At 43.2% G+C, this 144179-nt stretch overlaps 1 protein-coding gene across 1 annotated transcript; it reads left to right on the top strand.

Annotated features, from left to right (window-relative positions):
* Positions 1-50343: 50343 nt before the first annotated feature.
* Positions 50344-143824, top strand: CCDC92B (coiled-coil domain containing 92B). The gene is made up of 4 exons (XM_075854232.1): positions 50344-50692; positions 62851-62995; positions 102699-102746; positions 138324-143824. The coding sequence occupies exons 2-4, from the start codon at positions 62866-62868 to the stop codon at positions 139058-139060; spliced, it is 915 nt and encodes a 304-aa protein (XP_075710347.1). The 5' UTR covers positions 50344-50692; positions 62851-62865; the 3' UTR covers positions 139061-143824.
* The last annotated feature ends 355 nt before the right edge of the window (positions 143825-144179 follow it).

The raw sequence follows: 144179 nt of genomic DNA, 5'->3' as shown, positions 1-144179 counted from the left end.
CCCGCAAGGTCCCCCTGCTCAAGAAGGCACATGTACAGGCCCGTCTGAAGTTTGCAAATGAACATCTGGATGATTCTGAGAGTGATTGGGAGAAGGTGCTGTGGTCAGATGAGACTAAAATTGAGCTCTTTGGCATTAACTCAACTCGCCGTGTTTGGAGGAAGAGAAATGCTGCCTATGACCCAAAGAACACCGTCCCCACTGTCAAGCATGGAGGTGGAAACATTATGTTTTAGGGGTGTTTCTCTGCTAAGGGCACAGGACTACTTCACCGCATCAATGGGAGAATGGATGGAGCTATGTACCGTCAAATCCTGAGTGACAACCTCCTTCACTCCACCAGGACATTAAAAATGACTCGTGGCTGGGTCTTCCAGCACGACAATGACCCAAAACATACAGCCAAGGCAACAAAGGAGTGGCTCAAAAAGAAGCACATTAAGGTCATGGAGTGGCCTAGCCAGTCTCCAGACCTTAATCCCATCGAAAACTTATGGTGGGAGCTGAAGATCCGAGTTGCGAAGCGACAGCCTCGAAATCTTAATGATTTACAGATGATCTGCAAAGAGGAGTGGGCCAAAATTCCATCTAACATGTGTGCAAACCTCATCATCAACTACAAAAAACATCTGACTGCTGTGCTTGCCAACAAGGGTTTTGCCACCAAGTATTAAGTCTTGTTTGCCAAAGGGTTCAAATACTTATTTCTCTGTGCACAATGCAAATAAATATATATAATTTTGACTATGTGATTTTCTGTTTTTTTAAAAAATATAATCTATCTCTCACTGGTAAAATTAACCTAGCCTAAAAATTCTAGACTGTTCATGTCTTTGACAGTGGGCAAACTTACAAAATCAGCAAGGGATCAAATACTTATTTCCTTCACTGTATATTAGTCTCCAAAGGGGACTTGAACAAGTGTCACCGTGCGACCGTGTTACCGCGACCAGTCGCAAAAAATCCAGCACATTTAGATTTCTAGTGACTGTCGGGTCAAAATTGCGGCAAGCTGCGAGTCTCAACGCAGCTACATTCTCTTTAATAACGTTTGCTGCCCCCAGGGGCACACAGCACACTTCGTCATGTATCCGTAGCCTTAAACTGTTAATTAATAGTGCAGTCATTTAACAGAAAAGGACATACCGTAACCATAAAGTTATAGTAAGAATAAAAAATAAATCCAATTATATTTTGATGTTTAGATTTGGCATGCTGACACATTTAAACAGCCACTACCATAGGTGAATTTTCACATGATATGCACATGATAAAGCCCCTATACATATGGTCTGTATGACAGCAAATTGAGTCCCTACTGGCACTCTGCGTTACAATATAGTGCCTCCATACGGCAACAAATTGTGGAGGTATTATCTTCTAGAAAAAATTATTCTAAGAAAAGATCTCCGTAATATGGAAGTCGATAGACATTTTCTTCTTTTGTATTTTTTACGAATCTGAGAGCAAAACCTCCGTATGTCCCCGTATGAGATCAGAGACATACATAGGCTTAGTATTATCTCATAGTTTTTTATGAGTGTCATATCAAGGCTCTGTGTATCTCAGGACTGAGCTGTGATGTGGCAGTGTCCATGATGCCTAAGGCATCAGTACGGGACGGGACAGTAGTTCCACGGAGAGGCAGAGACTCCCAGCGTCGTACATAACTATGATGCTAGGAGCCCGGCTCCCTGCAGAGTGTTCGGTCCGGGACTTGCGGCCGAAATACGTTCCGTCCTTTACGGACCGAACATGCTCGTGTGAATCAAGCCTTGAGGTCATAAACTAACATTTACTAAGACATTTTCCCCGTAGCTACAAAACTGCAGAAAGGGTTACTATAATACACCAAAAGACACCAAAGCATAAAATAATATACAGGTTACATAATAATGGAATTTTTAGGAGCCAGATAACCACAGCATCAGGGTATGTTCCCACGGCTTATTTACGGACGTAATTCGGGCGTTTTTGCCCCGAATTACGTCCGAAATAGCGGCTCCAAAGCGTCGGCAAACATCTGCCCATTCATTTGAATGGGTCTTACGATGTTCTGTGCAGACGGTCATTTTTTTTATGCCCCACTGTCAAAAGGTGGGGCATAAAAAAGACGCCCACGTCAAAGAAGTGCCTGTCAATTCTTCAGACGTAAATGGAGCCGTTTTCCATTGACTCCATGGAAAAACAGCTCCATTTATGTCCGTAATTGACGCAGCGAAAAAGCGCCTCAACATGCCATTACGCCTGAAATTACGGAGCGGTTTTCTCCTGAAAACAGCCCCGTAATTTCAGCCGTAACGGACGCTGCCGTGTGAACATACCCTTAACCCTCCAGTGGATAATCTAGTGGTCTGGAGGGCCAGTCTGGCCCTTTAACTATGCCATATCTACATATAATCATTATTTTAGGAGAGAAAAAAAAATAATCGAGGAAAAATTGGAGTTGTGCCTACAAACATGGATTGTTTTGACAGATATATCTACTTCCAAGTCTTTTTCTAAAGTTATTCATTTGTACTATATATAGATAAATGTTATTTTTCAATATAATGAGTCACATTTCATCATCTGCCAGATGTGTCATTAAAGTGAAAATTCCACAAAATAAGCGAATAATATAATTATTTGTTTACTGGACAGTAGTTACATTCATGCATTTATTTCAGCTTCCTTATATTAACAGCGTCTCCCACAAAGCCTGCAGCATCTTCCTCCTTCAACACAACCCCAGAACCATCCACCCACTCACTCCAGATGGCAAGTCCAGGAAAAGTTTGGAGAAGATGCTGCAGAGAGATATGAGAGAGATGACTCCTATTTCATCTTGATATCATTATTATTATTAGTTTGTCTCTGCAGTTTCATATGTATGTAAAACAGATGAGGTCTGTGAGACGCAGCGATTGACTTATATTCATACAGTGACCTCTACTGTCCAATTTATCCATAGATTAGGCAGAATTATATCCCTGTGATTTATCTCTGGCCCGTGCTTATATAGTCGGATTATTTTATTGAATACATGCAATTAGATCTGTGAACACTGGGAGACTGACCCTTCAGAAATTGGAATTTATTTCAGTCTTTTGTAATGCAAATAACTGAATGCATCATACGTATAATAGAATATTAGAATATCACATGTATTTATTTATGTTGTGTACATTTGATTCATATGTTCTGTATATATTCTTCGTCTTGTTTATAAATATATGTAACTGACTTTTATATAAATGAGGACATATTGGGGACATGCTTGTACACTTTTCATAGCAGATTATTTTTATAAATTGATCCTTAGCTTTTAAGCATACCTAAATGTTCAGGTAATTTTTCAGAATAAGCTGGTCATGAGGAAAACACAATTTTTTGCCATTATATGACTTGTATCCTTCTTTTTTTTTTTGCAGTTTTCCCCTTTGCAGGATCTATCTCTAATTCTCAGTTGTCTCTGAGCTAGTGGGCGGAGCCTAACTGCTATCATGTCTTCTATACACTGTACACATAGAGATAAGAGAACAGGATTCTCCTTTTCTATCTATCACCTATATAGAAGCTGCAGCAGCATGGAGGAGATTATACCGCAGTAATGAGCAGTGTAGCTGAGAATCAAGCACTGGGATGAAATCATACCAGCAGCATGTTTCCTTCTCACTTGACTCCTGCTTCCTTCTCCTGCTCCCCCTCCCCTCTCTATAGACTTGTATGCAGCGTGTCTGTTGCTGATTCACTTTCTCTATGCTCCCTCCTTCTACTCCCCCTCTCTCTCCGTAGACTTCTATATGCAGCGTGTCTGTGTGTGTCCTTTCTCTGCTCCCTCCTCCTGCTTCTCCTCCCCTCTCTATAGACTTGTATAGACAGGCAGTGAGGTGACACAACCCCACTTTCTACAGCTCGTCTCCTCCGCTCTGTAACTAGGGATGGACTTTGCTTTACAACAGGGGGTGGACAGCAGATTACAGGAAGGGAGACACCTAGTGGCAGTATCTTCACACAGAATTTGCATGAATAGAACAACAAAATTTTAATAGTAAGTAAAGTACAAAGTTGATCTCTATCAAGTATATTATTAGATTAGCATAAATTGTCAATTTAAGGTTCATGCACATAGCTGTATCACAGCTCCACACAGGCTCCAGTAATATAGTACCTATAGAAGTCTATGAGTCTCTGAAGCTTTTATAGGCACTGTAGAAGTCTATGAGTTTCTGTATTACGAAGCCATTGGGACTCGGTTTGCCACTGAATGGACTTTGTGCACGGCTGTGTCATATGCATGATTATATGTGATCAAAGTATTAGCATGTTCCTCATCCAACAGTACAAATTGGCATAATATAGGGCTGCATAGAAAGCTTTACAGAAAATTTGTCAATGAATTATTATCAGTTATAACTAGGAAAATCAGGAGAAGGTCTCAGGCCTCATTCACATGGCAGGGTTTCCCGGCCGGGTGCCGGCCGTTCATAAATCGGCCGGCACCCGGCTGCATTAGGAATGATAGACCCCTAATGGGGCTATTCACACGACCGATTTTTTGACGGCCGGGAAATCCGGCCGTCAAAAAATAGGACATGCTCTATCCTCGCCCGGGCACCCGGCCGCCCGGCTCCCATAGAAGTCTATGGGGCCGGGTATTACACGGCCATCACCGGAATGTGTTCCGAGTGATGGCCGGGTTTCCCGGCGCTTGCGCTCTATCTCCTCCTCCTCACAGCGCAGAGTGCATGTGAGGAGGAGGAGTTGATGCCATTCTGACGAATGGCATCGCTGTACACTGTGTTGCAGGGCCGGGGTGTACAGCAGGTGGAGGGAGCGCTGCGCTGGCTCCCTTCCCCTGCTTGTTAAAAGCACCCTGGCTCGGCGACACCTTCGATGGCGCCGCTAGTAGCAGCAGCTGCTGCTGCTGAGGCTGCTACTACTGTAGCGACGCCACTATAGCAGAGCGGGGAGGTATCTCCCCGCTCTGCTATGTGCTAGCCGCACTTTAGCTCCTTGAAGGAGCGGAATCCCCGTGTTTTCGGGGATTCCGCTCCTGGACAGAGCGCTTGATGTCTCTGTCCATATCTGGGCAGTGACATCAGGGGAAACTCCTGAAGCGGAATCCCCGAACACATGGGGATTCCCCTTCAGGAGCTGCCGCTGATGTCACTGTCCGGATCTGCCCGGCCCGGCACGGATGCATAACTTTATGCAAACCGGCCGGGCAAAATGGCCGATTTTACCGGCCGACACACGGGCTCGGGAACGACCCGGTCGTGTGAATCCCGCCTCATACTGCAGAAGATGTGTCTATGCACAACTAAATTTGATAATATTGTTTAATATGGTAATATCTATAGAAACATCTTGTAGGATGTAGCCATCGTATATAACATAAATTGTACCTCCAGTTCTATTAAATTTTTAAGGAATTCTATTATGAGCAATTTACTAATATACTATTAAAGTGGTTATGTGGGGACCAAAAAGTATTAGCAGTGTACTCACTAATATACATTCTGGTCCCCCGTCATGCTGATTATGAGATTTTCATAGATTTTTATAGCGCTGACAGGGTAACGGAAGTCTAGTTGCACAGACATCTTTGATGACGATACGACTCTTCGTCATGTGGCCGACCTAGCTGTATTCTATGTAGTCGCTGTACTACTGCTACTGCTTGTACATAGAGTACAGTGGGGGCCGGTCACATGACGAAGAGTTGTATTGTCCTCAAAGAAGTTTGTGCAACTAGACTTCCCGTCCCTCAGCAGCGCTATAAAAATCAATGAAAATCTCAGAATCAGTGCGACAGGGGACGGAAATGTATATTACGCTATTGATTCCGTCGGAAAAACGGAAACCAGCCGGAATGGTGACGAACGGAAAGCATTAGCGATGTTTCCGTCACCATTGAGATCAATGGTGACTGAAACGGAAGCTGTGCTGTCAGTTTCACTTTCTATTGCGGGGTTCACCCGACGGAACCCTCAGACGGAACCCCGGAACGGAAATGAACGGTGATGTGAACAGGCCCTAATTCCAGTTTATTAAATTAATGCTGGAAAGTGTTCATTATTTAAAGAAAATATCCCATACAGTGATGAGTTTTATTAGTATTTTTCTCTTTTAACACCTTGCAGAGACATGACATTTCCAAGCTGTACATGGCTAACTAGGGGTGTGCTCATTGCCTCAAGAGCGTTCGTGATGAGTCATTTGTCCACCTCAGAAGCCAGCTCTGAAATGACTGCAGCTGCAGAACACTTTGGAAAGCAGACATTTTAATCACTGTAATGCTTTGTGAAGTCGTGCATTAGAAATGAACAATGTTTTGCTGCTCTTGGATGAATGGGAAAATAGGTTTTCCTGACCTACCTATAATTACAGAAGACAATTACCGCTTCATATCTGAGCCAGTAAGACTCATGTGCTCTTTGCAGGCTCGACACTTGCCAGTTTGGTATCGAGTCAACAGAACATAAATGATGCAAACTGAATACTGATGAGGAGTAAGGTCCTGTTCACACTGAGTTTTATGGCGCTGACTTTTTCGCGGAAACCACGTCGGAATCAGCGCCAAAAAACGGCTGAAATTTCCCCCATTGATTTCAATAGGAGGCAGACGCGTTTTGTTTTTCCTGGGCGGGATTTAGCCGTTCGCAGGGTTGGCTCTCCTAACATGTCTGTTATAGTAAAAATTTGTATTTCACATGATTGATGCAGCACTGCTTCATATAACTCTGTGTTGTGCCGTTGCTCTGTTAGGGGGGATTTACACGAGTGTGTGCAAAAAACGCGGCGTTTTGCGTGCGCAAAAGGTACTTCACAGCTCCGTGTGTCATCACATCATTATGACACTCCGTTTGGATGTTTGTAAACAGAAAAGCACGTGGTGCTTTTCTATTTGCAAACATACTTTTGACTGCTGTTGCGCAAATCACGCGCATCCCACGGAAGTGCTTCCGGGTGGTGCGCGTGATTTTCACTCACCCATTGACTTCAATGGGTATGTGATGCGCGAACAACGCAGAAATATAGGACATGTCGTGAGTTTTACGCAACGGACTCACGTTGCGCAAAAATCACGGACTGCCTGCATGGCCCCATAGACTAACATAGGTCCGTACGACACGCGTGAAAATCACGCGCGTTGCACGGACGTATATCACGTTCGTGTAAATCCGCCCTTATAGTGTGGGTCCCTACACTGTCAGCACTGATTGGGCATAGAAAAAATGGCAGTAAATCTTAAAAGACATATTGCAAAATTGGGTACCCTCTATAGTCTGTACCTTGGCTTTAAGTTATATGTATAAAACAGGAGATGTGGGTTTCCCCTTTACAGAATTGAGAAAATCGGCCACATCATAGCTCATGGGCTCCTTTACACATTCTCCTTGCTCACAGGTTTCTTGCAGGATGGGCTGTGGGCGGAGCTTCCTCCTCTGCTCTTGCTCTTCAGCTCTTCTTTCCTCTGTGTGTGTAACGAGGAGCAGAGGCAGAGCCCAGTGGCGCCCCCTACATGCTGGGAGGGTGCAGTTGCACAGGTCGCACACCCCTAAGGCCGGCCCTGGGTACCATGTGATTCTCAGACTTTGGCTATATTCAGACGAGCGTGTACGATTTTCGCACAAAAAAACGCAGCGTTTTTCCTAAATTTCATGTCTGTGTGCATGCGTTTTTCACGTCCGTGCAAGCAATTTTTTTTTCTCTGCTTTTCTATGTAACTGATGCGTGAAACACGGACAGCACACGGATGTTGTCCGTGGTTTTCACACACCCATTCAATGGACGACTAAAAGCGCAAAAATGCTCCAATATAGGACATGAAGTGAGTTTCACGCAACGGACACAACGGAAAACTCACGCATATCTGAATAGCCCGATTGAAATTAATGGGTCCATGTGATGTCAGTTATTTCAACGCACAGCCGACGGACGAGTATTACGCTCGTCTGAATGAGCCCTAAATGATAAGTTCATAGCTGCTATAACACAGCTATTTTCTGGACTGAGCTACCAGAAGAAAGACAATGATAGAGAAGTTCTCTATAAACTTACGTTTTTCTAAAATGTTTTTGTTTTTTTTCAAGGCCCAAACAGTGCAAGTACATAAAAAATAAATTATAGATGTTTCTATAGAAGTAGGTTCATCCTTGTAAGTATTCACACAAACAAGATTAAAACCTATTCTACAGCTTACTCCTACCACCGTAAGGCTATGTTCACATGGAGTATTTTGCCGAGTTTTTTGACACGGAAACCGCGTCGCAAAACTCGGCAAAAACGGCCCGAGAACGCCTCCCATTGATTTCAATGGGAGGCGTCGGCGTCTTTTTCCCGCGAGCAGTAAAACTGCCTCGCGGGAAAAAGAAGCGACATGCCCTATCTTCGGGCACTTCCGCCTCTGACCTCCCATTGACTTCAATGGGAGGCAGAAAAAGCGTATTTCGCGCTGTTTTATGCCCGCGGCGCTCAATGGCCGCGGGCGAAAAACGCCGCGAAAATCGCGTGCAGGGAGAGGAAAATCTGCCTCAAAGTTCCAAACGGAATTTTGAGGCAGATATTCCTCCCCCAAAATACTCCGTGTGAATATAGCCTAATTCTGCAAAACTCTTAGTTTAAAAACGACATTACAAACTGAGTATTTCCTGTGTGGTATCCAGTGTAGTCATGCTGCAGCCTCTCTCATTCAGTCACGCAGCGCTATGAACAGAACTAGAAAAACCAGTGAGGGTCTCAGGATATTTTATGTGTAATACACTGTAAATAAGAACGGAGGATTACATGTGAGTCTGTAAGTGTTCTCCGCAGAATAACGATGGAACTGGAGTTATGGTTCAAGTTGACAATATAGTGATGCATGTTACTGAGGAGAATGAAGTAATCCTCCCGTGTTTGCTCCAGTATGCATGGAAGATGAGAGTCAGAAGCCATTTCTCATGTGTAACGGAGAAGGAAAGCAATGTGGCCTGCACCATGACCTGTATAATAAGAACCGAGATCTCGCCCACCTCCTCATTGCTCTCTCTGCAATAGGTCAGGCTTATCTTGACTCCAATCTCAACCACTTCTTCTCAGTGTTCTGCCATTGATGCTCATTATATTGAACAGACATTGCCAAGCAGGAGCTATCAGCAAATGCAGGAAGAGGTTAAGAATCAAAGAATATGATGTCACTGCTGCTAAAATATTAGTAGAGACGAAAATGTACAGCAAATATGACAAGTGGAAGGATGGAGGTACAGAGGGAAGGAAACATGCTTGTTTTGTGAACAAATGATTTTAGAATAATATAATGTATTTTCTGGACTATTTTCTTTAAATAACTTACACTGTGATCCTCTAAGAGCTTTATCTGTGTTTACTTACAGGGGTGGTCTAGGCAACCCCTATCCATATGCCCTGTTAGGACATATGAATGTAATAGAGGGGGGTCCGATGCTTGGGACCACCCATTTATAAACCTTATATACCTGCACTGCAAACTGAGGCTTTCCCTCTGGAGGACTCATCTCCTTGTTACATACACGGATGGCCCATTGATTTAAATAGGCACCTTGTAATGTTTAAGGAGGGCAATGTTTAAAGGCAGCCGAAGATATCTCTGATCCCACCTGTTTAACCCCTTAGATGCCACGGTCAATAGCGACAGCGGCATCTAAGAGGTTTCAAAGGTAGGGGCTCCCTCTGTCACCTCATCTGCACCCCCATGTGACTCGATCGTGGGCTGGGGATGGTTTCCATGGCAGCTGGGGGCCTAACAAAGGCCCCCAGGTCTGCCTTCAGTGTATTCCTAATAAAATGCCTATTAGTTTTACACTGACAGACATAATACAATGCAATAGAGAAGTATTGCAGTGTAATATAAAAACAATCAAACGATCACATAATGAAGTCCCATAGTGGGACTGAATAAAAAGTAAAAAAAATGTAAATAAAATTACTAATAAAGAAATGAAGAATCCCTAGGCTTAATGCACATGATCGTGCAGTATTTACGGGTAGTAAATACTGCACGGACGGGCCACGGAGTGTAAACCGCATTTGGGGACCATGCTCACAGTAATAAGAATAGGAGCAAGGTCTGTAGATGCAAAAAATAGGACATACAGGACGTAAATATACGGGAAGGTGTCCGTGGCTGATAGAAATGAATGTGTCAGTATTTTATCCACAATTATGAAACTGTAATTGCGGATAAAAACTACAGTCGTTTGCCTAAAAGAAAATGAAAACCCACTTTTCCCCCTTGTAATATGTTTTATTATGCACAAAAAAATAGAAAAAGCTCCACAAAATTGGTATCGCCGCATCTGTAATAACCGCCAACTATAAAACTATTAAGTTATTTAACACGCACGGTGAATGCCATACAAAATCAAATAAAAAAACAGCACCAGAATTTCTGTTTTTTACTTATCCTGCCTCCCCAAAAATGCCGTATGTAATCTAAAATGAAACAAAAAAAAAATACAAGTCATCCCACCAAAAATAAGCCCTCATACAGCTACAAGGGAAGAAAAATAAAAGTCATGGCTCTTAGAATATGGCGACAAAAAAAATATTAATTTCAAGTTTTTTTGAGAGATTAAATTTTTTTTTCATTACCCCCCAAAAAAGTTAATAAAAGTTAATCATTAAATTAAATTTATCACAGAATAGTGCTATTAAAAAAATACAACTTATACCTTAAAAAACAAACCCTCACATGGCAATGTCTATGGCAAAATAAAAAAGCATTGTCTTTGAAATGCGAGAACAAAAAAATGAAAAAACGCTCCGTCATTAAGGCCCCAAATAGGCTGGTCACTGAAAGGTTGTAAGCCAAATAAGATAATAACAGTATCCCAAATACACTAAATATTGATGTGGTTTCTAAATAGATATGATTGTATATAACCTTTATTTCCTATAAATTATCCAAACTTGTGTGCCCCCTCCTTCTTAGGCTTAAAGGGCAACTAAACGTTCAACAAACGTCTGACAAATCATAGTGACGTCAGAAGTTTTGATCGCTGGGGGTCTGAGCACTGGGACCCCCACCGATCGCTAAAACAAAGTGGCAGAAGCGCTCTTGTAAGCGCTGAGCTGCTTGCTTTCTGTTCAGCTTTTCTAAAAGTGTTAAAAGTTTCTTGTTTACACTATGAATGCATACATAACTACTCACGTTCTCTACATTATACTCATCCGTTACTTATAGACCTATATGTGCACATTCAGTACCGTAGACTTGTGAGGCATATTTAGTTAGGCCCCTTTAACATAGGTCAATGTACCTACATGTATAGGCCCATTTTACCGGCAGAGGCCAAAACAGTGTTCTCTTTTCCTTCGTCGGGCAGTATACATCGGGTATCCTGTATTTTTTTCTTGGATAGAATAGCGTAGTAGACTATGCTAATAAATCCAGAGGCATCCATTAAAAAAACATATACATAAAAAATATATACTTTTTTTAACCTGGTAACCAATGAGTGATGGATGCCATTGTATGGCATATGTTATAGTCATCCGTTAAACAAATATGTCATGAGCTTTTCAGTAGCACTTCATTGTCCTCACCCCTGAGGTTGTGGCGAAACATCTCGTGGTGGCTCTCTGTATTTTAAAACATTGTGGTAATCTGATATTGATATACTAAAAGCGGACTGCAGGGCAGGTTCAGATGATGCACAATGGAGATAATGGAATAATACACAATGGATATATTGACTGCAATGGTTTGCAAAAACAGACCAAATTAGGACATACAATGAGTTTCACACAACGGACACACGCTGCGTGAAAAACAATGGACGTGTGAATAGCCCCATTGAATTGCATAGGTTCATGTTTCTTTTATCGGACAGCACACAGACGTATAATATGCCCGTCTGAATAAGACCTTATGGACATATACCGCCAGTTACATGAGTCTATTATTTGCTTTTGTCTGGCAGCTAGTTATACACACTAAAACGCAGTGGTGGCGGTTTACCAGTGAGGGTGATCACATAATATTAGAGTCCATAAATAATATATATGGAGACACCAATGGTACACATATTATAGTGATAGCCACAGAATTGTACCAGCCACATTGCTATATAACAACAGGGGGTTGTCCAAACAAGAAAAGCTCTTTGAATAGGGAATGAAGAATGGTGATTAGTGTCTTACTTATTGTCATGCCCATGGCCGCGGGCCGGCATGTTCACTCACCTCCTGACGGCCGCAGCCATGGGTCTGCGAGCGCTGGCCCCAGTCTCCTCCTCAGGAGACACCATGGACCCCGCTAGTCGATCCAAGACCAAGATGGCGTCACAAGAGATGCGGGCGGATATGCTGGACCTCCGGTCTCGACAGGACCAACTCCTCCAGGCCTTGAACATTATTGTACGTCGGCTGGAGTTGCAAGCTGCCGTTCCTCCTACTACACCTCCAGGAGGTGTTGATCCTCAGACTACACCTCCTGGCAGTGTTGATCCCCGTTTTTCTTTGCCACTTCCTGACCGCTATGATGGAGACGCAGTTACCTGTCATGGATTTTTGAACCAGTGCCTGATCCACTTCAGCCTGTATGCAAGGGCATTTTCGTCTGATGGCGCAAGGGTCGCTTTAATCATCTCTCTCCTCACTGGCAAGGCTCTTGCATAGGCGAATCTTATCTGGGAGAAACAAGGACCAGAGACCCGTGACTTTCAGGGCTTCCTCTGGACTTTTCACATGGTGTTTGAGGAGCCTGTCATCTGCAGCGGCTTCCTTGCTAAACATACGCCAAGGAGACACCTCCGTGGGCGAGTACGCCATCCACTTCCGCACCCTGGCGGGAGAACTGTTGCAGAACAATGAGGCCCTGGTGGCTACATTCTGGCAGGGATTGTCCCATAAGATTAAGGATAAACTTGCCGCTCGAGATCTACCGTCTACCTTGGATGACCTCATCATTCTGTCCACCCAGATTGATATGAGGATTTGAGAACGGCTCCAAGAAGCTCGTCGGGAGGGAGGCCTTCCTAGTCCGGCCCCACCCATGCAGAAACCTCTGCTGTCCTCAGGTGCCGATCCTCCTAAGGAGCCTGTGAGGATGGACCAGTGTAAGCTATCCATGCAGGAGAAACAACTTAGACGCACTTCGGGACTCTGTCTATATTGCGGCCTCGGAGGCCATCTTGTGCGTCTGTGTCCCCAAAAGCCCCAAAGCCTAGGGTTGCTAGGAGAGACAACCTTGGGTAAAAGGACTTCCGTCTAAATTGTCCATACCCGTGACCATAGTGTCCGGCGAGAAAACGCATCGGGTCTCTGCATATCTGGACTCTGGATCAGCTGCTAATTTCATTTGTAGAGACCTTGTGGATCTTTTTCAATTACCCACTACCCCTCTGGAGAGGCCATTGACAGTTGCATCGGTAAATGGACTACCTCTGCCAGACCCACTTATAGCTGTGACCAAGCCGCTGAGACTCCAAGTGGGAGCTCTCCACTCCGAGCTGTTATCGTTCTTTGTCTTGTCCAAGGCCGTTAACCCCATGCTGATGGGCCTACCTTGGCACCGATTACATGCGCCAGTCCTGGACTGGAACTTTGGAGAGGTTCTCCAGTGGGGTCCCGAGTGTCACATCCGTTGCCTGGGACAGATTAGTACGACTCAGCCTCCTCTGCCTCAGTCATTGGCAGGATAGCCTGGTCATTATGCTGCATTTTCGGACGACTTCAGCAAGAGGGAGGCGGAGACCCTGCCCCCACACCGGGTGTATGACTGTCCCATCGAGCTTATTCCTGGTGCATCCCTTCCCCGTGGTAGGGTATATCCTCTCTCCTTGCCAGAGACTCTGTCCATTTCCTCCTATGTTAAAGAGAACTTGGAGCGGGGCTTCATACGGAAATCTTCCTCTCCGGCAGGAGCCGGGTTCTTCTTCATCAAGAAAAAGGATGGTTCTCTGTGTCCCTGTATCGACTACCGGGGTCTCCACCAGATCACGGTAAAAAAAAAGTATCCATTGCTATTGATCTCAGAACTATTTGATCGTATACGTGGTGCCGAGATTTTTTCCAAACTAGACCTGCGTGGGGCTTACAACCTAATCCGGATTCGCCGGGGTGACGAATGGAAGACTGCATTTAACACCCGTGATTGACATTATGAATATCTAGTAATGCCCTTCGGCCTGTGTAATGCTCCCGCGGTCTTCCAGGAGTTCGTTAATGACATGTTCCGTGACCTCCTCTATGTTTGTGTAGTAGTCTATCTTGATCACATCTTGATTTTTTTCTCCAGATCCTATGACTCATCAGAGACATGTCCGTCAAGTTTTTCTGCGGTTAAGGGAGAATCGTCTGTACGCTAAGTTGGAGAAGTGTTTGTTTGAGAGAGATGCTGTACCCTTCCTGGACTACATCGTCTCAAATCGAGGTCTCAAGATGGATCCTGAAAAGGTAAAGTCTGTCCTGGAATGGCCACGCCCTCAAGGCTTGGGGGCCATACAGCACTTTCTGGGATTCGCCAATTTTTACAGACAGTTTATCCCAAACTTCTCCTCACTGACATCTCCTATCTCTAACCTCACCAAGAAGGGCATGAACGCCAAGGTGTGGACTCCTGAGGCAGAGTCCGCATTCAATAGCCTGAAGAGTGCCTTCACGTCAGCCTCTATCCTCCATCATCCAGATTTTCCCTACAGTTCTCGTTGGAGGAGGCCTCTGTCGGTGCTGGTGAACTACTGTTCCAGACAGGTTCCAAGGGCAAGTCAATGGTATGTGGATATTTCTCTAAGCTCTTCTCTTCCGCAGAACGCAACTACTCGATTGGGGATTGGGAGTTACTGGCCAGCAAATTGGCTCTGGAAGAGTGGAGACATTTACTAGAGGGCGCAGCTCATCCCATCCTAATTTTTACGGACCACAAGAATCTCACCTATCTCCAGACGGCCCAAGAGCTGAATCCTCGTCAGGCTAGGTGGTCGCTGTTCTTTACCAGGTTCCAGTTTGAGCTCCATTATCGCCCGGCTGACAAAAATGTGAGGGCCGATGCCTTGTCCAGGTCTTTCAAGACAGAAGACACCATGGAGATTCCACAGAACATTATTGATCCGTCTTGTATTGTCTCCGTCAACCCCATGCAAGTTGGGGATATTCCTCCAGGGAGGACTTTTGTGCGCCTGGCTGACAGAGGGAGAATCCTCTGCTGGGGACATTCCTCTAAACTGGCAGGTCACGCGGGTACCCGTAAGACCCGAGATCTGATTGCCAGTAATTTCTGGTGGCCCACGCTGCCCAAAGACATTATGGACTTTGTTTCTTCCTGTTCAGTGTGTGCAGCTAACAAGGTCGCTAACTCCAGACCTGCTGGCCTGCTCCAGGCATTGCCTGTGCCCGATGCTCCCTATATCTATGGACTTTATCACTGATCTGCCTCTCTCTGCTGGATGCAGTGCTGTCTGGGTGGTGGTGGATCGATTTTCGAAGATGGCACACTTCGTTCCTCTGACCAGTCTTCCTTCTGCTCCTCAACTGGCCAAGCTTTTCATCCAACACATCTTCCGCCTGCATGGCTTGCCACAGCATAGTGTGTCTAATCGGGGGGTTCAGTTTACCTCGAAGTTCTGGAGAGCCCTCTGCAGACTCCTAGGTATAAAGTTGGAATTTTCCTCAGCCCACCATCCTCAGTCCAATAGTCAGGTCGAGAGGATCAATCAGATCTTGGAGTACTACCTACGCCACTTCATCTCCAAGCAGCAGGATGACTGGGTGTAGTTGCTCCCGTGGGCTGAATTCTCATACAATAATCACACCAGCGAGTCCACAAGGAATACACCGTTCTTTATTGTCTATTGCCAACACCCACGAGTTCCTCTCCAGGTGCCCGATACGTCCGAGGTACCAGCTGCTGTGTAGCGTCCATGGCCGCGGGCCGTCGGGTTCACTCACCTCCCGACGCCAGCGGCCATGGATCCGTGAGCGCTGGTCCCCGTCTCCCTCCTAGTAGACGCCAGCGCTCACTTCCGCTCCGTTTGGCTGTGTCCCGTAGGGTGCGCGCTCACGCTCGCACCTGGCCTCAAAGGGCCAGCGCGTGCAAATAGGAAGTCGTCATCATCATCAACTGCCACGATTTCCTGGTCTATAAGAAGGCCCCAGGCCTTCTAATCCTTGCCTGAGCATTGTTAGTTTTCCCAGTCTGTCTTGCAAATGGTCCCTTAGTGTTTCCCGTTCCAGTTGTTACCAGTGCCTTGTTCCCCGTTCCTGTTTCCCGTGCTGTGCCTTAGTATCAAGTCGTGCCACGTCCTGTGTCATCTGCCATGTCCGTAGGAATCCGCCAAGTCCTGTGTCATCTGCCATGTCCGGAGGAATCCGCCACGTCATGTGTCATCTGCCACGTCCGGAGGAATCCGCCGCGTTCTGTGTCACCTGCCTCGTCCGGAGGAGTCCGCCACGTCCTGTGTCTTCCGCCACGTCCGGAGGAGTCCGCCAAGTATGCCGTAACTTGCGGCTCCTGTGTCATCCGCCACGTTTGGCGCCATCTGCTGCACCCATCTCCATCTGTGCCAGAGCTGAAGCCACCATCTGGACTATTCAGGTACCCTCGTGCGGGACATTGTATTTCTGGGGTATCCTGTTGTTTGGCCAGCTGCCTCCCCGCTACGGCGGTATGGCCTAGTGGGTCCACTAACCCGCATCGTGACATGCTGTCACTGCTTTTAGGGACTTTCTGCATATCTGGCAGCAGACTCGATCCTCCATCCTGCTGGCAGCCAAACGCATGAAACAGAAGGCGGACACAAGGAGAAGAGAACCCCCTCAGTTTCTCCCTGGCACGAAGGTCTGGCTGTCCTCCAGGAATATTCGACAGAGGGTGCCATCATACAAATTTGCTCCCAGATTCCTCGGACCCTTCGAGATCCTACAGTAGATCAACTCTGTTGCCTACAAGCTTCGGCTGCCTCCTACCCTCAAGATCCCCAACTCCTTCCATGTCTCCCTCCTAAAACCGGTAGTTCTGAACCGCTTTACCAAGACTCCTAGCCCTGCGGTTGCCTCCAGCGGTCCTTCAAAAACCTTCGAGGTCAAGGAGATCTTGGACACCAAGAAAGTAAGAGAAAAGACCTTTTACTTGGTGGATTGGAGGGGGTTGGGTCTTGAAGAGAGGTCCTGGGAGCCAGAGGAGAAGCTCAAAGCTCCTACTCTTCTGAAGAAGTTTCTCCCTCGCTCTGGTTCCAAGAAGAGCCCAGTAAGAGGGGGAATACGGTCATGTCCATGGCCGCGGGTCGTCAGGCTCACTCACCTCCTGACGGCCGCAGCCATGGGTCTGCGAGCGCTGGCCCTAGTCTCCTCCTCAGGAGACGCCAGCGCTCACTTCCGCTCACCTCGGCCGGGTCCCATAGGGTGCGCGCATGTTCGTGACTGCTCTTAAAGGGGCAGCGCGCGCACCGGTATTTAATGTATAATTAGCCCATGCATATCCTGGACTATAAGAAGGGCCCAGCCCCTTCCTCCCATGCCTGAGCGTTGTTGTCGTACCCTAAGTTTGTCTATGCAAATGGTCTCCTAGTGTCTTCCAGTTCCCAGTGTTTCCTGTATCCTGTATCCCGTGCTGTCCTGGTCAAGTGCTGTGCTGAGCTGTAGTCGTGCTGTGCTGTATACCACGCCTGTCCTGCTACACCACGCCTGACTTCTGCCTGCTGCCTAGTCCCAGCCGAGCCTGCCTTGCTACTTTCCGAGCTGCCACAGGTACCCTATACGACTATAGACTGTTACCTGCACCCTGCTGGCCAGCTGCCATACCGCCAAGGCGGTACGGCCCTGTGGGTCCACGAACCCAACGTGACACTTATTTTAGTTGTTCATTATTTTAATATAATTTGTAATAACTATATCCCGTATGTAAAAAATAAAGTAACTCAGCATGTTCATAGATCGGAAAACAGATGCAATTAGAAAACATATGAGGATGGTGTCCTGTTAATTTCAGCTGCGTACACAATATTTATTTTGTATTATAATATGTATTGAAAAAAAGAGCCGCCCTATACTTGTTACATTTGCAGGATAAGAGGTGTGCAGTGTTAGATAATGAATAAAGGATGATTGCTATAGCAACTTTGGGTCATTTTAGTCGACTGTCCATATGCAGCGGCAGATTTCATTCCGTGGTTAATATTTACTAACATTTCCTGGAACAAGCCTTTCTCTGTCTCCATATTTCCAGCATCATTGCTGGTAAATGAAATATCAGCAGGTGGCAGCATATGTCAGTTATATTTCCATGTACTGCACTCGGGAGAGGTTATCTGTGTGTATTCTATGACAAAGCAACGTGTAAAAAACGGTATCATATTCCTTATTTCTGGGTACAGTATATAAAATGTTGGTTGGTGGAAATCTATAAATGTAAATACTGTAGATGTACACCGGGCCGGACTGGGACTGAAATTCAGCCCTGGCATTTGAAAGCATGCAGGCCCACCTGCTGTGTGGTGAACAGGAAATATGTTTTTGCACTTGTGGTTTATGGCTGATCGGGGTGCATATCACATGGGTTCACAGGCACCACTCATATAATAATAATAAACATAAATAAATAAAGACACAAGAGATCATTTGGAATAAATAAGGCCGCTGTATTTATTAAGGGTTACCAAACAAACGGCAAATGGCAAATAATTAAACTCATAAACCAAATGGCCTAGTCAGACTGACACCTCTTCAGCCGAAGCTCAGTTATTTATAGAAGAAACCTTCCCGGCAAAAACTGCTGCAGGCCAATCAAGGTGATTCACAGCTTGCCTCACGCAGATTCCAGAAGAATCCAGCGTTTTTCCTGGTAATAACCTAGGCCAATAAACTCAGAGACAAGGTAAGTACCAAGAAACCCCCATAAAGGGGGAGGAGGGGTAGAGAGGAAAACACAGGAGCTTATCACTTAAATAACACGGGTGCCGTGATCCCATGTAGCCCCTAAGCTTAAGGCCCCGTTGCCTTACATTTGCAGATAACAAACTGCTATAAACTGCGGTGTCTAATCTGTAGACAAATTAGGAGAGACACCATGTGGAATTTGAATTTCCCTCCACAAAAGCTTGTGATTGCTCTTAAACGAAGGCAGGGCCATGTTTGTGTATTGATGTAATAGCTAGGTAAAGGCCTGTGCTGGGCCTCGTACCTTGCCCCCACCGATCAGACTACCCCCCGCCTATGCTATTGGAGAGATAAAGATTTTTTTTTTTAAACAAAACAAAATAATACCTCAGTGCTGCACTTTTCCTCGTCGGATCTCCTCAGCATGACACGACTCATGCAACGTAATGACGCCGCGTCAGGATGTTGTATGCGATGCAGCACTGATGACGTTGAAGTGCTGCGTCACAAATATGGCTCTGACGCTGCTCAGCATCAGACCTTGTATGAGCCAGAGGGGAGAAGAGGAGCGGTGAGATGAGTATGTGTTTTTTTTATTTTATGGCCAATGGGTGAATGGATGATACATGGCTGTGTCATAGCAGCAGGATAGAAGTGGAGCTCAAAGTAAAATCTGAAGAAAGACATAGACCATCTCAACTGATAAGGATTCAGTCTATGGCCAGTTTGCAGGTGATTGGTAGATATAATTACCAGATAATGAGCTCCTTCCAGTAGATATTACCACTCCTCTAATGCCATTTTAATATCAATCAACTCCTCATCATCAATGGAGTCATTTTATTCAGCAAGACTGAAGGTGTTTAAGAAGAAACCGCAAGGCCAGAATTATCCCAAAGAGTTATTTTGTGAGAGCACTGCACCAATTCCCATGAATGAGGCATCGACTTACAGAATGAACTGACAACTGGAATCAGGACAATGAAGAACTGGAGCAGAAGCAAACTCCTTTTTTAACAGATAAGAGATAGGAGCCACATACAGTAGGTGGTGAAGTGATCGATCAACTGGCAATAACAATAAGCAAAATACTAAAAATAATGAATAACCTTTAGCCCCCGAGGCAGGGGGCAGGACGGGACTGAAGAAAGTTTCTGGGGATCACTTTCCAATTTTTCTGCAGACACAATATATCCCAGGAATGGCAGCTGTGGTACCAGAAACAGGCACTTTTCAAGTTCTCCAGACACTTCAGAAGCACATGAGCACGATGTAACTGGACATCTGGGAAGAAAATTTAGAATGTCGTCTAGCTACATGACAACACAGGTGTTGAGGAAGTCCTGGAAAATGTCATTTACACATTTCTGGAAGACAGCTTAGCATTGGACAGTCCAAATGACATGACCAAATACTCGTAGTGGCCATCCCGCATATTAAATGCTGTCTTCCACTTATCGCCTTGGAAAATGTGCATCAAGTTGTAGACTTCCCTCAGATCTAGTTTCACAAGGATCCTAGCCCCCTGGAAACAATTAAATAGTTCTGAAAAGGACAACAGATATTTATTCTTGATGGTAATTTGGTTAAGTCCATGGTAATCAATACAAGGACTGACGGACCTGTTCTTCTTTTTGGACAAATCCCACACCATCATGGGGAGGATGACTTTCCGATAAGGGTATGTGCACACACACTAATTGCGTCCGTAATTGACGGACGTATTTCGGCCGCAAGTACCGGACCGAACACAGTGCAGGGAGCCGGGCTCCTAACATCATACTTATGTACGATGCTAGGAGTCCCTGCCTCGCTGCAGGACAACTGTCCCGTACTGAAAACATGATTACAGTACGGGACAGTTGTCCTGCAGCGAGGCAGGGACTCCTAGCATTGTACATAAGTATGATGCTAGGAGCCCGGCTCCCTGCACTGTGTTCGGTCCGGTACTTGCGGCCGAAATACGTCCGTCAATTACGGACGTAATTAGTGTGTGTGCACATACCCTAAATCCTCTTTCAAGGTTTCCCTTGATGTGCTGGGGCATGGCCTCTGTCTGGTTGACATTCTTCTGCCTAATGTTTTCCGTACACATCAGCATAGTGTGAAGCAAGAAAGTTGAGCAGAGAGTAGACATTTCTGGAAGCATGCAGGACCCCAACGCAGGATATCTGCAGACAACCAGTCATTAGCAGGTGAATGTAGACATAACCACAGCAGACCCATGTTCTAAGGAGGCTTGATAAACCTTTTAATGACATAAAAGGAAGTTTCTTCCTCATGAAGTGCACCCACACTCAGAGTCAAACAAATAGTGAAAAGCTAAAATGTCACCAGGTAACACTTTGCCATCCACGGAAGAAATGTAGAATAAATTAGGCAGAATCTGCAGCGGAATGCAGTAAAGTTTGATTCCAGCCTGGTAAATGAAATTTCCAGCAGACCTGAAATCAAGAAAGGCGTCAATCATGAAGTTGGTGTTTTGGGTGCACAGCTGAATAGAGAAAGTAATTCTCGGCATTGGCGAGGTAGGACTCTCGCCTAGGGGAACCTCCCCTACCAAGTCTAGGCAGAGACGTTTCCTTGCTTATTGGGACAATTGCAGACAAAATGTTCTTTACCAGCACAGAATAAAAAGAGATTATTCTGGTGGTGGATATTTCTCAAACTCAGAATGATACAGGCTTTAACTTGCATAGATTCTTCAGAGGATGAAGGTGCAGCAGACTGTAGGGCTTTTGAAATGTAGGGTCATTCGAGGAACGTTCCAATCAGGGGCGTAACTGGGAAAGACTGGGCCTCATAGCAAACTTTTGACTGGGGCCCCCCCTCCCCTGGGTGTCACACAACCCCCCCCCTTGTAGATAGTGCCTTTTTTAACAGCCCCCCTGTAGATAACGCCATACAGCCCCCCTGTAGGTAACGCCATACAGCCCCCCCCTGTAGGTAACGCCATACAGCCCCCCCTGTAGGTAACGCTATACAGCCCCCCTGTAGGTAACGCTATACAGCCCCCCCTGTAGGTAACGCCCTGCAGCCCCAACCCCCCAAAAAAATCCGACCTATAGTGTGTCCTACAAAAGACATGTATCCCCTATCCACAGGATAGGGGATACATGTGTGATCGCTAGCAGCGATAAGGAGAACGGGGTACCGAAAGTCCCCCGAAGTTCTCCATGACTAACCTCTGACTTCTGGAGTCTGCGCAGCTCAATAAAAATGAAAGGAGCGATGGTCACGCATGCGCACAAGCGCGACCGGCGCTCCATTCATTTCTACGGAGCTGCCGACACAGACACCGGAAGTCCGAGGTTTGTGATGGAGAACTTCAGGGGACTTTCGGTCCCCCGTTCTCCCTATCAATGTCAGCGATCACACATGTATCCCCTATCCCATGTGTTTTGTTTAATGGCAGAGCGGGGAGATACCTCCCTGCTCTGCCGTAGTGTTAAGTGGCGTCGCGCTCTAGCAGCCATAGCGGCTGCTAGCGGAGCCTCCGGCCGTGGCTGCTACAGCGGTAGTTACGCCACTGGTTCCAATTCTCAGAGCCTTTCTTGAAAGCGAATATCAATTCTGGTGGCTAATGACATCAAATTGTACATGGTAGATGGTAAATTTCGACCCGCAAGTTTGCCCAGACAGGCATTACCAAAAGGCTGCTATGGGGGTCTTATTATTGAAGGCCCACTCAGATGCCAGAGTCCAAAACTGTATTGTGTAATGGTCAACAGATAAAGTCCCTTGTTTAAAGTGAATCTGTCAGCTGAATATGCTTTTCTATGTAAGGGCAGCATGTCACAGCTACTGGACTATACTCCTATTATCCAAACCCGCAGAAAAATGTCCCATCAGTCGTAGATGTGTATTAGATGTAGTGCAATTAAAAATGTTGTTTCTTCACGAGTATATAACAATGGTGTTCTTTCCGACGATTTTCGGATATCTAACGGGACTCGTCAGGGCTGCCCATTATCTCCCATAATTTTTATCCTCTCGATGGAACCGTTGGCTCAGCATCTCAGATACAACGCTGGAATTCTAGGCATCCCTTTCGCAGACAAAAAACATATCATATCCCTCTATGCCGATGACATTATCCTATCCTTATCACATCCTGAGGCCTCCATTGCCTCAGTCATGGACACAATCAACGCCTTCGGGAAGTTATCGTACTATAAATTAAATACCCAGAAAACTCAGGTTTTACCATTCTACATAGACCAGTCTACATTACACTTTCTTAAAACAAAATACCCGTTCGATTGGAAATTGAAGGGAATTCAATACCTTGGAATTACGTTAACCCCCTTTTTCAAAGACTTATATAAGGCCAATTATGCTCCTCTACTACAGATCATACAAACTGATACAAACAATCTCCTTAAATTTGAAGTGTCGTGGCTGGGAAGGATAGCGGCTTTTAAAATGATGCTTCTTCCTAAATTATTATACTTATTTAGAGCCCTTCCCATTAAAGTACCTAAGAAATTCTTCTCTGCGGCCCAATCCACCCTTTCTAAATTTATATGGCAAGGGCATAAACCGAGAATAGCGTTCAAGATCCTAGCGCAAGATAGAAAAGTGGGGGGACTGGGAGTCCCGGATATTCACAATTATTACATAGCCACTCAAGTGGCCCAGATCTCTAGCTGGTGGAATAATGATAGAGGGAAACAGTGGCTACAAATAGAAGCATCATACTTAGCTCCAATAAATCTAAAAACGGCTTTGTTTTTGGGGTTCTGGGGTGCTTCCCCCCCTTGCGACTTGTCACCAATGACAAAAACCTCCCTGGAGTGCTGGTCGTTCAGTCAGAGCAATACACACACCCGGGTCACACTGCCTAAAAAATATATCCCCTTGGATCTCCTTATGCTTTTAATCCCTGATCTGGACATTTCTCACTGGGTAGACAAAGGTATACTTAACATCTCTCAAATGTTTGAGGAAGATCAGTTTGTCACTTTCGAACATCTAGTCTCCAGATACGATCTCCCTAACTCTGATTTCTATAAGTATCTACAAATTAGGCACTGCGCCTCAAAAAACAATAATTTCACGGCCTCATGCAACTTTACTTTATTTGGGATCTTCTCGAACCACCAAAGAGGGCTCAAAGGTATATACAACACATTGAACTTCAACTGTAGCTTTTCCAAATCTCGTCCTTTGAAAGTCTGGGAAAAAGTGATCGGCCTCACATTCACTGAGTCCATGTGGATGGCCTCCTTTAAACTTATTCATATAGCGCTACCTTGTGTTCAGCATCTGGAGACTGCGGTTAAGACATCCCTGAGATGGTACTTCACACCAGATAGGCTCCACAAAATGTTTCCCGGCGCTTCTCCTGTATGCTGGAGAGGTTGTGGACACATTGGAACGCTATTTCATGTACTCTGGGAATGCCCTCAATTGACTACATATTGGAGTCAAACGTTCCGTCTCATACATACTGTTACTCATTGTCGAATTCCTCAAGCTCCTCAAATAGCATTACTCTTTCTCGATCTAGATAAATTTCCTATGAAGATTAGATGCTTGGTTTGCAAAATATTGGCAATGGCGAAACTGGCTATAACCCGACACTGGAAAGAGACCTCTCCTCCCCTCATAGAGGAACTAAAAGGCCTGATAAACACCACATACACGTATGAGAAAACCATCGCATTGGGAAATGGGAACCACCAAAAATTTTACTCCATATGGAATCCGTGGACCCAGAGCGCCTCATTCACCCCATAACTTTTTATTTATAGACACGTGAAAAACTGGTAATAGAACCTGCTCCCTCTCCCCAAGGATGATAAAATTTGGTTAAATAAGGGAAGAAAATCTATGCACGATGTTTGTTTCTTTTTCTTTCATACTTTCTGATGTTTATGTTACACTTATATGTATACCTTGATTGAGTTCGGGATATCGCGATGAACACGGCTGTTTACTTTGTCCTCTCCATATCCCAGAACGAATTCTCATTCAATTATGCACTACCTATTGTAAATATTACTGTATGAATACTATTGTATGAATATGTGTGGATACTGTTTTCCACAAGGTAATGCGAATATACTGTCTTGTTTTTATGCTTGAATAACAATAAAAAACTATTGAAACGAAAAATGTTGTTTCTTTTATGGGTCTTTGGGCTCTTCCTGGAGTGTAGTGGGAGAGGTGTGCTATGTGCTCGGAGCCATTTACATGCCCTCCTTGCTGCTTTTCCTCCTCTGCATCTGCATCCTCTTCCTCTCCCTTTCTCCCCGTCTTCTAATTACTATTTACACTAACGCCTTAAGGCAAGGAAATGGGAACTATAGACTGATAGAAAGTGATGAAGAGGCCACTTTTCTTAATATGATGTATTACACATTGATGTACATGTGGATGGACAATAGTTGTATGCAGTCTTTCCGTCCGAAGTTCAACTGTTTATGGGTCCACTGCCATCAGTGTGTCCTCCCTTTCCTCTCAAATCTCTATGGCAGTCAACCACAGTAATAGAATTCACCCTTCCCGTTGTTAGTTCAGGATGATGAATGGAGGATGCTATCAAACACCCCCCCCATGGGTGATCACCCAGAGATATGACCATATCGTGTATGTCTGTCATGGAGCATAAATTACTCTGTGCCGAAGACATGTATATCCAACATGCAGCGGGAAGTGGTTAACAGCACTTGAAGGACATCTCCAGTTTGTTCATTTAAAAAAATCTGTGTATAAAAGGAATATAATTTATTTCTATGGTGTTTTATACAATGCCTGTTAAAGTGATTGCAATTTTGACAGCTTTGTTAAATCTATGAGAAGAAATTTCCAAAATGGTGAAGTTGTCTTTTAACTGCAACATGAAAAACTGTATGATACAAACTATACTCCCATGATATTTAATTGTCTCTATCTAACATATCTAGCATATTTTATTGTTTCCAAGAGTTTTTTAAATCTAATCATCAATTTCAGAATTATTATTATTGTTATTTGTTACAGTTGTTACTTTGGTATATACATTAGATGGTCCCAAGTGATTTCATAAAACGTCAGCTGAGATGTGCTCTAGATCCCAGGAGAACAGAGCTTTAACCATACAGTACGTAGTTACATTTCCATAACGCCCATCGTATACGATGGCAGGTCTTCAACCTTCTGCTATGCCTATTAGCTTACCTTCTGTGTTCCTATTATCTCATACACTAAAATGGTACACAAGTACAATAAACAACATCATAATTATCAAAGGATATTAAACGTTAGGCAAATAGAAATACAATTAAAATTCCACCTTTGTCATTCTTCATGGTAAAGTTTGACAAAAAATATTAATTTCATGGTATACCTACGTCAGTCTGCTTGACCAATGGCTCATGTGTGTCTCCATAACTCAATATAACCATAATACCGATCACATGGGTTCATGAACTTAAATGTGATTGATATTAGAGACAGAAAACTAAATGCCCTTTTACACCAGCCAATTATTGGGCAAACGAGCGTTCATAGAATGCTTCTTCCTGATAATTACCCTGTGTAAACAGGGCAACAATCAGCCGATAAATGAGAAAATGCTCGTTCATCAGCTGATTGCATCGTTTTAAATGTCCAAAATATTATTTATGTCAGCAGCACATCCCCCTGTGTAAACAGGGAAATGTGTTGCCAACATGATAAAAATATATGGGAACGAGCGATCGAAGTAAGGCTGGGTTCACACGACCTATTTTCAGACGTAAACGAGGCGTATTATGCCTCGTTTTACGTCTGAAAATAAGGCTCCAATACGTCGGCATACATCTGCCCATTCATTTGAATGGGTTTGCCGACGTACTGTGCAGACAACCTGTCATTTACGCGTCGTCGTTTGACAGCTGTCAAACGACGACGCGTAAATGGACTGCCTCGGCAAAGAAGTGCAGGGCACTTCTTTGCCACGTAATTTGAGCTGTTCTTCATTGAACTCAATGAAGCACAGCTCAAGATTTACGAGCGTCTCAGACGCCTCGCAAAATGCGAGGAGGAGCATTTACGAGTGAAACGAGGCAGCTGTTTTCTCTTGAAAACAGTCTGTCTTTTCACACGTAAATGACAGCTAGCGTGTGCACATACCCTTACGAGCGCTCGGCTTCATGCTAGCTCCTTGTGAAAGGAGCAAGCGAGCGCTAATCAATGAGCTGTCTCGTTGATCGGCGCTCATTTACGCGGTCCACGTCGGACCATGTAATATCACCTTTAATGTCCATTTAATTTTAAAATCAAAGGTTCCAAAGATTTTTCATAGACTTCAATGCCTTTTTAAGAATTCCAATGACTCCCCCGTGAAACTTTTTACTTGCCTGGGGGGCATACTTAGGAAGCAATGTTCAGTAACAAATATACTGCTTTTTCTTATTTTCAAGATGTGGCCATTTTATTAGAGATCATTCCTGCTTAAACTTCAGCACCGTTTTATCAAAGGTCACTCACACTAATCTAGTTTAGTTTCCTTCCACAAATATATTAATACTAATCTGGATTTTGAACATTTTAATTATCATATGTGGATTTTAACATGCCATCCTATAGAAAAGTATTTTACATAAGCATATAATGCAATAGGAGATCATAAAAAGTGGTAGAAAACAGTTTAAAAGATTAGAGTTGAAGGATTGAAAGAATCTTATTTAGATTATGCAAATTTTGTTAGCTAGATAATAAGGAGACGGAATTAAAGTCTGTCATTTTCAGTGTATATCAATCACTTTGAAGATGGTAACAATATGTCTACATTGACAGAAGGCATTAAACTCTTTAATGCAGTTAACACAAGCAAAAGCAACAATTCACTACAGAAATAATTTACTAAAATGGCAAATTGGGCTGGGATATAGTGGATGACCGTCACTGTGAATGAATGTTGAGTAATGTATCTAGGTCAATGTAATAATTAAAGGATTAAAGAATCTTCAGTCTATGAAAAGCAAATTCTAATATCATTCATAGTCATACATAGTTTACATACATACACTATATGTACAAAAGTATTGGGATACCTACACGTTATACCTACAAGATACCTTTTATGACATCCCATTATAAATCCATAGGGGATAATATGGAGTTGCCAACCCCCTCCCCTTCCAGCTAAAACAGTTTCCAGTTCTCTGGTAAGTCTTTCTACAAGATAATTTGGAGTGCCTGTGGGAACTTTTGCCCATTTATCCATAAGAGCATTTGTGAGGTCAGACACTGATGTTGGATGAGAGGGCCTGGCTCCCAATCTCCATTCTAGTTCATCCCAAAGGTAATGAACACAATAGAACGGTGTGTCACGACTGACCACTTTTTGCAAGGCGCTCCGTTATATAAACAATTTTCTAAATTGTTCATTCCAAAGGTGTTCGATGGGGTTTGAGGTCAGGGCTCTGTGGGGGCCAGTCTAGTTCTTCCACCCCAAACTCACCCACCATGACTTTATGGGACTTGCTTTGTGCAATGGGGCAAAGTCATGCTGAAACAGAAAAGGGCCTTCCCCAACTGTTCCCACAAAGTTGGGAGCATAAAATTGTCCAAAATGTCTTGGCATGCTGAAGCATTAAGATTTCCCTTCACTGGAACTAAGGGGCCTAGGCCAACCCCTAAAGAACAACCCCATAGCATTATCCCTCCTCCACCAAACTTTACAGTTGGCACAATGCAGTCAGGCAGGTAACGTTCTCGTGGCATTCGCAAAACCCAGAGTCATCCATCAGACTGCCAGATAGAGAAGTGTGATTCATCACTCCACAGAACACGAGTCCGCACCACTCCATCCGACGCTTGGCATTGTGCTTGGTGATGTGAGGCTTGCATACAGCTGCTATGCCATGAAAACCCATGTCATGAAGTCCCCGATGGCAATTATGCACTAGGCGCCTTATCACTTAGCGACCCCGCCTTGTAACGATACATGGTCTACCACTTCGTAGCTGAATTGCTCTGGTACCTGAACGCTTCCACTTCCAAAGGGAAATAAATGGGACAGTGCTGCAATACCTTGCACAGCTGCAACAAATGTAATGGCGTGTGCAAGTACAATAAAAAATTAAATCCATATAAACAATGAAAAGGCTGCGGCCGCGGCCCCTTCAAACAGCTGATCGGGGAGCCAAGAGTCGGACCCCCACCAATCTAATATTGAAGGCCACTAATTTTAAAATTACGGATAACCTCTTTAAGGTGTTTCTCAATACACCATTGGGGGGGGGGGGGCTTGGGAGTTTACTGCATAATGTATTTTTATTGAGTTCAACATACACACAGTATGCATTAAGCTCCTAAGCGTCCCCTAATGGTGTCAGATATTATAAGGGCATTGCTGGGCTGCTGGTATTCTCTGCATATTTTCAGTCAAGTGAGTGTGATCTTCAAAGCTGAGCCATTTCAGACAAAGTGATTGTTAGGGTATGTGCACACGATAACTGCAATTACGTCTGAAAATACGGAGCTGTTTTCAAGGGAAAACAGCCCCTGATTTTCAGATGTTTTTTGAGCAACTCGCGTTTTTCGCAGCGTTTTTCGCAGCGTTTTTCGCAGCGTTTTTCGCAGCGTTTTTCGCAGCGTTTTTCGCAGCGTTTTTTACGTTCGTTTTTGGAGCTGTTTTCATTGGAGTCTATGAGAAAACGGCTCCAAAAACGTCCAAAGAAGTGTCCTGCACTTCTTTGATGAGGCAGTCATTTTACGCGTCGTCGTTTGACAGTTGTCAAACGACGACGCGTAAATGACAGGTTGTCTGCACAGTACGTCGGCAAACCCATTCAAATGAATGGGCAGATGTTTGCCGACGTATTGGAGCCGTATTTTCAGACGTAAAACGAGGCATAATACGCCTCGTTTACGTCTGAAAATAGGTCGTGTGAACCCGGCCTCAGAGATACAGACAGTGTCTAGCCGCTGCTAACATTTATTTGGAGTTGTCAGGTAACATCTCCCTAGTAACTAGTCATTCTTCTGTATTCAGGTCAAGGCCATATTGATACAGATCTGTGGGCAGACGAAGGGCTAGGAGGCTTAAGGCCCCTTTACATGGGCCAATAAACGGGTGATTTGCTGCCAACAAAATGCAAATTGTATAGGGATGATCAGGTGCGTAGATAAAGGTCTCATGGGCCCTGGGGCAAGAATTCAGCTTGGGCCCCCATACACCTCCCCAACACTACAAGACCCCTGCCGCGCTTATGCCCAGCCGCCCTGCCCAACAGCCCCACGTGGATGCCCCCACAGTATAATTCCCCCCATAGCCACTCCCACACAGTGTAATGCTCCCCATAGCTGCCCCCATACAGTATAATGCTCCCTGTAGCTTACCCCATACAGTATAATGCTCCCTGTTCCCATTGCTGCCCAACACAGTATAATACCCCCCATAAATGCCCCCATACAGTATAATGCCTCCATAGCAGCCCCATACAATATAATTCCGCCATAGCAGCCCCACACAGTATAATGCCCCTCATAGCTGCCCAACATAGTATAATGCCCCCCACTAATGCCCCATAAATGCTCCATAACATCCTCATACAGTAAAATGCCCCCCTTAGCTGCCCCCACAGTGTAATGCCCCCATAGCAGACCCCATACAGTATAACAATCCTCATAGCTGCCCCACACAGTATAATGCTCCCATACAGTATAATGCCCCCATAGCAGCCCCATACAGTATAATGCCCCTCATAGTTGCCCATCACACAGTATAATGCCCCCTTAGCTACCCATACATATTATAATGCCCCATAGATGTCTCTCCACAGTGTAATGCCCCATAGCTGCCACCATATCAGCCCCCCTATACAGTATAATGTTCCCATAGCAGACCCCACACAGTATAATTCCCCTCATAGCTGCCCAACACAGTATAATTCCCCTTATAAATGCCCCCATACAGTATAATACCCCCATAGCAGCCCCATACAGTATAATGCCCCTCATAGTTGCCCATCACACAGTATAATGCCCCCTTAGCTACCCCTACATATTATAATGCCCCCATAGATGTCTCCCCACAGTGTAATGCCCCATAGCTGCCACCATATCAGCCCCCCTATACAGTATAATGCCCCCTTAGCAGACCCCACACAGTATAATGCCCTCATAGCTGCCCAACACAGTATAATGCCCCTTATAAATGCCCCCATACAGGGGTGAACCTAGCCTCTCTGCTGCCTGAGGCGAACTATAAAAAGACGCCCCCCCCCCCCAAATCTATCTGAGTTTTTCTCATTACTAGCTTTACACAACAAACACGCAATATATAAATTTTTTAAATAGGAAAACATTTGTTGTTTTTTGTTAAAGTGCTGTTTGAAGTATAGAAAAGATTTAAATAAAGAATTCTTCTTACTGTATTACTTTAGTATCATAGATCAACAACGCAGCATTATCACTGAAAATGGTTTAACACATCTTCTTGCCAGGTGAAACTTCAAGGCCTGTTTTGAAGCGGCACGTCCTGGGCTGGTTTCTTTGCTCTACCTGCTGTATTGTAGTGGTCTGCCTGTGCTGGCTCGATGCCAGTGGTGGATTAATATGATCTTAGGCCCTGGGCTGTGCATAAGTTATCTGCCCACACCCTACACTTAAGTCTCACCTACATGTCAAAGTGAATCACATGCCACTCTGCAGACTGTCTATTAGCCTGATCATCTGCTGCCACTCACACTTCCCCACAGCCCCCACCACAGTAATGTACATAGATTGTAAGACCAACATTACAAATAATACCGCCATACTGCTACTGAATAATACCTCCATACTGTTACTGAATAATACCTCCATACTCTTACTGAATAATACCCCCATACTGTTACAGAATAATACCCCCATACTGTTACTGAATAATACCTCCATACTGTTACTGAATAATACCTTTATACTGTTACTGAATAATACCTCCATACTGTTACTGAATAATACCCCCATACTGTTACTGAATAATACCTCCAAACTGTTACTGAATAATACCTTTATACTGTTACTGAATAGTACCCCCATACTGTTACTGAATAATACCTCCATACTGTTAGTGAATAATACCTTTATACTGTTACTGAATAATACCTCCATACTGTTACTGAATAATACCTCCATACTGTTACTGAATAATACCTTTATACTACTTTTTTTTGCCCCCTTTTTATTACCTAATAGACATGAATTTTAACTGAGTTCCGTGGCCCAGCGTAGATGGCATGATGCAGTGATGTCATTGTGCCGGGCAGTTGACGTCATCAGCATGCTCCCGATCTCTAGTAGGCCTCAGGTCTAAACCAGATTGGGGCCTACAAGAGCAAATGGCGGAGCAGGGAGCAAATGACCAGGGGTTGGCTGGCAAATTTTAGTCTGCGGGGCAAGCACACAGCACTGGCCCAAGAGTAGCGGCCCATTCTGGGGGCACTGGGCAATTGGCGAGTTTGCCCCACCTAACACCGCTGTGGAAGAACTCTGCTACCTGTCAATGGAAAAATCATCCGCCAGGAGGAAAAATGTTTCTTGATGGCGGAGTACTGGAAAGCCTGACCTGGGATTTAGACTTTCTTGTACTGCACCATGGGGAAACATTTTTCCCTCTGGCGGATGACTTTTCAGTTGACAGGAAACAGTTACATGAAGGGGAATTATTTTTCCTTGACCTCTAGTTTCCATTGTGGCAAATTTACGTTTTTTTAATTTTTATACTGCTTTTTTTTGGTAGGTTCCGCTGGAGTGTTTGGACTACGTCGTAGATTCATTGGACTACTTTGATGATCTACTTTTTTTTTTTTTAAAAATGGTGAAAGAGGGTTGCATGGGGGAGTTTAGATTTTGAATAAAAAAGTTTTTCTTATGTCTGTTTTTTTTAATACTTTATTATGGTCTTAGCAATGGCTGCTGTCTGATTGAGAGCGTCCATTACTAAGAAGGGGCTTAGTGTTAGCCAGTAAAAAGGCTATCACTAACCCCTATTGTTACCCCAATTCTCACTGCCGCGAGGGGAGTACGATCCAGTACCTGACCCTCTGAAGCGACGGTAAGGCAGCAGGGTGGCCACAGGCTGGTTTTACCAGGCTGGGAAGGGATAAAAAACGTGGCCCTTCCCACGCTGGTGATGCTAGGCTGCAGCTGCTGTATTGTATCTGGCTGGTTATGAAAAATAGCGGGAACGTGGGGTCTTTTTTTAAAAATAAATAGAAAAAAAATTACGTGAGATCCCCTCCATTTTTCATAACCAGCCAGATACAATAAAGCAGCACCAGCTTAGCATTACCAGGGTGGGAAGGGCCATGGTTTTTGCCCATTCCCAGCCTGATATTACCAGCCTGCGGCCACCCCAGTACCCGCCCTTCTCTTCAGACGGTCGGATGCTGGATCGTACCCAGCTCTTCCCGGTACTCCTGGTGGCGGTGGGTACCGGGGTAATAATAGGGGTTAGTGATAGCCTTATTACTGGATAACACTAAGCCCCTTCTTAGTAATGGACGCTCTCAATCAGACAGCTGCCATTACTAAGGTGGTAATGAAGTATTAAAAAACAGACAAAGAAATTTATTTTATTGAAATGACAACTCTTCCACACAATCCACTTTAACCATTTTATTAAAAAAATAAAATAAAGCTTAAATCAGCGAAGTAGTCCAACGAATCTACGACGTAGTCCAAATGGTCCAGCGGAACCTGCAAAACAAAAATTAGCAGTATGAAAAATAAAAATAAAGATGGCTGCCCCAACAGACGTACAAACATATGAATAAATAGTTACCTTAAACATATTAAAATAATTAGAAAAATTAGGCCCAAAAAATAAAACATATCAAATAAAAAAAATAAAAAATTATAACACCTTTCTTTTAACCCCTTCCCGCTCCTTGACGTACTATTACGTCATGGCAGCTGTATCGTTCGCGCTCCATGACGTAATAGTACGTCTCGGGAGTAACGGCCGTTTCGGCCGTCCTCCCGACACATACCGGAGCTGTGACAGCTGCTGTCTTGTTCAGCAGCTGTCACAGCTCCTACAGCGGGGACCGATCGCTGTGTCCCCGCTGATTAACCCCTTAAAAGCCGCGTTCTATAGAGATCGCGGCTTTTTAGGGGTTAATCCGCCATCGCCGGCCTGCTACACGATAGCGGCCGGCGATGGTGACTATGGCAACCGGACACCAAACAATGGCGTCCGGCTATGCCATAGACGGAAGCCTAGTGGGTCCTGACAACGTCAGGACCCACTATGCTTGCTGTCAGCGAGTAGCTGACAATTCTAATACACTGCACTACGCATGTAGTTCAGTGTATTAGAATAGCGATCAGGCCTCCTGCCCTCATGTCCCCTAGTGGGACAAAGTAATAAAGTTTAAAAAAAGTTAAAAAAAGATGTGTAAAAATAAGAAAATAAAAGATTTAAAAGTAATAAAAGTAAAAATCCCCCCTTTTCCCTTATCAGTCCTTTATTATTAATAAAAATATATAAACAAACAAATAAACTATACATAATTGGTATCGCCGCGTCCGTAACGGCCTGAACTACAAAATTATTTCATTATTTATCCTGCACGGTGAACGCCGTAAAGGAAAATAATAATAAACCGTACCACAATCACAATTGTTTGGTCACTTCACCTCCCAAAAAATGGACTAAAAAGAGATCAAAAAGTCGCATGTACCTAAAAATGGTACTGATCGAAACTACAGTTCGTTACGCAAAAAATAAGTCCTCGCACGGCTTTATTGATTGAAAAATAAAAAAGTTCTGGGTCTTAGAATAAGGTAACACAAAAAGTGAATGATTGTTTACAAAACATATTTTATTGTGCAAACGCCATAAGACATTAAAAAAAACTATAAACATCTGGTATCGCCGTAATCGTATCGCCCCGCAGAATAAAGTGAATATGTCATTTATAGCGCACGGTGAACGCTGTAAAAAAAAACGAAAAAAAAAACAATAGTAGAATTGCTGTTTTTTAGTCACCACGCCACCTAAAAATAGAATAAAAACTGATCAAAAAGCTGCATGCACCCCAAGAAAACTACAATGGATTCCTCAAGGGGTCTAGTTTCCAATTTGGGGTCACTTTTGGGGGGTTCCCAATGTTTTGGCACCACAAGACCTCTTCAAACCGGACATGGTGCCTAATAAAAAAGAGGCCTCAAAATCCACTAGGCACTCCTTTGCTTCTGAGGCCGATGCTTCAGTCCATTACCGCACTAGGGCCACATGTGGGATATTTCTAAAAACTGCAGAATCTGGGCAATACGTATTAATTTGCGTTTCACTGATAAATCCTTTTGTGTTATAAAAAAAATGGTATAAAGAGGATTTTCTGACAAAAAAAAAACATTTTAAATTTCACCTCTACTTTGCTCTAAATTTTTGTGAAACACCTAAAGGGTTCATGAACTTTCTAAATGCTGTTGTGAATACTTTGAGGGGTCTAGTTTCTAAAATGGGGTATTTGATAGGGGTTTCTAATATATGGGCCCCTCAAAGCAACTTCAGAACTGAACTGGAACCTAAAAAAATAAATAAATGAGGCAATACTTCGCTTCTTACATTATACTGATAATGAGCCGTGCCCACCCCGAGATGACCCCAGTTTTGACCGTTTGTATAAACGGAGACCCCTATTAGACCGTTCCAGTGCCCGGTTTTCCCAAGCATACACCCCGAGAAGTGTATTTCTATTGATGAGTCCCTGGTACATTTTAAAGGGATGGTTCAATTCCGCGAGTACCTGCCGGGTAAGAGGGCAAGGTATGGCGTGAAGATGTATAAGCTGTGAGAGTGCATCAGGGTATACCTACAGGTTTAGGATATATGAAGGAAAGGTCACCCCCAAACCAGACTGCATCCTGGACTACAATAGGTACATGGGAGGGATGGACTTGTAAGATCAAGCCCTGAAGCCCTACAGCGCTATGCGGTGTGGTATAAGAAGCTGGCCGTGCACATCATACAGATGGCTTTGTACAATGCGTACGTGCTACGTCGATGTGCAGGCCAGACGGGAACTTTCCTGGAATTTCAAGAGGTGATTATCAAGAACCTAATCTTTAGGGACCAAGAAGGGGGGGCACCCAGTACTTCTGGAAGCGAGCCCACACACATCGTACCAGGGCAACACTTTCCAGGAGAAGTTCCCCAAACTGGCAAGAAGGGAAAAAGTCAAAAGAGGTGCAAAGTCTGCTATAAGAGGGCGATAATGGATGACACAATATATCAATGTGACACGTGTCCCGAATAACCAGAGCTCTGTATGAAAGTGTTTTAAAATTTATCATACATCCCTTGGTTTATAATTTACCCCAATTTTACTTACCCTGATGCACTCCACACAGCTTATCCCCCCTCGTCTTTCCCCTCTGAGCCCTGCTGTGTGTCCAGGCAGCTGATAACAGCCACATGTAGGGTATTGCCATAACCGGGAGAACCCACATTACAGTTTATGGGGTGTAGGTCAAAATGCTCACTACACCTCTAGATGAATGCCTTAAGGGTGTAGTTTTTAAAACGGGGTCACTTCTTGTGGGTTTCAACTGTACTGGTACCTCAGGGGCTTCTGCATACATGACTTCGCACTAGAAAATCCCCAGTAGGCCAAATGGTGGTCCTTTCCTTCTGAGCCCTCCCATGGGCCCAAACGGCAGTTTATCACAACAAATGGGGTATTGCGGCACTCAGAACAAATTGTGCAACAGAATGGGGTATTTTGTTTCTTGTGAAAAGAAGAAATTTTCAGCCAAAACTACATATTATTTGAAAAAAATAATTTTGTTTTCATTCCCAGCCCAATTCAAATACGTTCTGTGAAAAAACTATGGGGTCAAATGGTCACAACACCCATAAATGAATTCCTTGAGGGGTGTAGTTTCCAAAATGGGGTCATTTGTGGTTGGTTTCTATTGCTTTGATACCAGGGGGGCTCTGCAAATGCGACATGGCACCCGAAAACCAATCCAGCAAAATCTGTACTCCAAAGAACACACAGCGCTCCTTTCCTTCTGAGCCCTCCCATGGGCCCAAACGGCAGTTTATCACCACAAATGGGGTATTGCCGCACTCAGGACAAATTGGGCAACAAAATGGAGTATTTTATTTCTTGTGAAAATAAGAATTTTTGAGCTAAAATGACATATTATTGGAAAAAAAATATTTTTTTTTAATTCCCAGCCCAAATCAAATAAGTTCTGTGAAGAAACTATGGAGTCTAAATGGTCACATTACCCATAAATGAATTCCTTGAGGGGTGTAGTTTCCAAAATGGGGTCACTTCTGGTGTTTTTCCATTGCTTTGATACCTCTGGGGCTCTGCAAATGCGACATGGCACCCGAAAACCAATCCAGCAAAATCTGCACTCCAAAGAACACACAGCGCTCCTTCCCTTCTGAGGCCTCCCATGGGCCCAAACGGCAGTTTATTGCCACAAATGGGGTACTGCTGCACTCAGGAGAAATTGGGCAACAAAATTGAGTATTTTGTTCCCTGTGAAAATAAGAAATTTTGATCACAAATGACATTTTATTGGAAAAAATGAAATTTTTTTCATTTCAGAGCCCAATTCAAATACGTGCTGTGAAAAAACTGTGCGGTCAAAATGGTAACAACAACCCTAAATGAATTCCTTGAGGGGTGTAGTTTCCAAAATGGGGTCACTATTAGGGGATTCCTACTGTTTTGGCACCTCAACACCTCTTCAAACCTGGCATGCTGCCTAAAATATATTCTAATAAAAAAGAGGACTCAAAATGCACTAGGTGCTTCTTTGCTTCTAGGGCTTGTGTTTTAGTCCACGAGCGCAGTAGGGCCACATGTGGGACATTTCTAAAAACTGCAGAATCTGGACAATACATATTTAGTAGTGTTTCTCTGGTAAAACCTTCTGTGTTACAGAAAAAAAATGAATAAAATTTAAATTCAGCAAGAAAAATGAAATTTGCAAATTTCACCTCCACTTTGCTTTAATTCCTGTGAAATGCCTGAAGGGTTAAAAAACTTTCTAAATGCTGTTTTGAATACTTTGAGGGGTCTAGTTTTTAAAATGGGGTGTTTTATCAGGGTTTCTAATACATAGGCCCCACAAAGCCACTTCAGAACTCAAGAGGTACCTTAAAAAAAAGGCTTTTGAAATTTTCTTAAAAATATGAGAAATTGCTGTTTATGTTCTAAGCCTTGTAACGTCCAAGAAAATTAAAAGAATGTTCAAAAAACTATGCCAATCTAAAGTAGACATATGGGAAATGTGAACTAGTAACTATTTTGGGTGGTATAACCGTCTGATTTACAAGCAGATGCATTTAAAGTCTAAAAAATGCAATTTTTTCACAATTTTCTCTAAATTTTGCAATTTTTCACCAATAAACACTGAATATATCGACCAAATTTTACCACGAACATGAAGCCCAATGTGTCACGAGAAAATAATCTCAGAATCGCTTGGGTAGGTTTAAGCATTCCGATGTTATTACCACATAAAGTGAAATATGTCAGATTTGAAAAATGGGCTCTGAGCCTTAAGGCCAAAACTAGGCTGCGTCCTTAAGGCGTTAAAGAGAACCTTTCACCTCCCCATACATGTGCAGCTGAGTTCAGCATGTAATGGGGAGGGCTGCACAAACTCTGGGGCACTTTAAAAAAAATTTCCTCGCCTCCTTCGTTATTTAGATATCAGTGCTGTAATATTTGGCGCCCAATATTTAAATAACCCCATGAACTGTCAATGGGGAGGTAATTGGCAAGGGGGTGTGTAACATCGCTGTGACACTGTCCAATCAGCTACGGTCAGCGTTACAGCAAGAGCTGGAGAGAGAGTGCGTGCACGCAGCTCCGCCACCACTAAGGAACACAAGAGGAGAAGAAGAGTGAATTCTTCTTCTTCTGTTTCATGGCATCGGAGCTGTGCGTGCACGCTCTCACTCTTTAGCTCTCGGCAGACAAGGACGACAAGACTGATCTCTCACCTGAAATAACAGTCTTGTACTTGCCTGCCGAGAGCTGAAGAGTGAGAGCGTGTGCACGCGCACATGATCTCCTCTCTCCAGCTCTTGCTGTTGACATTGTCCGTAGCGGATTGGGCAGTGTCACAGCGATGTTACACGTCCCCTTGCCAATTACCGCCCCATTGGCAGTTCATGGGATTATTTAAATATCGGGCGCCAAATATTACAGCACCGATATCTAAATAAGGACGGAGGGTCGGAAAAAAAATATAAAGTGCCCAAGAGTTTGTGCAGCCCTCCCCATTACATGCTGCACTCAAATGCAAATCTGTGGGCAGGTGAAAGATTCTCTTTAAAGTGTAACAACTTTTGAAAAAACTTTTGACATGTCAGAAGTTTTTATCAGTGGGGTCCGAACACTGAGACCCCCCTCTAGTCGCTAAAACGAAGCAGCAGAAGTGCTCGGGTGAGCGGTGTGCCGCTTCAATTCTGTTTGGCTTTCCTTGGAGCAGTGTACGGGCAGTGTACGGGCTCAATAGAAAGTCTAGGAGTCCGTACACCGCTCACTCGGCAGAAAGTCGATCATAAATGAAGCGGCACATCGCTGACCTGACGGATACAGGATACAGCGCTATATAAATTATATAATATATTTATTTTAATTAGCGGGGGCAGGTTTATGGGGAAGGATTAGGGCCTGTTCACATCAGCGTTGGCTTTCCTTTCCGGGGTTCCGTGGGAGGTTTCCGTCGGGTGAACCCCGCAACGGAAAGTCAAACTGAAACCAAATACAGGATGCAAATACAGTTGGAACTGGGACCTCGGTGAGTGGCTCGCGACCCCCCGGAGGTCTTCACACGACCCCCCAGGGTGTCGCGACCAACACGGTTTGTAATGTATTGTATCATGCAGTTTGTGTTTGCGGTGGAGAGAGGAGAGGGGGGGCCTGTAATTCAAAGCCCCCCCTCTCCTCTCTCCACTGCAAACACAGACAATGCAATACAACACACAAACATTACGGGCCCCCTCTGCAGCTCACCTGGAGTCCTCCATGCTCTTCTGCACCAGCTCTTCCACAATGGCTGGAACGCCCAACGCCCAATGGCTGGAACGCCCATGTACTATGTGATTGTGATGTCTAAAGGAGCCCTGCCCGTAACCAGGAAGTGCCAGCGTCACGGCACATAAATAATTAGTGTTAGCACGCTGTGTGGCAACGGGGGCCCTGTCGCTGCAAACCCTATAGCTACGCCACTGGCGACAATCATGATCTTTGTCCCCATACTTACAAACATTGTTCCGTTTAAATGGAGCAATTATCCACTGACAGACATGGTGTATTGTTGATTGGCGCTCGTTTAATGGGCAGAATAACTGCCTGTGTAGAAGGACCTTTAGCAGTACTTCAATCCCTACCATAGTTAGCATGGTTGTATAAATAAATGTAACCCCTTCCCACCATGCAAGAGCAGGAAGTACTTCCCGCATTGGGCCTTAAATTTAAAGTTTGGGAAAAAGGAGCTATAATATACCTTAGCTATAATATACACATCCTATTTTGGGCATTATATTTTGGACATCCCATCCCAACCACTTATTGGTTAAAAGAAACTGCTGCATCTAGGTCTTTTGACATGTGGAAGGGGCTTCCTCTGATATCCCATCGGCGCCCCCATGATGTGATCGATGGGTTAAAATAGATTGTCATTGCAGCCAGGGGCTTAGCAAAGGCCCCCAGACTTGTCGTGGCTATTGTTGGCTATTATAAATAAGTACTATGTATTCCAAAATCTTAATAACGAAAACAACAAGTCGTCCTGCAAAAAACAAGAGCTTATACAGCTATGTCGACAGGAGTATAAAAAGTTATGGCTCTCGAATGTGGCAAAGATAAAAAAAAAACGATATATATTTGGTATCCCCTTAATGGAAACATCCCGTAAAATAAAATTAACATGTTATATCGCACAGTGAACGCCATAAAAAAGAACATTAAACTACAACAGCAAAATTGCTATGATTCTTCATCCCTCCTCAAAAAAAAATATAAATTTTAAGGTCCCATAAAAAAATACAACTTGTATATTTAAATGGTGGCAATAAAAAAAAAATTATATATATATCCATCTATAATTCCCAAAATAGGCTGAGTACTTATGGGGGTATTTGATATATTTTACGTACATAAGAAAGGATCACCATCGCTGATATCCAGAATGAAAGGGCTTTATATAGCACTTAAATTACTTTGGCAGGTCTCAAAGATTTGTGATGCAACATTTTAAGCAAAGAGCCATTGAATTGAAAGACAATTTACTCAAAATGTTGTATCAGATTTCCTTAACGCAAACCTAAGAGCAGTGCCAAAGTAATATACACTAAGTGTTCTATTCTGCAAATCATCGCTGGTCTGAGATCACAGACTTCACCAATGTGATCTTCTCACATGTATCTTTGACATATCAGACCATCATTTCCAACGGATTTCCCCTTTAAACAGAGAACCTCTTTAAATTAAGTTTTTTATTGTGACAGATTCTATTCAGTGTATTCATATGTAAAATAAATTAAGTTAATCCTAATCCGTCTCCCCATTAGCCACTAGCTCCTCGAAATAATTCTTTATCCGAGATAAAACAATCTAAGAGGAAAAATGCTATATACACATTAAACTTTTCCATCTATTAATTAATATTATTTCATCTTTCTGTTGCAGCTTTACATACATAATGCAATTTGCCTCTGAAGTTACTAAGTATTTGATGTGCTTAGTCTCAGTATAAGTAATATAGTACATATAGGTTGCCTCTCCGATTCCCTATTTTCTGCAGGAATGAAGAACAGTTACAGTTTCAGCACCATGGACAGGTCAATACAAGCACATAGTAGCTGTGGTCCTTCCTATAAATTGTAAAGTGCATTTACATGTCTCCTGACAATGAGAAGCTTCACAGTGGTAAGCAAGCCATTGTCTAAATGTATTCTAGTCAGAACAGATTAGTTAAAGCTTTCACTTAGGCTCTCCCCATGCATTATGTTTAACCCCGTGCCGCCGCAGCCACAACTTTTTAAATTTTTCCGTCTACATGCCGTATGAAAGCTTGTTTATTGTCGCATGAGTTGCAGTTCTTAATGGCACGTTTTAATATGCCATATAATGTGCTGGGAAACGAAAATTCTGTGTGGGGTGGAATGGGAAAAAAAACAGCAGTTTATCAATTGTCATTTGGGTTTCGTTTTTTCCAGCGTTCACCGTGCAGTAAAAACGACATGTTAACTTTATTCTGTGATTCAATACTATTATAGCGATATCACATTTATATAGTCTGTTTTATGATGTGTTACTTTTACAAAGAAAAAACTTTTTTTTGATAAATACATTTGTTTTGTGTCCATTTTCTGGAGCCATAACTATATAATTTTTCCGTTGATGGAGCAGTTTAAGGGCTTGTTTTTTGCGTGGCGAGCTGTAGTTTTCTCGGGTACATTAGAATTTTTGAACCATTACTTTTTTCTTCCATTTTTCTGGGGAGCTAAGGCTAAGTTCACCATTAAGCTCCGTTTAGCTCTCTTCCGTCAGAGGAAGAAGTGAACAAGAGTCCAAGCGGAAAGCGTTGCTTCTCTTATTATTGATTTCAATGGTAATTCTTTTGTTTCAGCTAGATTTGCCTACGATAGCTAGGTTTTCGTTTTGTTGAGGGAAGCAAAAGTGCAGTCTGCAGCACTTTTGCTTCCGTGAAAGAAACGGAAACCTAGCTATCGGAGGCAAAGGAAATGCATCTGAAACAAAAGAATTACCATTGAAATCAAAGCGATGCTTTCCGTTTGGACTCTCATTCATCTTTTCCTCTGACAGAAGAGAGCTAAACGGAGCTTAACGGTAGAGTGAAAGGAGCCTTAGGTGACCAAAAAATAGCAATTCTAGCTTTTTTTATGTTTTTTTTATATCATTCACACTGCAGGTTAAACATTATATTAGAATATTTTGGATATTTATATTATGTTTCTTTTTCTTATTTTTTACATTACTTTAGAAAAAGGGTTTTTATTAACTGAATTTTTTTTGTAAAGTACAAAAAACTTTATGTAACCATTTATTTTTAAAATGTTGTCCCACTAGTGGGCATGAACAAGAGATTGTTTAATCGCTGGTACAATACACTGCAATATTTGTGTATTGTCATTTTTACCAGCTCTCATTAACTCCTGTCTCTGGCGGGGCTTAAAAGGAGCACAAAGATGGCAGACCTGGGGGCCTTCATTAGGCCCCCAGGCTTCTATAACAACCATCGGAACCAGCGAAGATTCGTGTAGCTTCTTGGCCAGCCCTCCTTCGGAGGAAGATCCTGCTTGTGTTTTGCCCCCAGGTATAATAATATCCTCTGTTGATTCTGACTTAGTCTCCGAAATTGCGGCTGATCAAGGTTCAGCTCGCGGGAACCTTCCTGAGAACAAGCTGTTTGTTCCCCTGCAATTCCGGCTAAGGGTAGTCAGGGAAAATCATGACTCTGCACTATCTGGCCATCCTGGCATTCTGGGTACCAAGTACCTCATTGCTAGAAACTATTGGTGGCCTGGGCTGCCTAAAGACGTTAAGGCCTACGTCGCCGTTTGTGAAATTTGTGCTAGGTCCAAAACTCCCAGGTCCCGACCAGCGGGCTTACTATGTTCTTTGCGCATTCCCCAGAGACCTTGGACCCATATCTCCATGGATTTTATCACCGATCTGCCTCCATCTCAAGGCAAGTCGGTGGTGTGGGTTGTAGTAGACCGCTTTAGTAAGATGTGCCACTTTGTGCCCCTCAAGAAACTACCCAATGCCAAGACGTTAGCTACCTTGTTTGTCAAAGACATCCTGCGTCTCCATGGGGTTCCTGTCGATATTGTTTCTGACAGAGGGGTACAATTTGTTTCATTGTTTTGGAGAGCTTTCTGTAAAAAGTTGGAGATTGATCTGTCCTTCTCCTCGGCCTTCCATCCTGAAACCAATGGCCAAACTGAGAGGACTAATCAGTCTCTAGAACAATATTTAAGGTGTTTTATCTCGGACTGTCAATATGATTGGGTCTCCTTCATTCCCCTCGCCGAATTTTCCCTTAATAACCGGGTCAGTAACTCGTCAGGGGTCTCCCCCTTTTTCTGTAATTTTGGGTTTAATCCACGGTTCTCCTCCGTTTCACTGGGTGGTTCCAATAATCCCGAGGTAGATGTCGTTCATCGGGAACTGTGCACAGTCTGGGCCCAGGTTCAGAAGAACCTAGAGGCGTCCCAGAGCGCCGTCGCCTAGGACGGGTCATGCAAGTAGGCATTGACTGAGTGGCGAGTAGATTAGGGCTCACCTGTTTGTCTCCTTACCCCGTCATTATAATATGTAACTGCAATTTATGGGGCCAGGGGCGTAACTAGGAAATACTGGGCCCCATAGCAAACATTTGACTGGGCTCCCCCTCCCCTGGGTGCCACACACGGCTCCCCCTTGTAGATAGTGCCCCCCTTGTAGATAGTGCCATACAGCCCCCCCTGTAGATAGTGCCATACAGTCCCCCTGTAGATAGTGCCATACAGCCCTCCTGGAGAATCTGCCACACAGCCCCTCTGTAAATTCTGCCATACAGCCCCCCTGTAGATGTTGCAATACAGCCCCCCTGTAGATAGCATCATACAGCCCCCCCTGTAGATCGCACCCCCCATCTCCCCCTTGAAGATAGTGCCCCCAAACAAATAAAAAAAAATTATATTCACCTAGGCCCCATTACCGTGATGAACTGAGCTTCTCCAAAGCATCCTCAATGCTGACAGGATCCTTGCGTAGGCCGCCGTGATCCAGTGACGTCCTCATCCAGTCCCTGTGCCTTGTAGGTTGCATGCTGAACGTGGCCTGTAGGCTGTAGCCTAGTAAATGGCAGAGCAGGGGGATATCTCCCTGAAGCTCATACCTCCCAACATTCAACTACCACAAAGAGGGACAACTGATGCTGTGCGAATTCTTTTAAGCCATGGCTCTAATCCCACCCAATCCAGCCCATACACACCTGATTCAGCCCTCACAGTATCAGGCTCCCATAGTGCCTCACACAGAGTATAATATTAAATAGCTGCCACCATACAGTATAATGCCCCAATCGCTGCCACCATACAGTATAATGCCCCATAGATGCACCCATACAGTATAATGCGCACACTGAAGCCCCCATACAAAATAATGTCCACACAGATGCCCCCATACAGTATAATGTCCACGCAGATGCCCCCATACAGTATAATGCCCACACAGATTTTCCCATGCAGTATAATGGCCATACAAATGCACACATGCAGTATAATGCCCAAACAAATTCCCCCATACAGCATAATGCCCCATAGCTGCCCCATGCAGCATAATGCACCCCACTGTCACTGTCCATATACACTACCGTTCAAAAGTTTGGGGTCATCCAGACAATTTTGTGTTTTCCATGAAAACTCACACTTATATTTATCAAATGAGTTGCAAAATGACTAGAAAATATAGTCAAGACATTGACAAGGTTAGAAATAATGATTTTTATTTCAAATAATAATTTTCTCCTTCAAACTTTGCTTTCGTCAAAGAATGCTCCATTTGCAGCAATTACAGCATTGCAGACCTTTGGCATTCTAACTGTTAATTTGCTGAGGTAATCGGGAGAAATTTCACCCCATGCTTCCAGAAGCCCCTCCCACAAGTTGGATTGGCTTGATGGGCACTTCTTGCGTACCATACGATCAAGCTGCTCCCACAACAGCTCTATGGGGTTGAGATCTGGTGACTGCGCTGGCCACTCCATTACAGATAGAATACCAGCTGCCTGCTTCTTCCCTAAATAGTTCTTGCATAATTTGGAGGTGTGCTTTGGGTCATTGTCCTGTTGTAGGATGAAATTGGCTCCAATCAAGCGCTGTCCACAGGGTATGGCATTGCGTTGCAAAATGGAGTGATAGCCTTCCTTATTCAAAATCCCTTTTACCTTGTACAAATCTCCCACTTTACCAGCACCAAAGCAACCCCAGACCATCACATTACCTCCACCATGCTTGACAGATGGTGATCTTTTCAGTTGTTTTGCGTCTCACAAATGTTCTTCTGTGTGATCCAAACACCTCAAACTTCGATTCGTCTGTCCATAACACTTTTTTCCATTCTTCCTCTGTCCAATGTCTGTGCGCTTTTGCCCATATTAATCTTTTCCTTTTATTAGCCAGTCTCAGATATGGTTTTTTCTTTGCCACTCTGCCCTGAAGGCCAGCATCCCGGAGTCGCCTCTTCACTGTAGACGTTGACACTGGCGTTTTGCGGGTACTATTTAATGAAGCTGCCAGTTGAGGACCTGTGAGGCGTCTACTTCTCAAACTAGAGACTCTAATGTACTTGTCTTGTTGCTCAGTTGTGCAGCGGGGCCTCCCACTTCTCTTTCTACTCTGGTTAGAGCCTGTTTGTGCTGTCCTCTGAAGGGAGTAGTACACACCGTTGTAGGAAATCTTCAGTTTCTTGGCAATTTCTCGCATGGAATAGCCTTCATTTCTAAGAACAAGAATAGACTGTCGAGTTTCACATGAAAGCTCTCTTTTTCTAGCCATTTTGAGAGTTTAATCGAACCCACAAATGTAATGCTCCAGATTCTCAACTAGCTCTAAGGAAGGTCAGTTTTATAGCTCCTCTAAACAGCAAAACCGTTTACAGCAGTGCTAACATAATTGCACAAGGGTTTTCAAGTGTTTTCTAATCATCTATTAGCATTCTAACACAGTTAGCAAACACAATGTACCATTAGAACACTGGAGTGATGGTTGCTGGAAATGGGCCTCTATACACCTATGTAGATATTGCATTAAAAACCAGACGTTTGCAGCTAGAATTATTATTAATTAGTTATTTAGCACATTAACAATGTATAGAGTGTATTTCTGATTAATTTAATGTTATCTTCATTGAAAAAAACGGTGCTTTTCTTGCAAAAATAAGGAAATTTCTAAGTGACCCTAAACTTTTGAACGATAGTGTATATATATATCAAGGGCTTCCCCAGCACAGCGCTTAAAGTAGCGCTGTGCCCAGGGAGTCCTCGGCGAGTAGAGGAGCTCCTTCTGCTCCTCCGCTCTGAACTAATTCTGAAGCAGGGAGCTGTTGGTTCCCTGCTTCAGAATTGGGTTCAACTGTATCTGCGTCCTGAGGATGCAGATACAGTTTACAGCGGGACACCGCCCGGAATCCGGAACTGTCCCGCTGAATCCGGGACAGTTGGGAGGTGATAGTGTTCAATAGCATCTGCGTATCTAAGGACGCAGATACTATTGAATGTGGCGTCGCTACCGCTGTAGCAGCCACAGCGGCTGCTAGTTGCGCCACCGGGCATGAGGGTGCCCGTGCTGGCGGGCGGCACGGGCCCCCTCATGCTGCAGTTACGCCACTGTATGGGGCCTTTCTAGTATAGTCAGAGGAGGGGAAACGTAGTATTACATTCTGCTCAAAATAAATTATTAACTACATGGCCAGGTTGAGTCTGCCGGAACCAGAGCTGCTCTTTTTAGTGGACAGCAGTGGACCCCCCCTCTATGATGTCCATATGCACTAATAGAGCACATGAAAATGTATGGAGGAGTCTCCCTTTAAATCCTGTTAGTCATGTGTGTTAACCTTATACAATTATGCACATATGAACATTTTTGTGTCGTAAAATGATGGCTATGTTGTGCAAGTATTAAAAGTCCTTCTGGTTTGTGGCAAGCAAATATTCATAAAATGATGCAACATACAAATACTTTTGATATGAACCTCTGATATAGATACAGAATATCACTACATGTCAACCATGAAATATATTCTTTAGTAACAGGGGATGGCGAAGGTGGAGAAAGTTTTGTTTTCCCGCAGCTGTTGAGTCACATATGCACAACACTCATGTATTATACATAGGCCAATGCAGAGGCAGACTGCAGCTACCCACGATCTGCTCTCTGGTCCAGACTACTGATTAAAACATGAAGGAAACTGTTGCGCTGCTATCACTATCATTGTACAACCTCGTTCATTAAAGGATCAATAAAGAGCTGCTAATATCACGCATATGTATGTATATGTTATTTGAGGTTCTCAGAACTGGAGATATGGGAGATAATGTAGTCATCATGGAAGCAGATGTTTTCTGGATAGCTCCCTCACTATACTACGGTCACTACTCCACAGCCTGAAATGGCTGATAACACAGAACAACAGATTGTATCCATCTGCACAGAAAATGGAGATTAGTAAGACCTGAAGCTGACTATACACATTAGATAAATGTTGGATGACCCACCAATTTGTTAAGATCAGCCGATAATCTAATGAGTATGGGGACGGCCCTGCAGACATGGGAGAAGCACCCGATTGTTTGTCCACCTTAGAGACAAGCAGCTCTGATTGTTTGTCCACTTTAGAGACAAGCGGCTTTTTCACTCTACCACTTAAAAGAAATTTGTACTGATACGATCATGCATTTTTATGGGGGAGATACCTGCCAGCCGAATGGGTTCAACTGACAGCTATCTAATGCGTTTGGCCAACATTAGGATCACATGATGTTTTATTTTATTTTATAGGAAAAATGCTGTTTAAACTATCTTCATAAAAACAAGTCTCACTTTTTTCTATGCAAATGAGGTGACTGTAAGCCCCACTGCCAGTGTATTGCCCCTATTAGCAACCAGGTGACACAATACTAATCCACACAGCCAAGAACGAATAAATAATAAAAAAACATCTTTTAGATAATATCAACATATTCCAAAACAATTTACAATGAAACAAATGGAGACAGGATCCTCCCATTCTAAAAACATATAGGTGTGGCCATGGTGGTTTTATCTATGTCATGAAAATTCAATAGCCAATAAAGAAAATTCAACCCCAAATTCAATAACATAGTTAATGATGTGCTTTCCTGTTCTTATAAAAACACTAGTGATGTCATCAGCATTTATTGATTAAACAATGACATCACAGCTTACCATTTATACAGTGATATCATTGGTGATTTTATATATTAGAAGTCATTGTCATTTATGAACATAATGTTCACTGTCTCGCACGAATAATAAATTGGTAGTGTTGAGAACGGTTGGCATTGCTTAGATCAAGTCCGTCATTATGGTGCGCAAATGTATTCATGTGATTACTCAGAACATGAAAAACATTTTAAATGCTGTCACTTATTTATAAAATGGAAGCATATGCTGGTGTTTTACCTTAAATTGTGCATATGTACAACCTTAAAACAATTGTACACACGCACAAGCATGTATTATAACACTGCATGAAGCAATTGAAGTATATTTTATATAGACGCACCAATAAACAGTAACATTTTGCCAGATTTCGCTTGCGTCTCAATAACAGCTGAGAGGTGCATCCATTATCATATATAAGCAACACCAAAGCATGCGTAATCCACCCAAAAAAAAGTTGAGGAGTCCTGCACCAGGAGCGGACATGCCATATGTACGACAGGGACCCAGTAGATTAGGGGGCCTACTGTCACCTTAAAACTTTTTTCTACAATCTATTAGATTGTAAATGACATAGCTAATGCATATTATGACTCAAAATGACTGGTGGATTGTGAGGGTATGTTCACACGGCCTATTTTCAGCCTCCAAACATCTGCCCATTGATTGCAATGGGAAAAACAGTGTTGTTCCGATAGGCCGTTTTTTTACGCGGCCATTTTGAAAAACGGCCGCGTAAAAAAATGGCCGCGAAAAAGAAGTTCAGGACACTTCTTGGGATGTTTTTGGAACCGTTTTTCATTGAGGGTATGTTCGCAAGGCCTATTTTCAGCCGTTTTTCGGGCCGTAAACGCCCGAAAAACAGCCTAAAAATCGGATGCAGAACGCCTCCAAACATCTGCCCATTGATTGCAATGGAAAAAACGGTGTTCTGTTCCGTTTTTTGCTTTTTTTTTCAAAACGGCTGCGTAAAAAAACGTCAGCGAAAAAGAAGTGCAGGACACTTCTTGGGACGTTTTTGGAGCCGTTTTTCATTGACTCTATTGAAAACAGCTCCAAAAACGGCCGTAAAAAATGCAGCGAAAATCGAGAGGTGCTTAAAAAACATCTGAAAATCAGGAGCTGTTTTCCCTTGAAAACAGCTCCGTATTTTCAGACGTTTTTGACTGAGAGTGTGAACATACCCTGACTCTATTGAAAACAGCTCCAAAAACGGCCGTGGCTTAAAAAACATCTGAAAATCAGGAGCTGTTTTCCCTTGAAAACCGCTTTGTATTTTCAGAAGTTTTTGAGTTTGCGTGTGAACATAGCCTGAGAGAGAGAGACGTAAGTGGCAGTGCTATATGCTGAGATATTCAAGAGCAAGGAGCTTATATACTGATATAGCTTGGGGGTCCTATGTTGTCTGTGTCCGCCCCTGTCCTGCACCCATTGACAGGAGAGTTCAAATTAAAAGATTAAAGTGGACAGCCCTGCTTTTCTTCTGCAGAGAATAGGCATCATTTGTAGATGTAGCATTCTGTGCACTAAAAGCAAATCCCTTGGGAGGTGGCAGTGATGATTTCATCATGCTGATGAGGCTGCCTCCCCCTCCCCCTCCGGTTACGGAGAGGAGAGACCCAGCCTGAGCTCACCAGCTCCTGTCACGTTGTTCTGTTTACGCCTTATCCTGTGCCCAGCCTCCTGGCCTGATGCCCTGTTACATAGAGGGAGGCCTGCAGCATATCGCAAAGGAGGATACCCAGTCCCATAGCACAGACACCAAGGACTGAGAATGGGAGGTATATATTCTGCTATGGAATGTTTACATTGGATTTACCCCCACTCCCCACTGCAGTGAACTTCCAGTGCATCAACCCTGTCCTTGCCTATAGGTCCTTTCCTGCCCTTATGTAGTCCTAATGAGGTGAAGCCGCAGCAAACCCCTCCTAACATTCTCCTTCTCTGCAGGTAAGATGGCTGTGCTCTGTGCATGTAAACAATTCATTCCAGGCTGCCTGACTCATAGGGGATGTGAGGAGGAAACGTGCTTAGTGTGATACGGCAGTCCATCTAGATAATTAGAGGGGTGGGCACCATATATCTCCTCTTTAAGGCTGGGATGAGAGAATGTGCTGAAGATGTGTCGAATTGCTAGTAACAGGCATTTTCTCAGTAGAATCACTTTTTAAAGTTCCCAGATATAGATCATGTGATACGTCCATGGTGCTGAAATCCAGGATACCGCAACCTATCCAAGGGTTATTGACCATACTGTGTTGCGTTATGACCTTTCTAGTCTCTTGTCCGCTTTTCATTCATAAGTGTCACTTCTCTAACTGGTGTTTTATCAGTCTTCACTTTTTGGCATTTTTTCTTATTTTGTACGGAATTTCTTAAGATGTCAATAATGCTAACCTTGACATTAAGGTCATCATTACTAGAGATAAGGTTCCTAGCACTCAAAGAACAACCAAGAGCTCTCATGATACTTAATGAATTCCATAGAGTCGAATTGACTGATCCGTAACTATAATGAACAACTGAAGAAATATTTCTTTTTTAATGTGACCTCATACAGTTAATGGTTTGCAAGTACTTTTAATAACTGACTGAATATCATGTATAAAAAATAAAATATTGTAATTCTCCATTAGAAAGCCCTACCAGCATTCATTACATCTATACTGCCTAGAATGAATTAAACATGACAATGGTGCAGTCCGCTTTCAGAGATAGGTTCTCATTGAAATCCTCAACTCTTTCAAGCCCATCTGGTTTAATTCTAACATTGCTTTGATTTTGACTGTCTCCTCGTTCCATCTTGCTGTAGTTTAAGGTCATTTAACTATAAGATTTGTGGTAAGGACAAAGTCATCTCTTTCTCCAGTTGCTTTGGCTGAGAATCCATTTCATCACCAGATCCTGTCATCTCCGTACATTTTTTTCAGGGTAGTCAGCTCTGTGACGCACTTTGTAATCAAGCTCTGCGTACAACTGTAAAGAAGCCAACAAATGACACGATGCAGTGGAAATAGTCCATCAAAATCTGCCTGGTAGCCATGTAGTTAATATTAAGTGTATTTTGATTTGGTTGTTGAGGAACTTCTTTTAAAATGAAGTCCCTTTGATTACAAAACCTTACCCAAAGCAAATGTTAAATGTCCCATATCCCACCTTTTACCATATAGTTGTGGTTTGGACCAAATTGGGGAGCACTGTTTTTTGGCCACATTAGCAATGTATTGCAGGCAATGAACCACCAGATGTGGACATTTCCCAGTATGGAATGTAAGGTCCAGCCCAAGGTTGATTTTTGGTATATACTTCATATTGACATCTACATGAAGTTTACCCAAAGGAGGTCTTAGCCCATCTTCTGTTTAAGTGAAAGATAAAGAAGAAAGTTTTGTTGTTTACATGATGTCTTCTTTGAACAAAGATCATATGCACGGTAAAGCAATGGTGTTTTACAGGCAACCTTTTCCTATTGGGGCAACATATAACTGCTCACCGAAAAACTGTTGCCAACTTTTTTCAGGTCTACATAATGTTGTACTTTGTGTTTGTTATACCAAAACTGTATAACTTTATACAATAAACTGCACATACTAAATACTTTTGGGAAAAAAGAAAAATAGAAAGCCCTGATCCTTATCAGGGTCCCAACTTCTACACTTCCATTTAAGGAAGCTTTTTAATGGAGTTATCTTCACTTTGAGCCTGAATATCTAGACATAGTTTATATAATCGTTCTAATATGATACAATAATGGCCACTTTTTATATAAGGAGCGATAGCACGTACAACACTATATCAATATTTCCATACATCAAGTGTAATTTTCATAAATCTTCAGTCTGTTCGATATTTTAAGATTTTTACCACTTGTGTAACTAATGTTAATGGTAGGTTGTGCTGTGTGTACGTGTAACAGTCAGCAAGCAGTCAACCTTTTTCTGCTTGAATGGACAACATTATTGATTTTCTCTTGAGCTGGAAATTTAATGTGAGCTAGAGTAGTATCATTAAGTGGCTTCCTGAAAGAAGCCAAATCTGCTGCATTTCCAGAAATAGATCTTTGTTCCATATTGTTGAATCAGAATTATGCACAGAAATATTTCATCATGCTTACACGAGCTACCGAAAATCAATGTGATTTACCTAATACTGCAGTACTGAGATGATGTGATCACAGCAGCTATGACTGAAATCACTGTTTTAAAGCAAGTCTAATAGGCTAGAGGTTGGAAGTTCACAAATTTCAACAAAGTAATCTATATGTGGCCAATTCCCAGAAATTCCGAAGTCAATGACTCTAAGAATAAATGCTGCCTAGCTTCTAGAGCCATTTATGTTAATATCAGTTGTTACCAGGGGCGTAGCTAAAGGCTCATGGGCCCCGATGCAAAAATTCTTACTGGGCCCCCCCCCCACGCAATCTTCTCATGGCCGACGGTCCGCAGCTTTCAGCTGCATCGCTGGGTCTCCTAAGTGACCCAACAATGCAGCACTAGCAGCCGGGGCGTCACTAAGGCTAGGTTCACACACCCTATCTACGGACGTAATTCGGGGCGTTTTAGCATTGAATTACGTCCGAAAATGCGGCTCAAAAGCGTTGGCAAACATCTGCCCATTCATTTGAATGGGTCTTACGATGTTCTGTGCCGACGGTCATTTTTTTTACGCGCCGCTGTCAAAAGGCGGCGCGTAAAAAAGACGCCTGTCACTTCTTCAGACGTAAATGGAGCCGTTTTCCATGGACTCCATAGAAAAACAGCTCCAATTACGTCCGTAATGGACGTAGCGAAAGACGCCTGCACATGCCATTACGGCTGAAATTACGGTGCTGTTTTCTCCTGAAAACAGCACCGTAATTTCAGCCGTAACGGACGCTGCCGTGTGAACATACCCTCAGGGCTTAAAATGTCAGGGAAATAGCCCCAATACATATGTGTCCGCCCAAAAAAAAGTGTGTATATGAGACAGCATATCTATAGCACTACGACCCTATAAACTATGGATAGGATTAGATACAGTGGCTCAGCAGACAGTATCACACATGATAGGATTAGATACAGTGGCTCAGAAGGCAGTATCACACATGATAGGATTAGATACAGTGGCCCAGCAGACAGTATCACACATGATAGGATTAGATACAGTGGCTCAGCAGACAGTACCACACATGATAGGATTAGATACAGTGGCTCAGCAGACAGTACCATACATGATAGGATTAGATACAGTGGCTCAGAAGGCAGTATCACACATGATAGGATTAGATACAGTGGCTCAGCAGACAGTATCACACATGATCGGATTAGATATAGGGCCCAGCAGACAGTATCACACAAGATACGATTAGATACAGGGCCCATCAGACAGTATCACACATGATTGGATTAGATACACAGCTCAGCAGACAGTATCACACATGATTGGATTAGATACAGGGCCCAGCTCGCTGACATTGCGTCTCCAGCGCTGGACCCAGGAAAGGTAAGAATAATAATTTTGCTTCTTTATGTGTTACTGATTATTTTTGTGTGTTTGTGTTTTTTTTACAGGTTCGGTTGTTGGACTTCGGATTCCAGGACTTCAATGATGGCGTTTTTTTTATTCTCAATAAAATGGTTAATGAGGGTTGTGTTTTTTTATTTCAATAAAATATTTTTTCTATGTGCTTGTATCTTTTTAAACTTTATTATCACCGCCTTAGTAATGGCCGCCGGCTGATTGACAACCTCCATTGCTAAGGCGAGGCTTAATGTTAGCCGGTGCAGAGGCTACACTAACCCCCATTATTACCCCGGTACCCACCGCCACCAGGAGTACTGGGAAGAGCCGGGTACGAACCAGTACCCGACCATCTGTAGTGACGGGCAGGCACCGGGGTGGCCGCAGGCTGGTAGTATTAGGCTGGGAAAGGCCAAAAACAGTGGCCCTTCCCACCCTTGCAATGCTGCCTGCTGCTGCTGTGTTGTATCTGGCTGGTTATGAAAATTGTGGGGGGACCCGACATCGTTCTTTTCAATTATTTTTTATTACATTTTTTTTAAAATGACGTGGGGTCCCCCCCATTTTTCATAACCAGCCAGATACAATAAAGCAGCAGCAGCCTAGCATCACCAGGGTAGGAAGGGCCACTGTTTTTGGCCTTTCCCCTCCTGATAATACCAGCCTGCGGCCACCCCAGTGGCCGGCCATCACTACAGATGGTCAGGTACTGGATCGTACCCGGCTCTTCCCAGCACCCCTGGTAGCGGTGGGTACCGGGGTAATAAAGGGGGTTAGTGTTGGCCTCTGCATCGGCTAACACAAGCCCTGCCTTAGTAATGGATGCTGTCAATCAGCCGGCGGCCATTACTAAGGTGGTAGTAATATAGTTTAAAAAAAAACACAAAGACATAGAAAAAATATTTTATTGAAATAAAATAAAAAAACACAACCCTCATTAACCATTTTATTGATAATTAAAAAAAAGCTGTCATCGAAGTAGTCCTGGAATCCACCGTAGTCCAACGACCGAAACTGTAAGAAAACACTCAAAAAATTATTAGTAACACATGTGTTAGGCTTAGATACATGGCCCATGTGTGATACTGTCTGTGGGACCCTGTATCTAAGCCTACCACAACGTAGGCTTAGATACAGGGTCCAGCAGACAGTAATCTTATACAGTATAAGATTACTGTGTGCTGGGGCCCTTTATCTAAACCTACAGTGTGGTAGGCTTATATACAGGGCCCATCAGACAGGATCACAGATGGGCCATGTATCTAAGCCTACCATGTGATTGGCTTATATACAGGGCCCAGCAGACAGGATCACGCATGGGCCATGTATCTAAGCCTACCATGTGATTGGCTTATATACAGGGCCCAGCAGACAGGATCACGCATGGGCCATGTATCTAAGCCTACCATGTGATTGGCTTAGATACAGAGCCCAGCAGACAGGATCACGCATGGGCCATATATCTAAGCCTACCATGTGATTGGCTTAGATACAGGGCCCAGCAGACAGGATCACACAATCTGTGATCCTGTCTCATGGGCCCCCTAAGCCTGCTACATCGTAGGCTTAGGGGTTGTACAGTCCCTAAACATTGATGGCCTATCCTCAGGATAGGCCATCAATAGCTGATGTGTCTCTCGGGACCCGCAAATCAGCTCTTTTGAAGGGGCCGCAGCACTCGTACGAGAGCTGCTTCCCCTTCATTTCACTACTCGCCCACACTGTGAATCGCCGACACCGATTCACAGTGTGACCGGAATGAAGTGACAGGAATGAAGGCGAGCAGCTCTCGTACGAGTGCTGCGGCCCCTTCAAAACATCTGATTGGCGGGTCCCGGGAGTCGGACGCCGCCAGTCAGGGCTAATCTTACCTTCCTCTTCGGCCGCGGCGGGAGTTCTGTCGGCTCGATGCTGTGCGCCGCGCATAGCGCTGTGACGTCATGCGCTGCGCACAGCGCTTGACGTCAGGACCTCCGCTGCGATCCGGAACCTGGAAGGTAAGTAAAATATGTTACTATAGTAACAGGGGCCCGCGGCCCGAGTTACTATAGTAACTTTTTATTGACGTGGTGCGGGGGGCCGTGGGCCCCCCTGGCTTCGGGGCCCGGTCGCAATTGCGACCGCTGCGACCCCTATAGCTACGCCAATGGTTGTTACTAACTTAGTGTATGGACCCCTGCATTCTATCACCACAAATATGGGGATAATAATAAAACACATAGGGGCTAATCTAATTTATCAACCTTTCTACATCAGTTTTCTGGCATAGAAAATACGCAAAAGCACCCAAAAGTCAAATTGCAACTTTTGACCTTATGGCACACCCTCCCCACTCTTATGGCAAGGGGCATGGCTACAGAAAAAGGTGCGGGGCCACAGCGGCCCAACAAATGTATTATATTTTACAGCAGAAGGCTGGGGTAAATTATAACGGAAATCTAGCTGGCATAGATTTCATTCTATAGAGTGTAGGATGGTAGAGGCCTGTGGGCCCCTACCTTGCCCCGTCGTCAGACTACCCCCTTATTGGATAGTTCCAAAAAAAAATTAATGAAAAAAATGAATCATACTTACCTTCCCGCTCCTCTTTATCCTTATGTTCCCCTCCTCCCTCAAGAGTGAAACATACAAGGTTTTTTTGTTTTTTTTATTGTCGTTGTGGAGGAATGGATAGCGCATGGCCGCAGTCAATTGTGGCGCACAGAGCAGCTGAAAATTGCAATACATTTATTTAGAGGCTTTGGTTTCTTAATAAATGTGTCGTAGTTTACCCCAACTTCTCTTACTATTAAGACTGACATATATAAAATGCCAGGTTTTAAAAAAAAAAAAAAAAAAAAAAAGGCTCCATAATTGAATAGCTTGTCTTCAACCAGTTGCTCTCCAGCTGATGTGGAACTACAACTACCAGCATGCCCTAACATCCTGCAGCCATCAGGGCTCACTCTAAGAGCCACAAATTGGAGACCACTGCTATATAAGGAAAGACACCAAAACAACATACCTGTTTTTCATAGGAAGACTGTATAAGTAGCAGGCTACACTATTATTCATGATACACAAATCTATGAAGTCGAAGTGAGTGTTTTGCAGTTTCTTTTTCTTTCCGCAGAAATGGAATTCATGTTGACTTTTATGGAATGACTATTACATGGCAGTGCCAAATAACACTACAATCTTAGGTCAGCTGCAAATTTTGACTTCAATAGACTATGGGACTTCCTCCAGACCTTGTAGAAGTACAGGATAATATTCTTCTCTTCCCCCCTTTGTCCCATTTCAGCATACTCAACTTTGCAAAATGTGCTGAAATCTTTTCTCTTTCCTTCTCTTCAACTGTAACCATTATTCCATGACATTTGTAGTAACTCTAATGGTCATTTATAAAAAATTAAGATTATCAGTGACATGAATGCTACAGTAGGTGCAATCTCTATTAGGGTCAATCTCATAAAAACTAGTTCATTCTTATTATGTTTAGCAAAACTGTGTAGAGACAACAGGTACTAGTTAAAATGCTCCAATTCTTTCCGCAGTGGAGTAGCCATATTGGGGGGTGAATCATTGTGATATAATAGCTATATTATCAAGGTACACTTCAGTAAAGGTAAATCTGTCAAGTAATTTGATGTACTGTGCATTACCATGAGAATACTATATCAATGTTTCCCAGTCCGTGAGTCATAATACTAGACTGCTACTACTGGAATTTATGGCTATGTGGAAAACTAAGGGCCCTTTTACAACAGCCAATTATCGTTCCCGACAATTGCCCTGTATAAACAGGGCAACGATCAGCCGATGAATGAGCAAACGCTCGTTCATCGGCTGATTGTATCATTTCGGCAGCATAAAATATTATCATTGTCGGCAGCACATCTTGGTGTGTAAACAGGAAGACGTGCTGCCGACATGATACAACTGTATGGGGACGAGCGATCAGAGTAACAGCGCTCGTCCCCATCCATAGCTCCTTGTGACAGGAGCAAACGAGCGCCGATCAACGAGCTGTCTCTTTGATCGGCGCTCATTTACACGGCCCTTGTCGAGCCATGTAAAAGGACCTTTAGTGGAAGATTGGGGATTATGTGTGAACAGTTTTCCTAGAAAATCAAGCAAGCCAGACAAAATTTATTTTGCCTTTTACATACAATTGATTTAAAGATCAAGTTCATCCTTCTGTTAAATTCTTTATTGCACTGTGAGACATTACTACTCTGGGGACAAGTTTTGGCAGCTATTGGTCTTGCCACTCTCCTTCCCAATACAGTAACTGAGAACAGAAATCTGGGGAGTTCATTTTTGTTCTTGTGTATTGTTTAGTCCCCCTGAAATCTTTAGACATGGCTGTGATCTGGACCAGGATTCTCCTGCGCGAATAACCCCTAGAATGTAGAAGCCGGTTCCCACTTGTTGGACCACCCTAAGGAGTTGTCTAAAACACTGCCACTTCTTTTATAAATGTTACCCCCGAAAAAGATGGTGATGACCATCTGTGTTAACCAGTGCATCACCAAAAGTTTGGGGAACAATTTCTAGTAATGTGCAGTTCGTACATAGTACAAGATACTGCAGATAGATTATGCTTGAGTATGATGTATGTTTTATCTGTATTACCTGTAAATTTGTACGATAATATCACATCATGATAGGTTATACACTTATCTTTCTTTTATAGCTTTTCAAGGATCATTAATAATAGTATCTCAGAGGACTTCAGTTCTTAGGAGACTTAGATAAGCAGAGAACTATCTTCAGCTGTATATAAAAGTATATAACCCTGTACAAAGCAAGAGAAACATAGTGATTACGCTAATAGGTTCATCACAAAGTCTTATATGTACATTTTAGTCATCAGTTCATGATCTTTTATTTAGCCAATTCATTTTTTTTATGTTATATCTTTTATTAATATTAAGAATTAATAATAATTAATATTAAGATTAGCACCAGATAATCTATGATGTTTGGAGAACATGCTGTATGTATATACTAGTATACTATAAATGTTTAGAGAGGAAGGACAACATTTGCTATTTGGATTCACAGTAACACATAAATAGTATTCTATAATGTACACATAAATAATACTGCTACACCAGACAGCACAATAAAATGAGACCCAAAACCAGAACTCTAAATTAATCCAGACCTCAGTCCAGACACCAAAATTAATTTAGACCAGACCCCTAAATAAATTCCGACACCAGACCCCTCAATTCATCAGACCCCAGCCCAGACTGCTAAATTAATTCAGACCCCAAATCTGACACCTATATTAATTCAGACCCCAAAGTAGACCCCTAAATGAATTCAGATCACAGACCAGGCCCCTAAATTAATATGACCTAGGACTCCAAAATAAATTAAGGACCCAGACCAGGCCCCTAAATGAGAAAATCCCAGACCAGACCCCTAAATATAGTCATACCCCAGACTAGACCCCTAAAGTTATTCAGACCTCAGACCAGACCGAAAAAACCCACAAATTAAGACCCAAAACCAGACCATAAACTTAACCTTATTGCTCACGGCTACTCTTCATCTCTGGGGCTGCTGCACTGGGTCTTAGCATTGTCCAGAGTAGTCATAACAGGCCATACAACTGTTCTGAATGACGTGTAGAAGCATAAAGGAACAGATGAAAAGTAAACAAATATATGTCCCTCTAAGGACACCTTAAAAACGCTTGCATATATAGTAAATCTAGAATCCTATCCACCGTTTCAGTATAAGACTTTTAGAGACAAAAGTATTCTTGGAAACTGAAGGCCACATTCAGATTTTGCTCAGTCTAATTCAGTCCCTGTGTTGATTTTGGACCTTGGACCTGCATGTATTTGTACTATGGATATTCTTATAATAACAGCTTAGGTCTATCTAATTCTGGATTAGGTCTAAAAATGCATGTATGGTACTAAATCAAGCTAGAAATGTCACTGTTCATTAAACTGCAGCCAGCTGTGAGTTTCTTGTGTGGAACATACGAGATGAGATTATAAATAATGAATTGTAAAGCTTAAAGAGGCTCTGTCACCAGATTATAAGTGCCCTATCTCCTACACAATCTGATCGGTGCTGTGATGTAGATAACAGCAGTGGTTTTTATTTTGAAAAACTAGCATTTTTGAGCAAGTTATGAGCAATTTTAGATTTATGCTAATTAGTTTCTTAATAGACAACCGAGCGTGTTTTTACTTTTTACCAACTGGGCGTTGTACAGAGAAGTGTATGGCGCTGACCAATCAGTGACCAATCAGCGTCATACACTTCTCATTGCCCAGTTTCTTTCACTGCATAATCACACTGTAACAATGGGCTGGAACAATGAGAAGTGTGTGACGCTGATTGGTCACTGATTGGTCAGCGTCATACATTCCTCTGTACAACTCCCAGTTGGTAAAAAGTAAAAACACGCCCAGTTGTCTATTAAGAAACTAATTAGCATAAATCTAAAAGTGTTTAATAAAAACCACTGTTGTTATCTACATTACAGCGGCGATCAGATTATGTAGGAGATAGGGCACTTATAATCTGGTGACAGAGCCTCTTTAACTATGTCTGAATGGTGGACTAGCAGCTCTGGCTATAGCTATTAACATGGCTTACCATAGATTTGTAGAATGGAGAGCAGAAAATGGTTGCATTTTGTTATCCAAACAGCAAATTGAAATACAATGTTTGGACTTTTTTTAACTACCTTAAAGAGACTCTGTCACCACATTATCAGTGCCCTATCGCCTACATAAGGAGATCGGCGCTGTAATGTAGGTGACAGTAATGCTTTCTATTTAGAAAAACGATCTATTTTTACCACGTTATTAGCGATTTTAGCTTTATTCTAATTACTTTATTAATGCCCAAGTGGGCGAGTTTTTACTTTAGACCAAGTGGGCATTGTACAGAGGAGTGTATGACCAATCAGTCAGCGTCATACACTTCTCTCCATTAATTTACTCAGCGCATAGTGACACTGTATTGTTCGCTATGCGCTCTCTTATACTGACACATTAACGTTACTGAAGTGTTTAGACAGTGAATAGACATTCCTTCCAGCCAGGACGGAATGTCTATTTACAGTCCCTGCACTTCGTTAACATTTGTTTGGTACTTACAGCAGAGCAAAGCGTATTCTCGCTGTAACCTGTCATTTACAGCGTGATCTCGCGAGATTACGCTTGCTCTGCTGTAAGTACCACAGAAACGTTAACAAAGTGACGGGATAGTGAATAGACATCCCGTCCTGGCTGGAAGGAATGTCTATTTACTGTCTAAACACTTCAGTAATGGTAATGTGTCAGTATAAGACAGCACATAGCGAACAACGCAGGGTCACTATGTGCTGACTAAATGAATGGAGAGGAGTGCATGACGCTGAATGGTCACTGATTGGTCATACACTCCTCTGTACAATGCCCACTTGGTCTAAAGTAAAAACACGCCCACTTGGGCATTAAGAAAGTCATTAGCATAAAACTAAAATCGCTAATAACGTGGTAAAAATAGATTGTTTTTCTAAATAAAAAGCACTGCTGTCACCTACATTAAAGCGCCGATCTCCTTATGTAGGAGACAGGGCACTTATAATGTGGTGACAGAGCCTCTTTAAATAATGTATTGATAGCTGGGTGGTTACCTCTGCAGACCTAAAATCCACCAGGGTAGCATCTGAATAGTGTTTGGATTTCCTCCACATGTTTGCCTGGTGTTCTGTGGATTCCTTAGGCTTGGTTCACATCTCGTATGGTGTTTACGTCCAGTGCACACACCAGAAAATCTCCCAACATATGCAACCGTATGCCTTCTAGTTGTATACATCTGCCATTTACTACCAGTTGTTTTGCAGGATTCCTTGCATTGGAAAGTGTAGTCGACTAAGCTTTCCAATACAGTGAAAAAAGGTATACCAACCTGATGTATGTCAAAAGAACATTATTTTGTCATAAATTCTGTCTATAGAAATCTATGGATATGTAGAGCATTACATTGGGAAATTTTCACGGCGTATACCACGGACATACAGACAACATAACCTTCATTTGAAAACATGGCTAGCTTGGCTTCACATTAAATTGAATTGGTGTTCTTGACATTGTGATTGGGGTTAGGGACTGGTCTAAAGCATTCTTTGTGCAGCTCTGTGGAATATGATGGTGCTATACGGTATAAACATAGGGTAATAAATAAATAGCAATACAATGACAAGGAATTCATATTTTTCCACTATGGCTTTGAACACAATTTAGAAGTTCTTTCATAGAGTTAGATTCTACCGTGTGGCACTTTGGTATAGGTGCCAGGCTTCCACACTGGTAACGGTTATCTTTACCTGTGTTTATTTGAACAGAGGCTGTTGAGTTGAGAAATTTTTCAAAAACTAATATAGCTATATGTGAATTAGAGGAATATCACAGATTTAGTAAATATAAAAATGATAAAATAATGATATTGAACACAGCTGAGATTTGAGGTTTGAAATAATGGATAATAAGAAGTTGTTTGCATAATTCCAATATTTTTGGCATTCAGACAATTTTTTTTTTTTTGCTTTATTGATTTTATGTTTGAGTAATGCATGTATAATCCTGTATGTTTTAACCCCCTCACAGGAGTTGACTCTCGTAATGGAGACTCAGTCTTTGGAGCAGCAAATCCAAAGTGTGGAGCGCAACGTTACTTTCCTAAAAAAGGAACAGCTAGAACTGTTGCATGATCTTCACGTGGAGATTCTCCGCCTGCAGAAACAATGTACAGGTGAGCTGATGCTTGTTTTTTTCTCCACATTTTTTTTCCTTATATCAGTGGTCTTCAACCTGTGGTTCTCCAGCTGTTGTGACACTGCAGCTCTCCTGCACAGGGTCGCCATTAGGAAATTATGGGCCCATTACAGCCAAGGAATCTGGGACCTCCTTATTGCCGTGTGAGGAAGGAAAAGGTGGTTGACACCTTGACAGATGATCTGAAGGGGAAGGAATGACACAAGCCGGCAGGGTTCCGTAAGGTGTATGTAGGAGAAACACAAAAAAGGCAGGGCTCTGTTGGGGGATGTAGAGGGGTGGAAATGGAAAGTGGCAGGGGCAGAAGAGGGCTCAAAAGGGAGACGCAAACTGGTGGAGATTCTGTAGAAGGCCATAAAGGAGACAGCAGGTACACAGGGCAAGTTATTTTAAAAAAAAAGTTAATTGCATTTAGGTTGTGGAATATGTGGATTTTTAGTTTACATAAACCAACGAAAATCAGGAATTGGCACTTATAGAGAAAGCGGTAATCTCTTAATGGATTAAATAAGTACATATATCAGAGAATTGATCTGCCAATAAAATCAACCTTCTTAAATCAGAACTCTACAGCAATAAATTGCACGTGATCATCACATGATGATAGATAGATAGATGATAGATAGATAGATAGATAGATAGATAGATAGATAGATAGATAGATAGATAGATAGATAGATAGATAGATAGATAGATAGATAGATAGATAGATAGATAGATGATAGATAGATAGATAGATAGATAGATAGATAGATAGATAGATAGATAGATAGATAGATAGATAGATAGATAGATAGATAGATAGATAGATAGATAGATAGATAGATAGATAGATGATAGATAGATGATAGATAGATAGATAGATAGATAGATAGATAGATAGATAGATAGATAGATAGATAGATAGATAGATAGATAGATAGATAGATAAAATGTGTGCTAAGAACCTCACTATTGTAAGTAGATTCAGCAGTAATGCATATTTATTTATATTTAGTGGCTTAGGTGACATTAGTGTTCGCAGTGTGCTGTCACCATTTTCTTGTGTGCTGTATAAATTTGCAGTCACAGGCGTTCTTGCACCTGTATATATGTTTTGTATAATTTTGTGTGTGCTGTTCAAACTTTTGTGTTGTTTATTAGATAGATAGATAGATAGATAGATAGATAGATAGATAGATAGATAGATAGATAGATAGATAGATAGATGATGATAGATAGATAGATAGATAGATAGATAGATAGATAGATAGATAGATAGATAGATAGATAGATAGATTGATTTGTAGGTCTCTAGAGCAATGACAGTCAATCTACCATACCCCTAATCTCCTCTTTTAGACATCTTTTCTCGAAATTTCAAAAGCTGCATATGTAAAGTAATACCGCAATACAATGTCATAACGCCATTACTAATGCCTCCATACAGTATCCAAATATAACCTTATAGTGCCCTCACTGCCATTCAATGTTTGTCACCATACGTTGCCTAAATAATACTGCCATACAATGTACTTATACCACATATACTGTAAATCAGTTCGGAGCTAGGGACAGCGGGGACTTTGCGGCTTTGCTTTAACAGCTGCACAGTTCTCCCCATTTCTGGACTCTTTGAAAATTAGATTATTGAAATTGACAGTGAAGTAGAATTTTTTTCTGCTTCACTGTTAAGTTGCTAATGGGTGTCCTGTACTCAGGCCTCTATGGAAAGAGGCCATAGGCAATTGCCAAGTCTATAGCAGATACATAAAAAAGCCAAGTGAATACGCTCGGCTGCTTCCTCATATCTTGTTAACTATTATGGAAGGTGACCCTGAATGTGTGGCCACTCTCTTCTGCAAACAGTGTAAATAGAAATCGGATTCTTGTTATCAGTGGGGTGTTCTAGTAGTTGAACTCCTACTGAACGTTTTCATATGCCATAAATGCGTATAGTGGTAAAACTCCTTTTATAGTCCATATGATGCCACACAGAACAGTAGTAGTAACAGTGACAGAGAGGAGCAAGTATTAGCAGGGTAAGCACCAGTGGCCCATGTACGACCCCTAGGCCACCAATGCCCACCACTGCTCTAAAAGAAATAACATTTGCTATAATAAGGTTTAATTATCCCTGATGTTCTAGTACTTTTTCAAATAGATGATCTACGTCAAATAGCTGAGCTGTCATACAGTGTAATAAGAAATCAATGGGATTCATGTTCTGTAAATTAGAATTCACACAAGATACATTTTCCTCCAATTTACCACCTGAGCACACTGCAGTTAAGCTAAGGAACAGCTGTCATGTGCAATTCCCCAAGAGTTCCTACCATAGACAATTATGTACTGTAAATCTTCCTACCAGCACATGGGGGAAGGGGTTCTTTGTGACAAAAAGGAGCACACACCAACAGCTATTGAATGGTGCAGCACATTACTTGATTTCAACTAATAGATATTATTATTCTTGTAGATGGATAATATTATAATCAGTATTGTTTCTTTATAACAATAGCTGTATTACATTTTATGTACCATATTGTTTCATGAATAGGACCATTGTGTGAGTGAAAGAAATATTATAATGAACCTTTGCCCTACGTTTTTAGGAAGGACTTGGAGACGAGCTGTTATTGCCCATACAATGTGATTCAACACAGAAAATGCCTAGCTCTCCAACAGCTGCCACCACAGAGTCAACCCATTTTCCCACTCTCATAGTGAATTGCAAGCTATTCAGATGGTGTATCATGTAAACTGGATTGATCTCGCCCCTTTGTGTAGTGCTCATGCATTAGTAGATAAGGCCTGACCTTGGTAGCCTCATGGTCTAGCTTGGAAGTGTCTGTGGAGTTTAACCACAATGGGAAAAACAATGGAGAATATTTATTAATACTGGCACGCCGTAATATCATTGCGCCAGTCTCTCCCATGTGAAGTAAACACCAGATTCATCAGCAGGGTATACCCCCTGTCGATGAATCTGCCGCAATCTTCCAGGTTCTACTTAGAAAAATGTCAGTAAACTGGCAAAGGATTTTCACTCATCCACTTTCTCTGATACATTTGAATGTGGCAGAAAAAGTGGCTCAGAGACTTCATAAATATGGAGTTTGGCCCGACTATCATATTTTTCAATGTATTTATGCCAGAACGTTGGATTAAATACATTCATAGATCTCCCCCTATACTTCCCAAAACTATTTCTTTAAGAAATGCCCCAAACACTATCATAGCAAACTATGTAGACAATATTTGTAGTAGTGTGGTTTACAACATATCTTTTTTTTTTTTTTTTTGTCCTTTCTCTAATTGATGTACAGTATATGATGAGACATAAAAGGAAAATAAATGGGCAAAATACACCTATAATTTCCACCGCCACCCATAAACACAACCAATTTTGGTGTTTTTGTTTTTTTAATTTGTTTTGGGGCAGTGACTGCATGCAAACTTTTTGTAGCACAGCAATTTAATTTACAACTATTATGCGCCAGTAACAGCACATAGAAATAATAGAAATAGAAAGAAGAAAAACAGGAATAAAATCCAGAACTGGTATAATTAAAATGTATCTATCATTTAATTTCTAAATAAGTCTAAAATTCTGTGGTGTTTTATTTTATAATAACTTTATAGGGATTGAAGCTCAATTTTTTTTATATACTGAGCTTGAAATCCTCAACTTACTGAAGCCAGCTTTATAAAGCTTCCATTACAATTAATACTAAATCTGTCTCCAGTAATCTCCCCCTAATTGTATTATCAGAACATAGTGAATATGAACAAAAGAAATAACGTTTGGGGCAGGGGTGTAACTAGGAAAGACTGGGCCCCATAGCAAACTTTTGACTGGGGCCCCCCGTCCCCTGGGTGTCACACAACCCCCCCTTGTAGATAGAGCCTTTTTTACAGTCCCCCCTGTAGATAACGCCATACAGCCCCCCTTTAGAGAACGCCATGCAGAGTCCCCCCCTGTAGGTAACGCCATGCAGAGCCCCCCCTGTAGATAACGCCATACAGCCCCCTCTGTAGAGAACGCCATGCAGAGTCCCTCCGTGTAGGTAACGCCATGCAGAGTCCCCCCCATGTAGGTAACGCCATGCAGAGTCCCCCCTGTAGGTAATGCCATGCAGAGTCCCCCCCTGTAGGTAACGCCATGCAGAGTCCCCCCCCTGTAGATAACGCCATACAGCCCCCTCTGTAGGTAATGCCATGCAGAGTCCCCCCCTGTAGGTAACGCCATGCAGAGTCCCCCCCCCCTGTAGGTAACGACATGCAGAGTCCCCCCCTGTAGGTAACGCCATGCAGAGTCCTCCGCCTGTAGGTAACGCCATGCAGAGTCCCCCCCTGTAGGTAACGCCATGCAGAGTCCCCACCTGTAGGTAACGCCATGCAGAGCCCCCCCTGTAGATAACGCCATACAGCCCCCTCTGTAGAGAACGCCATGCAGAGTCTCTCCCTGTAGGTAACGCCATGCAGAGTCCCCCTCATGTAGGTAACGCCATGCAGAGTCCCCCCCCCCTGTAGGTAACGCCATGCAGTGTCCCCCCCCCTGTAGATAACGCCATGCAGTGTCCTCCCCTGTAGATAACGCCATACAGCCCCCTCTGTAGGTAATGCCATGCAGAGTCCCCCCCTGTAGGTAACGCCATGCAGAGTCCCCCCCCTGTAGGTAACGCCATACAGAGTCCCCCCCTGTAGGTAACGCCATACAGAGTACCCCCACTGTAGGTAACGCCATACAGAGTCCCCCCCCTGTAGGTAACGCCATACGGAGTCCCCCCCTGTAGGTAACGCCATGCAGAGTCCCCCCCTGTAGGTAACACCATGCAGAGTCCCCCCCCTGTAAGTAACGCCATACAGAGTCCCCCCCCTGTAGGTAACGCCATGCAGAGTCCCCCCTGTTGATAACGCCATGCAGAGTCCCCCCCCTGTAGGTAACGCCATGCAGAGTCCCCCCCCTGTAGGTAACGCCATGCAGAGTCCCCCCCCTGTAGGCAACGCCATGCAGAGTCCCCCCCCCCTTGTAGGTAACGCCATGCAGAGTCCCCCCCCCCTGTAGGTAACGCCATGCAGAGTCCCCCCCTGTAGGTAACACCATGCAGAGTCCCCCCCCTGTAAGTAACGCCATACAGAGTCCCCCCCCTGTAGGTAACGCCATGCAGAGTCCCCCCTGTTGATAACGCCATGCAGAGTCCCCCCCCTGTAGGTAACGCCATGCAGAGTCCCCCCCCTGTAGGTAACGCCATGCAGAGTCCCCCCCCTGTAGGCAACGCCATGCAGAGTCCCCCCCCCTTGTAGGTAACGCCATGCAGAGTCCCCCCCCCCCTGTAGGTAACGCCATGCATCAGGATAGGGGATACATGTGTGATCGCTGGCAGCGATAGGGAGAACGGGGGACCGAAAGTCCCCCAAGTTCTCCATGGCTAACCTCTGACTTCCGGCGTATGTGCAGCTCAATAAAAATGAAAGGAGCGCTGGTCACGCATGCGCACAAGCACGACCAGCGCTCCATTCATTTCTACGGAGCTGCCGACACAGACCCCGGAAGTCTGAGGTTTGTGATGGAGAACTTCAGGGGACTTTCAGTCCCCCGTTCTCCCTATCGCTGCCAGCGATCACACATGTATCCCCTATCCTGTGGTTAGGGGATACATGTCTTTTGTTTAATGGCAGAGTGGGGAGATACCTCACTGCTCTGCCGTAGCGTTCAGTGGCGTCGCGCTGTAGCAGCCATAGCGGAGCCTCCAGCCATGGTGGGGGCCCGTGCCGGCGGGCGACACGGGCCCCCTCATGCCGCGGGCCCCATAGCAGCCGCTACGGCTACTACGGCGGTAGTTACGCCACTGGTTTGGGGATATATAAGCATAGAAACCAACGGGCCCTGTTCAATGATTATTGACATTATAGGTATACAGTAACTATAAGAAATCATATTTCACCTTTATTTTTAATGTCTTCATGCAAAAAAACTTGATTGTTTTGTTATCCACAATTCTCCATTCTTCACTGTTTACCCCCTTTCATCCATCGTTTTTTTTCTCATTTAAAATACACAGGTATGTTTGCTGCTTACTTTATAGCGGTGACACACAGTTATTGTTAATCTTTCAACCATATAAATATGTGTTCACTCTACAAATGCTGCAGTGCAGACTCGTATGAAAAATACAGTACCTGGAGGGTTTGAGGTTCACTGCAGATAGTGAAGGATTTCACTCGACTAATGTAAGAATTCTACTTACAAGGCCAAGCTCTAAATAATTCAATTTCCTCAAATGTACTATGGAAGCAGAATAGAAAGAGTACGGCTTTTATGTTCCCGGAGAGAGGAATAAATATAGTAGCATATAATTATAATATTATAACTTTTAGTAGTATCAGCAGCATTTTGATAATGTAAAGAAAATATTATTCTGAAATTCAATGAATCAAACAGTGTTCTTAAAAAAAGTTTCCACTTAAATCCACCCTTGGGCAAACAGAACATTTTGCCAAAGAAAGTCTTCTCTGGTCAGACATTGCCCCTGCAACAAGGTATTGCAGGAGAAATGTAGTATTACATGGCGACATTACGAATTTATGGCAGTCCATGTAATACATTGACGGCTCGAGCCCACTAGAACGGGAGCTGTTCTAATAGAGCCGCTCTCCCTCATAGAGAGGGGGTCCCAAGTGGGTGATCCCCTCTTTGATTTCCATATGCCCTAATAGGGCATATGGACAAGGGTTGTCCCATAAGACAACCCCTTTAAGCTAAGGTAGACTAGTATCTATGAAGATCCATTGAGAACAATGTAGTTGTTATACAGAGTATCCCTAGCAACCAGACTGACAAACTTGACACAGCTGTTCAGCTCAAGCCTGGACTGGCACAGTGCCGACAGCAGAAAGGGGGAAAAGTGTGACGTGTATAGAGTATAGATTTTGAGAGCAAAAGCAAGGTTTTCAAAGGAAATGATACCTCATGCAGCCTAAAGGTGGCTATGATAGAAAATAAGTACCTTACTTAAAAGGGTTACTTACAGAGAATGATGATTCTATATTTGGTATATTCTTCCAGTAAACACTAAACATAAATACAGCCCCTTTCTATAATTCCTACTAGGGTATATGGACATCATAAAGGGGGTCCCCAACTCTAGAGCACCCCTATGAGCCAGAGCAAAGTATTGCCAAATATCACAGGCTCCTGCTCAGAAAAACTTGGCACGTCCATGTATTACATGGACATTTATTTGAATGCCCACATTGTAATATTACAGTTCCCCAGCAGTGGGCACTGCAGGGAAATTCTATAACTGGTCACAACATCCCCAAGTGATAACCGCTGATCATTGGGGGTTTCAGAAGCAGCGGTGATAAGCTGACTCCCGGCTTCATTACAAAAATGGGTTGTCTTCGTAGGACAACACCTTTACACTAGAAAATATAAAGTATTAGGCCCCATGCACACGAACGTGCTTTTGCGGCCGCAATTCCCCCAAAAATTCACGGGAGAATTGCGGCCCCATTCATTTCTATGGGGCCATGTACACGACCGTAGTTTTTACGGTCTGTGCATGGCCCGGGAGCCCGCACCGCAGAAAGAACGGACCTGTCTTATTACGGCCGTCTTCTGCGGTCCGGGCTCATTGAAAATAATGGGCGCGGCCATGTGCATGTCCCGCGATTTCCTGACAGTCCGTAGCCGGCCGACCCGAAAATCACGGCCGTGCACATGGCTACGGTCGTGTGCATGAGGCCTTAGACCAAGTTCTCACAGTGCATTTTTTATGCATGTATTTTACCCAAAACTTGTTTTAAAAAAAAAAAAAGACTTGTTTAAAAAAAAAAAAAAACCCTATAAGGCCCCATGCTCACGAACGTGTTTTTGCGGCCGCAATTCCCCCGAAAATCCACGGGAGAATTGCGGCCCCATTCATTTCTATGGGGCCATGCACACGACCATAGCTTTTACGGTCCGTGCACGGCCCGGGAGCCCGCACCGCAGAAAGACCGGACCTGTCTTATTACGGCCGTGTTCTGCGGTCCGGGCTCATTGAAAATAATGGCCGCGGCCATGTGGATGCCCCGCGATTTGCGGGCGGCTCACGGCTGACAGTCCGCAGCCGGCCGACCCGAAAATCACGGCCGTGCACATGGCTACGGTCGTGTGAATGAGGCCTAAGTCTTTTCTTTAAACTGTTTATACTTAAAAACTGAACCAGACTGTCCTGTGTACCTGGCCTTAGCTTGGTTATCCAGGAAATAATTTTTGATTGCATAACTAAGTTCTGACAAGAGTCAAAAATAACAATGCTTTTGACTGACATAACTGATATCTCCTGTCCTCCATAGATGGCAATGCTAAAAATCCTAGAACCAGTAGCCTTTGCAAGTTTGCTAGGGTTTCGACAGAGAATAGTGTAGAAGGCATAAGGTACCCCAGTTACTAGCATTAAAATACCATTCATGATAATGTGAACTTTATAGCATCTTAAAGGGAAAGTTCAGCCTTCAGAAAGTCTTAAAGATAGGTTCAACTCTAGTTACCAGTCATATTGGCAAAATATGTAGCAGGGAAATGATTAATAGATGAAGTGTGTATGTACTGGTGATATGTGCAGCTTTCTTACTTCAATCTGTTTGGGGTAGTAGTAGTAGTAGTAGTAGTAGTAGTAGTAGTAGTAGTAGTAGTAGTAGTAGTAGTAGTAGTAGTAGTCAGGGCCGCCATCAGGAATTTCAGGGCCCCATACAGCTACATTTTCTGGGCCCCCCTTTTACTGCTCGCAGGAAAAAGACGCCGACGCCTCCCATTGAAATCAATGGGAGGCACTTTCGGGCCGTTTTTGACCAGTTTTGCGATGCGGTTTCCGCGTCAAAAAACTCGTCAAAATACTCTGTGTGAACATAGCCTTATACGTATAAATTCCCTGCGAGTGGTGCAGCACCCCAGCCTACTGTATAATGACATTCTGCAGATTTCTGTCTTCCTGCTTCAGTTCCTCATGATTTTCAAGATCTCTGCCTGCTGTCTGTGAATGAGAACATTAAAACCAGTCCTGGCTTATTACTTTCACAGCTGATGGTCTTGTTACAATGTATCAGTGTAGATAAGAGCCATGTGCCTGGAGTCCAGCACAGGAGAGGGGTTTGTGCTGTTGCTGCGTTTAGCTCACAGATGATTGACTGATACATTGTAACAAACTTTCTTATATACAACTTTAACGCCATACTGCCCCCCTTGTAGAGAACGCCATACAGCCCCCTTTGTAGATAACGCCATACAGCCCCCTCTGTAGATAACGCCATACAGACCCCCTGTAAATAACGCCATATAGCCCCCCCTGTAGATAACGCCATATAGCCCCCTTTGTAGATAACGCCATACAGCCCCCTCTGTAGATATCTACAAAGGGGGCTGTATGGCGTTATCTACAGGGGGTCTGTATGGCGTTCTCTACAAGGGGGTCTGTATGGCGTTCTCTACAGTGGGGGCTGTATGGCGTTATCTACAGAGGGGGCTGTATGGAGTTCTCTACAGAGGGGGCTGTATGGAGTTCTCTACAGAGGGGGCTGTATGGCGTTCTCTACAGAGGGGGCTGTATGGAGTTCTCTACAGAGGGGGCTGTATGGAGTTCTCTACAGAGGGGGCTGTATGGCATTCTCTACGGGGGGGGGGTGTATGGCGTTATCTACAGGGGGTCTGTATAGCGTTACCCACAGGGGGAGTGTATAGCGTTACCTACAGGGGGGCTGTATAGCGTTATCTACAAAGGGGGCTGTATGGCGTTATCTATAAGGGGGACTCTGTATGGCGTTCTCTACAGTGGGGGCTATATGGCGTTCTCTACAGAGGGGGCTGTATGATGCTAACGCCATACAGCCCCCCTGTAGGTAACGCTATACAGCCTCCCTTTAGGTAACGCTATACAGCCCCCCCTGTAGGTAACGCTATACAGCCCCCCTGTAGGTAGCGCCATGCAGCCCCAACCCCCCCCCATTCATTTCTACGGAGCTGCCGACACAGACCCCGGAAGTCTGAGGTTTGTGATGGAGAACTTCAGGGGACTTTCAGTCCCCCGTTCTCCCTATCCCTGTGGATAGGGGATACATGCCTTTTGTTTAATGGCAGAGTGGGGAGATACCTCCCTGCTCTGCCGTAGTGTTCAGTGGCGTCGCGCTGTAGCAGCCATAGCGGCTGCTAGCGGAGCCTCCAGCCATGGTGGGGTAGTTATGCCACTGGCCGTGCCGCTTACAGAAGTACCCTTAATACCCCCCTGATTGTGGCCCTGGTAGTAGTAGTAGTAGTAGTAGTAGTAGTAGTAGTAGTAGTAGTAGTATATAGAGTAGTGGTAGTATATGGGGTAGTGGTAGCATATAGGGTAATGGTACTTGTGCTATATAATGGGATCTTGGTCTCTGCTTGTTTTAGAAGGTCTCTCCAGTAATACCGCATGACGTCTCTTTATCTGGATAGTTCTCTACAGGAAGAAAGGCCATATTGGCGGTATTTTTTGTTGCTGACATTTACGGATTGCATCACTGCATGCTCATATTTGATTGTTACTATAGCAAACAATAAGATTTTACCTAATTTTGGAAAAATGGTTTGGAGATATGTTTGCAATAGTTGAGAGCAATATTTGTTCCCATAGGGAATATTAGACAGATTTTTATGCCAATGGCTGTGTAGCCCTACATTTAGTATACTACATTTTTTGGATCCATTGTGTTCTATAAAAAAATGTTTTATATATATATATGTAAAGGAAAGATTCTGATAAGATTGCAGATAATAGCAGATTATAGCATGCAGCAGATAGAAGGGTCTCTGAAAGCAAGTTTATCATATTTTGGCACATCAAAGCAACAGGAAATAACATAAAGGAACCATTTTCTAACAACCAATAAATTGAACTGCTTAATTCATATGGTTTCAATGATTTTATAGTCCTTTGTATCCTTTAACAATAGTTAGCAGCCTAATATTATGCTAAGGGTATCACACAGGATTCATCCATTCAACTCTATAAAATGGATGGAGATTGTCGAGTACACAGCTTGAGTATCATTTTTAGCAACAGAGGACCCCCGGGATCGCCTATCGCCTATCTACTTTGGGCCTTGAGGACACAGCAATTTTTTCATCACTGTGTTCCAAGAGCCGTAACATTTTAACTTTTCTGTTGCGGTATGAGGGCTTGTTTTTTGAAGGACAAGTCATATTATTTAATTATATCATTGTGGGGTACATAAAATGCATTAACAAAAAAACTTTTATTAGCTTTTTTTAGGGGGGAATAGAAAAAAATACAATAATTTTGCCATTGTTTTTGGGTTTCGCATTTACGGAGTTCAATATGCGGTAAAAATGATATGTTAACTTCATTCTGCAGGTCGTTATGATTACAGCGATACCAAATTTAAATAGTTTTTTTATGTTTTACTATTTTTCTGTTAAGATTTTTATTTTATTTTTAACAAATTCTGGGAGACATCATTTTTTTCTTAGGGTATGTGCACACGGTAGCAGGCTTTTACGGCTGAAATGACAGACTGTTTTCAGGAGAAAACAGCTGCCTCGTTTCAGCCGTAAAAGCACCTCCTCGTATTATGCGAGGCGTCTTTGACGCCTGTAATCTTGAGCTGCTCTTCATTGACTTCAATGAAGGACGGCTCAAATTACGTTGCAAAGAAGTGCCCTGCACTTCTTTGGCGAGGCAGTCAATTTACGCGTCGTCGTTTGACAGCTGTCAAACGACGACGCGTAAATTACAGGTCGTCGGCACAGTACGTCGGCAAACCCATTCAAATGAATGGGCAGATGTTTGCCGACGTATTGTAGCCCTATTTTCAGACGTAAAACGAGGCATAATACGCCTCGTTTACACCTGAAAATAGGTCGTGTGAACCCAGCCTTACCGTTCAGGCCAGAGTCACACGAACGAGTGCAAACTCGGAAGTGAAAAATTGCATTTTTTCACGTCCGAGTTGCACCTGTGCGGTTCCCGTTTTCACGGATCCCCATAGACTTGAGTCCATCAAGGGATCCATGAAAACGGAAGAAAATAGGACATGTTCTATTTTTCAACAGACCCTTCACATGGTCCGTTTAAACAGCGGTTGTTTTAATGATCATCACATGGACATATTCCACGTTCGTGTTATTAAACCCTAAGGGAGCTGTATGAGGGATTGTTGTTTGCGGGATGAGCCATATTTTTTAATATAACCATTTTGGAGTACACATAATTTATTAACTTTTCTTGATGTTTTGGGGGGGAAATGGAAAAAAAAAAAGCAATTCCAACTTTTTGAAGTTTTTTTTTTTACGCCGTTCATCATGTGGTTTAAATAATATGTTAACTTTATTATACAGGTCGATACGATTGAGGCAATATCATATATGTGTATTATTTTATTGTTTTAACACTTGGTAAATAAGTCTTACTTTTTATGAAAAAAAAAAAGATTTTATTTTTACTGTGAACACTTTTTTCCCTAATAAACTTTATAAAACTTTAAATTACCTAGTGGCCTTCAAAATATGATCTAATAGACATATGTCTATGGCATGCCTGGGGACCTTGTGTCGTGGGGCACCGATGGGGTGACAGAAGGAGCCCCCTCCCTCTGTAGCCACTTAGATGCAGCAGTTTCGGTCTAAGGGGTTAAACGTTCGGGATGTAGTGAAAGAAGTGTCTGATGTGCCATGCAATATATTTACTATTCAACCATTATCCAAAATTTAGAGCCACTTGCATGTGAGTTTGTAAAATTGGAGTAAATCTTCCGTGTGGCTTAATGCTTGGCCAAAAGTTAGTCACATTTCTAAAATGAGAAAAAAAAAAGTTGCATCCTTACTAGATAAAGACCCTGGGTTTGAAAAAGTGTTGTCATTTTAGGCAGTGTGAAAGTTAATGACAGTGGTGTATGTTGTGACAGATTTATCAAAGAGAGCACATGTGTAACGTCCACGGTCACTGACCACGAACTCTTCTCATCCTGTCGACGCCTTTCTCTCCAGAGAAGCCAGCACATGCGGCCGTCCTGTCCCGCAGTGACCACTAGGGTGCGCGCGCGAGCTCAGTCCAGTCTTAAAGAGCCAGAGCGCACACATGTGTGAGATTGAGCTGATTGCTCCCAGATCACCCTGGACTATAAGGGCCCTGCCCCTTCCTTCCTTGCCTGAGCGTTGTTTGTACCTTCAAGTGTCAGTCTTTACAAATGGTCCCTTGAGTGTTCTCCAGTTCCCAGTGTTCCTGCTACCTGTATCCTGTATCCCGTGCTACCGTGTTCCTATGCTGTACAGAGTTGGAGTCGTGTTGTTTCGCCTGCTACACCCGCTGTGTTTCATCGTACCTGTTGTCTGCCTGCTGCCAGAGTTCTATCCGAGCCTAAACCATCGCTACTGTCTGAATTGCCACAGGTACCTTTATCTGAAATATAGGCATTGACTTTGTACCCTGTTTGGCCAGCTACTATACCGCTACTACGGTACGGCCCAGTGGGTCCACATACCCACAGATCGTGAGAGTACGCTCAAGCCATGGACCCCGCTGGTCAATCCAAGACCATGACGATGTCACAAGTGATGCGGGTGGATATGCTAGACCTCCGGTCTCGACAGGACCAATTCCTCCAGACACTGAACATTATTTCACATCCGCTGGATATGCAAGCTGCTGTTCATCCTACTACACCTCCTGGCAGTACGGATCCTCCGACTACACCTCCTGGAAATGCTGATCTCAAATTTTCTCTGCCACTACCACATCGCTATGTTGGAGACGCGAAGACCTGCAGGGGATTTTTGAACCAGTGCCAGATCCACTTCAGTCTGTATGCAAGAGCATTTTCCACTGACGGCGCAAGGGTTGCTTTCTCTCTCCTCACTGGCAGGGCCCTAGCATGGGCGAACCCCATCTGGGAACGACAAGGACCAGAGACCCGTGATTTCCAGGGGTTCCTACGGACATTTCGCATGGTATTTGAGGAACCTGGACGAGTCTCGTCGGCAGCCACCTCCTTGCTGAACCTTCGCCGGGGAAACACTTCTGTGGGCGAGTACGCCATTCACTTCCACACCCTAGCGGGAGAGTTGTTATGCAACAACGAGATCTTGGTGGCAACATTTTGGGGACTGTCCCCCGAGATTAAGGAACGAGCTTGCCGCTCGAGATCTATCTTGGACGATCTCATTCTTCTGGCCGCCCGGATTGACATAAGGATCCGAGAACGGTTCCAAGAGGCTCGTCGGAAGGTAGGACTCCCTACTCCGGCTCCCACATTTCAGCAACCCCTGCTGTCCTCCTAAGGTGTCTTTGAAGGTGGACCATCTCAAGCTGTCTACCCAGGAGAGACTACGCAGACATACTTTGGGACTCTGTCTGTATTGCGGCCTCGGAGGCCATCTTGTTTGTCTGTGCCCCCAAAACCCCCAGAACCTAGGATTGGTTGGAGAGTCAACCCTGGGGGAGGAGGGACTTTCTTCCAAATTGTGGACCATAGTGCCCGGCGAGAGAACGCACCGATCTCTGCCTATCTGGACTCTGGATCTGCAGCTAACTTCATTCGGACAGACCTGGTAGATCTTCTCCAGTTGCCCACAACCCCCCTGGAGAGACCATTGATCATTGCCTTGTTGAATTGACTGCCTCTGCCTGACCCTATTGTAGCTGTGACCATGTAGCGTCCATGGCCGTGGGCCATCGGGTTTACTCACCTCCCGACGCCCGCAGCCATGAATCCATGAGCGCTGGTCCCCATCTCCTTCCTAGGAGATGCCAGCGCTCACTTCCGCTCCAGTCTGCTGTGTCCCGCAGGACAAAGGAAATCATCATCATCATCAACTGCCACAATTTCCTGGTCTATAAGAAGGCCCCAGGCCTTCTGATCCTTGCCTGAGCGCTGTTAGTTTTCCCAGTCTGTCTTGCAAATGGTCCCTTAGTGTTTCCCGTTCCAGTTGTTATCCGTGCCTTGTTACCTGTTCCTGTTTCCCGTGCTGTGCCTATAGTATCGAGTCGTGCCACGTCCTGTGTCATCTGCCATGTCTGGAGGAATCTGCCACGTCCTGTGTGATCTGTCACGTCCGGAGGAATCCGCCTTGTCTGGCGCAACCTGCGGCACCTGTGTCATCCACCACATTTGGCGTTATCTGCTGCACCCATCTCCATCAGTGCCAGATCTGCGGCCACTGTCTGGAATATCCAGGTACCCTTGTGCGGGACATTGTATTGCTGGGGTTTCCTGTTGTTTGGCCAGATGCCTCCCCGCTACAGCGGTACGGCCTAGTGGGTCCACTAACCCGCTTGGTGACAGACCAGACCACTGAAGCTCAAAGTGGGAGCCCTTCATTCTAAGCTCATCTCGTTTTTTGTCCTGTCCAAGGCTGTCAACCCTGTGCTGCTGGGCCTGCCCTAGTTTCAACTACATGTCCCAGTTCTGGACTGGAATTCTGGAGAGGTTCTCCAGTGGGGTTCCGAGTGCCTCAACCGCTGCCTGGGTCAGATCCATCCGGCCCAGTCTCCTCAGTCTCAGTCAAGGCAGGATTGCCTTCTCACTACTCACAGTTTGCGGACGTCTTTAGCAAAAGGGACGCTGGGACACTGCCTCCACACTGGGCGTATGACTGCCCTATTGATCTAGTCCTAATGCATCCCTTCCCCGTGGAAGAGTATACCCTCTCTCCTTGTCAGTCTATGTCCGCCTATATTAAGGAGAATTTGGAAAAGGACGGATCTCTTCGACACTGCATCGACTAAGGGGGTCTCAGCCAGATCACAGTAAAAAATAGATATCCGCTGCCATTGATTTCAGAACTGTTTGATCGCATACGAGGAGCAAAAATGTTTTCTAAGCTAGACATGCGGGGGGCTTACAACCTAATCTGGATTCGCCGGGGTGACGAATGGAAGACGGCATTTAACACTCGAGACGGGTACTACGAATACCTGGTAATGCCCTTCGGTCTGTGTAACGCTCCCACGGTCTTCCAAAAGTTTGTCAAGTTAAAGTGTAATAGTAGTGTAAGGTGTCATTCCATGTTTTGCTATTGTGCCACATAGTTACTTACAACCCTGGCTGCAGTCATGCTCCCTTCCGACCATGCCCCCCTTTTTGCTTACGTACATTTAATAAATTAGTAAATAAAGGACAGATGGAAGGGAATATGACATCAGGATCAGATAACACAGGGTTTGTTTGTAGTCTGTAACTATCGAGAAACATACGTCCGCATTGGAGTTGTAGACACAAAATTATAGGATTTTTTTATTAAGAGTATTTGAAAAATTACTTAATTTTTTAACTATATATGAATGAATTGTAGCAATAAAAAATGATTTCAAATGTGGACAACCTCTTTAAAACCTGGAAATGGCAGTATAAAATGTGAGCTTTCTGTAGTCTATCTAGTTTTGATGTCTCCTAATACCCTTTTGCTGTTTATTCATTTATTTTTTACTGACTATTGCTGGAATGAAATCAAACAATTAAGCAGCAGTAATGACGGTCATGTTTCCCTGCACTGTGCACTTTGTGTGGACCATTTATTTTTCTGTGAAGTAACCGTTATGAATTACTTGCTTTATATAAATGATTAAACAGCAGCAAAAGAGACATTGTTGTTACGTACTTTGTACTTGGAAAGCTCCAATTCTTATACTGGTCATTTATTTGTAGTATATTATTGCGCCCTGCATACATAGTGCTTCATTGTTTCGAGACATTACCGCTGCATTAAGAATATGGCAGTCATATATACAGATCTTTTATAATCCGCAATGTATATTGTACGTTATTAACAGTAAATTTACATGTACTTATGTACATTTTTACCTGGATTTTTATCATTTAGTTACTTATTTTTTATTTATCTATTTTGCAATTAGTGAATATAGTGACTGCAGCTAGTAGATACAAATTTGTGCTGCAATTTTTTTTTAGCACGTTAATGACAGAAAGGCAATTATTGGATGAAGCTTTAAAGAGGCTCTGTCACCACATTATAAGTGGCTTATCTTCTACATAATGTAATTGGCGCTGTAATGTAGATAACAGCAGTGTTTTTTATTTAAAAAAACTATCAATTTTAACCAAGTTATGCCCTATTTTAGATTTATGCTAATGACTTTCTTAATGCCCAACTGGGCATTTTTTAGCTTTTGACCAAGTGGGCGTTGTAAAGAGAAGTGTATGACGCTGACCAATCAGTGACCAATCTTCGTCATACACTTCTCTCCATTCATGTACTCAGCACATCGTGATCTCGCAAGATCACGATGTGCTGTCACATACACCCACATTAACTTTACTGAAGTGTCTTGAGAGTGAATAGACATCACCCACCAGCCAGGACGCAATGTCTAGTCAAAATTCCGCACTTCGGTAACGTTTGTATGTGACTTACTGACACACACATCGAGATCACGCTGTGCTGTCATTTACAGCGTGATCTCGCAAGATTACTCTTGCTGTCATTAAGTCCCACACAAATGTTACCGAAGTGTCGGGATTGTGAATAGACATTGCGTCCTGGCTGAAACATGAATGAGTACATGAATGGAGAGAAGTGTATGACGCTGATTGGTTACTGATTGGTCAGCGTCATACACTTCTCTCCACAACGCCCACTTGGTCAAAAGCTAAAAAACGCCCAGTTGGGTATTAAGAAAGTCATTAGCATAAATCTAAAATAGGTCATAACTGGGTCAAAATTGATTGTTTTTCTAAATAAAAACAACTGCTGTAATCTACATTACGGCGCCTATCACATTATGTAGGAGATAGGGCACTTATAATGTGGTGACAGAGCCTCTTTAATGCCTTCTTCCCACACAAAACATTTCTGGCAAATAAAAAAAACAACAAAACACTTCTATAAACGCTAGCGTTTTTTAAATGTATCATCCTTTTTTATGGCGTTTTAGTGGTGCATTTTGGGGCGTTTTTCCTTTAGTGTCATTTTGTACATGTGTTTTTCATGACATTTTTTAAGTCATGTAGAGCCCTCTGATTGGCTGTAGCAGTCACATGTTATGTGCATGTAAACAACCACCGGGGGTGCCGCTGGAGCACCATCGCTGGATTTCTGGGGGCAAAGATAGGTAAGTATTGCTTTTTATGCTTATCTATTTAATTTTCAGGCCTTACACAAAATTGTTCACAACCCGGATAATCCCTTAAAAGTAAAGCATACAAAAAAAACATTCTGAGGGCGGATTTAGATTGTGAGCCAAACTGAAGAAAGTAAATGAATACTACTTCTGTACAGTGCCGTGGAATATGTTGGCGCTATATAAAACAACATAAATAAATACAAATATCTTCTATTATAAGGAATTTCTAGTCTTAGAATGTCTGTCTACATAATCCGTCTGGTGTGCGATGCCTCCCACCATGATTATTCTTTTTCTACAAATCCAACAGAAAACATGTAACGAACTCTTCACACGGTGGAATTTTCAAGCTGATTCTGACACGTTTTCCTTGTTGGATTCTTTGTGAAAAAAGCTTGTAATAAGACTCCCATTGTCTGCAGTCATCCGCGCCTTTTGTTCTGTCTCCTGGGCTACTTCGGCTTTGGCCCAGGTCAGGCACCGCACCGCAATGCAGCCACTACATTGCCGCCGCCTGCCCTGAGCCCAGAGACCTATGGCTTACTAGGTAGAGTTGGAAATGGTGCCGCCGCCAGGGGCCGGGGCAAGTGCACAGTTTGCCATATGGTAACTGCTGTGACATCACAAATATTCTTCCATCTGGTAAGCATCATCGCTCTGGTTGCATCAGACCTCATCTTGTGGCGTCTGTAATTTGCTTTGTACTTTACATATTCCGTACAATCCTGAGGAATTGGTAGAATAGTCGACTTTTTCACAGGAAACTGAATTAGTGAGAGACAAGTTTCTATAGTTGCCCTTGCGGTCACCCTTGATTGATCTAGGCTCACAGTATCCATGTTGCATTTACTTTTGTATAACAACTCTGCAAGACACTATATTTTTCAGTGCATGCCATTTTTATTGATATTGTATTAGATCCCCGGTTTTCTGCTGCTGTTCCAGTAAATTACCTAAATTACCACCATCTTGCTGCCGTTTTTTTATATTCCATATCTTAGCACTCTAAATTAATCAACTCAATATGCAAAAAAATGATCTACTACCAGCTCGATTAAAACTAGTAATGAATGAGTCTTATGACCTATCCTTCCAAGATACATTTAAAACTATAGTTCTGTCGTTGAACAAGGGACACTCTCCAGGAGTCAAGGAACCTCAGATTTTGATAAGTTTATGTTAAACGTACCAACATCTGCCTATCTGGTATGTTGGTTTAACACAGGAGTGGTCAAACTGGTATGAAATCTACTATTTGTAAATTTTTTTTTTTGCTTGCCCTTTTTCAGATGCCTCTTCTCTGCCATCATAGTAATAGCGGCCACAGTTATTACCTTATTGCATTTTGCATATTCTTCAAGCATGACTGCTCTTCTCTTCTGCCTTGTGCTTGAGTCCACCGTATATTAGCCAGCAGGAAGTGTGTGGCTCCAACAAACCAACAATCATCAAGATCTATTGATTCCTGCTCTGAGATCTACCAGTAGATGATCATGATCTACTATTTTGCCACCACTGGTTTATGAATATCTTATACTTCACATTGCACCTTTTGTACAAAGTGTCACTGCTATTTTAGGATCAGCTCTGCAGTCACACAAAAGCAGATGTGTTGTTTTTATTAACCCCTTAATAATAGGCCTATTTTGTGCCCTCAGGACCAAGTGAGTTATATTATTTAGTGGTATAATTTTAAGGTACATATTATTTATTGAGGTTTTTGTAGGTTTGCCATGCACCGTGCTGTATAAATAATATATTGCTTTATCAAATTGATATAGTTTTTTAATGATTTACTATACTACTACTTTTGCGGAATAAAAGCATGTTTTATAGATAAAAAAAATTGTGTCACCACATTCTGATACCCATAACGTTTAATTTTTCCGTCGACATAGCCATGTGATGTTTTTTTTGGTTTTTTTTCTAGTAGTTTTTTTTATTTATTTATTTTTTTGCATTATTTTGGGGCACAAATAGGTAATTGTTTAATTTTTAGAAATAGTTTTATGGGAGGAACGGAGAAAAACTGGAATTCCGCCATCGTTTGTTTTTTTTGCTTTTGTTCTTGAATAATGTGTTCTTTTTTTTATGTGTCGTTATGACGATACCATATCAAGTCATATATTTTTTTTACTATTTAAAAAAAAAAAAAACTGAAAAATGTCTTCTCATTTTTTGGGGGAAACTTTTTTTTTTTTATTAAACTTTATTGAACATAATTTGTTACTACTCTATAAATGATTATTGTTTTCCAGATTATTCATCAATTCAGGTAAGTTAGAGTGGTCACAGTAGCTAGGGTATGTTCACACATACAAAAAGAAGTGGCTGAAAATTACAAGGCTGTTTTCAAGGCGTTTTTGAAGCTGAAAATTGAGCTTTTTTTATTTGAATCTTATTTTGAGACTTTTTTTTAACCGTTTTTTTAGGCGTTTTTCCATAGTGTCAATGGAAAATCAGCTCCAAAATCGCCTCAATAAGTGACATGCAGCGTAAAAATACACCTCATGTGAACAGCACAGTGTATTTCCCATTAAAATCAATGGGAAACTGCAGGCTTATTTCAAGTGTGTTTTGGAGCGTAAGACTTTTACGCTCCAAAATAAGCCTGAAAATAAGCGGTGTGCACATACCCTTAAGATTCACCTGGAAACAAGCAAGTTTTTTTTTTTAGGGGCATGCTGCCCTCTGAAGTGTAGTTTAAGTGGCATTTACAACAAGCCATCCAAGAATTGTTGGACGAGTTGGATTTTAAACTGTCCGATTCCTTGTTTGGGATATAAGTGACACCAGCGATGTCTTTCATCCACTTATCTCACTTTCCTTATTATCAGAGTCAATGAGAATGATTATGGGATTGTCAGAAACATAGATATTGAACGAATCATGTATGTATAGCGAGACACCAGTTTGTAGCACCAGTTACATTCAGCAGATGATACCAGTATAGAAATAAGGAAACAGCCAATAGTAATGATGTCTAGACTAGGACAATGGGGAGAACAATAAAAAAGGATTTCCACCCAATATTTTTAATTGGTTATATAGTAGTAAATAAAAAGTTAGAGCAGCATGAACAATTTGGTAATCTTGTTTCTGTTTTACAGAGATATTAGCATTTTTCTGTTTTGTTCAGTTTGACATTTAAAAGCGAAGATCAAGTGCTATTTTGTTAGCATGGTCGATTAATGACAAAGTGATAGATTATTATCATCAGCTGCTGCGAAGCTGTGAGAAGTATTAGTTCGGGTTTTCAGCTTCTGGATGTAAACAAGAATGCTTCCATTCTCTGACAGCAAACAGAGATACTGAAAATGGTTAAAAACTGGTTAAAAACTGGAACGCAAAGATTATTAGAAACTTTCAGCCATTTTTATTATACAGTGATAGCTATACATAAAAAAAAAACAACTAATAATGTTAATTATTAGGTTAATGTAAACCCATTAAACGATCTCATAGAAAAAGTCGCCTGTTAGGGTATGTTCACACGGCCTATTTACGGACGTAAATCGGGCGTTTTTGCCCCGAATTACGCCCGAAAATAGCGCCTCAATAGCGCTGACAAACATCTGCCCATTGAAAGCAATGGGCAGACGTTTGTCTGTTCACACGAGGCGTATATTTACGCGCCGCTGTCAAATGACGGCGCGTAAATAGACGCCCGCGTCAAAGAAGTGACCTGTCACTTCTTTGGCCGTAATTGGAGCCGTTATTCATTGACTCCAATGAATAGCAGCGCTAATTACGGCCGTAATGGACGCGGCGTTCAAGCGCCTGCACATGCCGGTATGGCTGAAATTACGGGGATGTTTTCAGGCTGAAACATCCCCGTAATTTCAGCCGTAACGGACGCCCTCGTGTGAACATACCCTTAGGCTGGGTTCACACGACCTATTTTCAGACGTATACGAGGCATTTTTTGCCTCGTTTTACGTCTGAAAATACGTCTCAAATACGTTGTCAAACATCTGCCCATTACTTTCTATGGGTATAACGCTGTATTGTTCCCACAACGCGTAATTTTACGCGTCATACGGCAATTACGACGCGTAAAATTACGCCTAGTAAAAAGAAGTGCAGGACACTTCTTTGGACGTTTTTGGAGCTGTTTTCTCATAGACTCCAATGAAAACAGCTCCAAAAACGGACGTAAAAAATGCAGCGAAAACGCCGCGAAAAACGCAGCGAAAACTGCGAGTTGGTCAAAAAACGTCTGAAAAGCAGGGTCTGTTTTCCCTTGAAAACAGCTCTGGATTTTCAGACGTTTTTGGTCACTACGTGTGCACATACCCTTAGGGAGGCGGCTCTCATCAGTAAATATTGCCCAGCAATCACCTGTGTTCTTTACTGTCTGTGTATGTCTGTCCATGTCTCCCTACCAGTCTGTCACCCCTGTAGTCCCTCTGCAGCAAGCAGAGTGCTCTGCATGCACGTTGTGGTGTAGGCACTATGCGGGAGCATACGTCCCAGACGTCCCGGATCAGGCGGGACAGTCCCGGTTTCTCACCGCTCTCCCGCCGTCCCGAACAGTCTGCAAAATGTCCCGCTGGGCGCTGCAGCTGTATCAAAATAGCTGATCGCTGCTGACAGGCGCCCTGCATGCCAGACGACTGCAGCAGTGATCAAAAGAAGGCAGGAGTCTTGCAGCGGTGTTCTCATTGGGATCGATGCCGGCACGGGAGTGGACCAGTCCAGTCACCTGACCTGTCATCTGACCTCACCGGTCAGGTGACAGGCCAGGTGACTGGACTGGTCCACTCCCGGGCCGGCATCGACACCAGTGAGAACGGCGCCGCAAGACTCCTGCCTTCTTCTGACGGTGAGTGAAAGCAGACCGGAGAGTGGCAGCAGTAGGGCCGGCTACCTCTTATAAGGGGGTTGTGTTGCGCTACCTATGGGGAGCTATCTACAGGGGGGCTGTGTCTGGCGCTATGTACAGGGGGGCTGTATCTGGAGCTATCTACAGGGGGGGACTGTGTGTGGCGCTATCTACAGGGGGGGCTGTGTCTGGCGTTAAGTACAGGGGACTGTGTGGCGCTATCTACAGGGGGGGACTGTGTGTGGCGCTATCTACAGGGGGTCTGTGTGTGGAGCTATCTATAGTGGGGCTGTGTCTGGCGCTATGTACAGGGGGGCTGTGTGTGGCACTATCTACAGGGGGCTGTGTGTGGAGCTATCTACAGGGGGGGCTGTATGTGGAGCTATGTACAGGGGGGCTGTGTCTGGCGCTATGTACAGGGGGGCTGTATCTGGAGCTATGTACAGGGGTGCTGTGTGGAGCAATCTACGGGGGGCTGTATCTGGAGCTATCTACAGGGGGGCTGTGTGTGGAGCTATCTACAGGGGGGCTGTGTGTGGCACCATCTACAGGGGGGCTGTGTCTGGCGCTATGTACAGTGGGCTTTGTGGAGCTATCTACAGGGGGGCTGTGTCTGGCGCTATGTACAGGAGGGGTCTGTGTCTGGTGCTATGTACAGGGGGCTGTGTGGCGCAATCTACAGGGGGGGCTGTGTGTGGCGCTATGTACAGGGGGGCTGTGTGGAGCAATCTACAGGGGGGGCTGTGTGTGGCGCTATGTACATGGGGGCTGTGTGTGGTGCTATCTACAGGGGGGCTGTGTGTGGCGCTATCGACAGGTGGGGCTGTGTGTTGAGCTATCTACAGGGGGGCTGTGTGTGGCGCTATCTACAGGGGGGCTATGTGTGGAGCTATCTACAGGGGGGGCTGTGTCTGGCGTTAAGTACAGGGGACTGTGTGTGGCGCTATCTACAGGGGGGGACTGTGTGTGGCGCTATCTACAGGGGGTCTGTGTGTGGAGCTATCTATAGTGGGGCTGTGTCTGGCGCTATGTACAGGGGGGCTGTGTGTGGCACTATCTACAGGGGGCTGTGTGTGGTGCTATCTACAGGGGGGCTGTGTGTGGAGCTATCTACAGGGGGGGCTGTATGTGGAGCTATGTACAGGGGGGCTGTATCTGGAGCTATGTACAGGGGTGCTGTGTGGAGCAATCTACGAGGGGCTGTATCTGGAGCTATCTACAGGGGGGCTGTGTGTGGAGCTATCTACAGGGGGGCTGTGTGTGGCACTATCTACAGGGGGGCTGTGTCTGGCGCTATGTACAGGGGGCTGTGTGGAGCTATCTACAGGGGGGCTGTGTCTGGCGCTATATACAGGAGGGGTCTGTGTCTGGTGCTATGTACAGGGGGCTGTGTGTGGAGCAATCTACAGGGAGGCTGTGTGTGGAGCTATCTACAGGGGGGCTGTATCTTGAGCTATCTACAGGGGGGCTGTGTCTGGTGCTATGTACAGGGGGCTGTATCTGACGCTATCTACAGGGGGGCTGTATCTGGAGCTATCTACAGGGGGGTTGTGTGGGGAGCTATCTACAGGGGGGCTGTGTCTGGAGCTATGTACAGGGGGGCTGTATCTGGCGCTATGTACAGGGGGGCTGTGTCTGGCGCTATGTACAGGGGGGCTGTGTGTGGAGCAATCTACAGGGGGGCTCTGGTGGATGATTTTTCCATTGACCGGTAGCAGAGTTACACAACTGGAAAAAAAAATCCCCATCATGTAACTCTGCTACCTGTCAATTGAAAATCATCAACCACAGGGTCTCCCTCTTGACTTTCATTGTTCTCAGCCTTTTGGTTTGTCCTGCAGCTGCTGCTGTGATGAGCAAATGTTATACCCAAGATAGGAAAAGTAACATAAAGACGACATAACCGGATCCTTAATATCTGTGCTATCTAGACAGTCTAGAGATCCGCAGTGACAATGTGCAATTGTTATTTGCAGAAGGATCTGGCCGTGATTTGATGTGTTGATGCGGGATATTGGGCGTGGTTAGGGGAGTGGCTTAAATGTCCCTCTTTTCCGAATTCAAAAGTTAGGAGGTATGTGCTGGAGTGTTCGCTTGCTGTTAGAAGAGTCTTCTAGAGAATGGCAAGAAAAAAAGAGGAGGAGGTCGCATCTTAATGAGGTCACACTAGAGGGGAGACTAGGCTGCGTGGTAGATGGTGGCCTATTTGAGGCCCCTTTGCCTAGAAAGGTGTCCTTTTCTAGGTAGCACTGTAGAGTCCTCAGTTAGTTTGGCACACCCAGATCACAGTGCGACTCACACAGGAGTTGAGGCCTCAGAATAGGGTCACTCAAAGAAGTTTGCATGGTTGTGAATTTGAGTACTGTGAAACCACATTGTTTTGCTTTGCACTATATTCAGGACAAGCACCGTTGGGCTCTTATGACATCTGCATCATGGTATCACAAAGCATTGCCAGATCTGAATACAACTGACCTCCAAGGAACCCTATTGACTTATGATGGGGTTCATTGGGTGCATGGAGTGCTATTCGTCCTGTCAAATCTGACAGAATTTGCAGCAGAGGCTCCGAATGGAGCCTCAGACGTGAAAGGTGCTATACATGCCTTCCTTACTGACAGTAAGTATACAAACTTTACAAGTAAGATGTTTACAGAAATATGACATTAACCCTTTAAGGACACGGCCAATTTTGGCCTTGAGGACAGAGCAATTTTTTTTACATTTCCCTCTTTGCATCCCGACGCTCATAACTCTTTTATTTTTTGTACGACGTAGTTGTATGAGACTTTGTTTTTTGCGGGACGAGTTGTACTTTATGTACGTACCATTTTTTGGTACAAATACATTATCGTTTAATTTCTATAAAGTTTAATTAGATTAAAATGCAGAAAAAAAGCAGTTGCACAGCAGTTTTAATATTTTTTTTTTACACCATACACCGATCATCATAAATAATGTTATACATTTGTTGTACAGGTTGTTAAGGTCGTGGCAATGCCAAATATGTCTATATTATGTCGTGTTTTGGGACTTATATTTTAAAAAGTTTATTTATTATAAAAAATGTGTGTTTCTGTGTATTTTATTTACTTTTTATTTATTTATTTACCATTATTTTTTTTTTTACATTCATTTAACTTTTTTTTTTAATCCCATAAAGGGATTTATCATTTTGATTTTGATTTTGTAACTGTAATGTACTGGCATAGATCTATATGCCAGTACATTAGCCTGTGTACTGATTGTACACAGGCAGTTGTTAGGGCATACCTCAGTATGCCCTAACAACAGGAAATATGTTCAGACAGCCCTGGGGTCCTTCACTGGACCCTGGGCTGTCTGGCCATACGAGTTGTGGGCTTTAATTGCGTCACAGTTATTTTCTGTGACGCGATCAATGTGCAGTCCCCTCTCTTTGAACGCCGCGATCTGCTGTCATCGCGGCGTTCAAAGGGTTAACAGCGGAGAGAATATGTTTCTCTCCTCTCCGCTGTCAGAGCGGGGTCGTGACTGTGTATTACAGCCGTTGGCCCTCTCTTGATCGCACACACAGAGACGGCAGAGACTGCTGTCACACAGGACGAGTATGCTCGTCCTAATGCGCGAAGTGCTCGCCGCTCAGGACGAGCATACTGGTCCTGTGTCGGCAACCAGTTAAAGGGATATTCAAGTCTAAAGCATTTTTCCCCTATCCACTGTATAGGTGATAAATGCTAAATTGGTGGGTCAACAGAATGGGGAACCCCATTCCCCCCAGTCGAAAGACGGTGGCTAGGAGTTTTGAATGGGACGGCAGCCAGTGCTCGGCTGTTTCCATCAGTACCGTAGAATTTGAATGGAACAGCAGGGCGCATGACCGGACGTCGCTTCATTCAAATTCCTCCTAGCTATCTTGTAGCTAAGGGGAATGGGGATCGTGGGGGTCCCAGCAGTCAGATCCTCACCAATCTACCATTTATTACCTATCCTGTGGATAGGTAAAAAAATGCTTTAGGCTGAAATACTCGATTAACTCAGCTTTTATCCATTGATTATGACTTTTTAAATATGCTATGAAGATTTGCCTATAAGCACCCTTTATATTTGTACTGAAGACCTCTTTTTGCAAATCAGAATATCACAAGCTTTTGGCATAATACTTAAAGAGAACAATCCATTCTTCTACATCAGCACAGAGCTCTAAAACTCATGACTTAAATCAATGACATTTTCCATTTAGATTAACCAGTTTGAATCTTCTTCAGTACAGAACGAGGTCACCAGATCTTATCTTCAGACGCTACATGAGAAGTTCTGGGATCCCCTGCTGTGACTCTAACTCTCATCAGCTTCCACAGTTTTTCACTAAGAATTAGGAAGTAAAGCGTATGAGGAAGCATTAATCCCATTATGATATGTTCATGCCTTCGGCGTAGTCTCAGTCACTTAGAAACTACCCCGCTGAATCATGGAATTCAGGTTTAAGTCTTTATCATGAAACCAATTGCCGGAACACCCAAATTAAATTTTCTCCCCATTCCAGCTGGACGTGACTAATGCCTTAGACGCGCAATATGTTAAATTACTAGCATTCTGCTGTACTGAGGGAATTTTGTCAAAATGAAATCTGTCTTCCTTGAAATGTTATTCTCAGAGGGCAATCTGATGGAGGGGGAAAACAGCTGTAACAATCTCTTATTGATTGCCTATATTTTTAAGTGACTTTGACCATCAACTCATGTGCATGCAAGATCTTGCATACATTATACCCATTGCTCCAAGACCCAATTGAAATGATGCTGTTATATTCCAACAAAAAGAAGGAAGTCAGCACTCCAATTTACAGGTGGAATCAAATCATACACAGTACTGTGCAAATGTTTTAGGCATGTTTTTAAAAATAGTTAATAGATTTAATGAACAGAAGAGAAATCTAAATTAAATCAATATTTGGTGTGACCATCCTTTGCCTTCAAAACAGCATCAATTCTTCTAGGTACACTTGCACACAATTTAAGGAACTCGGCAGGAAGGTTGTTCCAAACATCTTGGAGAACTTACCACAGATCTTCTGTGGATGTAAGCTTCCTCAAGTCCTTCTGTCTCTACATGTAATCCCAGACTCTATGATGTGGAGATCAGGGCTCTGCGGGGGCCATATCATCACTTCCAGGCATGGCCGGCCTTAGCAACGTGCGACACGTGCGTTCGCACAGGGCGCCGGCCACCATGCTATAAGGGGGGCGCCAGCGGGTGAATTTCTCCCGCTCTGCGGCTACTGCTCGGGGCGCCAGCAGGTCAGGTGTCACTCACTACTGGCTTCCCCACGCCGCGACTACCGCTCCCCCGCTCCCCCTCCTCGTCTTACATCTTGAGTGATGATCTGACGTGATGACATCACTCAGGACGCAAGACAGGGAGGAGACTATCTTACCATGCGTTCCTGGTCTGGCTATTTTCCCAGGGCTCCGCTCCAGCAGCATCAGCGGGCAACGTGCACTGCAAGAAGCCCAGCAGGTCAGTCAGACTGTGGGCTTTGGTCGTATGGGGGCACTGATGGGGGTCTAAAAATAGCAAATGGGCAGAGGGCTCAGTGCCACCTAGGTGCCCATTTGCCACTTATTGCCCCTTTAGTGTCCTGTTCAGTGCCCCTTCGTTGCCCATTTGCCATTTATTGCCCATTTATTTGTCTTCTGTGACAGAGGGTGCTAATGGGGCAGTAAATGGCAAATATGCATTAAGGGGGCACTGAACATAAGGACACTAAAGGGGAAATAAGTGGAAAATGTGCACCAAGGTGGCACTGAACTACACTGTTAATAAATGGCAGATGGGCACATTGTTCAGTTGCTCCATAGTGCACATTTACCATTTGTTGCCTTTTTAGACCCTGTGCACATTACGTTAAAGGGTGGTTAAAAAGAAATTCTGTGGAAGCAGTAGAGGAGAATTTAAAATAAAAAAGAACTTATACTTACCTTTCCCCTCCCAAACATTACTGCGCTGGGGGCTCCAGTCACCTCCGTTCACTGTTTGTATACAGAGCAGCTGCAGTGGTGATGTACTATCGACGTGATGTCACTACTGCAGCCGCTCTGTATACAAACCGAGAACAGAGGTGACGGGAGCCCCCAACGCAGGAACGTCTGGGAAGGGAGAGGTAAGTATGGGCTGCTTTCTTATTTTAACCCTTTCAGGACTGAGACATTTTTTACTTTTTCACTTAAGTTTTTCACTACCCGCCTACCTAGAGCCATAACTTTTTTTTACATTTTCCGTCAATAGGGTGGTGGTTATTTTTTGCGGCATGAGTTGTAGTTTCTATTGGCACCATTTAAAGTACCATATAATGTACTGGGAAACTGAAAAAAACTCTTTGTGGGCTGAAATTTAAAAAAAAAACTGTGATTCCTCCATAGTTTTTTGATTTTCGATTTTACAGCTTTGATCGTGCGGTAAAAAACGACAACTTCACTTTATTCTTCGGCTCAATACGATTAAGGTGGTACCAAATTTATATAGGTTATTTATATATTTTACTACTTTTACAAAGAAAACTATTTGAGAGACATAACTTTTTTTATATTTTTGTCTGAGCGGTGTGAGGGCTTATTTTTTGTGGGACGCGCTGTAGCTTTTATTGATAACCTAACCAAAACCATGGTATCCCGACACGTGCAAAGCAACAATCAGTATATATGTAAATTGTATGGGCTAGAACCTAGGGTGTATACCCGGAAGCATCAAGAATATATATATATATATATATATATATATATATATATATATATATATATATGTATATATATATCACCTAGAAGAAAAAGATGCTAGAGAGACAAGGAAGTATGCGAAAATAGAAAAATACTGAAATTACATAATGACCTACAATAGATAAAAGAATCCATAAACCAACAGGTTAAAAAATGGACAGTGGGCCGTGTATCTCACAGATGAACAAATAGTGCAAAAATTGTGCCAAAAGCACACCTTCCATTAAGTTTAGAGTATAGACTATAGTAAAGACCATATACAGTGAAGGAAATAAGTATTTGATCCCTTGCTGATTTTGTACGTTTACCCACTGTCAAAGACATGAACAGTCTAGAATTTTTAGGATAGGTTAATTTTACCAGTGAGAGATAGATTATATAATAAAAAAAAAAAAAACAGAAAATCACATTGTCAAAATTATATATATTTATTTGCATTGTGCACAGAGAAATAAGTATTTGATCCCTTTGGCAAACAAGACTTAATACTTGGTGGCAAAACCCTTGTTGGCAAGCACAGCAGTCAGACGTTTTTTGTAGTTGATGATGAGGTTTGCACACATGTTAGATGGAATTTTGGCCCACTCCTCTTTGCAGATCATCTGTAAATCATTAAGATTTCGAGGCTGTCGCTTGGCAACTCGGATCTTCAGCTCCCTCCATAAGTTTTCGATGGGATTAAGGTCTGGAGACTGGCTAGGCCACTCCATGACCTTAATGTGCTTCTTTTTGAGCCATTCCTTTGTTGCCTTGGCTGTATGTTTTGGGTCATTGTCGTGCTGGAACACCCAGCCACGAGCCATTTTTAATGTCCTGGTAAAGGGAAGGAGTTTGTCACTCAGGATTTGACGGTACATGGCTCCATCCATTCTCTCATTGATGCGGTGAAGTAGTCCTGTGCCCTTAGCAGAGAAACACCCCCAAAACATAATGTTTCCACCTCCATGCTTGACAGTGGGGACGGTGTTCTTTGGGTCATAGTCAGCATTTCTCTTCCTCCAAACACGGCAAGTTGAGTTAATGCCAAAGAGCTCAATTTTAGTCTTATCTGACCACAGCACCTTCTACCAATCACTCTGAGAATCATCCAGATGTTCATTTGCAAACTTCAGACGGGCCTGTACATGTGCCTTCTTGAGCAGGGGGACCTTGCGGGCACTGCAGGATTTTAATCCATTACGGCGTAATGTGTTACCAATGGTTTTCTTGGTGACTGTGGTCCCAGCTGCCTTGAGATCATTAACAAGTTCCCCACGTGTAGTTTTCGGCTGAGCTCTCACCTTCCTCAGGATCAAGGATACCCCACGAGGTGAGATTTTGGATGGAGCCCTAGATCGAGGTCGATTGACAGTCATTTTGTATGTCTTCCATTTTCTTACTATTGCACCAACAGTTGTCTCCTTCTCACCCAGCGTCTTACTTATGGTTTTGTAGCCCATTCCAGCCTTGTGCAGGTCTATGATCTTGTCCCTGACATCCTTAGAAAGCTCTTTGGTCTTGCCCATGTTGTAGAGGTGAGAGTCAGACTGATTAATTGAGTCTGTGGACAGGAGTCTTTTATACAGGTGACCATTTAAGACAGCTGTCTTTAACCCCTTCCCGCTCCTTGACGTACTATTACGTCATGGCAGCTGTATCGTTCGCGCTCCATGCCGTAATAGTACGTCTCGGGAGTAACGGCCGTTTCGGCCGTCCTCCCGACACATACAGGAGCTGTGACGCTGCTGTCTTGTTCAGCAGCTGTCACAGCTCCTACAGCGGGGACCGATCGCTGTGTCCCCGCTGATTAACCCCTTAAAAGCCGCGTTCTATAGAGATCGCGGCTTTTTAGGGGTTAAGCTGCCATCGCCGGCCTGCTACGCGATAGCGGCCGGCGATGGTGACTATGGCAACCGGACACCAAACAATGGCGTCCGGCTATGCCATAGACGGAAGCCTAGTGGGTCCTGACAACGTCAGGACCCACTATGCTTGCTGTCAGTGAGTAGCTGACAGTTCTAATACACTGCACTACGCATGTAGTGCAGTGTATTAGAATAGCGATCAGAGCCTCCTGCCCTCATGTCCCCTAGTGGGACAAAGTAATAAAGTGAAAAAAAAGTTAAAAAAAGATGTGTAAAAATTAGAAAATAAAAGATTTAAAAGTAATAAAAGTAAAAATCCCACCTTTTCCCTTATCAGTCCTTTATTATTAATAAAAATATATAAACAAACAAATAAACTATACATAATTGGTATCGCCGCGTCCGTAACGGCCTGAACTACAAAATTATTTCATTATTTATCCCGCACGGTGAACGCCGTAAAATAAAATAATAATAAACCGAACCACAATCACAATTCTTTGGTCACTTCACCTCCCAAAAAATGGAATAAAAAGAGATCAAAAAGTCGCATGTACCTAAAAATGGTACTGATCAAAACTACAGTTCGTTACGCAAAAAATAAGTCCTCGCACGGCTTTATTGATTGAAAAATAAAAACGTTATGGCTCTTAGAATAAGGTAACACAAAAAGTGAATGATTGTTTACAAAACGTATTTTATTGTGCAAACGCCATAAGACATAAAAAAAAACTATAAACATCTGGTATCGCCGTAATCGTATCGCCCCGCAGAATAAAGTGAATATGTCATTTATAGCGCACGGTGAACGCTGTAAAAAAAAACGAAAAAAAAACAATAGTAGAATTGCTGTTTTTTAGTCACCACGCCACCTAAAAATAGAATAAAAACTGATCAAAAAGCCGCATGCACCCCAAGAAAACTACAATGGATTCCTCAAGGGGTCTAGTTTCCAAATTGGGGTCACTTTTGGGGGGTTCCCAATGTTTTGGCACCACAAGACCTCTTCAAACCGGACATGGTGCCTAATAAAAAAGAGGCCTCAAAATCCACTGGGTGCTCCTTTGCTTCGGAGGCCGGTGCTTCAGTCCATTACCGCCCAAGGGGCACATGTGGGATATTTCTCTAAACTGCAGAATCTGGGCAATACGTATTAAGTTGCGTTTCTGTGATAAATCCTTTTGTGTTATAAAAAAAATGGTATAAAGAGGATTTTCTGACAAAAAAAAAATGTAAATTTCACCTCTACTTTGCTCTAAATTCCTGTGAAACACCTAAAGGGTTCATAAACTTTCTACATGCTGTTGTGAATACTTTGAGGGGTCTAGTTTCTAAAATGGGGTATTTGATAGGGGTTTCTAATATATGGGCCCCTCAAAGCAACTTCAGAACTGAACTGGAACCTAAAAAAATAAATAAATGAGGCAATACTTCGCTTCTTACATTATACTGATAATGAGCCGTGCCCACCCCGAGATTACCCCAGTTTTGACCGTTTGTCTAAACGGAGACCCCTATTAGACCGTTCCAGTGCCCGGTTTTCCCAAGCATACACCCCCGAGAAGTGTATTTCTATTGATGAGTCCCTGGTACATTTTAAAGGGAGGGTTCAATTCCGCGAGTACCTGCCGGGTAAGAGGGCAAGGTATGGCGTGAAGATGTATAAGCTGTGAGAGTGCATCAGGGTATACCTACAGGTTTAGGATATATGAAGGAAAGGCCACCCCCAAACCAGACTGCATCCTGGACTACAATAGGTACATGGGAGTGATGGACTTGTAAGATCAAGCCCTGAAGCCCTACAGCGCCATGCGGTGTGGTATAAGAAGCTGGCCGGGAACATCATATAGATGGCTTTGTACAATGCGTACGTGCTACGTCGATGTGCAGGCCAGACGGGAACTTTCCTGGAATTTCAAGAGGTGATTATCAAGAACCTAATCTTTAGGGACCAAGAAGGGGGGGCACCCAGTACTTCTGGAAGCGAGCCCACACGCATCGTACCAGGGCAACACTTTCCAGGGGAAGTTCCCCAAACTGGCAAGAAGGGAAAAAGTCAAAAGAGGTGCAAAGTCTGCTATAAGAGGGGGATAAGGGAGGACACAATATATCAATGTGACACGTGTCCCGAATAACCAGAGCTCTGTATGAAAGTGTTTTAAAATTTATCATACATCCCTTGGTTTATAATTTACCCCAATTTTACTTACCCTGATGCACTCCGCACAGCTTATCCCCCCTCGTCTTTCCCCTCTGGGCCCTGCTGTGTGTCCAGGCAGCTGATAACAGCCACATGTAGGGTATTGCCATACCCGGGAGAACCCACATTACAGTTTATGGGGTGTAGGTCTCCGGTCAAAATGGTCACTACACCTCTAGATGAATGCCTTAAGGGTGTAGTTTTTAAAACGGGGTCACTTCTTGCGGGTTTCAACTGTACTGGTACCTCAGGGGCTTCTGCATACATGACTTCGCACTAGAAAATCCCGAGTAGGCCAAATGGTGGTCCTTTCCTTCTGAGCCCTCCCATGGGCCCAAACGGCAGTTTATCACAACAAATGGGGTATTGCGGCACTCAGAACAAATTGCGCAACAGAATGGGGTATTTTGTTTCTTGTGAAAATAAGAAATTTTCAGCCAAAACTACATATTATTTGACAAAAATAATTTTGTTTTCATTCCCAGCCCAATTCAAATAAGTTCTGTGAAGAAACTATGGGGTCTAAATGGTCACATTACCCATAAATGAATTCCTTGAGGGGTGTAGTTTCCAAAATGGGGTCACTTCTGGTGGGTTTCCATTGCTTTGATACCTCTGGGGCTCTGCAAATGCGACATGGCACACGAAAACCAAACCAGCAAAATCTGTACTCCAAAGAACACACAGCGCTCCTTCCCTTCTGAGGCCTCCCATGGGCCCAAACGGCAGTTTATTGCCACAAATGGGGTATTGATGCACTCAGGAGAAATTGGGCAACAAAATTGAGTATTTTGTTCCCTGTGAAAATAAGAAATTTTGGTTAAAAATTACATCTTATTGGAAAAAATGACATTTTTTTAATGTCACAGCCCAATTGAAATAGGTGCTGTGAAAAAACTGTGCGGTCAAAATGCTAACAACAACCATAAATGAATTCCTTGAGGGGTGTAGTTTCCAAAATGGGGTCACTTTTGGTGGGTTTCCATTGCTTTGATACCTCTGAGGCTCTGCAAATGCGACATGGCACCCGAAAACCAATCCAACAAAATCTGGACTCCAACAAACATATAGCGCTCCTTTCCTTCTGAGCCCTCCCATGGGCCCAAACGGCAGTTTATCACCACAAATGGGGTACTGCCACACTAAGGACAAATTGGGCAACAAAATGGGGTATTTTGTTCCCTGTGAAAATAAGAAATTTTGATCACAAATGACATTTTATTGGAAAAAATGACATTTTTTTCATTTCAGAGCCCAATTCAAATACGTGCTGTGAAAAAAATGTGCGGTCAAAATGGTAACAACAACCCTAAATGAATTCCTTGAGGGGTGTAGTTTACAAAATGGGGTCACTATTGGGGGATTCCTACTGTTTTGACACCTCAACACCTCTTCAAACCTGGCATGCTGCCTAAAATATATTCTAATAAAAAAGAGGACTCAAAATGCACTAGGTGCTTCTTTGCTTCTAGGGCTTGTCTTTTAGTCCACGAGCGCAATAGGGCCACATGTGGGACATTTCTAAAAACTGCAGAATCTGGAAAATACATATTTAGTAGTGTTTCTCTGGTAAAACCTTCTGTGTTACAGAAAAAAAAATGAATAAAATTGAAATTCAGCAAGAAAAATGAAATTTGCAAATTTCACCTCCACTTTGCTTTAATTCCTGTGAAATGCCTGAAGGGTTAAAAAACTTTATAACTGCTGTTTTGAATACTTTGAGGGGTCTAGTTTTTAAAATGGGGTGTTTTATCAGGGTTTCTAATACATAGGCCCCACAAAGCCACTTCAGAACTCAAGAGGTACCTTAAAAAAAAGGCTTTTGAAATTTTCTTAAAAATATGAGAAATTGCTGTTTATGTTCTAAGCCTTGTAACGTCCAAGAAAAATAAAAGAATGTTCAAAAAACGATGCCAATCTAAAGTAGACATATGGGAAATGTGAACTAGTAACTATTTTGGGTGGTATAACCGTCTGTTTTACAAGCAGATGCATTTAAATTCTGAAAAATGCAATTTTTTCAAAATTTTCTCTAAATTTTGCAATTTTTCACCAATAAACACTGAATATATCGACCAAATTTTACCACGAACATGAAGCCCAATGTGTCACGAGAAAACAATCTCAGAATCGCTTGGGTAGGTTTAAGCATTCCGACGTTATTACCACATAAAGTGAAATATGTCAGATTTGAAAAATGGGCTCTGAGCCTTAAGGCCAAAACTAGGCTGCGTCCTTAAGGGGTTAATGCAGGCACCAAGTTGATTTGGAGCGTGTAACTGGTCTGGAGGAGGCTGAACTCTTAATGGTTGGTAGGGGATCAAATACTTATTTCTCTGTGCACAATGCAAATAAATATATCTAATTTTGACAATGTGATTTTCTGTTTTTTTGTTGTTTTTTTTTATATATATATATATATATAATCTATCTCTCACTGGTAAAATTAACCTAGCCTGAAAATTCTAGACTGTTCATGTCTTTGAGAGTGGGCAAACTTTCAAAATCAGCAAGGGATCAAATACTTATTTCCTTCACTGTATATATATATAAAAAAAACAATGTGCTGCATAAGAATAATTCATATAAGATGGTAGCAGGAGTGAATTATGAAGTCCATATGAACATAAGGGAAGGCAATAATACACAGGAAAGTTCTAAAGCAAGTTACAAGGATATAACATACCCATGGTAGATGCAAAATAGAGAACACAGCGAACGTCCACCCCAACGCGCGTTTCGGCGCTAATGCCTTAGTCTGGGGAGCTTTTATTGGTACAATATTTTGGTATATGCCACTATTTTCAACATTTTTTATTAATTTTTTTTAGAGCTAATGTGAACAAAAAACAGCGATTTGGGCTATTTTACAGCCTTCACAGTGTGAGTTAAATAAGAAGTAATAAAAAGTACCAACATTGCCACATGGACAGCAGCAAATGCAGTAACAGCAAAGTGGATGAGATAAAACCAATCTCATCCACACGCTACGTAAACACTGAGCGGAAAAAACTGACCTGCGATGCAGAGTTTTATTCTCAGCATGTCAATTGTATTTGCGTAAACGCGCCTTATTTGTTGCGGGTTTTCCCCATTGTATTCAATGGGGAGGTAAATTCTACAACAAATAGCAGTTGTGTTTTTTTGCGGTGGGTTCGCAGCGATCCCGCCGCAAAAAACGCCACTCAGAAAACACACAATATATTATACTTACCTTGGAATCTGTGTTTTATCCTCCTGGGATGACGCCTCATCGCATGTGACCTTCGCTGCAGCCAAACACAGGCTGTAGCAGCGGTCACATGGATGAACGTCATTCCAGGAGGCAGGCCTGGATGATGTCAGAGGGCCGGCCTCCTGGGATGATGCTTCATCCCATGTGACCGCTGGCTAAGTGCTGCAGTTTTTCACAGCAGACATTCCAGGCGAGAAACTGCCCCTCAGTTTGGTGCGTTTTTTTGCCCCAAATTCCCTGCAGTGCCCCGTGTGAACTCAGCCTGAAAGTAATATTCCATTACATCCTGCCCATCCGTGTAATGTGTGCACCGGGAAAGCTCCTAGAAAGTATGGTAAACAGTTCCATACACCTGATGGAGGTTAAAAAAGCCTCAGTTCGGTGGGGACTGCGCTATTTTATGTCGTGGCGTCCAGTACAAAAAATGATACTGCAAGTTTTTTGTGTCCATTTAATGTATGCGCCAGGAGCTTTTCCACCGCATATGATAAATGGACAGGCAGGATGTAATGTTAATACAGCCTTACCAAAACATAGGCCTTCTTCACACTGTGCTAAAAACGGCGGAAAACATCGGAAGCAGAACACTGGAAACATCTGGAAAACGGCGTTCTGTTCCGACAGGGCGTTTTTTACGCGGCCGTTTTGAAAAACGGCCGCAGAAAAGTACGGCCACGAAAAAGAAGTGCACGTCACTTCTTCAGCCGTTTTTGGGGCCATTTTTCATAGTCTCTGTACAAAAACGGCTGTTAAAAACGCGACTTTGAATAAAAAACGGCTGAAAATCAGCCCATATTTTGAGATGTTTTTTATTTTGTGCGTGCACATACCCTTAAAAACACTAGTCTTTTTGTAAAATTATTTTTAAACTACAGGCGCTTTTGACGCGTATTCATTGCTTTTTTTGCACGCCTTCGGCGGGTTTTTTTGACGCTCAATCAGAACTCCCATTGCCTATAGAAATTAGGTGCGATTTTGGCGCATTTTCGGAGCATTTTACATGCTAAAGAATTGGCCTAACGCTTCTTTTTTTACGCGACACATTTTTAAACAAAACGTGTCGTATGCACTAATGGGGCGCTATACCATTGATGTCAATGGGACGCTTAAACCAAGCATTTTTTACGTGTTTTTCTGCGTGACAAATGCACAAACAAAAGCACCAAATGCCGACAATACTTAACAATGATAAATGCAGTGGGGGGCACCAAAGGGCAATTCCGCACAGGGCACCCTGTAGCCTAAGGCCGGCCCTTTTTCCAGGACTCCTTGTTCTTCTTTACGCTGAAGATAGTTCTTAATGACATTCGCTGTATATTTGGGGTCGTTGTCCTGCTGCAGAATAAATTTGGAGCCACTCAGACGCCTCCCTGATTGTATTGCATGATGGATAAGTATCTGCCTGTATTTCTCAGCATTGAGGACACCATTAATCCCCCCCGCCGGCGAACAAACTGCCCTCTGTTACAGCCAAATATTTAACATTTTGACTCATCAGTCCAGAGCACCTGCTGCAATTTTTCTGCTTGTTCCTATAATTTTATGCATAGTTGAATGGTTTGGCCTTGTTTCCACGTCAAAAGTATAGTTTTATGGTTTCTTCCATGAAGACCACTGCTGGGCAGACTTCCCTAAACAATAGATGGGTGTACCTGGGTCCCACTGGCTTCTGCCAGTTCTGAGTTGATGGCACTGCTGGACATCTTCCGATTTTTGAAGGGAAGTAATCATGATGTGCCTTTGATCTTTTGCACGGTTTCCTTGGCCGACCACTGCATCTATGGTCCTCAGCGTTTCCCGTTTCTTTGTACTTCTTCAAAAGATTTTGAACAGCACATCTTGAAACCCCAGTCTGATATGAAATCTCTGCCTGAGGGAGACATTGCTGCTGCAGTATAACTACCTTGTGTCTTGTTACTGTTCTCATTCTTTGTGCAAGTGTACCTGGAAGAATTTATGCTGTTTTGAAAGCAAAGGGAGGACACACCAAATATTGATTTGATTTAGATTTCTATTCTGTTAATTCACTTTGTATTTTGTTAATTGATAAATAAAAACAACTATTAACACTTCTATTTGCGAAAGCATTCTTACTTTGCAGCATTTATTCTCAACTGCCTAAAAACTTTTGCACTGCTAAATTGTACTGTAAATTTTATTAATCCATGTCAGACAAAACACTACGATGAGACATGTAGCAACATTTCGAGAATACGTCCTTCATCAGGCTTTGTGGGCTCAAGTTCTTGTGCGACATAGTGGTTGTGTTATGGTGGTGTCGCACAGTAACTTGTCAGCAGGGTTGGCCTGGTTTCCCTTCAGCAAGATAAATACTAGATTGTCCTTGAATTTTACAAAATTTTTTAATGGCGTTAATATTTTATGTAAAGTACCTTCAAACCAGTGAAACAATAAATTTATGAGCAACAAACATAAACAATGATAGTGAACCAAACATCAACCACGTTTAACATTATGGGCCACTATAGTATGATGATGATCTAAACAGACATTACATTGTGAAGGAAAATAAGAACAATAGGCCACTTACTCTATGAGTCCCATGAAAATATATTGTGTTCCAATCAAAGCTCCCAGACTATTAGATGCAGATAGACTGGACCAATTTTTCTTTTCTTCTTTTTTTTCTTCCAAGAATTGCTGGATTATTTATACTGTTCATGTGTTACACTGACTGTTCTAATAGAGTGCTATATGTTTTTTCTTAGAACTAACTCAGGAGCTCGAAGAAAAACAAGTGGAAGACTTTCTGCAAGGTATGCAAATCTCTGTCTTACTGTAAGTTTCTCTCTTTCATTTACCCTCTCTTGCTGGTGCCCACAGCAAAGATGGAAAATGCCAATCCCCCTGGTATACTTATTTTGGGATTAGTCATAGTATTTCTGGTAATATTCCTAGTGGTCTAGATTGGTTTAGTGGTTAATCCCTCTGTGATGGTATAGGGCAGGGGTCAGCAACCTATGGCATGTGTGCCGCAGCCGACACGCGGGACATGTTTGCCTGGCACGGTGAGTCCTAAGCCCCGCATGTGCTCTCCATCATAGCCATAGTCCAACACCGTCTCCTTGGCTTGATTAATGGCTCTAGTCTGCATCAACATCACTGGTTTGTTCAGGGCCAGGGAATGCACAGCGCTTGCATGAGATTTCACTAAAGAAATGAGTTTGAGTTACATGACTTTCATGTACTGCATGGCACACTGAGTACGTCATCTTTTATTTTTTTTATTTTATTTTTTAATTGGCACGCCATACAAAAAAGGTTGCCTACCCCTGGTGTAGGGTAACATAGAGCCCAATGGACTTTTTTGTGATGGTCTAAAGCAGTAAAGTATTAAAGTGTACATATAATTTTATAATTATTTGATCTAAACATAACCTAAAGTCTGTGCTGATTAATCTAGATAAATAGAAAAAAGGATAGATTAGATTAGATTAGATAGATAGTCTGAAAAACAAAACTCCAAATCCTCTGCTTCCCTTCACACAGTCATACAATTAACTGATTGAGGTGGCTGCTTGAAGCTACCACTAGGGGCAGCTCACTGTATACAGATTTATACAGCTACTTTTGCATTTAATACTATCTACATCTTTGTGAAGAGCTCCCCCTCGTATCGGAGAAAAAGAAAGGTCAAAAGACAGTGGCACTTTACATACAGATTTCTATAAGCTACACAAGGGTAGCTATAGTGGGCACAAAGCTTCCTCCATCAGAGGAACCATCCACACATCCTTTGGACTGAGCAGCTTAGGTTCAGACGAGCACCATGAACTCTCTGTTCTAACCCTTAGGTATCACATAAGGACCTATATCTAAAGTGCCACTGCCTGTTCAAGTGGCGCTTTTACTGTATGGCTTTGTAACTGCTTTTCCGAGCGGCATTATTCTTCACCTGAGTAGGTACCCTCAGCCTTTGGACCCTGTAGCTGTTGCTACAGCTATACTTACGCCCATCGGGAAAGCATAATTGGTGTTAAGGATCTGCCAGGCACAGCTTCTGTATCCACGCCCATAGGTAATCAGTCTGCACCTGCTTCTATGTCTGTGAGACTGACTCCATCTTCCAACACTCAGGATGGCAGGCTTAGGAGTGGGAGAGCCTATCACAGCCTGGCCAGACGGAGCTAGCTCCCGCCCTCTGTCTATTTATACCTGCCTTTCCTGTTCCTCCTTGCTTGTGATTCTTCTCTGTTGGTTTCCTGGCCCTGCTCCAGCTTATTGAACTACTTGTCCCTGCTTCGTATTGACCCTGGCTTACTGACTACTCTTCTGCTCTGCGTTTGGTACCTCGTACACTCCTGGTTTGACTCGGCTCGTTTACTACTCTTGTTGCTCACCGTGTTGCCGTGGGCAACTGCCCCGTTTCCCTTTGTTCTGTGTTTCCTTGTCTGGTTGTCTGTCGTGCACTTACTGAGTGTAGGGACAGTCGCCCAGTTGTACCCCGTCGCCTAGGGCGGGTCGTTGCAAGTAGGCAGGGACTGAGTGGCGGGTAGATTAGGGCTCACTTGTCTGTTTCCCTATCCCTGTCATTACAATTGGCCTCATGCCTAAGAACATGCGTGAGTTTTTTCATATAGCAACCAGTTTTAAGCATTCAACTTCCCAGAACTTATTTCAAAATGATAGAGGTGATTTTACAACAATTCTTCAGAGCACCACGATTTCCTGTGGAATTGCTTTTTAAATCTGGATAAAATACGCTCGGTCCAGTCAGAGGAGATACCAGGTAGTGAGAATAGGTAAGAGAAGCCAAGTTGTAAAGGATCTGCCAGGCACAGCTTCGGGGTTAACTTCCATAGGTAACCAGTCTTCACCTGAGTCTATCTCTCTGAGACTGACTCCAGCTTCCACCACTCAGGCTGGCAGGCTTAGGAGTGGGAGAGCCTATCGCAGCCTGGCCAGACTCAGCTAGCTCCCGCCCTCTGTCTATTTATACCTGCCTTTCCTGTTCAGCCTTGCTTGTGATTCTTTCCGTGTGGTTTCCTGGCCCAGCTACAGCTCCTAACAATTTGATCCTGCTCCATTCTGACCCTGGCTTCCTGACTACTCTTCTGCTCTGCGTTTGGTACATCGTGCTCTCCTGGTTTGACTTGGCTTGTTCACCACTCTGTTGCTCACGGTGTTGCCGTGGGCAACTGCCCCTTTCCCTTTGCTTTATATTCCCTTGTATGTTTGTCTTGTGCACTTACTGAGCGTAGGGACCGCCGCCCAGTTGTACCCCGTCGCCTAGGGCGGGTCGTTGCAAGTAGGCAGGGACAGAGTGGCGGGTAGATTAGGGCTCATTTGTCCGTTTCCCTACCCCTATCATTACATAATCACAAGCCCATATACCTAGTCTACCCTGGTCCCTGACACTACTATGGACCCCCTTGAGACCCTGGCTCAGCAAATGCAGGGTCTCTCCCTACAGGTCCAGGCCCTGGCTCAGAAGGTCAACCAGCATGATGCTACCTTGGTAGTTCCCCTCACCTCAACTCCTGAACCCCACCTCAAGTTGCCCGACCGGTTCTCAGGGGACCGGAGGGCTTTTCTCTCCTCTCCTTTCGGGAGAGTTGCAGGCTTTACTTTCGCTTAAAGCCCCACTCCTCAGGTTCTGAGAGCCAGCGAGTGGGTATAATTATGTCCCGGCTCCAGGACGGGCCCCAAGAATGGGCCTTCTCCTTGGCTCCTGACGCCCCTGAACTTTCCTCTGTTGATCTTTTCTTTTCTGCTCTCGGACTCATTTATGACGAGACTGACAAGACTGCCTTTGCCGAGAGTCAGCTGGTGACCTTACGTCAGGGTAAGAGACCTGTTGAGGAGTATTGTTCTGACTTTAGGAAGTGGTGCGTATCTTCTCGGTGGAATGACCCTGCCTTAAGGTGCCAATTTAGGTTGGGTCTGTCGAATGCCCTGAAAGACCTGCTAGTTAGCTATCCCTCTTCTGACTCCCTAGACCAGGTTATGGCTTTAGCGGTACGACTTGACCGACGTCTCAGGGAACGACAACGCGAACGTTTATGTGTTTTCTCCTCCGACTCCCCCATGATGCCTCCCGAGGTTCCGTCGCTTCGTTCTTCCCCGGAAGACTCAGAGGTACCTATGCAACTCGGGGCCTTCGTGTCCCCCCAACAACGTAGAGATTTCCACAGGAAGAATGGTCTCTGCTTTTACTGTGGGGATGACAAGCATCAAGTGAACAACTGTCCTAAGTGTAAGAATGCAGCCGGAGAACTTCCGCGCCTAAGTGATCATCGGGGAGGTCACTTGGGCGCACAGGTATTTCCCGTAAATATGAAACGTAATAAGATCTTGATTCCCTTTCAGGTCTCTTTTGGTGGTAGGTCTGCTACCGGCAGCGCCTTCGTGGATTCAGGGTCCTCTGCTAATATCATGTCTGTGGAATTTGCTATGTCTCTTGCTATGCCTTTGATTGATTTGCCTAAACCTGTCCCGGTAGTGGGTATCGACTCCACTCCTCTTGCTAATGGTTATTTTACACAGCATACCCCTGTTTTTGAACTCCTTGTTGGCTCCATGCATTTGGAGCAGTGCTCTGTACTGTTGATGCAGGGATTATCGTCCGATTTGGTTTTAGGCCTTCCCTGGTTGCAGTTGCATAATCCCACGTTTGACTGGAATACTGGGGAGCTTACCAAATGGGGTAATGAATGTTTGACGTCATGTTTTTCTGTTAATTCTATTTCTCCCCCTGAGGAGGTGAACACGCTACCTGAGTTTGTTCAGGACTTCGCTGATGTTTTCTCTAAGGAGGCCTCCGAAGTGTTACCTCCTCATAGAGAATACGATTGCGCTATCGAATTGGTACCAGGAGCTAAGCTTCCTAAGGGTAGGATATTTAATCTTTCTTGTCCCGAACGTGAAGCCATGAGAGAGTATATCCAGGAATGCCTGGCCAAGGGTTACATTCGCTCCTCTACTTCTCCGGTAGGTGCTGGCTTCTTCTTCGTAGGGAAGAAGGATGGTGGTCTTAGGCCATGCATTGACTACCGTAACCTGAATAAGGTCACTGTAAGGAACCAGTATCCCCTTCCTTTGATTCCTGATCTCTTTAATCAGGTTCAGGGGGCCCAATGGTTCTCTAAGTTTGATCTACGGGGGGCGTATAACCTTATCCGCATCAAAGAGGGGGATGAGTGGAAGACTGCATTTAACACGCCCGAAGGTCATTTCGAATACCTCGTCATGCCCTTTGGGTTGTGTAATGCGCCGGCGGTCTTCCAGAATTTCATAAATGAGATTTTGAGAGATTACCTGGGGATATTTCTTGTAGTGTACCTTGATGACATACTGGTGTTTTCCAAGGACTGGCCCTCCCACATTGAGCATGTCAGGAAGGTGCTCCAGGTCCTTCGGGAAAACAAACTGTTTGCAAAAACCGAAAAATGTGTGTTTGGGGTACAGGAGATACCATTTTTGGGTCAAATCCTCACTCCTCATGAATTCCGCATGGACCCCGCCAAGGTTCAGGCTGTGGCGGAATGGGTCCAACCTGCCTCCCTGAAGGCGTTACAGTGTTTTTTGGGGTTCGCTAATTATTACAGGAGATTCATTGCTAACTTCTCGGTCATCGCTAAGCCTCTTACGGACCTCACTCGCAAAGGTGCTGATCTTCTCCACTGGCCTCCAGAGGTGGTCCAGGCTTTTGAGGTCCTTAAGAAGTGCTTTATCTCGGCGCCGGTGCTGGTTCAGCCCAACTAAATGGAGCCATTTATCGTGGAAGTTGACGCATCCGAGGTGGGAGTGGGGGCTGTCTTGTCCCAGGGTACCAGGTCCCTCACCCATCTCCGCCCCTGTGCCTACTTCTCCAGGAAGTTTTCGCCCACTGAGAGTAACTATGATATTGGCAACCGCGAACTCTTAGCCATTAAATGGGCATTTGAAGAGTGGCGCCACTTCCTGGAGGGGGCTAGGCACCAGGTAACGGTCCTTACCGACCACAAGAATCTGGTTTTCCTAGAATCTGCCCGGAGGCTAAACCCAAGACAAGCTCGATGGGCGCTATTTTTTACCAGATTCATCTTTTTGGTTACCTATAGGGCTGGGTCTAAAAATATTAAGGCCGATGCACTGTCGCGTAGCTTCATGGCCAGCCCTCCTTCGGAGGAAGATCCTGCTTGTATTTTGCCTCCCGGTATAATCATTTCTTCTATTGATTCTGATTTAGTCTCTGAAATTGCAGCTGATCAAGGTTCAGCTCCCGGGAACCTTCCTGTGGACAAGCTGTTTGTTCCCCTGCAATACCGGCTAAGGGTACTTAGGGAAAATCATGACTCCGCACTATCTGGTCATCCAGGCATCCTGGGTACCAAACACCTCATTGCCAGAAACTATTGGTGGCCTGGGTTGCCTAAAGACGTTAAGGCCTACGTCACCGCTTGTGAGGTTTGTGCTAGGTCGAAGACTCCCAGGTCCCGACCAGCGGGCTTACTACGTTCGTTGCCCATTCCCCAGAGACCTTGGACACATATCTCCATGGATTTTATCACCGATTTGCCTCCATCCCAAGGCAAGTCGGTGGTGTGGGTGGTAGTAGACCGCTTCAGTAAGATGTGCCACTTTGTGCCCCTCAAGAAACTACCCAACGCCAAGACGTTAGCTACCTTGTTTGTCAAACACATCCTGCGTCTCCATGGGGTCCCTGTCAATATTGTTTCGGACAGAGGGGTACAATTTGTTTCTTTGTTTTGGAGAGCCTTCTGTAAGAAGTTGGAGATTGATCTGTCCTTCTCCTCTGCTTTCCATCCTGAAACCAATGGCCAAACTGAGAGGACTAATCAATCTCTAGAACAATATTTAAGGTGTTTTATCTCTGACTGTCAATATGATTGGGTCTCATTCATTCCCCTCGCTGAATTTTCCCTTAATAACCGGGTCAGTAACTCGTCAGGGGTCTCCCCCTTTTTCTGTAATTTTGGGTTTAATCCACGGTTCTCCTCCGTTTCACCTGGTAGTTCCAACAATCCCGAGGTAGCGGTCGTTCATCGGGAACTGTGCACAGTCTGGGCCCAGGTTCAGAAGAACCTAGAGGCGTCCCAGAGCGTACAAAAAACTCAGGCTGATAGAAAACGTTCTGCTAACCACTAGTTTATGGTCGGGGATCTGGTGTGGTTATCATCTAGGAACTTGCGTCTTAAGGTCCCGTCCAAGAAGTTTGCTCCCCGGTTTATTGGGCTGTATAAGGTCATTGAAGTCCTCAATCCTGTCTCCTTCCGGCTGGAGTTACCCCCATCTTTTCGTATACACGACGTGTTTCATGCCTCCCTCCTTAAACGCTGCTCCCCATCCTTGGCTCCTTCGAGGAAACCTCCTGTTCCCGTTCTCACCCCTGAGGGGGTGGAATTCGAGGTGGCCAAGATTGTGGACAGCAAGATGGTCCAAGGCTCCCTCCAGTACTTGGTCCATTGGAGAGGATACGGGCCTGAGGAGAGGACTTGGGTACCCGCCCGGGATGTTCACGCTGGGGTATTGGTCAGGAAGTTCCACCTTCGTTTCCCCAGTAAACCAGGTCCACTTAGAAAGGGTCCGGTGGCCCCCCACCTTCTCACAAAGCTGTGTATTTCTGTAAAGGTGTATTAGATGTTCGTCTGACGTTCGTTGACCAGAAGTCATGGGGGGGGGAGGTTGGGCATGTTCAATTTCAACATGCACGATTCTTTGTTCTTAAGGGAGATAATCTGAGATGTCTGGCAAGAACTTATTCGACTCTCCCCATTCATAACACATGCACCCTCAGCCAGAAACAAGCGTAAATGTGTATGGGGAGGTTGGGAGGAATAGCTGATGCCCGAATTCGGCCAACAGCTGTTGAAGGTGTAAGGTCACCGTTAGGCACTGACTGCCGCAGGAGCCCTTCCCCACTGCTCTGTCTGCAATACAAGACCATGTAGAAGAAATCCACGGCACTCAAACATAGAATGTCAGTTACATTTATTTTTCTGATCTAAAGATTCAAGTTTATAAAGTATGTACATTAGGTGATACTCTTTTTTCAAGAACTGGATGTTAAGATCATTCCAGACCTTGATCTCCAACACTGACCACCACCATGTAATAAAAGAAAACCACAAGTAGCAGTATGGAAGTAAAGCCAGCTGCCGCCATGGCAATGAGAAAAATCCATGCGGAGTAGTGTTCTCTCATTGCCATGGCAGCAGCCGGCAATACTTCCATATTGCTACTTTGCGATACTGGAGATCAAGGTTCAGGAGGAATATAACGTCCAGTTCTTGAATAAAAAGCATTGCCTAATGTATATTGTTTATATACTTGAATCTTTGGATCATGAAAATAAATGTAACTTACAGTACCTTCTATGTTTATGAGTGCCATGGATTTCTTCTAAATGGTCATTGAGATTGAGATACTCCTCCCATGTGCGCTAACCTACTACTCCTGGGGTGCTGATCATTGTCTATTGCAGGAGAACACCAGGCATGCTAAGACATACACCCCTTAATAAAGCACTGTCCCTATGAGCTGTCTGCCAGAAGAAAATGAAATTGATCGAGAAGAAATGAATTCCTGTGTTCTCTGCAAGATTTGTTGAGAATTCTAGAAAATCCTGCAGACTGACAAACACTATGAATACTTTTTAAACCAAGTTATTTTCGCCATGTTACTGCTACCCTTTGGTTTTCACATTACAAGTATTGGTCTGCACGTATCCACCAGCTTAGCCCTTTACATTACAAGCTCTAATGTAAAGCGCTAGGCTAGTGGATATGTGCTGAAAACTAATCGTAGCATAAAAAAAACAGTGTATATAGTGTCACAGTGCCTCCTGTAGATAGTGCCACACACTGCCCCCTGTAGAGAGTGCCACACACTGCCCCCATAAATAATGCCCCAGTGCCCATGTAGATAGTGCCACAGTGCCCATGTAGATAGTGCCACACACTCTCCCTTGTAGATAGTGCCACACACAGCCCATGTAAAATGTGCAACACACTGACTGACATGTAGATAATGCCACTGTGCCCATGTAGATAGTGCCACAGTGCCCCCTGTAGATAGTGCCACACACTGTCCCATGTAGCTAGTGCCAAACATTGTCCCATATAGATAGTGCCAAACACTGTCCCATGTAGATAGTGCCACACACTGCCCATATGAAGAGTGCAACACACTGACATGTAGATAATGCCACTGTGCCAATGTAGATAGTGCCACAGTGCCCCCTGTAGATAGTGACACACACTGTCCCATGTAGATAGTGCCAAACACTGTCCCATGTAGATAGTACCAAACACTGTCCCATGTAGATAGTACCAAACACTGTCCCATGTAGATAGTGCCAAACACTGTCCCATGTAGATCGTGCCACACTTTGCTTCCTTAGATAGTGCCACAGTACCCCTGTAAATAATGCCACAGTTATAGATAGTGCCACACTCACCTGTCCCTGTTCCTATGTTGTCCTCCAGCGATGAAGGCTTGGTCTCTTCTGACCAGGCCTGCTCCAGCAGAATGATGCAGTGGGCATTGATATCATTTCGCTGCCTGCATCACAATGAAAGCGCCGAATGGCAGGGAAGGGAACTGATGGTTTCTCTGCCTCACCAGTGCTGTCAATTGTATGTGAAGGCCTCCTGGCCCTGCTCACATGGGGATTTAGAAACCCCCCTGCATGCGCCACTGACTGTTGTGTTTTTCTTCTATTTATTCTAACCATGCAATCTTCGGTGTGTCAATATGGCGCATGCTCTTAGGACGAAGTCACGTGGTACTGAGCAGTCGTCGTGGTAGTCAGAGCCCCAGTAAAATACTCCAGGTCTGCATAATTTGCTCTACTAAGGCCTTTAATAGTGGAGCATAGAAAAAGGTAACACAGCAAAAGTATTGTAGTGTATTGCATGAGCAATCATACTATTTAACCTGCAGGATGAACACCATAGGAAAAAAAAATCACAATGCCAGAATTGTTGCTTTTTGGTCACCACGCTTTCCAAAAAAAATGTTTTTCAAAAAAAGTTATCAAAAAGTTGAATATAGCCCAAAGCTGTACTAATAAAAACTATCTTGCAAAAAACAATTTGTTTTTATTTTGTAAAAGAAGTAAAACAAAAAAAACAAGATATAAATTTGGTATCGCCGTAATAATACTGACACAGAGTAAAGTTCACACAGTGAATGGCATAAAATTTAAATACCAAAAATGATGGCAGAATTGTGGGGTTTTTTCAATTTCACCCTACAAAATTATTTTTAAAAGTTTCTCAGTACATTATATAGTACCATTAAAATATACAACTTGTCCTGCAAAAAAAACAAGCCTTTCTATGGCTATATGAACGGAAAATTTAGTGACTTTAATTCTGACTCTTGGAATGCAATGATGGGAAAACGAAAATGAAAAAAAGAAAATTGGGTTAAGGAGTTACACCTTGCCATACTATTTATAGGCAAATGCAGACTATTAATGCTGCGGTTATGGAAATGCAAGTGGAGCGATACCTCAGGGCTGCTGGAGTCTGATGGGAGAGAGCGTGCACGTAAACCCGCAACCTAAAATCCGTAACCACTCTGATCGACAGTGCCTAAGGCTACTCTAAGTTGTTCGCAAGAGCCGACCGCAAGGTGGGATGGACTTTGCTGCTTAGAACCCAGTTTGTCTTAACAGAGTGTAGTTTCGCATAAGAGGTGCAATGCAGGCAAACCTGAGCTGGAAACCAGACAGCAATAGGTTAACAAAGTCCAGAAACGCAGTAGACTTAATCAGACAAGCCACGGGAGCGGATAATCAGAATCGGTAAGCAGAGGGTTAACGAGAGACAAGCCGAGGTCCGTATACACGAGGTCCAGAAAACAGAAGTGCAGGAGCAGTCAGGAGCTTGATCAGAAACCAGGAGATAGGAAAATTCACATGCAAAGACAGGTGGGAAAAGACAGGTATAAATACAACCACACAGCTGATTGGCAGAAGGACAGAGAAGAGAATTAGGCTCAAGGTAAAAGAAGAACCGCCCAGAAGCTAGGCTGGTTGTCATAGTGACCTTAAGGGAACAGGTGTTTTCCTAACAGTACCCCTCCCCCCGAGGGGGCCTCCGGACCCTTAAACCCTGGCCTAGGTTTCAAGTGAAAAATTGTAACCAAACGACTGGCGTGTACTGAATTGGCAGAAACCCAAGTACATTCTTTTGGCCCATAACCCTTCCAGTGTACCAAGTATTTTTAGAGTACCCTTGACCCTTCTAGAATCCACAATTCTCTGAACCTCAAACTCCATATCTCCTTTTACCTGAACTGGAGGAAGAGGTTTCTTGAGTGGACCAGATGATGTAAAAAAAAATTTACGAAAGATTTGTGAAATACATTATGAACCCACAGGCTATGTTCACACGGGGTCTTTTGCCGAGTTTTTTGACGCGGAAACCGCGTCGCAAAACTCGGCAGAAACGGCCCGAGAACGCCTCCCATTGATTTCAATGGGAGGCGTCGGCGTCTTTTTCCCGCGAGCAGTAAAACTGCCTCGCGGGAAAAAGAAGCGACATGCCCTATCTTCGGGCGCTTCCGCCTCCGACCTCCCATTGACTTCAATGGGAGGCAGGAGAAAGCGTGTTTTATGCCCGCGGCGCTCAATGGCCGCGGGCGAAAAACTGTGCGATAATTGCTGTTCACACGGAGTATTTTGGGGGAGGAATATCTGCCTCAAAATTCCGTTTGGAACTTTGAGGCAGATATTCCTCCCCCAAAATACTCCGTGTGAACATAGCCTAAAGGATGCAGGAAGAAAAACGACACAGGGTTTATTATTTCAACTATTTCACATGGACCAATAAACCTAGGGGCAAACTTCCGTGTAGGTTTTTCATAGAAAGCCATACTTTTTGACTCAAACAAAATACAGGACCCACAGTACGTTTTTTTATTAGCATTTTTCTTTTGAATAATTTGGGAGTTCTTCAGGTTCAATTGAACCTGAGCCCAAACTGTGCACAGTTTATTTGATTCAACTTCCACCTCAGGGTTATCACTAGAATAGGTGGAAAATGAACCAAAACGAGGATGAAAACCATAATTACAGAATAACGCCGAGGAATCAAGAGCAACATGGTGGTGATTATTTATAGCAAACTCTGCTAAAGGAAGATATGAGACCCATTCAACCTGGTTATCAGCAATATAACACCTAAGATATTGTTCCAAAGGTTGATTAAAATGCTCAGTTTGACCATTAGTTTCAGGGTGGAATGCAGAAGAGAATGATAAATTGTACACCAAGGTTTTTACAGAAAGCTCTCCAGAAGCCAGCCACAAATCGTACAACTCTATCAGAGACAATATTTTCCAGAATACCATGCAGACGAACCACTTGATCAATAAATAATTTAGATAAGGTTTTGGAATCAGGGAGCTGAGGCAATGGAATGAAATGACACATCTTACTAAAACGGTCCACCACAACTCAAATGACAGTTTTCCCTTCGGAGGGAGGTAAATCAGTGATGAAATCCATGGACAGATGAGACCAATGTTTCTGCGGAACAGGCAATGGCAGAAATTCACCCATAGGACGAGTTCAAGGAGTCTTAGCGTGAGCGCAGACATTGCAAGCAGAGACATAGGAACTCACAACACGAGACAAGGGTGGCCACCAATAGAGCTGTGAGACCAATTTTTTAGTACCAGTTATCCCTAGATGACCACACAAAACAGAATCATGTAACTCATTGAGCAAACGAAATCTGAACTGAGGAGGTACAAACAACTTCCCTGCAGGAATGGTTTTCAGAGCAAGTTGATGACATTCTTTAACCCCTATCCGCACGAGTAAGTAACTATACGTCGTGGCGGAAGGTTATTTCACGCACGAGGACGTATAGTTACTGATTTGTTTCCGGTGCACACTGTCGGCGACAGTGTGCATCGGGAACCAGGAGGTCAGCTGTCGTCTGCAGCTGACACTCCATTCTTGCCGACCAGAGGTCCCTTGCCACTGATTTAGGCAAATTAACCCCTTAAATGCGGCGATCGGTTTCAATCGCTGCATTTTAGGGGTTTCTAGCATATCGGCAGACCCCGGTCCGAAATCGCGGGGTTTGCCGATAGTTAGCATGGAAAATGGAAGCCAAACAATGGCCTCCGTGTCTGCCATGGACGGAAGCCCATCAAGACCAAGCTCCGGCTGGTCCTGATAGGCTTCGTGTCAGAGTGACAGGAAGTCACTGTGTCGTTCCCAATGCACACTGTCGGCCACAAGGTGTGCATCGGAAACTGTGAGGTCAGCTGACACTCCAGTGTTGCCGATCAGCAGCTCATCGCCGCTGATTTCGGCAATTAACCCGTTAAATGCGGCGCTCGATTGCGATCGCCGCATTTAGGGGGTTCGAAGCACATCAGCAGCCCCCATGCAATTGTGGGGGTTGCTGATGCTTGTGATGATATCCGGAGTCCAGGCAACAGCCTCCTGGTCTGCCATGTATGGAAGCCTATGAGGACCAGCCTCTGGCTGGTCCTCGTAGACTTACTATCAGAGTGACTGTAACGTAACACTGACAGTTGGAAACATTACACTACTAGGTAGTAATGTATTCTAGCATCAATCAGAGTTGCAGGTAAAAAAAAAAAAAGTGTAAAAAGTAAAAAAAAAGTTATTAAAAATGTTTTAGAAAAGTGTAAAAATAAAAGTTTTTGTTTTCCTATAATAAGTCATTTATGAAAACGTTAAAAAAAGTACACATATTTTGTATCGCCGTGTTCGTAACGACCCAAGCTATGAAACTATAATGTTATTTTTTTCCGCACGGTGAATGCCGCAAACAAAATAAACGGAAAACTATGTCAGCATCGCTATTTTTTGGTCACCACCCCTCCCAAGATATAGAATAAAAAGTAATCAAAAAGCCGCATTTACCCCAAAATTGTACCAATAAAAACTACAACCCGTCCCACAAAAAACAAGACCTCCCACAGCTTTTTTGACTAAAAAATAAAAAAGTTACAGCTCAGAATATGGTGTCTCAGAAAATAAATTTTATAGAAACGTAATTTTATTGTGCAAACGCTGCAAAACGTAAAAAAAACTATATACATATGGTATCGCCGTAATAATACCGACCCACAGAATAAAGTAAGATGTCATTTATTGCGCACGGTGAACGCTGTAAGAAGTAAAGAATTTAAAACACCAAAATCGCTGTTTTTTGGTCACCTTAGCTCTAAAAAAGATGTAATAAAAACTGATCAGGAAGATGTATGTACCATTAAATGGTACCAATAAATGCTACAGCTCGTCCCACCAAAAATAAGCCCTCACACCGCTCAATCGACCAAAAAATAAAAAAGTTCTGGATGTCAGAATGTGATGATACAAAACAATTAATTTTTTTTAACAAATAGTCTTTTCTTTGTAAAAGTAGTAAAATATAAGAAAAACCTATATAAATTTGGTATCACCGTAATCGTATTGAGACGCAGAATAAAACTAAAGTTGTCGTTTTTACCGCATGGCGAAAGACTTAAAAACAAAACCCCAAAAACAATGGAGGAATTACAGTTTTTTCCAATTTAAGCCCGCAAATTTTTTTCAGTTTCTCAGTACATTTTATGGTACTTTAAAGAGGCTCTTTCACCAGATTTTGTAACCCCTATCTCCTATTGCAGCAGATGGGCGCTGCAATGGAGATAAGAGTAACGTTTTGTTTTTTTTTAAAACGAGCATTTTTGGCCAAGTTATGACCATTTTTATATTTATGTAAATGAGGCTTTCTCAAGTACAACTAGGCGTTTTTAAAGTAAAAGTACAACTGGGCGTGTATTGTGTTCGTTACATCGGGGCGTTTTTACTTCTTTTACTAGCTGGGCGTTGTGTATAGAAGTATCATCCACTTCTCTACACAACGCCCAGCTTCTGGCAGTGCACAGACACAGCGTGTTCTCGAGAGATCACGCTGTGACGTCACTCACTTCCTGCCCCAGGTCCTGCATCGTGTCGGACCAGCGAGGACACATCGGCACCAGAGGCTACATTTGATTCTGCAGCAGCATCGGCGTTTGCAGGTAAGTCGATGTAGCTACTTACCTGCAAACGCCGATGCTGCTGCAGAATCAACTGTAGCCTCTGGTGCGGATGTGTCCTCGCTCGTCCGACACGATGCAGGACCTGGGGCAGGAAGTGAGTGACGTCACAGTGTGATCTCTCGAGAACACGCTGTGTCTGTGCACTGCCAGAAGCTGGGCGTTGTGTAGAGAAGTGGATGATACTTCTATACACAACGCCCAGCTAGTAAAAGAAGTAAAAACGCCCCGATGTAACGAACACAATACACGCCCAGTTGTACTTTTACTTTAAACACGCCCAGTTGTACTTTAGAAAGCCACATTTACATAAATATAAAAATGGTCATAACTTGGCCAAAAGTGCTCGTTTTAAAAAACAAAAAAACGTTACTCTTATCTTCATTGCAGCGCCGATCTGCTGCAATAGGAGATAGGGGTTGCAAAATCTGGTGACAGAGCCTCTTTAAATGGTGGTAATAGAAACTACAACTCTTCCCACAAAAAATGAGCCTTCTCACTGCTCTATTGACGGAAAAATAAAAAAATTATGGCTCTTGGAAGGCGGGGAGTGAAATATGAAAATGAAAAAGCAAAAAAGGATCAGTCCTGAAAGGGTTAATTAATTTCTAATAAAATAACATTTATGATGACATGTGGGGTATTGCCGTAATTGGGAGAAATGGCTTTACAAACGTTGGGGTGCTTTTCCTCTTTTATCCCTTTAGTGGACAAAAATGTTGATATTCATTTTCACGGCCGAATTCCACTAAATTCTACAAAAAACCTGTGGGGTCAAAATGCTCACTATACCCCTAGAAAAATTCCTTGAGGGGAGTTTTTTCCAAAATAGGGTCACTTATGGGGGATTTCCACTGTTTTGGTTCCTCTGGGATGTTGCAAACCCGACATGGCACTGAAAACCAATCCAGCAAAATCTGTGCTCCAAAATCTAAAAGGCGCTCCTTCCCTTCTGAGCCCTGCAGTGGGCCCAAACAGCAGTTTATTACCACATATGGTATAGCCATAATCAGGAACAATTGCTTTACAAATGTTGGGGTGCTTTTTCTCCTTTATTCCTTGTAAAAATGAAAAAAATCTATGTTTCCACAGAAAAAAAGGTGATTTTCATCTTCACAGACTAATTCCACTAAATTCTGCAAAAACACTGTGTGCTCCTTTGCTTCTGAGGCCGGTGCTTCAGTCCGTTAGGACACTAGGGCTACATGTTGGATATTTCTAAAAACTGCAGAATCTGGGCAATAAATATTAAGTTGCATTTCTCTGGTAAAATCTTCTGTGTTACAGAAAAAAAATTATTACAAATGAATTTCAGCAAAAAAAATTTCACCTCTACGTTGCTTTAATTCCTGTGAAACGCCTAAAGGGTTAAAATACTTTCTGAATGTGGTTTTGAATACTTTGAGGGGTGCAGTTTTCAAAATTGGGTGATTTATGGGGGTCCCTGAAAAAATAGCCTTTGAAACTTTTTTGAAAATATGAGAAATTGCTGCTAAAGTTCTAAGCCTTTTAACGTCCCAGAAAAATAAAAGGACGTGAAAAAAATTGATGCAAACATAAAGTAGACATATGGGGGATGTTAACTAGTAACTATTTTGTGTGGTATTACTATCTGTTTTACAAGCAAATACATTAAAATGTAGAAAAATGCTAATTTTTGCAAATTTTCGCTAAAATGTGACGTTTTTCACAAATAAATATTCAATTTATCGACCAAATTTTTTCACTAACATAAAGTACAATATGTCATGAGAAAACAATCTGAGAATCGCTTGAATAGGTAAAAGCATTCCGAAGTTCTTACCACATAAAGTGACACATGTCAGATTTGAAAAAATCATCTGTGTCCACGAGGCCAAAACAGGCTGGGTTCTGAAGGGGTTAATTTCAATTGTAAGATCAGATGATATTGCAGAAACCACTCTCCCCTTAGATAAAATAGGTTCAGGATGAAAGTCGGGGACCTGTGAGAAACAAAAGCTTTGGGATAATGCGTCGGCCCTGACATTTTTAGACCTGGGTCTGTAGGTTACAATGAAGTCAAATTTGGTAAAAAAAAAAAATGTTTAAAAAAGGCCCACTTAGCCTGTCTAGGATTAAGTGTTTTGGCAGATTCTAAAAAAAAGTCAGGTTTTTATGGTCAGTCAGTAAAGTAATTTGATATCTGCCCCCCTCTATAAAGTGGTCCCACTCTTCAAATGCCCTCTGAATAGCAAGAAGCTCATGATTACCTATATCATAGTTCTTTTCAGTGGAAGAAAATTTCTGAGAGAAAAAAGCACAGGGGTGTAAGATGGTTAATACAGAGATCTTTGAGACAACACAGCCCCCACACCTATTTCTGAGGCATCAACCTTAACAATAAAGGGACTAGAAAGATCAGGTTGAACAAGAACAAGCGCTTTCATAAAACACTGTTTTAAGGTTTCAAATGCAGAGACCGCACTAGGTTTCCAGTTTACAAGATCAGCACCCACTTTAGTAAGATCCGTCAAAGGTTTGGAAATGGAGGAAAAATTATAAATACTTTTTCGGTAATGATTAGCAAAACCCAAGAACCTCTGCAGAGCCTTTAATGAAGCGGGTTGAACCCAATCAAGGCTTGCTTGAACCTTAGTGGAGTCCATACGAAAATCATGAGGAGACAGCACATATCCTAAGAAATAAATTTCCAGTACTCCAAAAGGACATGTTTGAAATTTCGCGTAAAGACAATTTTTCGTCAGTATTTGAAGGATTGACCTTAAATGTTGGACATGAGAAGACCAATCGGAAGAAAATATGAGAATATCGTCCAGATATACCACCACAAAGTGTCCAACAAAATTCCTGAAAATTTTCACCAGGTTTTGAAAAACTGCTGGAGCATTACTTAAACCAAAAGGCATGACCAAATACTCATAATGACTGTCTGGAGTATTAAATGACGTCTTCCACTCATCCCCTTTTCGCATACGAACTAAATTGTAGGCCCCGCGTAAATGTATTTTAGAGAACCACCTGGCTCCTAAGATCTGATTAAACATGTCTGGGATGAGTGGAAGAGGATATTGATTCTTAACAGCAATTTTATTAAATTCACGATAGTCGATGCAGGGCCTTAAACCGCCATCTTTTTTTTTAACAAAGAAAAAACCAGCTCCCACTGGAGAAGTAGATGGACGAATATGACCCTTACGGAGACTGTCCTTTATATAATCTTTCATGGCCTGTCTTTCCCGAGCAGAAAGATTCTAAATCCGCCCCTTGGGCAACTTAGCATTAGGAAGGGCAAATATTCTAAAATAAAATAAATTTGTTAAGTATGCGAAGTACCCACTTTCAATATAACAGGCAGAGTAGAGAACTTGACTAACCCTTGAGCAAGAGGGGTATTATCAATAGCGGAAACCTTGACTGGGGTACTCAACTGAACAAAAGGGATAGACCATTTTTTTAGCAACCTGAAAATCTAAGAAATTTGCTGCAGAACCACAATCCACAAAAGTTTGTCCAGAAACACGAACATTATCAAAACACATATCAACAGGCAGAAGGTTTTTTTTAGAAAATGTAGGGAAAACCTGGCTGCCCAGATGGCATTCCTGGGGAACATCTAGGCTCTGCAGTTTTCCAGAGCCGGGCGTTCTGGGCATTTGGAACAGTCCTTAAAGAGGCTCTGTCACCACATTATAAGTGGCCTATCTTGTACATAATGTGATCGGCGCTGTAATGTAGATTACAGCAGTGTTTTTTATTTAGAAAAAACTATCATTTCTGACGTAGTTATGACTTATATTCACTTTATGCTAATGACTTTCTTAATGGACAACTGGGCGTGTTTTACTTTTTGACTAAGTGGGCATTGTGGAGAGAAGTGTATGACGCTGACCAATCAGTGACCAATCAGCGTCATACACTTCTCCCCATTCATTTACACAGCACACAGTGTTCTTACTAGATTACTATGTGCAGCTACATAAACACACTATAACGTTACTCAAGTGTCCTGACAGTGAATATACAGGGTGGGCCATTTATATGGATACACCTAAATAAAATGGGAATGGTTAGTGATATTAACTTCCTGTTTGTGGCACATTAGTATATGGGAGGGGCGAAACTTTTCAAGCTGGGTGTTGACCATGGCGGCCATTTTGAAGTCGGCCATTTTGTATCCAACTTTAGTTTTTTCAATGGGAAGAGGGTCATGTGACACATCAAACTTATCGAGAATTTCACAAGAAAAACAATGGTGTGCTTGGTTTTAACGTTACTTTATTCTTTCATGAGTTATTTACAAGTTTCTGACCACTTATAAAATGTGTTCAAAGTGCTGCCCATTGTGTTGGATTGTCAATGCAACCCTCTTCTCCCACTCTTCACACACTGAAATATAAAATTGCTCATAACTTGGCCAAAAATTATCGTTTTTAAAAAGAAAAACGTTACTGTTATCTACATTGCAGTGCCGATCTCATGCAATAGGAGATAGGGATTTGATAATCTGGTGACAGAGCCTCTTTAAGGGAACAGGTGTTTTTCTAACAGCTACACTTTGTTACGGTGACACTGACTGTTCTATTCAGCAGTATTCTAAATGTAGAAACACGAAAATATGTGATGAATAATGCTTTACTGTGTTTCCTATTTAATTTTATCATGCATAAGACAGTGTCCCAGTCGTTCATTATTATGACTAGACATGTAGACAGGAAGGTGCACAGTGTGCAGATAAAGAACTGATACAGATCACAAGTATAGAGATCGCTGCATTTGGTGAAATAAATTCTACTAATGGAAATATCTTTAGATCAGATAATAAAAAACAACAACGTTATAATTTTCTTAGTTACTACATCATAATACTGCCAATACTTACTTTGCAGTATCTGCCATAATAAAAATAATGGGGCATATTTATTAATACTGTTTATAATTTTGACTGCATAAATCTAGACAAGACAGGCAGAAACTGCACCAAAATTGTCACAGTGGCACATGCCACGTCATTATGGCACCATGGCAACTTTTAGTTACAGTAAAAGAACTGATTGCTGCAACCATCCTATGGGGAAGCATTGAGGTCGCAACTATGGTCACAATAACTACTCGACTATTACGCAACTAAAAGTTGTCATGAAGCTGTAGTCTTGAAAGTCCTTCTAAAAGTCTGCAGCATTTCCATATAATACAGCTATAAAACTCCTGACGTGTCATAAAGACATATCAGAAGTTTTATTGGTGCGGGCCGAGTATAAGGGTATGTTCACACGCAAACTCAAAAACATCTGAAAACACGGAGCTGTTTTCAAGGGAAAACCGATCCTGATTTTCAGAAGTTTTTTAAGCCACTCGCGATTTTCGATGCGTTTTTTGGAGCTGTTTTCTATGAAGTCAATGAAAAACGGCTCCAAAAACGTCCCAAGAAGTGACCTGCACTTCTTTTTCGCGGCCGTTTTTTTACACGGCCGTTTTTCTAAATGGCCGCGTAAAGAAACGGCCCGTCAGAACAGAACGCCGTTTTTCCCATTGAAATCAATAGGCAGATGTTTGGAGGCGTTCTGCTTCCGATTTTTCTGCCGTTTTTCGGGCATTTACGGCCCAAAAAACGGCCGAAAATAAGCCGTGTGAACATAATGCATAAGACACAATGCTTTTCCATTTCCAGCACATTTTTGGTTTTAATCTTGGCAATCTCTGCACCTCCCAAGAGTCCTACGTTGACAACATTTTAACAGCAAGTAAATTACAAAGTTGATCTATATCAGGTATATTATTAGATTAACAGAAGTTGTTTGAAAAGTTGGTGTACATTTAATGTGTAAGAGAAAGACAATAGAGAGTTTAAAAAATTATCTGCCCCCAGGATAGTGTTATACAGTGTAATTGAACTCAAAACTTTCAAAACAGATCCAATGTATGTAAAGAAATGCCAATTCCAGTGTTTAGACTTTTTATATAGATATATTTATAAATTATGACCCCCAACAATGGTATAACAGTATCAACTATAATTAAAAATGAGCTATAGGTAAAGGAATACTTAAATAGAATTTTCCATTACTTCCATGACATAAAAAAACAATAAAAACAAATATGCTTTTTATTTTTGCTACTGTAGTAAGTTGTAAATTATTTCCACGCCAATCAGCATTGGTGCATACCTCTCCTTTCTTCATTAACAAAGAAGGGAAATCCTGTGCCAAAATCATAAATTGAGCTTTGCCTGGACTGGTGACATACCACCCTCTTCCCCCAGCCCTCCTCATTTACCTGCTCAGTGGCTCCTACATTGAGATCCTATGGTGGTCTCCACCCCATGTTTTATGCAGGCCTCAGAGTAGCGTGTCAAGAGCCTCCTCCCAATACAGAATGAGAGGGGCCAAATTGAAAGAGGTGCTGGGCCAGACCACATAGAGTGAAGACTACAGCTGGGGAAAATAGACTGCCACCAGTCTGGCAAAAAAAGTGTACTTTGCTCTTACCCCTGAGGAAGGCACATTGTAGCGATACGCGTGGGGTTTTCAGTCCTCCTTTCCCCTCCTAGGATTCTACGCTGCATATTTTCACATATTCTGGTATTTATTACCCATCTGTTTGATTTATTTATGGTTAGCTACATATGTTGAGGGGTTCTGGTGGACTTTTGTTTGGTTACTTATCAGGGTGACTAACTCCTCCTTTAGAAGTAATTTTTAACATGTGTTTGCTATTTTAATTGATTTTAATTCTGTATATGTGGTACTTCTGTTGAAATAAAAGATTTTTGTGCTACTTTTCATGTTTTCATTATTTAGTTGCCATATACTGTACATACCCATTTCTTTGTTGGTTTTGCACTTTGACTGCTCTTATTCACGTTTGAACAACTTGCCAACCATTAACGGGGTTGTCGCACCTCAGACAACTCCTCTTATATGTGAGCTGCCACAGCGATCAGCTGATTTTGGCAAGCGAAGCTGCGGCCAGCCAGACTTTTCACTTGTAGTGGCTGCAAGGGAAATGTGGTACTACATGGCACTCCTTCAGGTGAATGGATGTCCCTGTATTACAGAGTGGCTCTCCATTCTGGCTCTTAGGTACCCCCCCCCCCTCTATGACGTCCATATGCGCTAATAGGGCACATGAACACGAGTTGTCTTAATGAGGGAACCCCTTTAACAACTCTATACTGTATTACAGAATTCCTCATCATACAACTCCTCTAACATTTTATCTAAAGTAACTAAAAAGTGGAGGCGCACTTCAATACACAGTATGCATTGTGATCTTCATGACATATGAGTGTCCATGTTCTAGGGTGTATTACCATGTACATCAGGTTTCATGGTCTGCAGACTAGGAAGTCACGTGATGTTCTGTACTTTGCTGCCACTTAGTGTTGTGTCAGCCGTAGGAAAAGATTCATGTTAACAGATTAACCCCTAGATCCTGCGGAACAGAAATGAATGCCAGATTCAATATTCGCATGTTACTTCTAAGTGACTCTTTGTCATATTATACAATGTATCATTACAACATCATTGTAAATTATCCTGTAAAACATTAGTTTATGTTTGGTGAATAATGATGATTGAAAGAAGGTCTCTACATAAAAGGCATTTATACCTGAGGGAAATATGTATTCATAATTAAATGTGGCGTCACGGCTGCTTCTCCCCAAAATTGGCCCCCTAAGCATTGCCACTATGTTTTATGACAAGGTGGCATATCCAAAGTTCTTAAAGGGGTTGTCCGGTCTGAGCACATTAAAATTATTTTTCTATAATTAAAAGTTATAAAAAAAAATCAATATACTTTTTGTAATAATTCCTCACAGTTTTCAAGATCTCTGCTTGTTGTTATTCAGTAGGAACATTCATGGTTTACTTCCAGTGGATAAAATTTTGGCCTGGTCATGTGATGGACACACAAGTGCACGGCTCGTTACAGTATGTGTATCAGAGCTGTGTCTTGTAACGAGCCATGCACCTGTGTGGCCATCACATGACCATGGACAGAATTTTATCCACTGGAAGTAAACAATGAATGTTCCTACTGAATAACAAGAGATAACTTTCTCTATCTGCTACATCACCCATGAACTATTGACAATACTCTGCATTTCTCGGGAGTGAAATCTTAGCAACTTCTTGTGAGCTTTTTGCACTGTTTTCAGTCTCTGCCTGTGTCCTGACAATCTAATTTCGGGAGGAGGGATGTCTGGGCAAGGTGCGCAGAGGTGAGCTGCCTTTCCAGTGATAACTCCATATAGAGATGGTGACCTATGATTGTTGTTACCCATTAACTTCATCTCATTATAACCAAAGGGGCAATAGCCCATAATATAAAAACAGAACAGAATTGGCATACACATTGGCAATATACTGGGATGTTAGAAGTCACCTCATAGGTATTTTGCTTTACATGATAATAAACATTAAAGGGGTTTTCCACCTTCTGACAACTGATGACCTATTCACCGGATAGGTCATCCGTGCATGATCTGTGGGGGGCCGACCCCGCACATATCAGCTTGTCCGATGCCTCCGTGCAACGGACGTACTTGACGGAAGCAGTTGGCTCCGGCTATGGAATAGCGGCCGAGCTGCAGTACTGCAGCTCTGCTCCCATTCAAGTGAATAGGAGCAGACCTGCAGTTCTGCAGCACAGCCGCTATGCTATGTACGGAGCCAACTGCTTCTGGCTCCGTACATAGCATTATGCCCGCAGGCCACCAGAGCGGCTTAAAGGTGCGGGTTCCGGGTGTGGGACCAGCACCGATAATATACTAATGACCTATCCGGTGGATAGGTCATCAGTTGTCAGAAGGTGGAAAACCCCTTTAAATGTGTATCGAAAGAAGAAAGCATACTCAAGGTAGCATGCACCAGACGTATATCAGAAGCCAGCATTTGTACTCCTACCAAAAAATATATCCTGCTCATTTCTAATAAAAAATACAATATATGGAAATCAGAAGTACTTCTGATTACAGGTTCTGGGATGTTTTATCCATTACATATTTTACCTCCTCCTTTCCCATACATGGAACACCTTATGGCATGAGAACACAAGCTTCTTACAAGCTCAGTCCTTTATACCTCCAGCAAGACTTTTGGCTAGAATATCCAAAATAATTAATAGAAGCAGCGCTCATTAAGTCTTGTTTTAGCAGGTTTCTAAGAGGTGTCTGCTTTTAACATGTACATTTTGCATCTGTGACTCAAATGAAAGTGAATTATTATGTGTTTGTTGTGTAGGGTGGAGGTATCAGATGGGCTGGTGAAGGATTAGGATGGAGGATGTGTAAGTTAAATGGCTTGATTCTGGTAATTCTGGTGGTTCTCATAACTGGTATATACTATGACTGTGATATAAACGTTAGGTAACAATATTCGCCTGCATTATACGAAGTTGAAACACAATTTATGCCTTGATTTGAATAATGCCCTGATTATATATTTTAGTAAAAGGTAAACTCATTCTGAGGATTGGAAAACATTGTTTTTCCTGTGTTTTTGTATAAAAAGTGTCAATACTGTGATGAGTAAAGTATATAGTGGTATTACATGTTTGTGGAGCATATAGTTGTATTATAGATATATACAGTATGTAGCGGTGTTATATGTGAGTACAGTATATAGTGGAATCATGTATGAGTACAGTATATAGCATTATTATATGTGTGTACAGTATAAAGCTGTATTATTTATACAATATATAGCAGTATTAAAGGTGAGTACATTATAGCGGTGTTATAGGTGAGTACATTATATAGCATCATTAAATGTGAGTAAAGTATATAGCAGTATTATATGCATGTATATTATACAACGTGTAGCGTCCAGTGGCGTAGCTATAGGGGTCGCAGCGGTCGCAACTGCGACCGGGCCCCGTAGCTAGGGGGGCCCGCAGGCCCCCCTCACCACACTAGCGCTGCAATGATTACTCTACATTGCTGGGTCCCTGCTGTGGTACAAAAGAGACCCAGTAATGTATTGGTGGCAGCTCAGCTGTCAGACAGCCATTGCGTGGAGGGGGAACAAGAGGGTGGAAAGTGAATGATAGATGAATCCACTCATCTTACGAGACCCAGCCCCGCCCACTGTACTGTCCACCCAATCAGCTCACTTCTTGCTGTTTCCCTCTTCCTCGTGACCTGTTCAGAGGGAAAGGAATGGCTACAGCAAGAAGATGGTGTGCGTGTCTGCTGCTCCCCCGCAGTACCAGCTGCTCTCTGACCCCACAGCAGATGTAAGTAGCAACTAGTAATCCAGCTCTTAACCCCTTCACTGTGTGTGTGTGTGTGTGTGTGTGTGTGTGTGTGTGTGTGTGTGTGTGTGTGTGTGTGTGTCTGTCATGCTGAGCAGTCACACTTCAGGGCTGACAGTTTAGCATAACAAAGTATCTATCCTATCTATCTATCTATCTATCTATCTATCTATCTATCTATCTATCTATCTATCTATCTATCTATCTATCTATCTATCTATCTATCTATCTATCTCTCTCATATCTATCTATCTATCTATTTATCTATCTATCTATCTATCTATCTATCTATCTATCTATCTATCTATCTATCTATCTATCTATCTATCTATCTATCTATCTATCTATCTATCCATCTATCTATTTATCTCATATCTACACTGGCGTAGCTATAGGGGTCGCAATTGCGACCGGGCCCTGAAGCCAGGGGGGCCCACAGCCCCCCACACCACATCAATAAAAAGTTACTATAGTAACTCGGGCCGCGGGCCCCTGTTACTATAGTAACAGACTGACCTTACCTTCCTGGTTCCGTATCGCAGCGGAGGTCCTGACGTTACAGCGCTATGCGCCGCGCACAATATCGAGAGGACAGAACTTTCGCCGCGGCTGAAGAGGAAGGTAAGATTAGTTGCCCTGACTAAAGGGGTCCGACTCCCGGGACCCGCCAATCAGCTGTTTTGAAGGGGCCGCAGCACTCGTACGAGAGCTGCTCCCCTTCATTCCGGTCACACTGTGAATCGGTGTCGGTGATTCACAGTGTGAGCGAGTAGGGAAATGAAGGGGAAGCAGCTATCGTACGAGTGCTGCGGCCCCTTCAAAACAGCTGATTGGCGGGTCCCGGGAGTCGGACCCAGACACATCAGCTATTGATGGCCTATGCTGAGGACAGGCCATCAATGTTTAGGGACTGCACAACCCCTTTAAGCCTACGATGTAGCAGGCTTAGAGGGCCCATGAGACAGGATCACAGATTGTGTGATCCTGTCTGCTGGGCCCTGTATCTAAGACAATCACATGGTAGGCTTAGATACATGTCCCATGTGTGATCCTGTCTGTGGGACCCTGTATCTAAGCCTACCACACTGTCGGTTTAGATACAGGGCCCCAACACACAGTAATCTTATACTGTATAAGATTGCTGGACCCTGTATCTAAGCCTACCTTGTGGTAGGCTTAGATACAGGGTACCATAGACAGTATCACACATGGGCCCTGTATCTACGCCTAACACATGTGTTACTAATAGTTTTTTGTGTGTTTTCTTACAGGTTCGGTCATTGGACTACGTCGGATTCCAGGACTACTTCGATGACGGCTTTTTATATTATCAATAAAATGGTTAATGAGGGCTGTGTGGGATTTTTTTTATTTCAATAAAATATTTTTTCTATGTCTTGTGGTTTTTTTTAAACTATATTACTACCGCCTTAGTAATGGCCGCTGGCTGTTTGACAGCATCCATTGCTAAGGCGGGGCTTAGTGTTAGCCGGTGCAGAGGCTATCACTTTATTACCCCGGTACCCACCACCACCAGGGGTGCTGGGAAGAGCCGGGTGCGATCCAGTAGCTGACCATCTGTAGCGATGGTCGGGCACTGGGGTGGCCGCAGGCTGGTATTATCAGGAGGGGAAAGGCCAAAAAGAGTGGCCCTTCCTACCCTGGTGATGCTAGGCTGCTGCTGCTTTATTGTATCTGGCTGGTTATGAAAAATGGGGGGGACCCCACGTCATTTAAAAAAAAAATTGGAAAGAACGATTTGGGGTCCCCCCCAATTTTCATAACCAGCCAGATACAACACAGCAGCAGCAGGCAGCATTACAAGGGTGGGAAGGGCCACTGTTTTTGGCCTTCCCCAGCCTAATACTACCAGCCTGCGGCCACCCCGGTGCCTGCCCATCACTACAGATGGTCGGGTACTGGTTCGTACCCGGCTCTTCCCAGTACTCCTGGTGGCGGTGGGTACCAGGGTAATAATGGGGGTTAGTGTAGCCTCTGCATCGGCTAACATTAAGCCTCGCCTTAGTAATGGAGGTTGTCAATCAGCCGGCGGCCATTACTAAGGCGGTGATAATAAAGTTTAAAAAGATACAAGCACATAGAAAAAATATTTTATTGAAATAAAAAAACACAACCCTCATTAACCATTTTATTGAGAATAAAAAAAACGCCTTTATTGAAGTCCTCGAATCCGAAGTCCAACAACCGAACCTGTAAAAAAAACACAAACACACAAAAATAATCAGTAACACATAAAGAAGCAAAATTATTATTCTTACCTATCCTGGGTCCAGCGCTGGAGCCGTGATGTCAGCGTGCTGAGTCCTGTATCTAATCCAATCATGTGTGATACTGTCTGCTGAGCTGTGTATCTAATCCAATCATGTGTGATACTGTCTGCTGGGCCCTGTGTCTAATCGTATCTTGTGTGATACTGTCTGCTGGGCCCTATATCTAATCCGATCATGTGTGATACTGTCTGCTGAGCCACTGTATCTAATCCTATCATGTGTGATACTGCCTTCTGAGCCACTGTATCTAATCCTATCATGTGTGGTACTGTCTACTGAGCCACTGTATCTAATCCTCTCATGTGTGGTACTGTCTGCTGAGCCACTGTATCTAATCCTATCATGTGTGATACTGTCTGCTGAGCCACTGTATCTAATCCTATCCATAGTTTATAGGGTCGTAGTGCTATAGATATGCTATGCTGTCTCCTATACACACATTTTTTTGGGGGCGGACACATATGTATTGGGGCTATTTCCCTGACATTTTAAGCCCTGAGGGTATGTTCACACGGCAGCGTCCGTTACGGCTGAAATTACGGTGCTGTTTTCAGGAGAAAACCGCACCGTAATTTCAGCCGTAATGGCATGTGCAGGCGTCTTTCGCTGCGTCCATTACGGACGTAATTGGAGCTGTTTTTCTATGGAGTCCATTCAAAACGGCTCCATTTACGTCTGAAGAAGTGACAGGCACTTCTTTGACGCGGGCGTCTTTTTTACAGCAGCGCCTTTTGACAGCGGCGCGTTAAAAAAAATGACCGTCGGCACAGAACATCGTAAGACCCATTCAAATGAATGGGCAGATGTTTGCCAACGCTTTTGAGCCGCATTTTCGGCCGTAATTCAATGCTAAAATGCCCGAATTACGTCCGTAAATAGGGTGTGTGAACCCAGCCTTAGTGACGCCCCCGGCTGCTAGTGCTGCATTGTTGGGTCACTTAGGAGACCCAGCGATGCAGCTGGAAGCTGCGGACCGTCGGCCATGAGAAGTTTGCGGGGGGGGGGGCCCAGTAAGAATTTTTGCATCGGGGCCCATGAGCCTTTAGCTACGCCCCTGGTAGCGTCCATGGCCGCGGACCGTCAGGATTACTCGACGCCCGCAGCCATGGATCTGTGAGTGCTGGCCCAAATCTCCTCCCCAGGAGACACCAGCGCTCACTTCTGCTCCGGTCCACTGTGCCACGTAGGGTGCGCGTGCACGCTTGTGCCCGACCTTAAAGGGCCAGCTCGCGCACATTGGAATTATCATTAATGTTATTGAGTGTTCTTGTGTTTTCCTATGTTAGTCTTGCAAATGGTTCCTTAGTGTTATCCTGTTCCCGTTGTTCCCGTGCCCTGCTACCTGTACCCTGTATCCCGTGCTATTTGTTCCCGTGCCTTAAACCTGTTGGAGTCATGTTGTGCTACTGGTTCTGCCTGCTGTGTTACACCACGTTTAGTGTCTGCTGTCAAGGTCCCTTCTGTGCCTAGCCGTTGCTACTGTCTGAACCACTACAGGTACCCTTGAGATTGGACTATTTATATATTGACATGGTACTCTGTTGGCCAGCTGCTATCCCGCCACGATGGTGCGGCCCAGTGGGTCCACATACCCGCAGATCGTGACACAACGATATTATAGGTGTGACAGTATATAGCGGTATTATATGCAAGTACAGTATATAGTGGTATTATATGTGTAAAGTATCAAGCCGTATTATTTATATATACAATACATAGCGGTATTATATAGGTGTACAATATATAGAGTCATTATATATACACAGTATATGTTAGAAAAAAGAAGAAAGCAGCACAGCTCCAGTGGTGGGTGCAACTCCTCCTAGGCTGAGGCTAAGAGCCCTCAGATAAACAGCAAGCAAAAGAATTGAGGCAGCCCTCCAAGGTAGTGGATGAAAAAAGAGGTGTGTTTATTCAACCCACAGTGAGGCAACATTTCGATCCGGCTTACTGGGATCTTTCTCAAGGCAGATCGAAATGTTGCCTGCCTGTGGGGTGAATAAACACACCTCTTTTTTCATCCACTACCTTGGAGTGCTGCCTCAATTCTTTTGCTTGCTACGGTATAGGTTAGATTTATATATATATATATATATATATATATATATATATATATATATATATATATACAGAATATGACAGTATATATAAATATAAATACACGCAGTACATGGAGTTATTATTTATATATACAGCACTATTAATGTGTACAGTATATGGCAGTATTATTTATGTATACATTAGAGTGCTGCCTCAATTCTTTTGCTTGCTACGGTATAGGTTAGATTTTTTATATATATATATATGTAATGACAGGGATAGGGAAACAGACAAGTGAACCCTAATCTACCCGCCACTCAGTCCCTGCCTACTTGCAACGACCCGCCCTAGGCGACGGGGTACAACTGGGCGACGGTCCCTACACTCAGTAAGTGCACGACAGACAACCAGACAAGGAAACACAGAACAAAGGGAAATGGGGCAGTTGCCCACGGCAACACCGTGAGCAACAAGAGTAGTAAACGAGCCGAGTCAAACCAGGAGAGTACGAGGTGCCAAACGCAGAGCAGGAGAGTAGTGAACAAGCCGAGTCAAACCAGGAGTGTACGAGGTACCAAACGCAGAGCAGAAGAGTAGTCAGTAAGTCAGGGTCAATACGAAGCAGGGACAAGTAGTTCAAGAAGCTGCAGCAGGGCCAGGAAACCAACAGAGAAGAATCACAAGCAAGGAGGAACAGGAAAGGCAGGTATAAATAGACAGAGGGCGGGAGCTAGCTCCGTCTGGCCAGGCTGTGATAGGCTCTCACACTCCTAAGCCTGCCATCCTGAGTGGTGGAAGATGGAGTCAGTCTCACAGACATAGAAGCAGGTGCAGACTGATTACCTATGGGCGTGGATACAGAAGCTGTGCCTGGCAGATCCTTAACAGTACCCCCCCTTTTATGAGGGGCCACCGGACCCTTTCTAGATGGACCTGGTTTATTGGGGAAACGAAGGTGGAACCTCCTGACCAATACCCCAGAGTGAACATCCCGGGCGGGTACCCAAGTCCTCTCCTCAGGACCGTATCCTCTCCAATGGACCAGGTACTGGAGGGAGCCTTGGACCATCTTGCTGTCCACAATCTTGGCCACCTCGAATTTTGCCCCCTCAGGGGTGAGAACGGGGACAGGAGGTTTCCTCGAGGGAGCCAAGGACAGGGAGCAGCGTTTAAGGAGGGAGGCATGAAACACGTCGTGTACTCAAAAAGATGGGGGCAACTCCAATCGGAAGGAGACAGCATTGAGGACTTCAATGACCTTGTACGGCCCTATAAACCGGGGAGCAAAATTCTTGGATGGGACTTTAAGGGGCAAGTTCTTTGACGATAGCCACACCAGATCCCCGACCATAAACAAGGGGTTAGCAGAACGTCTTCTATCTGCTTGAGTTTTTTGTATGCTCTGGGAGACGCCTCTAGGTTCTTCTGAACCTGGGCCCAGACTGTGCACAGTTCCCGATGAACGACCTCTACCTCGGGATTGTTGGAACTACCAGGTGAAACGGAGGAGAACCGTGGATTAAACCCAAAATTACAGAAAAAGGGAGAGACCCCTGACGAGTTACTGACCCGGTTATTAAGGGAAAATTCGGCTAGGGGAATGAATGAGACCCAATCATATTGACAGTCAGAGATAAAACACCTTAAATATTGTTCTAGAGACTGATTAGTCCTCTTGGTTTGGCCATTAGTTTCAGGATGGAAGGCAGAGGAGAAGGACAGATCAATCTCCAACTTTTTACAGAAGGCTCTCCAAAACAAAGAAACAAATTGTACCCCTCTGTCAGAAACAATATTGACAGGGACCCCATGGAGACGCAGGATGTGTTTGACAAACAAGGTAGCTAACGTCTTAGCATTGGGTAGTTTTTTGAGGGGCACAAAGTGGCACATCTTACTGAAGCAGTCTACTACAACACACACCACCGACTTGCCTTAAGATGGAGGCAAATCGGTGATAAAATCCATGGAGATATGGGTCCAAGGTCTCTGGGGAATGGGCAAAGAACGTAGTAAGCCCGCTGGTCGGGACCTGGGAGTCTTGGACCTAGCACAAACCTCACAAGCGGCGACGTAGGCCTTAACGTCTTTAGGCAACCCAGGCCACCAATAGTTTCTGGCAATGAGGTGCTTGGTACCCAGGATGCCTGGATGACCAGATAGTGCGGAGTCATGATTTTCCCTAAGTACCCTTAGCCGGAATTGCAGGGGAACAAACAGCTTGTTCTCAGGAAGGTTCCCGGGAGCTGAACCTTGATCAGCAGCAATTTCAGAGACTAAATCAGAATCAATAGAGGAAATGATTATACCTGGAGGCAAAATATAAGCAGGATCTTCCTCCGAAGGAGGGCTGGCCATGAAGCTACGCGACAGTGCATCAGCCTTAATATTTTTAGACCCAGCCCTATAGGTAACCAAAAAATTTAATCTGGTAAAAAATAACACCCATCGAGCTTGTCTCGGGTTTAGCCTCTGGGCCGATTCTAGGAAAACCAGATTCTTGTGGTCGGTAAGGACCGTTACCTGGTGCCTAGCCCCCTCCAGGAAGTGGCGCCACTCTTCAAATGCCCATTTAATGGCTAAGAGTTCGCGGTTGCCAATTTCATAGTTACTCTCAGTGGGCGAAAACTTCCTGGAGAAGTAGGCACAGGGACGGAGATGGGTGAGGGACCTGGTACCCTGGGACAAGACAGCCCCCACTCCCACCTCGGACGCGTCAACCTCCATGATAAATGGCTCCATTTGGTTGGGCTGAACCAACACCGGGGCCGAGATAAAGCACTTCTTAAGGGCCTCAAAAGCCTGGACAGCCTTAGCGATGACTGAGAAGTTAGCAATATATCTCCTGTAATAATTAGCGAACCCCAAGAAGCACTGTAACGCCTTCAGGGAGGCAGGTTGGACCCATTCCGCCACAGCCTGGACCTTGGCGGGGTCCATGCGGAATTCATGAGGAGTGAGGATTTGACCCAATAATGGTATCTCCTGCACCCCAAACACACATTTTTTTCGGTCTTCGCATACAGTTTGTTTTCCCGAAGGACCTGGAGCACCTTCCTGACATGCTCAATGTGGGAGGACCAGTCCTTGGAAAACACAAGTATGTCATCAAGGTACACTACAAGAAATACCCCCAGGTAATCTCTTAAAATCTCATTTATGAAATTCTGGAAGACCGCGGGAGCATTACACAACCCAAAGGGCATGACGAGGTATTCGAAATGACCTTCGGGCGTGTTAAACGCAGTCTTCCACTCATCCCCCTCTTTGATGCGGATAAGGTTATACGCCCCCGTAGATCAAACTTGGAGAACCATTGGGCCCCCTGAACCTGATTAAAGAGATCAGGAATCAAAGGAAGGGGATACTGGTTCCTTACAGTCACCTTATTCAAGTTACGGTAGTCAATGCATGGCCTAAGACCACCATCCTTCTTCCCTACGAAGAAGAAGCCAGCACCTACCGGAGAAGTAGAGGGGCGAATGTAACCCTTGGCCAGGCATTCCTGGATATACTCTCTCATGGCTTCACGTTCGGGACAAGAGAGATTAAATATCCTACCCTTAGGGAGCTTAGCTCCTGGTACCAAATCGATAGCGCAATTGTATTCTCTATGAGGAGGTAACACTTCGGAGGCCTCCTTAGAGAAAACATCAGCGAAGTCCTGAACAAACTCAGGTAGCGTGTTCACCTCCTCAGTGGGAGAAATAGAATTAACAGAAAAACATGACGTCAAGCATTCATTACCCCATTTGGTAAGATCCCCAGTATTCCAGTCAAACGTGGGATTATGCAACTGCAACCAGGGAAGGCCTAAAACCAAATCGGACGATAATCCCTGCATCAACAGTACAGAGCACTGCTCCAAATGCATGAAGCCGACAAGGAGTTCAAAAACAGGGGTATGCTGTGTAAAATAACCATTAGCAAGAGGAGTGGAGTCGATACCCACTACCGGGACAGGTTTAGGCAAATCAATCAAAGGCATAGCTAGAGACATAGCAAATTCCACAGACATGATATTAGCAGACGACCCTGAATCCACGAAGGCACTGCCGGTAGCAGACCTCTACTCTCTACGTTGTTGGGGGGACACGGAGGCCCCGAGTTGCATAGGTACCTCCAAATCTTACGTGGAAGAACGAAGCCATGGAACCTCGGGAGGCATCATGGGGGAGTCAGAGGAGAAAACACATAAACGTTCACGTTGTCGTTCCCTGAGACGTCGGTCAAGTCGTACCGCTAAAGCCATAACCTGGTCTAGGGAGTCAGAAGAGGGATAGCTAACTAGCAGGTCTTTCAGGGCGTTCGACAGACCCAACCTAAACTGGCACCTTAAAGGGAATGTGTTGCCAGCAAAACATGATTTATTTTTTTTTGTTAAACAATTAGTGTATAGGTGATTAAACATTGTTCTAATTTTATTTCTTTTTTTTCACGAGTCAGGAAATATTAGAAATTGGATTCAATTGGATTCTAATTTCTAATTTATAATATTTCCCATTGCTGGTCACTAGATGGAGCCATTCCCAAAATTGCAGCATTGCATGTGGTAAAGCAACCACATTGCTTTATGCTGCAAAATCGGGTAAAAAGCCCTCGCTCTAGTGAGCTCTCAGCATCCCCTCCTTTATCCTGGCTAGTGCCGGGATAAACGATGGGATTGAACGGTCTAACCTCCTACACTGTGTGTCGCCATTTTTAGAGCTAACACACAGTGTAGTAGGTTTACATACAGTAGTAAACACACACAAACACGAACATACATAGAAATCTCTTACCTGCTCCTGCCGCCGCGGCTCCCTCCGGCCCGTCCGCTCCGTCTGCTGCCGCTGGTCCAAGTGCACAAGTCCGGAAGCCGCGACCGGAAGTAGTAATCTTACTGTCCGGCCGCGACTTCCGGTCCACAGGAAAATGGCGCCGGACGGCGCGCATTTCAAATTGGACTGTGTGGGAGCGGCGCATGCGCCGTTCCCACACAGACGGCGTACATTGAAGTGGATGGAACGGGCCCCGTTCGCAGTCCCTATGGGACTGGAGCTGCCGTATTCCATGTCTGTATGTGTCGTTAATCGACACATACAGAAATGGAAAAAAAAATGGCAGCCCCCATAGGGAAGAAAAAGTGTAAAAATAAGAAAAAGTAACACACAAACACACAAATTAATCCAAACGTTTTTAATAAAGCACTAACATCTTTAACATATTAAAAAAAAATTGTGGTGACACTGTTCCTTTAAGGCAGGGTCATTCCACCGAGAAGCTACGCACCACTTCATAAAGTCAGAGCAATACTCTTCAACAGGTCTCTTACCCTGACGTAAGGTCACCAGCTGACTCTCGGCAAAGACAGTCCTGTCAGTCTCGTCATAAATGAGTCCGAGAGTAGAAAAGAAAAGATCAACGGAGGAAAGTTCAGGGGCGTCAGGAGCCAAGGAGAAGGCCCATTCTTGGGGCCCTTCCTGGAGCCGGGACATAATTATACCCATCCGCTGGCTCTCCGAACCTGAGGAGTGGGGCTTTAAACGAAAATAGAGCCTACAACTCTCCCGAAAGGAGATAAAAGTCTTCCGGTCCCCTGAGAACCGGTCAGGAAACTTGAGGTGGGGTTCAAGAGGTGAGGTGAGGGGAACTACCATGGTAGCATCAGGCTGGTTGACCCTCTGAGCCAGGGCCTGGACCTGTAGGGAGAGACCCTGCATTTGCTGAACCAGGGTCTCAAGGGGGTCCATAGTGGTGTGAGGGACCAGGGTAGAGTAGGTATATGGGCTTGTGATTATGTAATGACAGGGATAGGGAAACAGACAAGTGAGCCCTAATCTACCCGCCACTCAGTCCCTGCCTACTTGCAACGAGCCGCCCTAGGCGACGGGGTACAACTGGGCGACGGTCCCTACACTCAGTAAGTGCACGACAGACAACCAGACAAGGAAACACAGAACAAAGGGAAACGGGGCAGTTGCCCACGAAAACACCGTGAGCAACAAGAGTAGTAAACGAGCCGAGTCAAACCAGGAGAGTACGAGGTGCCAAACGCAGAGCAGGAGAGTAGTGAACAAGCCCAGTCAAACCAGGAATGTACGAGGTACCAAACGCAGAGCTGAAGAGTAGTCAGTAAGCCAGGGTCAATACGAAGCAGGGACAAGTAGTTCAAGAAGCTGCAGCAGGGCCAGGAAACCAACAGAGAAGAATCACAAGCAAGGAGGAACAGGAAAGGCAGGTATAAATAGACAGAGGGCGGGAGCTAGCTCCGTCTGGCCAGGCTGTGATAGGCTCTCCCACTCCTAAGCCTGCCATCCTGAGTGGTGGAAGATGGAGTCAGTCTCACAGACATAGAAGCAGGTGCAGATTGATTACCTATGGGCATGGATACAGAAGCTGTGCCTGGCAGATCCTTAACATATATATATATATATATATATATATATATATATATATATATATATATATACAGAATATGACAGCATATATAAATATAAATACACGCAGTACATGGAGTTATTATTTATATATATATAGCACTATTAATGTGTACAGTATATGGCAGTATTATTTATGTATAAATTTTATAGAGGTATTACTTATGTATAGAGTATATGATGGCATTATTTTGAGACTGTGTAGTATTATTTAGGAATTTGTTCGAATTTCTCCAAAGCCAATCCATATATTTGAACTGTCAAAGTGGTAGCAAAAACATTATTATTAACTAGGTCCTTCTAATAACTCTTCATACTTTTTCAGATCAGCTTGAGTTTGAAATGGAGGAAAAGTGCAGAATTCTGGAAGCCAGGTACACCGAAAAAGAACAGCTGAACCTCCAGTTGAAAAAGGATGTCTATCTCCGGGAGAATCGAGTTGCAGCCTTGAGATCTAAGTTAAGGGACAAAGAAAGACGGTTCCTGGAGGAGCTGAAGAGAAGAAGTCACAGAGTGACCATATTAAATACAGAGTTGCATAAACAAACTGAAGCAGCAGCTTATTTATCTTTCCAGTCGCATGCCTCCAAGCAAAAGCAGCAAAGCTCACAAAGCAGCTGCCAAGTGACATCACGGCCACTGGACATAGTTGGTGTCAAGCAACCTCACCATGAAGGAAGAGTCAAAAGGAGAGTACATAAGATTCACAGTGTTTGGAGGCCTGACTGTTCCTTGGGCATAGATATGTCAAGAGATTCTTTTCAGGGAGAGCAAATGACCAACTATGATGAGTTGGAAGCTATGCCAGACCCAGCTCTATTTTTATACCCTAAGAGGTATGTACAGCCTCACCGGCATAGATCAGACACAAAATCCCACTTTGATAAAAGTGCTTCAGGGTCTGCTGGTGGTCTGGCAGCTGGTACTCAGTGGTCTGAGAAACTCTCATCAGATAATGAGGACATGCCACCTTCTATTCCTGTCGTCAAAGCAAAACTTCCAAAAAGTGAGAGAGGAAAGAGGCGGGCTGTGGCCCGACAAGACTCACGGGATTCAGAATAAAGCAGTACACATATTATGAAGTCCCATACACCCTATTGGAAGGATATGTAGCAGCACCCAGTCAGCTAGTAGACTGGCTGTAAAGAATAAAAAAAACGGGTACTTTAGTAATATATATATATATATATATATATATATATATATATATATATATATATATAATGTCCACCAACATTTTGGATTTCAAAGGAACATTCTCTTTTTTTTTGTCTTCCTGTGTTTAGATGCAGTTTACTCCCAACGCCTAATGGCAGAGTATTTTCAGCTGGACCACATTTTTCCTCTCCATGCCCCACTTTTAATAGTTCTTGTGACTTTCTTTTTGTTATAATTCTATTTTTATACCATTCATCTCAGTTCTGAAGGGACAGGTGAATACAAGTAACAATAATCATAATTCTCCTAAATTAAATGTTCATGAAACCTCAGAAAAGCAAAATTAAAACTATTCACTACTCTAGGAAGATTGTTCCGCTTTCCCAATTCAGTATTTGCTTATTCATAGGATTCACATACAGTAGGTCTCTTTGCTGCTTGGCCTTACTATGTACCATCAGAGACAAATGTTTAATTGACTCCTGGTTCAGAAAAATCTGACCATGGTAAATATAAATACTGAACGTTCGTTTCATTTAAGGAATTGCAAGTAAAAATTTATAATTTTTATTAAAATGGATGTCACTACAAAATCGTAATATCTGCTCAAGGAATTCAGGAATCAGGTGAATGGACTAAAGTATGATTTTTCTACAATGAGGAAAAAGATATTCTATTTATTTTTACATTGACCGAAACTGTATATTCCGGTTTGCACAACTGAACAAGAATGAGCTGGTTTCTCAAGATCTGATTTACATCAATAAATCTTTTTAGTACATACCAAAGTAATAATTACATCACAACAAGCTGAAGTAATATCTCCTGTAGAGCTTTATGCCATATAGACAGTATTATTATGCTTCGAAGTATGTGATGATGTCATTGATGGCTAGACAAGAAGACACTTTACTTATTCATTAGTGTGCTGTGTTATGGCTTCATCTAATCTTTATAAAATAATTACTTTTCTAGTTCCATCCTTGCATTTCAATCTTCATAAAATTTTCATATAGTCCTTGCTTTTACCTTACTCATGAAAATCTTAGAGGAAATGCCCAACGAGCACATGATAAGACAGGGCCTCTCTATCTCTCCAAATAGTTTCTAAAGTGATTTTCTCATTCATTGATTTATCCCCTGGCAATGTGGAAACCATAAACATTTACATCTAGAACTGCTTTGCGAATGTATGTTTTTTATAGCTCTGCAATTTGCATATATATATATATATATATATATATATATATATATATATATATATATATATATGCTTTTCACAAAGGATTATGAGAGTGTCCCTTTTCCAAGTGGCAGAATTGGGGTCTCTTTTCTACCCATCTACCCATGAAGGACATGAAAATGTACTTGTCCCCAGTAACCTTGTCTTGTAATATGCCTGACCTTGAACCTCATTGCTGGTTCCAGATTCTATTGAAATTTGTCTTAGGAAGCCCGTCATGCATTGGATGAAGGATAGAAATGGAAGGAGCAAGGAGCGTCTTGTAAATATGTCCATAAATGCTATGGGAATGTTGGAAGTGAGCAACAAAGAAGATTTCATCATATTTTGAAACCGGCAATCCTCCACAAGTACAATTACAGATGGGTTATATGTTTATATAGTTGTATCCTTTAAACTGTTTGAGCCATTGCCACCAAGCTTGACTCCTCTTCCTGCATACACAACTACTATAGAGATCACACTTTTGCACTGTGCTCTTTCACCTCCTTTTTAGTCATAAAACTGATCTGTAACCTTTGTCATAGATGTCTAAACTAAAATTACTGTAACAACAATAAAGTTAATATTTCACATTATAAAGTTCTGCTACAGGAGATCCTAACAGTTGCTTGCTACTAATAATAAGGCTTTGTGCGGTAAAATGATCTTTAATATTTGATATTGTATATTGATAATACCATAATTAATTTTAAAGCTTCCTACAAAATCTTTGTATTTCAATATATTTTAGGTTTTTGCTTTCTTTAACATTGTTGCAGTGACTTTATATTGATTCTTTTGTTTTATAATGTGAATGTTTTGATATTTACTCATATAGGGCTGCAAATTCCCTACATTTTCATATAGTAAATGATAAAATTCTGTCTGCCTGCAGTCACCAATATAGGGAAGGTAAGGAGCCTGTGGAATACGGTTTTATTATTGACTTCAATACATAAACAGTATGCAGTAAGCCCCAACGCTTGTCCTATTGGAGGCTGCAGGCAGACTGAATTTTTACATTAAACCCTATGGTTATTCAAAGGCTTTGGATCTTTTTAGCAGAAAAATATTGCTCCAACCACAATAAAGATATATTAAGAAATGACTCAGCACAGAGTGGACATATGGAGCTCATCTACTGCTCTGTCATTTTAGCCATCTTCATATATTACTAGATATCCTTATCGCTGACAGTAGATGTATAATTGAAGAATAATTCACTCAATATTTTGTCTTTATAAATTTCATTTATCAAAGTTTGTTTAAAGTATGGATTGGGGAGCAGAAGCGTGTAATAGTTTGTTTTCTGTAAACTGTTTTATTATAAACCATATGTGTGTCACCTGTGAGCCATAATGAATATCCAACCCTAGCTGTTTGAGATGTTGTTGGGTCAAGAAGCAAATGAACACATAATTTCATAAAAAATATGAAAAAATCTTAAAAAAATATGCTTTAAATATTGTAATTGATATTCTATAACTAAGTAGCAAGTAACAAACTATCGAATCCTTTGTGCTAATTGCTGCTCTGCATATGGGAGCGATGGAGACGAGCAGGACGCTCTCTCTCTCTGCTACTGTAGATTTATGAGCCCCCGTGCTGTAGTTAGAAGCAGAATTGCTGATAAAAGTTATTTAAAAAAACTATTATTGTGCACACTCGTGCAGTATAATATTTTTTTCAGCGAAAGTTGAGGTACGCTTTAAACTAAATTGGCTGAGCTGCAATACCAGACAGAAACTGTGGACAGTTTTGGCGCTGTTTTTGGAATAAAGTAACCATGTTTTTCTGATCCTGTACAACCTCTTTAAGAGGAGAAGCAAGGCACTGTTTATTACATGTTTTATGAGGCTATGCAAAAACTAAAAATAAATTCGTTTGTAAGGTAGGTAAAACGTTTTAAGTTCGCTTTAAGTTAAAGCTCTATTAACTGAAAAGAAAATGAGCTTCCAAAGTATACATACATATTTTCAGGAGTATTTTAAAACTGCATTTATATGCATTTAGATATACTGTAGTGAAGATCACAATGGCTTTGATATTCTAAATTAAAACATAATATCCTTCATATATGAAAAGTGTCTTAGGAAAATTTATCATAGTAGTAACCAATCAGTAGGGTGCTTAAATTTTCAAAAATGCACCAGAAAAGTAAAGGATACTTAAGATATAGTTTTCACATATGAAGCCCAAAAGCATCTTTCCAAATGTAGTCTGAGGTACACTGTGTAGAGGATTCAGGAAACCTGTATAGTTGGCTCTTTATGTCCTTGCTTCCATTTAATGTGTGAGAATTTGTGTGGTATCCCTCTTATAAAAGAAATGTCAATGTTGCCCAGTGAAACCAAAAAGATTCATGCAATTGTCATGTTTCTTGGTTTTTTAAGTCAAGTACCCCCTAGCTCAAATAAATTGCATCAGTGTACCCCCAAGGCTATGGTCATACACTTTGATGTACATTAGAAGCATGTACATTAAACTGAAATGCAAATATCCCCTAGAGACATGTCTCCCCTCGAGTACATGTACCACAAGTTTGGAATCTAGGAGCGTAGCAAACAACAAGCTATATCAGAGATCAGTTAGAAACTAGGCAGAAAAAAAGTCATGGATCGCCTATATAAACGATGTGCATCCGAATAATGTTTGTACATAGATGTCATAAGCTCCCAGGTATAAATATGGTATTAAAGGCAATTTAAAAAGTTTGACTTTTCATTATCCTGAAAAAAAAAGATTACATGGTTCCACCATGCCTAAAAATAGCAACTCCACCCTACAATTAAATTCCCCTAAGGACTCCTACAAGAACGTGTCAGGTTTGGCAGCTTGTGGAGGAAATCTTTGAACATGTTGACCCGTATTATCTGATGTTTCCTTCAGTGGAAGAGAAAGATACACAACTATTAAAGCAATAAATGTATAGATAGAAAGGACAAAGCCATTTAAAGAGGCTCTGTCACCAGATTAAAAATGCCCTATCTCCTACATCATTGTATCGGTGCTGGAATTTAGTTAACAGCAGTGTTTTTTATTTTGAGAAACAATCTTTTTTCAGCAAGTTATGACCTTTATTACATTTATGCAAATTAGTTTCTTAATGCCCAAGTGGGCGTTTTTTAACTTTTAACCAAGTGGGCGTATTACAAAGAAGTGTATGACGCTGACCAATCAGCATCATACACTTCTCTCCATTACACCCAAGCTTGTTTCACTGAACAGCGTGATCTCGCGAGACCACGCTGTGACGTCACTTCCGCCCACAGGTCCTTCATCCCTGCGTCTGAAGAATGAACATAGATCGTCTCCAGGCATTTAAGAAGTTACAGTCGTCGGATCTGCAGCAGCAGCAGTGGAGGAGGCAGCATCACACTTGGGCATTAAGAAACGAATTTGCATAAATGTAGTAAAGGTCATAAAAAGAGTTTTTCAAAATAAAAAACACTGCTGTTAACTACATTCCAGCGTCGATAAAATGATGTAGGAGATAGGGCATTTTTAATCTGGTGACAGAGCCTCTTTAAGAAAGGGAAAAGCCAGTACTATATATATATATATATATATATATACACCAGTAATGCTTTAGGTTAGACGGATTATTGACAGTCTATATCTTAAAGGGGTTTTGTTAATCAAGACAACCCCTTTTTACATTGAAGTCAGCCTATCGATCAGCTGATCGGTGCAGGTCAGTTGTGGCAGTTACCGTGCAAGTGAATGTGGTATTACTGTAGTATTACAGTACTTTACTCTGGCTGGTAGAGGACGATTATGAGCAGGCACCCCCTCTAT

This window comes from Rhinoderma darwinii, chromosome 2 (genome assembly GCF_050947455.1).
Source record: "Rhinoderma darwinii isolate aRhiDar2 chromosome 2, aRhiDar2.hap1, whole genome shotgun sequence".
Classification (NCBI taxonomy): Eukaryota; Metazoa; Chordata; class Amphibia; order Anura; family Rhinodermatidae; genus Rhinoderma; species Rhinoderma darwinii.
Note: the sequence above shows the minus strand (reverse complement) of the source record. Positions and strands in the feature narration are given on the sequence as shown.

Bases quoted from the DNA above. Each gene is read 5' to 3' on its own strand.
- CCDC92B (XM_075854232.1), top strand. From the start codon at position 62,866: ATGGAGACTCAGTCTTTGGAGCAGCAAATCCAAAGTGTGGAGCGCAAC. The intron at 62,996-102,698 runs GTGAGCTGATGC...GTTTTTTCTTAG, and splicing joins CCTGCAGAAACAATGTACAG to AACTAACTCAGGAGCTCGAA. The intron at 102,747-138,323 runs GTATGCAAATCT...ATACTTTTTCAG, and splicing joins AGTGGAAGACTTTCTGCAAG to ATCAGCTTGAGTTTGAAATG.